General features: G+C 34.5%; 13 protein-coding genes and 1 long non-coding RNA gene across 18 annotated transcripts; 2 read left to right on the forward strand and 12 right to left on the reverse strand.

Annotated features, from left to right (window-relative positions):
• Window positions 1-12873: 12873 nt before the first annotated feature.
• LOC6640050 (Golgi-associated plant pathogenesis-related protein 1) lies at window positions 12874-13968 on the reverse strand. The gene is made up of 6 exons (XM_015178761.3): window positions 13882-13968; window positions 13687-13818; window positions 13419-13633; window positions 13269-13361; window positions 13184-13195; window positions 12874-13044 (listed from the first exon to the last, which is right to left on the reverse strand). Exons 1-6 carry the CDS (start codon window positions 13921-13923, stop codon window positions 12972-12974), a joined length of 567 nt encoding a protein of 188 aa, XP_015034247.2. The 5' UTR covers window positions 13924-13968; the 3' UTR covers window positions 12874-12971.
• Window positions 13969-14977: 1009 nt separating this feature from the next.
• LOC26529426 (Golgi-associated plant pathogenesis-related protein 1) lies at window positions 14978-16162 on the reverse strand. Its single transcript, XM_015178904.3, has 6 exons — window positions 15986-16162; window positions 15791-15922; window positions 15523-15737; window positions 15373-15465; window positions 15288-15299; window positions 14978-15148 (listed from the first exon to the last, which is right to left on the reverse strand). The coding sequence occupies exons 1-6, from the start codon at window positions 16025-16027 to the stop codon at window positions 15076-15078; spliced, it is 567 nt and encodes a 188-aa protein (XP_015034390.2). The 5' UTR covers window positions 16028-16162; the 3' UTR covers window positions 14978-15075.
• Window positions 16163-16896: 734 nt separating this feature from the next.
• LOC26529878 lies at window positions 16897-17324 on the reverse strand. Its single transcript, XR_001450577.3, has 3 exons — window positions 17238-17324; window positions 17153-17164; window positions 16897-17013 (listed from the first exon to the last, which is right to left on the reverse strand). It is a non-coding gene; the product is annotated as an uncharacterized LOC26529878 (long non-coding RNA).
• Window positions 17325-20564: 3240 nt separating this feature from the next.
• LOC6640049 lies at window positions 20565-22676 on the reverse strand. The gene is made up of 5 exons (XM_002063162.4): window positions 22590-22676; window positions 22192-22371; window positions 21883-22122; window positions 21577-21816; window positions 20565-21501 (listed from the first exon to the last, which is right to left on the reverse strand). Exons 1-5 carry the CDS (start codon window positions 22608-22610, stop codon window positions 21181-21183), a joined length of 1002 nt encoding a protein of 333 aa, XP_002063198.1. The 5' UTR covers window positions 22611-22676; the 3' UTR covers window positions 20565-21180.
• Window positions 22677-37986: 15310 nt separating this feature from the next.
• Window positions 37987-57510, reverse strand: LOC6640078 (mucin-5AC). 5 transcript variants are annotated; one of them, XM_023182199.2, is made up of 8 exons: window positions 57224-57510; window positions 40609-42537; window positions 40144-40542; window positions 39912-40075; window positions 39063-39854; window positions 38848-39008; window positions 38641-38782; window positions 37988-38578 (listed from the first exon to the last, which is right to left on the reverse strand). In XM_023182199.2, exons 1-8 carry the CDS (start codon window positions 57402-57404, stop codon window positions 38375-38377), a joined length of 3972 nt encoding a protein of 1323 aa, XP_023037967.2. In that variant the 5' UTR covers window positions 57405-57510; the 3' UTR covers window positions 37988-38374. The 5 variants fall into 5 exon arrangements, with proteins under 5 accessions (XP_046866146.1, XP_023037967.2, XP_046866149.1 ...); XM_047010190.1 differs by having other exon boundaries at window positions 37987-38578; window positions 40144-42537; XM_047010193.1 differs by having other exon boundaries at window positions 38641-38779; window positions 38848-39002; window positions 40144-42537.
• A 6245-nt stretch (window positions 57511-63755) lies between these two features.
• LOC6640077 (inner centromere protein) lies at window positions 63756-68752 on the reverse strand. The gene is made up of 6 exons (XM_002063160.4): window positions 68536-68752; window positions 68275-68455; window positions 67113-68211; window positions 66939-67035; window positions 65317-65989; window positions 63756-64059 (listed from the first exon to the last, which is right to left on the reverse strand). Exons 1-6 carry the CDS (start codon window positions 68620-68622, stop codon window positions 63866-63868), a joined length of 2331 nt encoding a protein of 776 aa, XP_002063196.3. The 5' UTR covers window positions 68623-68752; the 3' UTR covers window positions 63756-63865.
• Window positions 68753-69541: 789 nt separating this feature from the next.
• Window positions 69542-74440, forward strand: LOC6640076 (peregrin). The gene is made up of 4 exons (XM_002063159.4): window positions 69542-70957; window positions 71017-72275; window positions 72340-72614; window positions 72681-74440. The coding sequence occupies exons 1-4, from the start codon at window positions 69757-69759 to the stop codon at window positions 74245-74247; spliced, it is 4302 nt and encodes a 1433-aa protein (XP_002063195.1). The 5' UTR covers window positions 69542-69756; the 3' UTR covers window positions 74248-74440.
• A 9340-nt stretch (window positions 74441-83780) lies between these two features.
• Window positions 83781-85756, forward strand: LOC6640075 (golgin subfamily A member 6-like protein 22). The gene has a single exon (XM_002063158.4). It carries the CDS (start codon window positions 83810-83812, stop codon window positions 85655-85657), a length of 1848 nt encoding a protein of 615 aa, XP_002063194.1. The 5' UTR covers window positions 83781-83809; the 3' UTR covers window positions 85658-85756.
• Window positions 85757-92585: 6829 nt separating this feature from the next.
• Window positions 92586-93208, reverse strand: LOC26529688. Its single transcript, XM_015178918.1, has 3 exons — window positions 93191-93208; window positions 92809-93126; window positions 92586-92747 (listed from the first exon to the last, which is right to left on the reverse strand). The coding sequence occupies exons 1-3, from the start codon at window positions 93206-93208 to the stop codon at window positions 92586-92588; spliced, it is 498 nt and encodes a 165-aa protein (XP_015034404.1).
• A 603-nt stretch (window positions 93209-93811) lies between these two features.
• On the reverse strand, window positions 93812-94496 carry LOC26529279. The gene is made up of 3 exons (XM_015178900.1): window positions 94440-94496; window positions 94050-94367; window positions 93812-93973 (listed from the first exon to the last, which is right to left on the reverse strand). The coding sequence occupies exons 1-3, from the start codon at window positions 94494-94496 to the stop codon at window positions 93812-93814; spliced, it is 537 nt and encodes a 178-aa protein (XP_015034386.1).
• Window positions 94497-95215: 719 nt separating this feature from the next.
• LOC26528919 lies at window positions 95216-95747 on the reverse strand. The gene is made up of 2 exons (XM_015178878.1): window positions 95442-95747; window positions 95216-95377 (listed from the first exon to the last, which is right to left on the reverse strand). Exons 1-2 carry the CDS (start codon window positions 95745-95747, stop codon window positions 95216-95218), a joined length of 468 nt encoding a protein of 155 aa, XP_015034364.1.
• Window positions 95748-103208: 7461 nt separating this feature from the next.
• On the reverse strand, window positions 103209-103782 carry LOC124460053. Its single transcript, XM_047010282.1, has 2 exons — window positions 103474-103782; window positions 103209-103412 (listed from the first exon to the last, which is right to left on the reverse strand). Exons 1-2 carry the CDS (start codon window positions 103780-103782, stop codon window positions 103251-103253), a joined length of 471 nt encoding a protein of 156 aa, XP_046866238.1. The 3' UTR covers window positions 103209-103250.
• Window positions 103783-111216: 7434 nt separating this feature from the next.
• On the reverse strand, window positions 111217-112165 carry LOC26530305. Its single transcript, XM_015178954.1, has 3 exons — window positions 112159-112165; window positions 111448-111701; window positions 111217-111378 (listed from the first exon to the last, which is right to left on the reverse strand). The coding sequence occupies exons 1-3, from the start codon at window positions 112163-112165 to the stop codon at window positions 111217-111219; spliced, it is 423 nt and encodes a 140-aa protein (XP_015034440.1).
• Window positions 112166-112239: 74 nt separating this feature from the next.
• On the reverse strand, window positions 112240-112780 carry LOC26529080. The gene is made up of 2 exons (XM_015178886.1): window positions 112463-112780; window positions 112240-112401 (listed from the first exon to the last, which is right to left on the reverse strand). The coding sequence occupies exons 1-2, from the start codon at window positions 112778-112780 to the stop codon at window positions 112240-112242; spliced, it is 480 nt and encodes a 159-aa protein (XP_015034372.1).
• Window positions 112781-122533: the final 9753 nt, after the last annotated feature.

Raw genomic sequence — 122533 nt, forward strand, 5'->3', positions numbered from 1 at the left:
AATGCGGGAAGAAGAAGAACAAATTGTGAAATAGAGAGTAAAATTGTTTTGTTTGTATATTGATGAATTGAGTTGCAGAAACAAATTTTGAACATGTAAAATTATTATTACCAAGGACTGCAAGGGTATATAAACTTCGGCGAAGCCGATGTTAGCTTCTTTGATATTTTTTTCCTCAAACAAAGATAATTTATAATTTTATTTCCCTTAAGGTTTAATATAACTTATGATATTTATAGTTCAGTTTTAAACTAGCTTTTTCTAAAAATTTTTGAAGGAATTTGCACTCTAAAGTATAGAATAAGCACTTCGAGAACTAGCTTTTTAAAACATTGAAAGATATGTTGTATTGAACGATGGATAAAATGTATAGAAACACTCGAAGTCAACAAATACTTTTCCAACCCATTACATAGCTTAAGAGGCAGACTTCCCATATTTTATATAGCTCTACATTCGCCTATAATACTATTTAATTAAAGATTTCGTTAATAAATAACAAAAAACCTTTCTTTGGTGATATTCTATTCAATCCTATTAAATTTTAGAAAGATTTTGATTTAAAATGAAAATTATTTTGATCATTTTGTTTCCTATTACGAACCGCTTGCTATTTGAGTTAAAGGTAATTAAAGCTTTCGCATTGGTAGATCTAGGACTTTGAAATAGGGAAACTTTGGAATTCAAAGTATGCAATAGTCCGGAAAAGTATTTATTATTTGCAACAGATTTATAACTTTTCGTATGTCCGATAACTTAAAAATCGACTAAAGGCATGGAAGATCACTTTTCAAAATTATAAAATTTTGTTACAATTTCTGGTCTAAATTGACGCATTTATGTAGAACAACATTCTATCTATTCAATATTCACCTCATTGCTAGCTCAGATTTAAGAGTTTTAAGAGTGGCGCTATTAAATTTGTTACTTTATTTTTTATAATGTATAATGAATTTACCTTAAGACAAAAATAAAAAAAAACTTTTTACATTAACATCGAAAAATTGACTTTATGCCACAAAAAACATCGTATGGACCACAGGGCAATGTTTGCTTTAAGGATTATATTCTAAACACAGATTATATTGTTTATTGCATAGTTTTGAGAGGAAATTTTCCTTATTTCCCCTGCATAGATTCACTTATACTCTTTACACATGGGAGAGTTATACAGAAAAGTTAAAACTTTTTAACTTAAAAGATAGATTTCTAACTCAAAGTAACAGGTTTTACATACCTAGATCACAAAACAAGATCCCCCACTCATTTAAGTTAATAAACAAAAGGTGAATAATAATAACAATAATAGTAAAGTCCTCCATTTATAATATTAAAGAATTTCTGGTATCTAATCAACTTTACTAGTTGCGTTTATTAAATGGAAAACTCGTTCAATGTCATAACTATCGTAGTAATTTGCTGCAACGGCTGCTTGACCTCTTTGTGTTGCAAGCAAAATTGCCGACAAAAAAAAAACCAACAAATACCAAAACAAAAGACTTGAGACACGAACTTGCCATACAAATACATACATTGAAAGGCCCCAAAACTGCATGAATTATGTCTTTATTATGGGGCCCAGGCAGCCATGTCGACTGCAAAAGTCGATGTCAGGTTGATTTGCATATAACATGACTTGTAAGTAAGTGAGTGATGTCAGTTTAATTTCCAATTTTAATTTGAGCGTTAATCGTTTTTGGTTAGCTAGATAGACACAAAGGCGCCAAAGGAAATGCACAAGGAAGATTCGATATTACGGGACGTTTATTGAAGTGACCCCAATCACACATTAAACATGATGGTTTTCGAGTTGGCTAGACATTTGCATATAGATTTTTGTATCACATGGGTGAATTCAATGAACATCGTGGCTAAAGTTGGTTCAGTCGGTCACTTAGCTTGCCAATTTCCAATTGACTCAAACATGCAAAATGAAATGCAACGCTTATTGCATAATTATACAAAAGCACACATGCACACACACACACGCACCCCCATTTTGTGCCACTCACTTGAGGTAACTTCAACTTCCTCATGCTCCCCCCTCCTTACTAGAAAACCATTTAAAGTGAATGCAGTTTCATTTCATTGAAAGAGTGGAAGGTTCATAAAAGTGGCGATTGCATTAGCTAAGCTCTGTCCAATTGTCTCTTAACTTTAGTTTATTAGCCAACTTAAATACCTTTTATTTAGCATAAGGTTTTTCATTTTCCATATCGAATCACTAATAAGCTTTAAGCTCTTTTTAAATTGGATGGCTTTCTCTCTCTCTATCTCTCTCCTTATCTTTCTCTATCTTTCTCCAGCAAATGGAGCTGCTTTTTTGAAGCAATGATTTTTGATTAAAATTATTTGACATACTTTTAGGCGAAGTTGATTTATTCAATAGTAAAGTATTGAAAAAACTCTAAAAAATACTTTGGCCTTGAATATATCTAATTTCAATTTGAATTAATTTTTAAGTGTTAAAAATTAGTGGCACCTGAACATTTAATTCTTTTAAAAAGCACCCATTAAGTTTTGTATAAATGATCCCCAAATGGAACCACACGTCAATCAATAACAATCTGTAGTATTGGAAAGGTGAGCGACCAAACAGTTTTCAAAAACAAGAAAGTCCAATTCCACGACATTTTATATATTAAATATTTAACGAAATACACGAAAATTTAAACAGACTGATTAACTTTCTGATAGAAAGTCGTAACAAGAACTGAAATTTATTAATGAAATTGTTTCAACTACCCAAATGTGTTTCATAAATGATGAAACATTAGTTTGCTATTTATTAAATTGAAATCGGCAGGAATTAATCACAATATGTTTCTTTGCAATTGTAGTTGACCATTTCAGTAATATGTAGCTTTTGTATTTCCATGGTCCTGTACCTATCTTGAATTTGGTATAGCCCAACTAAAGTCCTTTTATATTTAAGAATGGAAAACCCAATTTTTCACCCCCTTTTATGCCTTTATGGCTTTTGCTTACCTTTATTGTTATGATTAGCATTTATTAATTGAAATATTACTATTGTCTTTATTTATTTATTATTTTTTATTTATTAACTTCTCGAACTGGTGCTGAATTTTAGTTGAAACTTTTGTCATTGTCATTGTCAAATTTATTGAAACGATGGGTTGAAAAGTGACAACATATTGTCTCTAGTATCCCACATCAGACACAAACATATATAGATATCAAACGGCCAATGCTATTTAATTGAATTTGAGTCTATATCGATTAACTGATTATTGTAATGGGTATATATTAAGTTGCTAGACGGTACTAATCCAGTAAAATATATTTTCAGCTTAGATAATCTACATCGATTGAGCTTATTGAGGTCATTAAAGGTAATAATAATAATCCGTTTTGGATTAAAGGAAATATTCTATTCAGTTGGAGTTTATTTTTTGGATAATACACTTAAAATGTGTCGACCGATTTGCCAATTTTTCTCTTATGGTTTATTTTTAGTGTGTTATATTTTACTTTGGTATTTTGAAGTTGTGGTAATCTGGCAGTTTTTTTTCTTGGATTCCTCAAATGAACATTGTCGAAAGGACGTGCTGGGTAATATCGTTATAATATTTCAAATAATAATAATCTGGCAAACATTTAATGTACATTTCAGAGTATAATATACAGGAAATTATTACATTTATATGTTTGAGCAGTTGCACTGCCATTTTTATGCACTTGGTGCAATTTAAGGTACCTTTTTGCAATTTTCTTATGGGAAAGTGGGACTATTAGAAAGGACACTTACCTCTTTTCGAGTCGTACTTTTACATTTCATTATAACTCAATGGCACACCGAATAGACCTACTTTCTCCTATATAACATTAACGTTTATTTCTCAATCTTATAGATAAAAATTCTTCTCTGGCTGTGGTTAATTCTTATCTTCTTGGCAATCTTACTTTTTTTTTGGTATTTGTATTTAGTTCGGCACCAAGTTGAGGTACAACTATTAGATGTATTTTTATTTTCAGGTAAGATTCGTCAAAATTAATATTGTAAATGAATATCCGAGTTTCTTTTGTTTTCAGTTTTTACGATGTTTATGTGTGTCTTGGTTTACGTAAATCTTCAAAATTCGTAATATTTTCAATATCTTTAATAAAAAAAAAATATTTCTTGTAATTATATATAATGTAAGTTATATTAATTTAGGTCAGAAGTGACGCATATCCGACCATATAAAGTATATATATTCTTGATCAGCACGACGAGACGAGTTCAAATAGCCATGTTCGTCCGTCTGTCCGTCCGTCCGTCTGGATCAGCGCAAACTCCTTTTAGACAGTAAGAGCTACAGGGCTGAAATTTTGCATGTAGGCTTCTATATACTGCACAGTTTGTATATCTCGGATACAGCCGGATCTGATCACTATATCATATAGCTCCCATACAAACGGAAAAGTCACGAACAGTGACTTTTCTCAATAACTTCGTTATTTTTTTTAGCAATTGTCGTGAAATTTAATATTGGTTAGTTTATTGCACCTATAAACGACTGTGCCAAATTTGATAAAGATCGGGTAATTATATCATATATCTCCCATAGGAACGATCGGTGGAAAACAGTGACTTTGATCAATATCATAGTTTTTTCCTATGCTAAGATTGTAGACCGTTCTTTCTCAAACATTAGCCTTTTTAGCTAAAACGTTTTTTCACTTGGATGGCTATAGGTGAGGAAAGTGTTACCAAAAAAGTTGCAAGGGTATACAAACTTTGACGCGTTCGCGCCCCGACCTTTCCTTCTTTCCTTCATAAAAAAAAAACATGCAGATATAAATTTGTTTTATTATTTATTTAAGGTATAATATGAAAATTTGATTAAATACCTTTACCATTTCTTTCCATTTTCTTTAACAAAACATACCTCGACCAAATATGGTGATGAAGACACAAAACTGCTTTTAACAAAGAAGGTTTGTAAAACGAACAATAACCCAGGAAAATTAAGTAAACTGACTTCTATTAACATCGCTGATTTTTTGATAAGTAAATACCTTAAAGTTTAGACTTTAAATAAAATGGCAAAAAACAAAGTTGAAGTTGTCAGATAATATTGATTGATCTATTCCAACCTTTTTATTAATTTTGTTTAAGAGGAATTCCTCTCGATACAAGCTTAATAAATATTTAAACAACGATTAGATCCATTTATGGTCAATATATGTACATATATATATCTATGATTTAAATGAGGGACTAAATACCATTTATGGTTTTTAATAAAGTTTGATTTGAAATGGTTTGGACATGGTGGAAGAACTTAATGTCAAATCAAATCGAATCATTCACTTTCAAATATTGTGACGCCTTCTCTTGTTTCGCCAATTTTTCATACTCGAACTCATCATCATTTTGCATAGTTGGCCAATGTAATTTGTCTTATACCGTCTCGACTCTCTTCTATCATTTGAGTATTTTGCATAACACTTCAAGACAAAACTAAATGAATATTTTGCAATTGCAAAATCATAAATGCAAAATTAAATATGAAAAATAAAAAATAAACAGCAACAACAACAACAACCACAATTACGTGGACCACGGTCCACATTGAAGCAGATGATTGTTAATTTTATTATTATTAAAAGCAAAGCTGATGCTGGCTTATGATTTTTTACACTTACTTACAATCACAATTGGGTGGAAGTGGTTTGGTAAGAAGAAAAAGAGAGAGAAAAAACAATAAAGACAGAAAAAAAAATAGTGGCAAACAATTGTTTTAAGCCCCGGCAACAGCACCAACAACAACAACAACAACAACAATTGTGCATTGTCTCTCTGTGCGGCTCCTGCATAACAGAAATTGCAACATGCAAAAAAAGTAATAATAAAAACTACTGCAGAGGGGTTATGGGGGCGGGGCAAAGAGAAATACTTAGTTAGTCAAACGTTTAAGCGATAAACGTACTAAGCGGGCGCCATGACAAAATACACATACTAAAAATAATAATACTACAAACTGCAAACTGACAGAGAGCTGACATATATAAGTACATATATATAGATTGGTCACTTAGCGTATCAGTCAGACAGAATTGCAACTCAAATTGAACTAAAGGAAGTCATAAACTGCAATTGCAGTTTGTCGAGGCCATAAATACCTCACACACAAAACACACACGAACAAGACACACACACACACACACACAGAGAGAGAGAAAGAGACAGTGAAAGAGTGCGAGTGAGATGGCAAAATATGTTTGACAATCAATTCATTTGCATATAATGAATGAGATTTTAAAGTTGAGAGAGCATGGCCTACCTACCACATACATATACGGGGCGTGGCAGCAGGTGGAACAAATAGGCCAAAACAGAAATTGTGGTGCATAATTTATTTACTTAATTTTTTTTCTCTGCTTTCAAGCCAAGCTTTATATCTGACAGGTTGTTGAATCAAATTAGTCATGTTGGTTAAAAGTGTAAACCAAAAAAAATGTATTTGTATGTATATATGGCTGTGCAAATGAAAAATTTGAAATTTATGCCCCGCTTAAACAATTTAGATTATGGCTATTAACGGTTAATATATTGATTAATGATCCAATTAGTTGTTTTAGTTCAGGGTCGTAAAGTGGGGGATGGCTATGCATACATTTCATTAACATCTCATTTTTCTTAGTTACTATAAAACAATTTTTTGGTTTTAGATATTTTTTTAATTATGTTTCTTACTTGTTAACTTAAATTAGTCTTTGGCCAAGGATAAATATATTACAAGGCAAACATTTTAAGAAACTTTTTTGTTATATTCCAAACGAATTTATATAAGAAAATCAATCAATGTTACCTAAGAAGTCGTTTTAAATTAAAATATTCTATATACAGATATAGAAAAAACAGGAATACATTAATTTTATTTTACTTTAATAATCTTCATTTAGAATTAGATTCCACCAAAGCAGAGGTCAGAAAAATGGTCTGAACGTATAGCTCGTAAGTTGGTTAAGTCTGATTGCAGCCAAGAAAGTTGTTTGCTGAGCTCTGTATTACATCTAATAGATTGCTATTGCCCAAGCATAACTCAGTAGCTATTAAATAAAGTTAATAAATCATTATTGATATTAATATGATGTTATTACTGTTAGTAAATCATGACTATCAACTTTTATTATTAAAACTAAACACCGAAAAAGATTTCATTAAAACAAAATTTAACTGAAAAGAGCATAATTTTAATTTAATATTAAGCTTAAACTTTATGTTTTGTTAAAAATTAAATAGGTTCAGTATAATTATTAAATTATACCTTGCTTTAGCTGGTAAAATTGTATAAAAACCAAAACAATTCAACTGTGTTCCTACTTTTTTACCATATGTTCTATTGGTTTATTGGTTTACACAACTTTAAATGAATTTGAGGCAGTCAAATTTCTCTGACATACGACATCTTTAATCAAAAGACAAAAAGATGGTCTAAAAACCATAAAAAATATTTCCCCTCTTAAGATATACGTTTGAAAATAAACTTAAATTGAAAGAAACTATGATATAGTGAGTGCTAAGAGTACTATACCTCAGGCCCTTGGGTCATTTGTGCTCAGCAAAATTATTTTGAAACAATCCTTTTATTTCATATGTTAATAATAAAGTTAATGTATAAAGCTGAAATTTGGAACATCTCATCTAAAACTCATTTAAGAGAATTCCATATTGTTAAAGAAATATATTAAAAATGATTCCCAAATCCCCAAGATGCTACAGAAGCTCTCATCTCAACTCATATAGATGATCTCACCTCTTGGGGAACCACAAAATTCAAGGAAACCAAAAATTCATACAGCTCAAAATACGAGTTTATTAATACTTTTCGTTTTCCTAAAGTGCCTTCAGCTGAATTTAGCTAACTTTAAGCTAATCAAATGAAATAAATATGGAAGTTTTGTCCTGTGATCTTCCCTGAACTTCTGAATTAAAGATTTGGTCCTCATATAAGCCAATGTTTAACCAAAAACAATAGCCAATAGGTGAAAGAATATAAATATTTTCAAACTTTTATGTTACAAAACTTTATTAAAAATCTTTTAAATGGTTTACAAAACATATTTAAAAGTATAAGAGAATTCCCCAAAATACATTGACTTAAGTTATCACTCAATAGAGATTCTGTTTTCAAAACTTTTTCTTAGGCCATCTCACATTCCCAATTCGTTACAGTTATACGTCATTAGAATGCATATTTTGTTGGTTCATTAATTGATTTCTTTCCAATTTTATTGATATATTAGTTTTCAACACTCTTTTGCATGCAGATTATGTAAAATTGTGTGCTATTGTTGTGTGTTCCATTTCATCGCCTCTGTTCAGTGTGTTAAACAAGTTCGTTGCCTGAGTCTTTTGTTTTTGGCTTTCTGATCGAACCATGTAGTAGTGGTCGGTTGTCTTCAGATGTATATCCAGTTATTAATAGGCCAGATACAAGCGCGTTGACAAACGCAATCATGGTTATTGCCATTGCCGTTGCCGTTGCCATTGCCTTTGCCGTTGCTGTTGCCGCCTTTTTGATCATGTTTTCAGTCTTCTCTGGTTAAAGTACTTGAAAAACAATTTGTCAACAACATCTTTGCTAACAATATTTCTCATTGCTTTTTAGCAAAGTCATGGCTTTTATTTGTTACTTAATTTCCCATTTTTTCCCCTACTGACTGCTGCTGCTGCTGTTGCTGGTGTCTTTAATCAACATGCGTTTGACAGCGACCTTGCAACGATGGTGCGACGCAATGCGAGATGCTTGCCTAATTGGGCAAATGCAAAGCAAACGGGCAAAACGACACAAGACACAAGACGACTTTGCTCTGCTCCAGTTCTCTTAATTTACTTTCATTTGACCCACATATGGCATTATAAGCGACATGAGGAGACAACACTTGGCATCACCTGGGGCGTGCAATAACCTCTCCTCGCCATCATCATAGTCATCGTCATCACCATCAGTAAACAGACCAGAGTTAGGAGTAGTTGCAGTTTCACGCTTGGCAGACATCATCACCCCAACTCAAAACCAAAACCCAAACCCAAAACCAAAGCCAAAGCCAACATCAACATAAACTTGCGGTTTTTTATATCCTATATAACCGTACGCCAGAAATGGTATATTAGAGCAAACCAAATAAATATTTGATACAAAATTATTTATTCTATATAACTCTACCAATTTAGATTATCGATGTCTTAAAAACTCATAGCTATTTAATACTCAGACTATTTGGTTCATAGTCAAAATATTCTGTCTTCATAAAGTTGTAAATTAATCGAAATAAATTAATAAAAATTTCAAAACTTCTTGTTTTTAAATACATTTTGGGTTTGCTTAATAGTGTTCTAAGTTTATTTGCCAAAGAAACTACTAAATAATAATTTTACATTCTCATATTAAGCGATATTTAAATTTTATAAGTTATTTGCCATAAGCGAGTTTCACAATTAAAAAAGTTAAATTTACTTTTAAACATGCTTGAATTTTAAAGAAAAGAACTTAAAGATAAAAAATTATAGAGAAAATACTTGTATTAGCTGATGATCTAGTCTAGTATAGAGAGAAAGCTTAAATTTCTATATTTAAATATTAAATATTACGAGGTATTTCATTAGTCTTCACAATTTAATAATGTCTAAAAATATTTCGTCTTGAACCTGAAGCTGAAGCGCAGAAAAACAAACATAAATAAATAAATAAATATTTCGTTGCATTGTTGTTATTATTATTATATTTACTGGCTAGATAAACAAAAGATTTATTACAATAAAAAAACATTTCTTTCTCGCTTTTTTTTCTTCACTTCTTGTTTTTGTTCAACAAAATTTATTTTTATTACATTTTTCAATTCAATTTGTTGTGTGGCTTGCTTCGTTTTGTCTTTAATGTGATGGTGCGAGGGGTGGGGTGGTAGGGGGAGACTTGTGCAATGTAGCTGCTGCAATAATTAAAACAACAACAGCAACAACAACAACAACAACAATTATGTGCTTCAACCAAATGCGTATGCGTTAAGTTGCTTGGCGTCGGCATCTCTTCTCTGATTAATTTTAAGTTTTGCCTGACACTTGCCAGTTATGTAAAAAAAAAGGAAAATATAAAAAAACCAAATCTTGTTAAATCAATTGTTCATACACTTGCGATGTCATTTAACGATTAGCCATCGAGTGGACAAAATTTCAATTATTTTCTTCAATTCATGCACAAAACAAAAACGTTATACAAATGAAGTAAGTAAGTCGTCTCGACGACTTAGGTATACCATACACCAGTAAAGCAAATATTTCAACTTTGTTAAACAAATGCATTTTCACATGCTTTTTACAAGCATATCTTAGTATCTCGCTCACTCAATCATACGAGCACTCTAGCGCCCCCACCAGCCAACGGCCAACTCCGGCCTTATGGAAAAACGTTTATATGCATAACTCGACTGTTTTTTGTCCGATTTTGATCAAATTTGGTATTTTGCTAGATATTAGTATTAAATTTAAGTGTGCCAAATTTGATTGCATAAGGTAAAAAATTACGGGAGATAATCAAGTTTTTCAAATTACGAGGGCGGAAAAGGGCGTGGCAAAATTTTTACACATACAAAATGTGTGCATTTACTAAGCGAATATACACACAAAATATGGTGTCGCTAGCTGGAATAGTTTTTGAGATAAACGCTTTTTTTAAATTGCGGGGGCGGAAAGGGGCGTGGCAAAAATTTGAATTAAACTTGATCACTCTACATACTACACGAGTCTACATACCAAATTTGGTGGCTCTAGCTCTTACAGTCTCCGAGATCTAGGTGTTCATACGGACAGACGGACAGACGGACGGACGGACGGACAGACGGACATGGCTAGATCGACTCGGTTGTTGATCCTGATCAAGAATATATATACTTTGTGGGGTCGGAGATGCTTCCTTCTGCCTGTTACATACATTTTGGCGACTTTAATATACCATTTCACCCTATGGGTGTATGGTATAAAAAGCATCAATAAGGGAATAACCAGATTAGTTTAACACGCTTTCGTTTTAAACGAAGTTTTTATGCTCTTTTTTTTTAATGACAGTTGTTTAAGTTTAAGTTTGAGATGGGCCTCTGAGCTCTTTTCTATTTATTTGTTTATTGTTTACTATTCGTTTAGTAGATTTAGCTTCGATTTTGATCTTGTAGTTGTTCAGTTGCTCTCTTCCCTATATTATTCACCAAAGTTGAGAAAAAGGCTGGACAAATTTCGAAAACCTTTTCTAAACATTACTTCACGTTTTATGCATTATTTTTGTACAACAAATTTTTCAATTGCTACATTTTTAACATATTTTTTAAATTCTTTTCTTATTTGCAAAATTACAGTTCCTAAAGTTTAGCAAAGTATTTTTATTTCTTGTTTGTCTGCTTTGCGAACGGAATTTTGAATTCGACTTATTCTGATTAGACTCAATATTGGTTCAACAAGTAAAAAGTATATTTCTTCTATTATTATAAGTACTTCATATATAGGTTTTTCTGATAAGGAGGCTTCAAAACAATTTATTGGGAATTAAACTAAAAAAACTCATTTGATATGAATTATTAACTAATGACTTGTGTTTAAGCTCTAATAACGTGAGTTATTTAGTTATAAGGTAGTCTGAATATTTTACATGCTCTTTTATATATTATTTACTTCATTCATCTGAGGTAACACATAAGCAATTTATGCGTTAAAGTAAATGCACTCTCGTACAAAACAAAAAAGTCAAACCATATAAAAAAATATGTCCAAATAAAAAGAATTGCCTTACAATGTATATATTTTTAAACCTTTTTTCCTGTCTTTTTGATTGAGCTATGGAAATTGATTTCAAAATGCTCATATTATTGGTATCTAAAGTAGTTTTGACTGGCTGCCTTGAATGAAATTTGTTTTGTGGTCATGTCATTGACTTGATTAGGTTGTTATACCCTTGCAAAAAGGGTATATTAATTTTGGTCAGAAGTCTGCAACGCATAGAACGAAGCATCTCCGACCATATAAAGTATATATTCTTGATCAGCACGAGGAGACGAGTTTAAATAGCCATGTCCGTCCGTCCGTCCGACTGGATCAACGCAAACTCCTCCTAGACCGTAAGAGCTACAGAGCTGAATTTTGCATGTAGGCTTGTATATAGGCGTTGTATATCTCGGATTCAGCCGGATCGGATTACTATATCATATAGCTCCCATACAAATGACAAAGTCACGAACAGTGACTTTTCTCAATAACTTCGTTATTTTTTGAGCTATTATCGTGAAATTTAATATTGGTGAGTTAATTACACATATAAACGACTAATTTGATCAAGATCGGGTGACTATATCATGTAGCTCCCATAGGAACGATCTTTCGAAAACAGTGACTTTTGTCAATAACTTCGTTACTTTTGACGCGATTGCTTTCAAATTAAACATTTGTTAGTTTAATATATCTGTTAATGACTGTGCCGAATTTGATAAAGATCGGGTTACTATATCATATAGCTCCCATAAGAACGATCGGTGGAAAACAGTGACTTTGATCAATATCTTCGTTATTTCTTATGTAGGCCGTTCTTTCGCAAACATTAGCCTTTTTAGATATAACGTTTTTCCACTTTGATGGCTATAGGTGAGGAAAGAGTTACCAAAAAAGTTGCAAGGGTATACAAACTTTGACTCGGTCGAAGTTAGCCCCGTCCCTCTGGTTTTATATGTATGTGAGATGCTGCCTGGTGGCAACTCCCTTATGCAGATTGAGAACGCAGCAGCAGTCGTGAGGTATCATGTGAAGTCAAGAGTCGATGTTCAGCAATCAGCAGCAGTAAGCAACCGATAAATTAGCAGTTCAAAATAGATAAAAACCAACAATTGAAACTTCAAAATTTATTCAATACTTAATATATCTGGAAATCCGAAAATAATTTAAATACGTCTGCCCAAGTATTCCAGCACTTTACTCAATGGAATTAGGCCAAAATTTTGTTTAGGAGCCATGAGCATAATAGGACGATTCCAATGTTGATTTGAAACAGATTTACGCTGAAACAATATAATTATTAGTAGGAGTTACATATGTCAAAATAGCTGGTCCTTGCTTTCGCAGACGGTCGGCTGAGGGTAGATCGGACTTGTTGCCATTTTGGATATTAAGTGGCTTGTGCCAGTTTGAAATGCTTACCTTAAAGGCGACCTAGAATACAAGAAAACGAAAAACTATTCTTGAGAAACTCTCTTCATTCATGATTATTTTGGTAGCAGCTTACCCATTACGTCTTGGAACATTTTCCTCAAATTGTCCATCTATATTACCCAATGGTTCGTATGACGCAACAACGTAATTGTACTTATTCGTTGCACTGGGATAACAAATGAATGGAAGTCAAAATAGGTCATTTGGCTAATTGCAAACTTACTTATAGGCCGTCCCCACACTTAACGTGGTTGAAGCCTTCCAAATGAGCGCTGTAAAGCATTTAGTTTTGTTCGAAAATCCTGGTTTGTTGAAATCGTAATCTTTGATTTCATCGTACCACTGCTGAACACACTTAACTGGCTTTTCAAGTGTCTTGCAAAAAATGTCACCACTAGATCTCTCATAGGTTAGAACCTGCCCAGAATATGCTATCGCCTGAATATGGTAGTTATATTATTTGATTACTTTTAGTACTGTTTTAATCATACTTTAACGATAATGCTCATGACATTCAATGCCTTGACATCGGCTAATTGTAAATCCGGTGAACCGTGCAGCTTTCGCAAACGATTGTGTTCGTTAAGTATATCTTCTTCAACGCTGGCAAATACTCCAGGAATCTGTGAACGGAGGAATTTAGCTAATACTTAAACGGTTAACTGGGATTAAAGTCGAGAGTATACCATCGAAAATGCAAACACACTTATTAATACCGGCAAATACATAATTTCAAATTTAAGTTATATAAATAAAACTTAAAATATTAAAATTTTTCGTTGTTTCACACAGTAATTTTGATTTTTTTTTCTAGCGAAAAATGTGAAAAATAAGTACAACCAAAGGGTCTAGACGATGCCAAAGCTTGCTTCGTTTGGTTACATTATTGACACAGCTTGCTTGATTGTCGTTTAATTTAATAATTGTTAATGTAAATTTAACAAATTTACTTAGGATGAATGGGTATATCAATGTCGCCAAAATGTTACAGTACGTATGTATATGTTCCTAAATATGTATTATTTATCAACAAAATCAGACGATGCAGCCATTTCCGTCTGTCCGTATATAGATTTATATATATATATATATACATGAGCAGAATCTATACAGAACTTTAACTACACATTTGAATACATTTATTGTAAATGTAAATTGTTTTACTTGATGCATGGTGTGCCGAAGTCGGCGAGAAGTCTTACTTAATTCATTATAGCCTTGTAGAGGTATTATAAAAATGTTTGTAACGCACAGAAGGAGACATTTCCAACCCCATAAAATGTATATATTCTTGATCAGCATGAGCTTAGTCGTAGTAGCCATTCCATATAAACTTCATTGACTGATTCGGATTGGACCACCAAATCATTTTAAGAGTTTGCAACATGTAAAAATGTTGTGGCCAAAGTCTGCAAGGGTATATAAAAATTTCATGGCCGAAGTAAGCATATTTGAAATTTAGAACAATATTCTGGACAGATGCATCCGGAGAAACAGCATATTGAATTTAAACAAAATCAAGTAAAACAAACAGAACCCTTATAAAAAATATTCACGGCGTTTATTCATTCATCAGTATCTTTCATTTTTCAGTCAAAAACAGCAGAACTGAATCCTTTTTATTTTATATGTACGTGAGTTGCCTGGTGGCAACTCCCTTATGCAGATTGAGAACGCAGCAGCAGTCGTGAGGTATCATGTGAAGTCAATAGTCGATGTTCAGCAATTAGCAGCAGTAAGCAACCGATAAATTAGCAGTTCAAAATAGATAAAAACCAACAATTGAAACTTCAAAATTTATTCAATACTTAATATATCTCGAAATCCGAAAATAATTTAAATACGTCTGCCCAAGTATTCCAGCACTTTACTCAATGGAATTAGGCCAAAATTTTGTTTAGGAGCCATGAGCATAATAGGACGATTCCAATGTTGATTTGAAACAGATTTACGCTGAAACAATAGAATTATTAGTAGGAGTTACATATGTCAAAATTGCTGGTCCTTGCTTTCGCAGACGGTCGGCTGAGGGTAGATCGGACTTGTTGCCATTTTGGATATTAAGTGGCTTGTGCCAGTTTGAAATGCTTACCTTAAAGGCGACCTAGAATACAAGAAAACGAAAAACTATTCTTGAGAAACTCTCTTCATTCATGATTATTTTGGTAGCAGCTTACCCATTACGTCTTGGAACATTTTCCTCAAATTGTCCATCTATATTACCCAATGGTTCGTATGCCGCATAAACATAATTGTACTTATTCGTTGCACTGGGATAACAAATGAATGGAAGTCATAAAAGGATATTTGGCTAATTGCAAACTTACTTATAGGCCGTCCCCACTCTTAACGAGGTTGAAGCCTTCCAAATGAGCGCTGTAAAGCATTTAGTTTTGTCCGAAAATCCTGGTTTGTTGAAATCGTAATCTTTGATTTCATCGTACCACTGCTGAACACACTTAACTGGCTTTTCAAGTGTCTTGCAAAAAATCTCACCAGTAGATCTCTCATAGGGTACATTCTCCCCAGATTTTGCTATCGCCTGAATATGGTGGTTATATTATTTGATTACTTTTAGTACTGTTTCAATCATACTTTAGCGGTCTCGCTCATGAGATTCAATTCCTTGACATCGACTAATTGTAAATCCGGTGAACCGTGCAGCTTTCGCAAACGATTGTGTTCGTTAAGTATATCTTCTTCAACGCTGGCAAATACTCCAGGAATCTGTGAACGGAGGAATTTAGCTAATACTTAAACGGTTAACTGGGATTAAAGTCGAGAGTATACCATCGAAAATGCAAACACACTTATTAATACCGGCAAATACATAATTTCAAATTTAAGTTATATAAAAAAAACTTAAAATATTAAAATTTTTCGTTGTTTCACACAGTAATTTTGATTTTTTTTCTAGCTTCTGCTCAACCAAATACTGGATTGTGAATGTGAAAAATAAGTACAACCAAAGGGTCTAGACGATGCCAAAGCTTGCTTAGTTTGGTTACATTATTGACACAGCTTGCTTGATTGTCGTTTAATTTAATAATTTTAACAAATTTACTTAGGATGAATGGGTATATCAATGTCGCCAAAATGTTACAGTACGTATGTATATGTTCCTAAATATGTATTATTTATCAACAAAATCAGACGATGCAGCCATTTCCGTCTGTCCGTATATAGATTTATATATATATATATATACATAAGTAAGTATATATATGGCATATGTATATACTTACTGAGCAGAATCTATACAGAACTTTAACTACACATTTGAATACATTTATTGTAAATGTAAATTGTTTTACTTGATGCATGGTGTGCCGAAGTCGGCGAGAAGTCTTACTTAATTCATTATAGCCTTGTAGAGGTATTATAAAAATGTTTGTAACGCACAGAAGGAGACATTTCCAACCCCATAAAATGTATATATTCTTGATCAGCATGAGCTTAGTCGTAGTAGCCATTCCATATAAACTTTATTGACTGATTCGGATTGGACCACCAAATCATTTTAAGAGTTTGCAACATGTAAAAATGTTGTGGCCAAAGTCTGCAAGGGTATAGAAAAATTTCATGGCCGAAGTAAGCATATTTGAAATTTAGAACAATATTCTGGACAGATGCATCCGGATAAACAGCATATTGAATTTAAACAAAATCAAGTAAAACAAACAGAACAACAGAATATTAATTTAAATACGTCTGCCCAAGTATTCCAGCACTTTACTCAATGGAATTAGGCCAAAATTTTGTTTAGGAGCCATGAGCATAATAGGACGATTCCAATGTTGATTTGAAACAGATTTACGCTGAAACAATAGAATTATTAGTAGGAGTTACATATGTCAAAATTGCTGGTCCTTGCTTTCGCAGACGGTCGGCTGAGGGTAGATCGGACTTGTTGCCATTTTGGATATTAAGTGGCTTGTGCCAGTTTGAAATGCTTACCTTAAAGGCGACCTAGAATACAAGAAAACGAAAAACTATTCTTGAGAAACTCTCTTCATTCATGATTATTTTGGTAGCAGCTTACCCATTACGTCTTGGAACATTTTACTCAAATTGTCCATCTATATTACCCAATGGTTCGTATGACGCAACAACGTTATTGTACTTATTCATTGCACTGGGATAACAAATGAATGGAAGTCAAAATAGGTCATTTGGCTAATTGCAAACTTACTTATAGGCCGTCCCCACACTTAACGTGGTTGAAGCCTTCCAAATGAGCGCTGTAAAGCGTTTAGTTTTGTCCGAAAATCCTGGAATGTCGAAATCGTAATCTTTGATTTCATCGTACCACTGCTGAGCACAATTAACTGGCTTTTCAAGTATCTTGCAAGTAATCGCACCAATAGATCTATCATAGGATGACTCCTCCCCAGATAGTGCTAATATCTGAATATGGTGGTTATATTATTTTATTACTTTTAGTACTATTTTAATCATACTTTAGCGGCCGCGCCTATTTTATCGAATTGCTTGACTTCGACTAATTGTAAATCCGGTGAACCGTGCAGCTTTCGCAAACGATTGTGTTCGCTTAGCATATCTTCTGCGAACCCAGCAAATACTCCAGGAATCTGTGAGCGGAGGAATTTAGCTAATACTTAAACGGTTAACTGGGATTTATGGGTTAAATGCTGCTGCATTACCATTGGATCAAACAACGACTCAATCAAGTTATCATTAGAAAATAAGCCTCAACACTAATAAATCAATTAGTTAATTAACTAACAATTATATGGAAAATTGATTTAGAAAATGAAAAACAAAACAAGATAAAGGATTTGTTGACATGAATGATTCAAAAGTGAATACATGTATATACGATTCTTAAATTATGCAAATGTGTTAAGCTACAGAAGCCTTAACTTGTAAATAACAATAACAAAATTATTAAATAAATAAAATTGAGAAAAATTATGAAAAAATTAGTTTTATAATAAAAAACCAAAAAAGCAGGCTCAATTTGTGAATTATCAAAGCAAAATCAAAACAACAAAAAAATTATGATTTATTATTAATTCTTCTTTAATCAAAATAATGGTAGTTTTTTATACCCTTGCAAAAAGGGTATATTAATTTTGGTCAGAAGTGTGCAACGCATAGAAGGAAGCATTTCTGACCATATAAAGTATATATATTCTTGATCAGCACGACGAGACGAGTTCAAATAGCCATGTCCGTCCGTCCGTCCGTCCGTCCGTCCGTCCGTCCGTCTGTCCGTCCGTCTGGATCAACGCAAACTCCTCCTAGACCGTAAGAGCTACAGAGCTGAAATTTTGCATGTAGGCTTGTATATACTGCAGGCGTTGTATATCTCGGATTCAGCCGGATCGGATCACTATATCATATAGCTCCCATACAAATGGCAAAGTCACGAACAGTGACTTTTCTTAATAACTCCGTTATTTTCTGAGCTATTGTCATAAAATTTAATATTGGTGAGTTAATTACACATATATACGACTGTGCCAAATTTGATCGAGATCGGGTGACTATATCATATAGCTCCCATAGGAACGATCTTTCGAAAACAGTGACTTTTGTCAATAACTTCGTTACTTTTGACGCGATTGTTTTCAAATTAAACATTTGTTAGTTTAATATATCTGTTAATGACTGTGCTGAATTTGATAAAGATCGGGTTACTATATCATATAGCTCCCATAGGAACGATCGGTGGAAAACAGTGACTTTGATCAATATCTTAGTTTTTTCCTATGCTAAGATTGTAGGCCGTTCTTTCGCAAACATTAACCTTTTTAGCTTGAGCGTTTTTCCATTTTGATGGCTATAGGTAAGGAAAGAGTTACCATAAAAGTTGCAAGGGTATACAAACTTTGACGCGGTCGAAGTTAGCCCCGGCCCTCTGGTTTTTCATTATATTATGATTTAAATGTTTAGAAATTCATCAAAGTTATTTTAAATATAAAGCATATTATTTTTATTCTCTTTTCTATTACGAACGAGAAGTATTCGTCTATTTTAGGACTAAAATTTTCTTAGAAAATATATTTGTACAGAAATCGGTCTCATAACTTGTTTGCTATTTCGAGTCTTAGTACTGGAATTTTCGATAGATTTTATATATAGGTTCCAGCATTGATCTGCCACTGATAGAAATGTTTCTTGTGTGGATATTTCCGGATTTTAAATAAAAGAAATAAAGGAAAAATAATTGAAGACCCTCTCTTTCCCTCTCTCCTTTCCACTTTCTCTGATCTCTATCCTTCTCTACTTATCTAGCCATCCATCATACCGAAAAATCCCTTTCATGCTTTCAACTTATTTCCGCTAAGAGGGTCATATCCATTAAAAATCGTTCGCTGATTATGCTTATAAATCAAGCATTTCTTTCCTTTTGGTCATCAAGCAAAGGTTATTTCCCTTTCGTAGACAACCACGCCCCAAATCACCCATTTATTAGCTACATCAATCGACTACCTAAACATTGCCAAACTAGGAAAACGAGAAGGAAAACAAGCAGCGAGTAACATCATTAACATCAAATATTTCCTAGTCGAATATGTTTGCTTGAACTCGAACTTTTCGATTTTCTTTGCTTTTTTTTTGTTTTTGGTGTTGCTGTTTTTTGGCGGTAAGTTACCTAATCAGCTGCCAGCAGCGGCAATTGCAACTGCAACAGTTGCCTTCCTCTGCTAACCTTATGCGGGTTTTCAGTTTTTGGCACACAAACACAGTCCGTCGGCAATGCGAGTTTGGCGTTGTCTGGTTGAAGTCAATTAAAGCAACATGTTGCTGCAACTTTGGGGCAAGCAAGCAAGTAAGCGACCGACTGACTTGCATAGATATAGATACCAGTCCCCTCCTCCGCCACCACTCTCCTTTCTTGCTAGACATCCCTTGAGGGGGGTTTGACCTGACAGCATTTGGCGGCTGCATTCAACTTCAACTTGGCAACAGGAAGTGGAATTGTTATTGTTTGTTGCTTATCTGGCTGGAAGATGGCATGGCTTCCTTGAGATTTATTTGGCATATAGAAACGTCATCATCTTCATCATCGGATGCACTGGAGTTGTTGTTGTTGTTGTTTTTCCTTAGCCATTTTGACTTTGGCTCTTGGCCTCATCTTAGCCATGCCAATTGTTGGCTTCTTTTTTTCTGAAGTTTGTTTTTTTATTAAGGTAGGCCCCAAATTATCTAACTTCCGCATATCATGATGAAGATGATGATGATGCTGCTGCTGGGGATCTTTATGAGTTGCATCTTCTTCTTCTTCTTGTGTGTTTATCTCTCTGTGTGTGTGTGTGTGTGTGTGTGTTTGTATTTGTTGCACAATCGCAAAGTAAAAGGATTTTTAACTGTTGATAGCCATAATTAAAAGTTGTTAAAATTTACGTTTATGATTTTTTTATATGATTTTTATTTTTTTTTTTTTTCTTGTTTTTTTTTACATGAAAGATTTTTGTTTTTGTTTTTTTTTTTTTATAATTAACCAAAAAATTGTTTAAGTACACATATATTTACAAAAAGATTTATATCAAATTTCAATGTCATATGTAACTCATTTTTTGTTGTTGTTGTTGTTTTGTTTTTTCCATAACTTAAAGACGAAAAACGCGCGCATGACTAATTTGTACACTTGAAACGATGAGAAGGAGGGCAAATCAGAGAAGAGGAGAGGAATTGGGTATAGCGATGAAAGGAAGAAAGGTGGGAAAGAGAATCTGGTATGGTATTCGTATGCCTTATATATGTATGTAAACTATTAACAATTTGTCAAACAATCAATTGAGGGAAATTCTTTTCTTTTCTTTTTCTTTTCTTTTGGGGGGGTTCAGTTATCAGTTATCAGTGCTGCCGCTTAGATTGCGGCTATGGAGAAAAAAAATATATAATCCTTTAGACAGAAATGGGGGATGCCCCCATTTTGTTTTTGTTTTTTTGTAAAAAAAAGTAAACCATACATACAGCCCCCCGTTGGTAAAAAAACAAACCCCTGACATTACTTAATCCCAGCCATGGCCATGGCCATGATCATGGCTAATTGGTACCCAAACCTTTTCCCATACTGGCTTCCACACCTTTTTCCATTCTTGTACTTTAACTTCTTTCCACACGGGCACATTCACCGATTGCCATTCATCCTTCCAGGCTTGGCGTTTCTCGGTGGCCCACACTTGTCGCTTCTCAGTGCGCCAAATTTGTACCTTCTCCTCGATCCATGTCTCGCGTTTCTCCTTAATCCAAATTTGTTTCTTTACTGGCTTCCATACCTGAATCCATTCATCTTTCCATTCCAATTTCTTGTCTTGTTTCCATTCTTGTACCTAAATTTTGGAGGAAATATTTGGATTTATATAATTGAAAAAGGGAGAGGATGTTTTTTGATTCGTTTCCTTTACCTTTTCGGTACGCCATTCCTGTTTCTTTTCGGTGCGCCATTCTTGCTTCTTCTCGGTGCGCCATTCTTGTTTCTTTTCAGTGCGCCAGATCTTCTTCCAGACGGGCTTCCACACCAGCTTTTTGCGCCACAGATCGTGACTGGTATACTCCCAGCCTTCATGATCTTTGCCCAAGAATTTCTCACCGGGAATACCCATTTTTACCCATTGTGGTTCAAACATTTGCTTCCAATCGGCCACCTGTCATTTTGTTTGCGGTTTCAATTTGTGTGTTTCAATTGGCCAAATTTTTTAGTTTCGTTTTACCTGAACTTCTTTCCATACAGGAACTTGTATTTCCTTCCAGAAGGGCACTTGGACTTCCTTCCATACTGGCACTTGAATTTCCTTCCAAACGGCCACCTTTGTGGGCACCCAAATTGGTTTTGTGATCTTCTTCCATTCGGCTACTTTGACTTCCTTCCAGGCGGGAACTTCACGTTCTTCAATTTTCGGTTTCTTAACGATCTTCCAATCGGGAACCTTTTCCTCTTTCCACACAGGAACCTACACAGATAATGAGCCATTATTTATCTGTTCACTTTGGTTTGTTTTTGGGTTTTTCTTTTGGTTTACCTTAACCTCCTTCCAAATAGGCACTTGAACCTTTTTCCATTTAGTTTCCCATGCCTCTTTCTTGATTGTTTTCCATACCTGTACCCAGTCTTCCTTCCAGGTGAGTTTCTTCTTCCACACACCTTCTGGAGGATGGGCAAGGGTTAGGCTTATAAAAAGCGCGCAGCTGGCGCTAAGTAGCTGAATTAGTTGCCATAATTAGAATAGAATAGAAAAGATATGTAGATTTTAATTTTTTGCTTTCATTTAACTTTTGTTATTATTTTCACTTTTCAACACTTGAATTTTTTCTGCAGGATGCTGTTAATTATTTTTTGCACACTTTTTTTGATTTATTTTTTTTGGTTTTTCTTCAGTTTTTGTTTAGATATTTATTTGCCATTCGGCCACACACTAACCAACAATTTAAGGGATCTCATGCTTGGAATCCCTGATACCACCAACTGGCGCGTCACAAAGTAAAGAGAGCTGGATCTGTGCCTCCGCTGAGGTCTTCTATCAACACTATTCGCATTTCCCTACATGCACATCTATTTATATTTTGGAATCAGAGTCTCCCCATCATCATACCAAAGCAAACTCCGGCGTTGGCTGAGCAGTAGCAGCAGCAATTTGGCTAAAAAACAAAAACTATAACCAAAACACATCGCACTCTCTCTCTCTCCGCTTTGTCGCTTACTCTCTGCTCCAAGCTTGGAGTGGGCTCTTCGTCTCCATATTCCATGTGCAAAATGCACGCAACTCAACTGAGACGCCAACATCGACATCGACTTCGACGTCGACGTTGACGTCGGCATCAGCGTAACCGCTGAAAGCGAAAACCGCACAGAGAGTGAGAGTAAAAAGCAAAAGTGGCCAAAGCTAAGACGACAACGCGTCGTTGCCTCTGCCTCGGCCTCAGCTCCAACTTTGGTTTTCGTCTGACGACCGGACCGACCCCAACAATCTGACTGATGAATTGGATGCGGATTTTTTCATTCGGCTTTGGACGGATGATGATGACTGCGCGGATTTTCCCAAGGTAACCCAAAATAAAAAAAAAAACAACAACAACAACCTAAAGTATTTAGTCTGCTCTTGGTCTCAAGTGCACCGTTGGACGTTGGCCGTTGACTTTGGTCTAAACCATTACCACATAACATCTTCAGTTTATCTTTGCTGGCCCAGAGCTAGAATGTGTCTCTATATAATTATGTTGTTTAATAATGAGGACAAGTGTTTCCCCAAACACTCGCTACACTGACAGAAATCAATTGAGAAACCAAAGCGATCATGTGCTTAAACCAAGTTGTCAGGTTAAGTTAAGTTCAAATCTGTTAAATTATAGTAAGATCAGTGAGAAAAGGGAAAGATGGATGCATTGAGGAGTCTTTTATCTCAAACCGTGACCTTGACCCACTTCTTGATAGAACCATTTTAAAAAAAGTAACACTTATCACATTTCTTGGTCATCTGATCAATTGACTAAGGCTAATTGAAGATTTTTAGGCGAATGACTTTTGGTTACTTAATGAACGATAACTATTCCAAATATTTTACGCCCATGCAATGTGTCATACAAATATTTCAAGGTCTTAATAGAGCTCACACAAAAATGTAAACAATAAATAAAAGTGAATCAGCATTTAAATTTAATTTAAAAATAGGCAAAAAGTGTATAAATTATATTATTAATATTTTTGTGATATTATGAAATCATTTAGCTAAACTCAGAATAGAAAACTTTATTTTAAAGTGTACAACTAAAAGTTATAAGTAGCGCATCATCCATTGAAGATGATCTGTGAAGAAAAGAAAAAGTGGGAAATTAGCTTCAAAAAGTCAATGCATTTGCATATATGCAAGTTCTTCATTTATTGTTATGAAGTATAGTTAAATTTTTGTGATTCTAAAGCTCTTAGAAGTCAAATGAATGTATATTTTTTATACATTAAAGTAAATATTTTTTGGCTCAGCTTGAATTGATCATCTAAGTTATAGAAGTTTCTATTAATGAGTCTCATTTGAGGAGTTAAAGAAGCTACAAGTTTTAAAATATTTAACTCAGAGTTTCATTTTCAAATGAATTCAGAGAACACAGATCGTTTCTATATATCATTCATACATACTTTTACTTTCTATTGATCAATGATCCATTGAAGAACTTTATATATATCAATAAGCTATCATTATCACTTCAAAGATGAAGTAATTTTTTGATTTTGATAGATGGTTATGATATAGCTTATATTCCAAATCTAATAATAATATGATTTTTCTGCCTATAGAAGCAGTAAAATGTCTTTCAAACTCTCTGTCTCTCAGTGTTTACTGTTCGTGATTGCTCTACTTATCTTAGCCCTTCATCTATAATATCAATTGTTATTCGCTCAGTGTATTAAACGTTCCCCATCAGTTCAATTCATAAGGTCAATTGCTGTGGGCGTCTATTGCTGCTCCTCAAGTAGTGCGCACACACTTAATACCTACTAAGTAGTCTTAAGCTATAGCAAATTGTTTATACGTGCCCGCATTTTATATGGGCACGATTAACCATGTCGACCGACTGAACTTGAGTGACAAACAATTAGCACAGTTCATTTGGCAAAAAGAAAAAAAAAATCACGAAAATAGTTGGCACAAACCAAAAAAAAATTACCAAAGCTGGACAAAAGCGAGAGTCAAAACAAAATTGTCGACAAAATGGCACGAAGGCAAAGGTAAAGGGAAAGGGAATTTGGCAAAGTTAAAGGCAAAGGCAAAACAGGCAACAATTGCCATTTATGAACAGGATGACCTCCGCAACGGGACGCAGCATGAAGGTGTCTTAAAGCTCAGCAGCAGCTGATCCGCTTCAGTGGTTCCCGGGGGGCCAAACAGCTCGATAAGTAATATATATTTCTTTTAGCATGGTAATAAGGCGAGCGAACTTTTATGAACACACAAAAATGTTACTCATTAGAGTTTAGTTTTTGTTGTTTTCTGCCTTTTGCCTTTTGATGGTAGTTTTCTTGATAAACTGCGGCAATACTAAGACCAGCAAAGAAACCCAAACTAAAACTCTTTAGCAACTATTTAAGCAATTAACACTCTTTTTGGTGGCTCTCTACATACCGCATACCAGGCACACAACTGACCCTTTACGGACCTCAGGTACACCTATCTACCTACCTACTGTGTGTGTGTGTTTGTGTGTGAGCAAGTAATATGCAAAGTAACTACCAACAAAATTGAAAATGACAGTGTCCACACAGCGTCTGAAACCACACGGTTTTGTTATTACATCACAAGGCAAAAGACTCGAGACAAAGAGGAGTAGCAAAAATTTGCAGTTGCATTGGCAAAACGGCCTTCAATGCAAAGGAGAAAAAGAAATACAAATAAACGCATGTAAACGTTATAATCTAAAAGACTTTTAGATACTCTACACTAAGTGGGCTAAACATAAAAGAGGTGAAGTGTTAGAAGGGTTAATATATCAGTAAACTTTACTGTTCTATCAGCTTGATAAAGAGATCATTTGAACGTCTTGAAGTGATATAAAGGTAAAGGTCACTTTTTTCTCTCAATGTTTTAGTGTTTCTAGAGTTACCATAAGAGACATATAAGAAGATGCTTTTAAGATCCTCATACTCCTATGTGTGGATTATATTAACATTACATAGAAAAAGCATGCTTTGAATTAAGGATCTGGCTTCTGTTAAGGTGAGTTCGGTGGCTTTACCTATAATAGATTTGGTTTCAATAGGTCACGCATATTCGATATTGCTTCCAGAGATCTGACTTTTAGAAATATTGCTCAAATATAACTGGATTTTAAAGTATGTGTTCTATTGTTTTAGCTAGAATAGATAGATTTAGCTTCGATGTATCTGACTTTGGAAGGTTCGATTTTATAGATGTTGCTTTTGATATCTCTAGCTTCTTTAGATCCAAATCTTGCGTTCAATGGTCTTTAATATATCTTACTCAATATCGTATGGAGTTGTTGATACTGCATTTAATAGATGTGACTATAATATTTAGATCTAGTTTAAATAGATTTAGCTTTGATGAATGCGCTTTAAAGAGATCTCTATCTGTAATCGACTGATTTTGTGTGATAGATCTACCTTCTATAGGTCTTTTAGATGTGAATTCTATAGTTATAGTTGAACAGGTCTTACTTCATTAGACCTAGCATTGTTAAATTCTGCTTCGATAGATATCCATACTATTAAATTGGCTTACAATGGTTCCAGTTTTTATACATCTCGCGACTAACCTTCTGGATTTAATTTTGAATTCGATTAATGTTTTTTTTTAAAAAGGGATGATAAAATTATTTTGAATTATCTTCCCTTAAATTTTACTTTGATTGATCTGTATTCTATAAATGTCGATCCCACGATCTAAATATCTGTACTTAATCCATATCCATTTATACATAAAATATGACTTTACTCCACTTTTAACTTTCTGCCAGTTTGTTACCAATTAAAGTATTCAACATAGCCGTTTAACTGCGTAATAGAAGAGTATATAAAGAAAAGAAGAGCCAGAGCAGACACAACGACTTGTTAAACCAATTTATAAAAGACGATGAAAAAAAGTCTTTTTGCTGAAATTAGGTAAAAAAAAGACAACGCAAAATATATGAAGAATGTGCAACAGGCAGCAACAATGAAAGCCAAGCGTAACTTCAACTTGCTTTAACTTCAACTGCGACTTTGCAGCCGATTCAGGCCCAGACAGGCGTGAGCTTGGTTTTTGTTGTCTTCAAAATGAAATTGAAATTCCTGAAACGTGCCCAAAAGATTGACAACGATGCCAATGTAAAGACTGTATGTATATATACGTATGAGTGTGTGTGCGGACAGTCGCCCCTACGGGACTCGGTTTCGGTCTGTTACTGGTTTTGATTTTGCTTTGGTTTTGGTTTCATTTCATAGATGTCGAGACTCGAAGATGTCGTCTTGTTGCTCCAGGCCAAGCCAGACCTGTAAACACCTTTCGCTGTCGTTCGTCCCTGTTCGCTCGATTTGCCCAGTTGCATAATTTACGGCATCGTTTTATTGATCTGGACGTTTATTTAGGTTATGCATTACTTTATATACAATATAAACCGACTCTTACTTGTATATGTATGAGGGACAGGTTTCAACTCTCTTTGCTAGCGTGTGAAATTGTTGTTCAATGAAATATTGGTTCAAAAGGATAGCATATACTATATACTATATCGTACGAAATAAATCAAAGAGAGAAGCAAAAAAAAACTAACTTAATTTAAGCCAACTTGAAGAAAATTAGATAGCGGAAATGTTGAAGAGAAAATGCAATGGAATTTTATTGAAAGTTGCATATTAAGATATCAATTTGTTACCCAATTAACTACATTAAAATGCATACAAATATGTGAAGCAAAAAAGGAAAAAGGAATGAACCATATCAACTATCACAATCTCAACACAACTTTGTCAAATCTAAAGCAATTAGCAATGAAAATTTCATATTAGATAATCTCACATGGTAAGAAACGTATGAGGTTGAAAAAGTTTTATATTTTTAAGTCTTCAAGTGGTTTGACTTCTCATAGGAGCTTAAGGGATTAGAGGAGTGAAGTCTTGGATATGAAGGCATGAGTAATAACTTTTAACTTTTACTTTAAATTGTTTTTATGGATCATTCAGGAATTTCACAATCAATGTTCTTATTGTCTAGAATTTGTCATAACTTTCGTTTCATTAGCGGTAATTTCCAAATATTTCTTTTTATTAATTTTTTTGTTTTTCTTTTGGCAATTTGAATAATGTAATTTCTCACTTCTAACAATCGCCAAATGATTGGCATCTTTTCTATCTCTTCAATCGCAATGAGTGTGTATCTGTTCATACATTTCCCATAGAAGGCATAGCGTATACTTAATTTTATTGCGCATACGCCTCATTGCGCTCGCTGTTGTTGCCTATTGCAATGTTGCAATGCCAGCAAGCAGCACTTAGGCTTAGACAATAACCCATAATACAGACATCCATTCACACATTGTTAACCTTCAAGCAAGGTTTTTAATCAGGCCTAATCCGAAGAGTAATAGACGCCCCATCATGCCAAATCACGGTCCAGGGTCCAGCAGCAGCACAAGCACGAGCATCGCCTTCATTATGATGTTGTTCGACATCTCTCACCTGTAATTGCGGCGTTTAAACACTTGGCCTGATACCACCACCACCACAACCACCGACGCTGCCCCAATTCGTTACGTTATGTGGTTTATTGCGCTCTACAGGTGCCTGGATCAAGCATGAGCTTGATGCTCAAGTGTTGACGTTAATGTCATTGTTGCCGCCGCTGTCTCATGCAGTTGACCCACATACATGGTAAATGAAATTACAAAGCTAATTGCACTTTTTCAGGCAATACGAAAATTGATTTTATTCATCAGGTATTGCACCACCAAAGCAACCAACACCATCATCATCATCATCATCCGCTGAGATTGCGGACAATTGGGGGCAGGCGCGCGACACTAAATGCCTCGAATGAATTGCCCAAGTAGACAGAATTGAAAGTGCGTAAATGTTTTTGATGCAGATTAACCAGCAGGTGGTTCAATGAAATTAAAACAAAAAAGAAACAGATAAAACAGTGATGAACCAAAACAGAGAAGCACTACAATTTTTTTTTTGTTTTTTTTCCTCACCAAGGTCGTTTAGATTCGACCGAAAACTGACGAGTTTAACAACATGTTGAACACAAGCAACAGGTATTAACTGTTATTTACGGCAACAGGCTGTTTTGTGGTTACCATTTTTTTCTTTTTCTGTTGCTGTCTGCTGTTGCAATGGTCATTAAGCCAAGCAGAAGATGCTGAGGCTGACATACATACATACATATGTACCACATATTTTTTTACTTATGTATATATGTATATCTTGTACGATCACAAAAGCCGAATGATTATAGCAATTTTGGCCATTCGTCCTTTGGTCTATAGACAACGGTCTGAGTGTGTGTGTGTTTGTCTTGTTGCACTACAGTTACAGATGCAGCAGCTCTAAAATATAAAAAAAAAAACCGGCTCAGTTTCGGGTTCGGCTTATATTATGCAATCTGATGCCAAAATGAAGCTAAGCCAAGCATTTATTCGCACAGTCAGAGGTCTCAAACATTCCAATTTGCGTAGACTCGTCGTCCATGGCGTCCAATGGCTGCCCACTCCTGTCTTGAGTACCCAATATACGTAGCTGTGCAGCTGCAGTTGTTGATTTCCTCATTTGTGCACTGAAAGAAATTAAAAGAAAAAATGTCCTACTTGTTTTTTATTTCGATTTTTTTAATCTAATGGCTTCATTTTCTTTTCTATTAGTGATATTAGCATCAATATTTATTTCTGCAGTAAACTATTTTATCTATGTACAACTATTTGTGTGTTAAAGCAATTAAAAATTATAATTCTTTTTCCCCTTTCGAGCATGACATTACATTATCGTATTATCAAGGATTTAATTGTAGAAAATTTCATAAAAACTTCTTTTTAAAACCACTTCTTAACATTAAATTATAAATGTATTATTACTTCTAAATTGTTGAAGATCTCATATAAAGAAAGTACAAAGTAAAATCATTTTAGAGAACTTTAAAGCCCTTTATTTGTAACTTTATCACACTTGCTCAAATTTATAATTGCATTACAAATTTTTTATATTTTCACACCTTTTAAAAACTCATTGGACTTTTCAAATATTTGTTTTTACTGAGACCATAAAGCTTTATTTTATTTTTATATTTTTTGCAAAGTTTCCTTTCTTTAAAATTTGTTCTGGTCATTTTCGATTCAATTAACTTGAATTACGCAATTCAAAGTTTGAATTTCAAACTATTAAAGAAAAAATAATAACTAGCGCCTTACATCAAAAGATTGCTGGATTTAAATTTGATATTTAGCTTGGTGATGAATCTGAATTTTTTAAAGTTTAGATTAAAAACCCAAAAGAATGAAAAGATAAGTATTTATGTATGACATGTGAAAAATACAACTAATTCAATATATCTCTAGAAGATCTTTAATGAAGATTAAGAGTATTTCATTCATACATAAAAAATATTTGTAAACGTGTTTAATTCGTTCATTGTTTGGGAATACCCATATACCCAGACTCTACAGAGACTACTAAAAGATGTTTTAAATTTTTACAAAATTAAGTAACAAAGTATTGAACTAAATAATTGGATCCGTTTGTGAAAAGTATGCGAATAACTATTTATAAATTATTTTTTTTACTTAATGCCTAATTTCTTGATTAATGCTTCGCTTATTGAGGTTTTATTTTATTTTATATTTTAGTGACTTATTTGGCACTTAAAATATTTATTTTGACGTTTGGGTTTATTTTATCATTAATTTGACTTCAAGAAGATAAAAATGTGTATTTTAGCCGGTCAATAAATCTTATGAATTTATATAATTATTGATTTACAATTATAAATCAAAAGGTAACACAAGGAAAGCAGGTTGTCTGTTGTCTAAAAGTTAAGAAATGTAAAAACAAAAATGTTCTACAATTTTCACAATCTACGTAAAGTATTTAAAAACATAAAACAATTAATAATATTTTAAAATTATAAGTATCTTGTTAAAAGAAATTCGAAAGGCTCTACACCTGACAGAGGTTTTCTTTTTTGAACCTATGCTAAAACTGTCCTGGGAACTATTAAAAAATTGACTTTATTTCTCTCAGTGTAATCCATTTGTGGCCGTTAGTAAAAATGAAGACACTCGCAATGACTATGTAATATTTTATAACGCATTTTGACAAATATTGCTAATTAAAATCTGCCTGCCATTTGCTAAAACGGCCTATCGATTGGTCAATTTCAAAGAGAAGTCTTTAAGGTGCCACAGGCATGTGGTGATAATGTAGTTAAAGGTGATGGCAAACGCCCCCCAACGAAAGACACAACATAAATACATTTGCAACAGGCTTAAAGAAAAGCGGAAATATGTTTCCCGGTCCCGGTGCCATCTGCATTTTCCTGTCGCAGTTGTAGTAGTAGTACAATTAGATATTGCGCAATGAATGTCGTGGCCCGTGACTAAACCATCGATATGAGGCGAAATGGTTAGGTAGGAGAAGATGCAACCGTTGTCATTACGTCAGCAGGTATCCAGCAACAACAACTATCCAGCTACTCGCCTTTCACAAGGTGTTTGTTGTCATTTCTCCCAAGCAGCTTCCAACTCTGATTGAATATCTATACCCCTCGCCAAACACACACATACACACACACACACAATGTAGGTATCTCTTTTTATGCATCTTGGTATTTGCTCTCTGCAAACTGCTTGAATAATTGCCTTTGCATCAGCCTCACCCGGTCCCCAGTGGGCGTAAAGGAAGCAGATGTAGTAGCAGGTGATGGCTATGGCTCATCAACAACTCCATCATCATCATCGTCATAATCATTATCATCATCAACGTCATAGTCATTGTAATAAAATTTAAATCATTGGCATGCGTGTGACTACTTTTTTGCTCATTATAATACGCAAATTCATGTTGTTTGCTTTTTTTATTTCTTTTATTGGTTAAACACATATATGTATAAGTGTGTGAGTGTTTTTTGTGGTGTGTGTGTGTATACCTTAGTGTGGTAGCTGCAACTGCATTTTGTCGCGAGCTAAATTTTCATTTTCACCTGAGATTTGCTCTGTTTCCGCCACAGTTGAATCACCTTTCCCTTCGCTCTACCCTCTTTTTTTGGTCTCTGGCTTTGTTTTTGGCAGTTCGAGTGGGAGTGGGTCTGTAAGCTCAACCATTTTTTGTTATGTTTCTTGCTTTGTTTAGTTTTCCACGGCAATTAGCTCACTTTCCCATTAAAACGACTTCTCTCTTTATATAATAATAATAGAAATAGTGTGAAATTACTGCGTTGTGTTTTTTCTAGTGGTTTGAACTTCTGTGAGGTGAAGATATGTGGCATGTGATATGAACGTAAAAAATGTATTTCAATGCAATTTCGAATCTTCAAATGAATCTAATGTGCAAATTGTTGTTAATAAATTTTAAACAAATACTTAAATATTTGCATAAATTTGTCACTTACCTGACTCTTGATTCAATAAAAGTTAATGTTTACATTTCAGAGAAAGAACTTGTTCTATATCTAGGTCAAGTTCATTAATAATATGATATACCTATACATTAATGACTAAGGAGTACAACTCTTAACTTAAACTTAATAAAGACAAAAACTGGTTTCTTGAGCACAGATTTAAGCTTCTGATATTGAAAATGATCCTCAGGACAATATGGACATATGATACTTAACTTTTTAGTACAGTATTTACTTATGTATATTAACAGTAATAAATTTTTGTGATGTAAAAAAATAGTAGGTTTTAAACTTTAATTGGACAACCCTGACAACCCATTCACTTGATATATTTGGCAGGCAATATATATATGTATACTAATCCTATAATCCTGTTAGATTGGTATATCGCTTATTCAAATCGACGCTTATCACTTTGGGCACTTCCCTTATTAGTAGTTTAGACTTATTACACCGTTTTATCATTGTCTAAGCATAAACCAAAAATAATCGAATGAATCTTTTCAAATGAATATTGTGATAACTATACAGTGAAAGAAATGTATTAACTTGTCAAATTTCGGAAAATACGTAACTTGGTTAATGGAGGTTAATGAACGAACTAAAGGTCAAATTGAAATATTCTGATTCAATTTGAATAAATAGAATTGTTTGAATAAGTAATGCCGATGTGAAACAGGAAATTACGGTCTATTAAAATTATTCATTATACCATTGCAATAATAAGTTGCCACTAATGCAGAAATCATAGTTTAGTCTTTGACTTTAAACTCCAATACCAATTCTAACATACAGTAATCACATTTTAATTCATTCATTCATTTATTTACTAATATTGATATATACATTTAATATGTGAGAGTAATATTCTAAGGGTTATGAGTTCATGCTGCATTGGCATTTTCTACTTAAATATATAACAATTTGATAGACATTGATGCTTAACGATAATACAAATATTATGAGATAAATTGGTGAGAAAATTTGATAAAACACCTATTGAATATACATTAAGATAAAACCTAAGGCCTGAAACTAGAAATTATGTTAGGATATTTATTGGAGGATACGTTGAATACAAACATCTTTTGTCGAAATTATTGTGGAGACGTTCGAGTAATCACATTTATTTCAAAAACAAACTGTATAAATAAATACTAAAATAAGAATCAAGATTCGAATGCATTCATAATTTTACACTCAAACTCTATTTGTTTTTGTTTCGTTTGAATATTGTGCGACCAACAGCTTACTCATTCACTCGAAGACGAATTTCAATTTTATTAAATCCATTCATTTCATATTGAACAAACTTATATTTCTGTCATTCAAGCAGTCAGCATGAATGAAGTTAAAACATTGTTTAAGACATTCAATTCAATTCATTCAGTTCTGTATATGAACTAAGTAAATTCCTCTAAATAAAACACAACTGCGAGGAGATCAAATAGTTATTCACTAACTTTGTGAGTTTCATTTAAAGTTCGCAGAATTTTCATTAATATGACTACTTATATGATTTCATATTTCATCATAATGTATTCTAATATCTGTGCTTACTTTAAAGTTTCCACAGTGTAATAGTTTATCAAAATTGAATAAATATATAAATGATTTAAATTTATTATAAGGTACTGACCTTTGAAGAGTTATCACAACTTGAAGCTTAAGCTTATTATTGCTTTATTTTGTCTTCATTTGTTGTCAGGGACGGATCAAAGGGGATCATAGGGTCCCCCATAATTTCAGACCCTAGTCTCTTGACAGGAAGAGATTGCGAATCAATCTTGTACTATGTTTAATGCAAACACTTTTATAGTCATAAATGGCCAGTTTTTACTTTGTTTTATTAATCATTTTTTGATTGGATTGTTTTCGAAGTTTTTTTCTAGATCCGTTCATGTTTGCTTCACACAAAACTTTTGGGAATATCCAAAAGATTTTTGTGGTACCAAACTAAGTCGCTATTATAGTTAGCTTCTTTTCGCATGAATGCAGTTTATTCATATTTTAACCTTTTCATTGTTGGCCTAGTTGCAAACCAGTTGCATAGTAACTCTGTGCAATAAATTCGATTATAAAGTAATCAAAAAAACCAAAAAAAAATGTTTGCTTCATAACGTTTGCAGATGCGGTTATTAATCGCTTGTCAGTTAGTTTAATTGAAATTTTCCACTAAATTGAAATCTGGTTTGACTAACTGAAACTCGAAATTATTTTCCGTATTACCAATCGACATAATATAAAAAGTTAGCTACTTAATATTTTTTGTCATAATTTCTAACCTTTTCAAACAAATTTCAATACTGGGAAGAAAATAATTTTCCAACTGTTTTTACCATGCATTTTATTAATTGTCTTATTAAAAAGAATTTGACTTGTCATTCCACAAATGTCAAAAGAGATTTATGACAGCATGACAAACGATTTTGATTGATTGGAGATACCTGTCATTTATCTGATAGATTAGCCACTAGTTGAATAGATTTATCTTACTCTATTTACTATATTTTTGTAGTTATTCAATTACTTCCTCTGCGTTTTTTGTTTTCTGTCATTTGATTGCCAAAATTATTTGAGGCCAGCAATTAATTCAAGTAACATTAGATGGTCATGGACTGTTTCATGTTAGTTGTTGGTACAAAATATTTCTTGTTGCAAGGTATTTGGTTTTTAAAAAGTAATGTACTGCCTTACTCATTTGCCTTGCATTGACAAGTCGACAAGGCAAACACTGACGATGACAAGTGACAACAATGCCAACAAGGAAGTTGGAAGCGCATCTCCACGCGCGCGCCCAATTACGACAAAAGCAGCAGCAGCAACGGCTATAGAGGAACTCACCTGAACACATTGAGTTATGGCTTGCAACACCTGCGGGCAGAAAGAGATTTGACTATTTCGACTTCGACATTGTCATTGCCGGCGGTGGAGACGCAACACACACCGAACACACAATGTAACTGGAACAGCTTAGCGAAAAAATGTGTTTATGGCTTTGGTTTTTTTACGACGCTTGCAATTCTCTCAGTCGCGTCACAAAAAGTATTTACCCAAAAAAGAAAAAGAAAAATATCATGTATACGCCCCCTATGCCAAGATGAATAAGGTGTGAAGAGACAGAGAGAGTGTGTGTTACTCCTGCATTTGAAGGCCAACAATCTGGTTACAATCAATCAATATATTTATTCGCCAGGCGTATGACATAAGATACACCCAATAATGAGCGTAAATTGGCAACAATGGCAAATCAAAAACCAAACGAAAGGTATGCCACAATTTCCCCCCCCCCCACATTTTTATCGTGAGGTGTAACTATTATACATTAATTTTATGGTCAAAGTTTTTCGATACGTGAGTTGGATGAGCTGGTCGACGTCCACAATTGCAATTGTTTTGCGAATTATTTGCAGCGTCATTGCCAAATCGAAATCCCAAATGGGTCAAACAAAGATAGAGGTAAATGAAAACCAAAGCAAAAAAAAAAAAAAACAACAAAACTTTTCCATCATCTCTTAATGTAATAAAATAATAATCATTTCAGCTGCTGCTGCTACTAGTCACCGTTTTCTTAAAAAAGGTTTGTTGCTTTATTTATTTTTGGCATTTTTGCTTTTATTTTTATTTTGTGTTTCTCTGTTGTGATAATTATTAAATAACACCACAATTATATGCGTATATGCCAAGAGGTGCCAAGAGAAGGGAGATCGATTACCATGTACGACCTTTCCATCTGGCCAATTGCTTAGCGATATGCGATCAATTAATCTAAATGCCGCCGCTTTTGAAGCTGACAGATACATGACATTGAACTTCATACATCATAGGTTTTCAACAGCTAGATAGATTAGCTAGCTAATGGTCAGATATTGATGATGTTTTGACTCCTGAGCATCGACTGACTTAGACCTCATACTCTTAGACGTTGGTGTTGTGTGAAGATGATCTTGGGGGCGTCACTGACCATCATTAAAACTGAAACACACACACATACGGAGAGGCCACTCTTGGTTTTCTAATTTTTATGTGCATTCCGGTCTTGTGGCACGACCAACAACAACAACAACACAAAAGGTAAACTTGCCTCTGTTGCATAAGCAATCACTCGACTCGGACTTTAACATTTCATCTTCATTTCCAACGTGAAGCGGTTGGTCAGGTCAGTGCGTTACTGCCACACGCAAATGGTACCAACCTATGTAGATACACGGTAGACACGATCTCGAATTTTCATATAATTTTAATTTATTTATGCGTGTGAACCACAACACTGAGATACTGACACCAGCCACCAAAGTTGTCATAAATTAAAAGCGAAACGTATGCTTTTCACCCGCCAAGTGAAATGTCATAAGAAATTTATGAATTACCAACAGATGGTCCATGAAAAAGTTTGTCTTACTTATGACAATGACATTACATGGGCAAAAGGTGAAGAAAAGGTAAAGGTAATCAAATAATTTGGTCAGGAATTGAAAAATATATAAAATTATAAAAATACGGATCTAGATTGGTGGTCCAGGGCTATGCATGATACGAACTTTTCAAGTAAATTATATCCCTTAATCGATTTTCCATTAATCCATGTATCGATTTTCTCCACTACACAAAAATGTATAAAATGATCTATTTTTATTTATTTTATTAAGCATTTTCTGAATGGAATCACCAGTAAAAATTTTTTAGATAACACCTTCGTTGAACAAGTTTAAATTCTAGAAATTTAGGTAAATCCTTTCCTTCTTAAACATTCGTTAGCCTTTCGTTTCGTTTTAATTATTATGTTTTAAAATACATTTTAGAAGAATTTAATATTTTTAGTTAATTTCTTAAGTAAAATTAGAAAATTGTTTAAATAAACCGCAAAATGTAATAATGATGAACAGGCTATAGGTCGCCACAGTGAATGAAAGAGATAATTTATTATTTTATTTTGAAAACTTAAAATTTTCACAATCTTTAACATTTGAATTTTGCGCTCAACAATCAATCAACAACAAGCGCCCTCTAGCATTGGTGAAAACACCAACTTACTCACCGGAAGTGCTAAGGGTGAGAGTAATTTACTCAGTTCAGCTTTCACATTTTCATACAAATTTATGTAGCATAGTTTCAGGATCAATGTTTAATGTTAGCTCAATGTCATGAAGTTTATTGGCAAATTCGAAAGGAAATTCTCCATTGAAAACAGTATATCAAATCAGGGACGGTTTTAAAAATTTTAAACTTTTGACTCCCTTTAGGATACGGTCTTTTAATCTATATACAATACCTGACAATTGTTTTGTAGATCCGTCTCTCTTTCATCTTTACTAATATGATCTAATTAAGACTTGGGAATATAATGAACAAATCTGAACCAGAAAATCAGGAAACATAAAATGATAAATAAATCTTAATAAAGTCAATTAGTTTTCATATTTTGATCGTTCAGTTTCTTTTCCTGTATGACAAATCTTGGCCAAAATGCCATTTCATTTATTACCGAATTTTTTTTTTAATGTTAAAATAATAATTTTTCTATCCTTCAACATGTAGTTAATTAGTCTTTATTGTTTTCTTGTGTTTTTTTTTTTTTAATAAAATTCTCTTGGATCATCTTATGTGATTTAATTAATATTAAATTTCATTTTCGTTTTTCCAAATTTATTTGATTTATTTCACAATTGGATTTGTATTGATTTTTATTTTGTTTTTACAATACTTTAAGCTAAGGGAACTAAATTAATTTCTTTAGATTTAAGTGGGATGTGACTTGAAGTGTTTTATCATTTTTTCAGAGTTTGGAGATAGAATAAATTATGTATATAGTAATGTTTAAAATTAATGATTAGTTGTCGTTGATATTGCAATATAGAACTAAATTTTAATTCAAAACAGTTAACTAAGCTAAAACTAAGTCTTCAAATTCTTAGTTGCTATTTATTTCAAAAGAGGGAGGGACAGGGAGGGAGGACAGGACAAAAACGCGTCTCATCTGCAGTCGCCGCGGGGACTGTCAGTGGAAAAGTATTTTAGTATTTTCATTAACTTAAACTCTAAAAACTAAGTGCCAATATTTACAGGGAAATTGGAATTGCAATTGGTGTTGGTATTCGAGTTGGAATTGCTGTTACTTCATGTAGTAACTGCTTGGAGCTCGTCCAGAAGTGTAAGTGCTCATGGGTATGCCTTGTGGACCGGGTATATGATTATGTCCACTTGATGAATGTGTTACAGATTGATTCTGTGACCCGTACAAATGATCGACACTGGTATTACCAATGCCATTGCCGGATGGTTCATAGTCGACATCATAGTAGATGCCACTTTGATTCTAAGAAAAGAAAAATGAAATTAATTTAAAGAGATTTTAAAAGTTATTGACAAGCTACTTACTGCTATGCTGCCATTACTACGACTTTTGGGGCGTGGCACTTGAAAATTTCTACCCAACAGATCGGCACGATCTTCCTCTTCACTGGAACTAGAGTTCTCCAGTGTGCGCATACCATTGGCACGTGGACCCAGGCCAAGTCTTCTAAGACCAAACGAAGAGAAATTTAGATTTTGATCAGATAATTTTTGAAGAGAAATGGAACCTACCTGGGCAATGGCACTGGCGGAGCTAAGGTGGCACTTGGATGCATTTGCATGGTGCTTTGCAGGGACATACCACCGATGGTACCCATGCCAATTGCCCCCAAATTGGGATAGGCAAACATGGCCGATGAAGGTCGTGTTGGTCCAATTGGTTCCGCCTGGGACTTGAGAAAATTAGCGCAATGATTTAAAAGAAATGTTTCAACGATTTAGCTTACCCCATAGTGATTTGTCTGAGCCATCACATCCGCAATTTGTGCCCAACGCATGCGATCTTCTAGGGTCACTTGATAGCCCGCTTGGGGTAGTCCAGCCGATTTTAATGGAGCCGTATTCATATAACCAAAGACAGGTGAACCCATGGCATTCTTTTGCTCGCGTTGCCAGCGCCGTGACCACATAATGAGACACACCAACGTCAAGACAATTATGATGACAGCCGCCACAGAGGCACCAATAGCCACACCCAAAACCTCGCCATCAATCTCACACTGTGCGCCATAGTGACTTGAATCGCAGGCACAGATTTGAGTGCCCTCGTCATTGTAGCTGCATACGCCACGATTATTGCAATACGAATCTGGACAGGATTGACATTCGCGTCCTGCACGCTGAGGCTGATCAGCCCAGGGATCTCGCCAACCGGCGGCACAAGCGCAACGGAAACTACCCCAGGTATTTGTACAACTGGCACTGGGATGACAATCATTCAATTCCATAGACTGACATTCATCCACATCATGGAGAGCAGAGACAGCTCCTTCGGGCGAGCTGACATAGAGAACCGAGTTGCCTATGTTATTGTTTCGACGATGGAGTACACCAAGCAAATGTTTCTGAACATCGCTACGTAGATTGGGCCTCAAGGTTTCCACACTTTCGTCCAATTTGAGGGTAAGATTAACATAGACACCGCTGCCACCCAATTGAGGATCTCCTCGATAGATATTGTTGACCTTGGCCTCCATAAACTCATCCGAATATGGTGTCATCGACATGGCAGAATCCAACTAAGAAATGAATTTAAACTTAATTAAAGGAAACTTATTTGGAGTTCAATAAGTTACCGCTCTGATGGATTCGTAGCTCAATTGGCCAAACGGTTCACTATTGTGATCCATTAGCTTATTATCCCACACAATGCGATGTTCATAGATGCGATCCACACGCATGCCCAGATGGAAGGAGATCACACGACGACAGGGTTCACGATGTTTGCGACGTGAGTAACCTAACCATAAGAAACATTCGTTTAAAAACTTCCTTTTTAGGCTAAAAGATTAAGCAATCTCCTCTCACCTGGTCGACAGTGACAACTGGAGACACCACTGTCGGTCTTACAACGTTCATGCTGGGCCTGATCACAAGTGGAATCATCACCCACAATGCAGGTATCAATTCTTACCGGTGGTGGCGTTGGACGCTGACGATAATGGGGACGAGTTGGTCCAGCATTCGTTGTGGCAGATGATGGCGCTGGAGATTTACTCTGCTGTCCTCCACCTCCTCCTTGTTTTGGTTGAAGTTCTACAACTTCTGTTTCTGGGACTACATAGCCTCCACTGCTTTGGGTGACTGCACCACCACTACCACCATTTCCAGTTGCTGTTCCTGCTGATGGTCCCGCTGCACCACTTCCACTTCCTGGCAGCTGTGGCAATCGTGTAGCTGGAGTTGTGGCTCCAGCCTGTGGGGGATCTGTGGGATCACCAAAGAGATTGATGTAAGTGCGTTTGCCATCGATCGAGACAAAGCCATCGTCACCTGATGCCGACACAATAATATCCGCTTGAGGGCCATTCGATCCAGAACCATAGGAACCATAAGGTTTAATATTGATGGTCTGCTGAGAGCCACTGCCCTTAGGTCCAGGCCCCTGAATGGCCGACAGAGTAACATCAAAGATTTCACCATAGCCGGGAGGCAAATGCTGTCGAGTTGGTTGAATGGCCGTTTGTTGAGGCACTGAGGGACGTGGCTGGGCTTGAGGACGTGGTCGGCCACCGGGCTTAAATTCCGGATCATCGAGTACTATGCCAGGACGAGGATGGTATTGGGCAGAAGGTGGAGGAGTGGCACTGGAATTAGGCGACTTTTCGGTTGTTGTGGTTGAGGTGGTTGTGGAAGTAGTGGTTGTGGAAGCAGTGGTGGAAGTGGTGCTAGTAGTGGTTGAGGTAGTTGTTGTTATGGGCTCATTAAAGGACGAGGACGAGGGTTTAATCTCTTGCGATTGCGTGGCCAGCATATCGCTTTGAGGAGTAGTCAAAATCTCACTAGATCCACTGATTAGAGTGGTGGTGGAGCTGCTCTCCAAGCCTGGTGTGCGATTGGCTGTCATAAAGATGACTTCCTCAGTTGAGGGATCCAAATCTAAACTCTCTGCGCTATCCATGGACATGGGCACATAAGTCGAGGACATGCCCATGACGGTGTGCACCACGGAACTCGTCTCGATGATTGTGGTATAACCATCTTTATCTCCCGATGGTTTAGGTTTCGTTTTCTTCTTCGTACTAGGAGTGCTGGCTGGAGCAGGAGGTGGCTGTAATTCATCTTCCACCTCCCCACCGCCATCTGTATCCTGATCGGATACTTCTATATACTGAGCATTGACATCTTCCTGCGAGAACTCCGAATCGTAAGTAGTATCCGCTGTAGGTTGCACAGCCTCCAAATCGCTTTCAATCACTTCTGGTTCTTGTGGGGGCTGTGGCGACGGGGAGGGTGCCACATGCGGTGCTGGCAATGGTTTGTATTGTGGCAAAGGTCGACGGCTGCCACCCACACTAGTCGTTATGGGAGGTCTTGGTTTATTTCTATACCACGGTGGACGATTGCTCACAAACCCTGGACGTACTGGAACGATTTGTTCAGGTATTGGGACTCCAGTGATGAAAGGTCTGTCGGGACGATCAAATGGATAGGGCGGAGGACGCATTGAGGTGCCAGGCTTCTGAGCCTCATAATCAATGGGCAAAGGTTGAACATCCGAGATTCTTGGTGGACCTCGATTGTTAATCCTACTGGCCGAGGGACGTCTTACCGCTTGAGTATTCGCATGCACATTGACATTGCCATTCAGGAGCTTCACAATTCCAGTTATAATATCTTGAATATCGGGATTTCCATTCTGACGGGCACTATGTGGAGCCTGGGTTGCACTGGTCATCGCTGAGGTGGCAGTACTGCTGCGACTCGGCCTGATTGGGGACCCCGACGTAGGTTGTCGCAGGTCCCCTTGCACTAAAAAAGACGCCTCCGAACTAGATGATGAACTGGCTGCTATGGTGGACTCAGTTGAACTGCTACCTCCCAGTGTCTTTCCAGCTCGTATGCGTTGTGTTGTCTCTGGCTTTTGTTCTTGATCGTGACTCTCGTAGGTTCCAGTTGGTTTGATGTTGTAATGAAAATAACGTCCCGCTGAAACATCTTTGTCTAGATCTTCAGGATAATTAACATCATTCGGTCCATAGTGCTGATTCTGATGATGCTCTTGAGGATGGTGATCATGTAATATGGGGGAAGCTGAGCGCTGAACACGGGCTAAAGTTTCATTTTCATCTCGTATGGGAGCATCGTTCTCGGCCAGTCGATTAATCGTATCTGCTATGGTACTCTCAATACTAGGATGCGCCTGGCTTAGGTGGATGCTCGATTTGGGGGAAATCTGTGAGATACTCTCATGTTGGCCAGCTAAAAGAAAGAGAAAGAGAAATACAAATTAACAGGTGAAATTCTTGAACTACTCAGGCATCAATTTCACTAATTGCACTGTGTAAAGAATCTGAACCTGCCTGTGCGGAAACAAAAGCCTCACAAGGTTTCACTTTTCCAGGGCCCAACCCCAAAAGCGACATGGGTCTGTTTGTCAGTGTCACACACAAACACACACATTGCATGCATTCATTTGCATTTTCTTAGGAAACCATCTCCATTTCCATTTCCATCTCGGTTTCAGTCAGTCCCCCATCATTTGTTTTCGATGTCAAGTTTGTCTTTTGTATTCTTTTCACTCTCTTGCATCTAATTGTATTTGCATTTTAAAAAATGTTGTTGTCTTACACTGACAATCGCAAAATCACATATATAGATATATGTCACAATTTTGAAGGCTTATTACATATCTCTCAACCATATAATATACACACACACACACACTCACACACGAACATATTTAGTTACATACCAACTTTAGATACCCACAATTGACTTGGCCTCGACAAACTGTAAGTAAGAATTTCATAAAATTGCTACGTCAAGCGTTGAAAAGATGCCAAAGCAAAGTAACTACTGCAGATTTTCATCATTTTTATGGGCATTTGCAGAATGCGAAATTATACCAGCCATGAGAAAGTTAAGCAAACGGATCAACACATAAATTAACTATAAGAATTCACTATATTCACTTGTTTGAAATTCCACGAACTTTCAGCATAAAGAATAGCTGCTTATATCGTTAATTCATACAAAACTCTTAAATTCAGCAGACGGTTTTTCAACTTTTTCTTCATTATTAATCTTTATCTTCTTGGCATGGCTTTGTTAACATGCTAGATTTTTGGCAAATCTTAAGTAAGTAAGTTAATATGAACAGCTTCAACAGATCTGAAGCTAAACAAACGTATAGAGTGCAAAGAGAATATGAATGTAAGGGCGTTTAAAGCTATTAGACTGAAACATATACATACATTTTAATAAATAAATGAATTAAAAATTTGTAATATATTTCAAAAGACTTTTTTTCTAACTTAATGAAACCAGACAATTTTTAACAACAAATCGAATTTTCGGTTGCTTTTATCTTATTAGACATAACTAATTCTAAGTATAATGCAGAATATAGAACAGCAAATGAATTTCTAAGAACTTAATATAGACTATCCGACAATTAAATTACCTTCCTTTCCATGTCCCATATTTTATATGCTTAAATAAGAGTCAATTTTTATGGCTAAAAATTGCACTGTTAACATAGAGTTTAATTTTGCAATGAAAAAGCTTAGAATAAGTAGACGAATTAAGGTTGAATAGATATTGGTTATAATTTGTCTGGTTAGATTAGGATCTATTTGAAATTTAAGTGAAACATTGCAATTTAGTCGGCGCGAGGACAATCTTCCAAATATGTCAATTGAAATATTAAGTAAATTTAACAAGTATAAATAAATAATTCCTAATAGTTAAGTACAAAAATAGATGGCTTTTTATTGTAGTTAAGTAATCCGTCAATATGGAGTATAATTCTTGTTTAGTTTGAATCCAAACAAAATTCGCAGAAAAATAACTAAGAATTAATTAAAATAATTAGGACTTTTATTCTTGTAGACAACTGCCTTTATCAGTGGAATTTAAGACTGAACTAATTCTGTAGTAAGAACTTATAAGAACACTTAGGCATCTCTTAATTGACTGCTTAGGCTTAGCAGTAGTTAATCATAATCATTTCCTCTTAGACTTGCTTTAGAAGGCGGGCAAAGAATCTTACTTACTATTATTTAATAATCATATATAATACTTGACTACAACAAATCAATCTGAAGCTTTAAGGGACATCTAGTTAAAGATTTAGCCCTAAAACCTTATCCTTAAATGTCAATAGTTTAAATTATGCTTTATCAATTCAGACTTTCTCTTAAAGCGAAGTGCGAAGATTTCAAATAGAGAGACAAAATTAAGTGGTAGAAGTTTTCAATCTATCAAAAATCTCAATATCTACTTGCAGAGTTATTAAATCTGTCTTCAGTTGCAAAAAATGTTTTCGAATTGTGATCTTTGCCCTCCTTTCATTCACATTGCCACCTTACCAGACTTTTGGCGGCTGTCAACATATATGAATCCGAAATAGACACCGATTGAACTCTGTGACCCAAACCCATATCATTCTTAACCTGCAATGCCAGTCAACAGATGCCAAGTATTTCTATGGAGTCACAAGCACACACACTTTACTGGCACACCTCAATCCGTCGTCTGCGTGTGTGTGTGTAGACTTTCTTCTATATACATTTCGGGGTGTGATTTATGGGCTCCCCCGCTGACTTGTAGATGGCTGGGCTGTCAGACTGGTTGAATGCAGCTTCAAACTTCGAGGTTATTTTTTATGTTGAAGGTGTCAAGTGCAATTGCCGAGAAAGAAATGTTTGTCTCACATATTAGCGCGACTAGGAAGAACCAGTTTTAGTTTTTTAATCTTTATTTTTTTGGGTAGAAGAAGTCATTTTTCGTTTAACTGTTATGGGCTCATAATTCACAGCAAGTTTAGTTATTGAGTTTAACCCAAATTGTTTTTGCTTGGGCTCTTATTTCCTTACTTCATGGTTTGCCTTAGATTTTTGTATATTATTTTTTTTTTAGTTACTTTCACCTGTTTGGTTAGAGCGTTTAAATTGAAATTTCAAATATTTAATTCACTTTCTATAAATAAGACATTGGTTTGCTTTTTTATACATGTATATAAAAATATAATTAGCAATTCCTTTTTTGGTTAAAACACTTTTCACTTTCCATGCAGTTTTTCATATGTTGTTGTTGTGGTTGTTGATATTGATTTGAAAATGAATTTATAACTGGTTGAAGTAAAAGTGTTTTGATTTTAGCCAAATGCCGATGGCTGTAAAATTGCCAGACAAAGACAAGACTTGGTTGGCCAAAGCTGGTTAAATTGTAACACAAATTTCAGAAACTGAAAAACAAAAACAAAAAGCGCAAAATTGAATTTGTGGCATGCAACAACACTTTCACGGACCTCGAACGAAAGTAAAAACTTTTGTGATTACCAGTAACGAATTAGAAGAAGCAGACAGACAGAAACAAAAAGATACTACTATACTATATATACATATACGATAAATACTTACATACATATGTAGGTATAATAGCGCCTGCTGGTTCAATGCACGACTGGGCTGCCTGCAAGTCACTGGAAATGACAACCAGATGAGAGGGTCATTAGTTCCAGCGCTTGCCTACACTAATTTAAACGCTACTTTAGCCCACGACGAGGACGCACGACATCGTCACGACAGCAACAACAACACCAACAACATACCGGCAATAAATGGTTAAAGCCCCAAATTGCCAATTTTCAGCGCCTCCACCAAGAAATCACTTTCTATTTCACGACACAACCCAAAATAAAGAAAAACAAAACAAAATGTAAGCCAAAAAGCTAGCGATAATAATTACAATTGCCTTGCGCTTATGAAATAACGACAATTTTAGATTTTCAAGCGATTTCAATATGTCATACACGTACCGAAAACTAAAAGACAAATTCAGTGAGGGCAAGCATTACGCATACGCCTCGTGGGCATGCCTAAAACGATCGCAGACTTTGTTAGAGTGTACCTGGGCAAAGGGGCATTAGTGAAAGGGGTTATACTTATGCAATAATACAATTTAATATGGCTAGGCGACAAGTTGTTATATTTTCACCATAAATAAATTGTGTAATTACATATTTATATGGAGGTAATTGCCCAAACTTACAAATAGAGAGTTATATGGTTAGAGAAAGGCTTTTGTTTAGTTAAAGTGTTCTCCAAGTGAAACAAGTTGAAACTCTATTTATTTGATTTTAAAAGATTTTTATTTGAGAGAGAGAGGGAATTAGAAGGAGAATTCGGCAGATAATAGTGTCAAAAGAGATAAGACAAAGAAAATGAAGAAGAAATTTGTTAGCATTCCTAAAATAACCAAATTATTTTAACCTTCGAACATTTAAACATGCACAAAATTAACTATACACAAAATTAACAAAATAAGACATAAAGCAGAACTTTCTTTCATTATTATTGTTAACATTTTTCATATTAATCTAAAAATTTATAAGACTGACGGAAATTGTAATTCTTTCATTTTTTATTCTAATATTTCTTTACGATATAAAATGAATTATTAGGTATTGTCTTACGATTTCAAATCGTATTAATTGATAATAACCAAAAATGGCATTAACCATATGAAATCGAAAATAAAAAACTGCCAGACGATAGTAAAGAAATAGCCAAAAAGGAAAACTAAATGATAATCTCTTACTATTGTTATGGATCAAAGCAAAATGTTTAAATTTTTAAAATTTCTAGGGGTTAATGTTTGGTGCCATAAAATTGATTCATGATTATGGAGAAAATAATCAGAAAGTTTCGCACCATGTATGAAAATGAAATGATGGAAATATAATAAGTGATTCTTTAATAAAATTTTTCTTTTCTTAAGATCTGATATTGATTTTGGGATTGTAAGGCAACATTTTGATTGTTAAAGAAAATTTCGTTAAATGGTAAGCTAATCTTCATACTTTGTATAATTTCTTAGATATAAATCTATGCACAGCGGAAATTAATAACACATTAAACACGATTTTGCAATACTTATACAGTTCGATGGATTAATAAATATAGGTATAATAGGTATAACAGAATTTATTGGCAAGAAAATAAAGGAGTTTGAGAAACTAAAAGAAATGTGTGGGCCCATTTCGAGATAAATTTTATGTCATAAATTATATCTGGATATCTGTCCATACTCTGGAGTATGAGGTTGAAAAAATTAAAGCCCAAACAGTCACCAAAAGAATATGTTAATCATATATACATTCCTGTTTGTATAAAGCCAGAATAAAGCAAATTTGGAAGTATGGAATTTAACTTTGAAGTTCTGTAACTTAGTCCAACACGCATTCTGCGCATCATCGCTAAGCCACTATTTTATATATTTGAAACTCTGGCGGTCTCCAAAGTATTTAGAAGAAATGCAGGAAGACACTGCGCGCGGTTGGAAGTCCAGTGCAACCAACAGGCGATAAATCTATTAGATAATAGCACACGGACAAGCCGCCTGAAGCGGCGGTTTCCACTGAATCTAAGTTTTCGCATCCCTCATTAAATGAATTGTGTTAATTTTCTTTTCTTTCCTTTATACTATGTCCCATAAATTACACCACCATATACAATTGATTGTTGTTTCCATAGATGATGTTTTATAGCCCCGTCAAAGTGATCACACAAATTATTTATTGTCCTTGTAAAGACAGATCTTCCATACATAAATCAAACCAAATACATATTCCTGTTAAATAACGTTTTTTTTATAGAGCATAAAGCTGTAATAATACTGCTTATAGGCAAACGCTTTAATCGTTTTTAAGAAGCAAGAAATTATCTTTGAATTTATCTATAAATTTTTAAAGCCAAATAGCTTGGGATTGACTTTTTTTGTGACTTTTAAGACTTTTATGTCTTTTAGCAATTTTTCTTAATATTTGCCATAGAAACGCGTTTGTATAGAAATATCTTTTCTATATAGTATTAAACAAAAAGCATTTCTTTTTTATGTTTTAAGCTCTCTTTTATGGCTATAGACCTTTATTTTTGTTTGTTGAACAATCGCAGAGTTTTAATCTAAACAGCAAAAAGAAATATCATAAATACAATTTATGGTCTGAGTCAAACCTCTTACATTCTTTCTTTCTTCCTCTCTCTCTCTAAGCATAACTTAGTTGTTAAGCTAAGATTTCTATTAAAGATGCTGGCCACATCTTGACTGGTCATCTACAATAAAAACCCACGTTCAGGGCACGCCCCTTGACTGAATTGGTAAGGTACAATTTCTCTTTGTGGCATAATAAAAAAGGAGAGAATTTTTTTTTTGTTTTTGATTTAATGCTAATTGATTTCCATTTGGTGATCTTGTTGTATTGGTGGGCGTTAGTTATGAAAAGCATAGAGAGAGAGAGAGAGAATGCCCCAAAAGTCGATAAACAATGAAAGTATCTGCAGCCTGCAGGTATTTTCATTAGCTAAGCAAATAAAGTATCTGACACTTGAGCAATCAAACCGTCAACTGTTTGTTTTTGTTTTGTTTGTCTGTCTGCAGAACGAAGCAACAAACGAACAAGCAAGCAAACCAACTTCACTTGGTACCTGGCAAATAAGAAAACTTGATTTGTATCTCCCTAAAGCAATGGACACTGAACTTGAGTTGAAGTAAAGCTCTTGTCTAGTGAAATTACAATGCAATAGCTATGCTAGGTAAAAGTAAATTTTCCAATTTTCCATACTATGGCATTAGATTTGCAATTATTTATGTTAATTTTCCGCAAGAAAATTCAATAGACAAATCTGTGTGTATGTATGTATATACACAGATACTACATAGATGCATGTACATTTCTTAAAGTGTATATAAATTTAGCTCATCTTAAAACCAGACTTAAGACCAAAGCGAATGACCTTAATCAAGGTCTGCTTTGGTCGAGTCTGGCATGGTCTCTGGTCTCTGATCTAACCGCTTTATGGCCAAAGTCAAAGCCAAAGTCGAAGTCAAAGCCGGTTGCAGTTTGACTGCATTTTCTGTTGCTTCTACTGCCTGTTGGTTACGCTCAGTTGCATGCCAAAAACAACAACAACAACCACAGAAATAGCAGCAGCAAAAATTCAAGAAAAAAAACACACAGAAAAATTTATTAGCAACCGCTTTGGTTGTTGTTTTCTTCTCCTAGATGAGCTCTGCGCTCTGTTGGCTTTCAATGTTGGCAAAGATCCTCAATCTCCAATGGCCAAGCCAAGGAAAGTTTTTGCTACTTAATTGTTGTTGTTGTTGTTTCATACCTAATTGCCTACTCCAGCTCATATATTTAATTAAGCCAAAGGCAAAAATCCACATTCTTTGCAGAACAAAGTCTTGTAAATTTTCAAGCGATAAGCCATCTGCAGCAAAAAACAGAAGAAATAGTTGAAATATTTTCTGTTCTGGGCTCTTAACACGCCAAGGGAATATTTCTTCAAAGTGTGGAGTGTTATCTTAGGTCAGTAAACCCAATATATAAGTGAAGGAAGCCGCAGAGAAACAACAAACAATAACAAGAGGAAGATGAAAGAACGACTAATTGAACAATTAAATATAATTAAATCTTAAATAGAACAAACTTATCACTGCGAGAAGAATGAGAGCAAGAAATGCCCCTTTGGCACTAGGAGAATCCGTCAAAGAGGTAAAGAAAAGACAAGTCAAGTTGTTTAGCGACAATTTATTGATTAAATAGGAGACATCTTTCTTCGTCTCTCTCTCTCCCTCACTCTTTCTGGAGGCTATCTATCTTTGTCTACGAAACGAAACTGTGTCAATGTACCCCAGCAGAGACAACAGCAAGTTGCCTGTCGACCAATATGGTCTTAATGGTCTGTGACAAGTTCAAAAGCAAAGCTGGTATAAATGTTGAGAACCGGCTTTGGTTTTATATATTAGCCAGATATAGCTTGGCAGCTAGTCAGCCAGCCGGCCAGTCCGTTGGCCAGTCATTCATTCAGTCACTCAGTCAGTCGTGGTAACTTTTTATTAGGCTATATCTAACTGCGTGCCAAATAGAAATGGGTGAAGTGTCTCTCTTTCTATACACACAAGCCCACTTTTACACACACACACACAAAAGCATACTTGGTGTGCGTGGGCCAGTCCATGCCTATACGTACGTGAGTGTGTGTGTGTGTGTGTGCGTGCCAGCTAACTGCGTCTCTTTAACGGCACTTGACTTCCAGTTTTTCTTTTCTTCTATCTTTTTGTTAAAGTTTTTTTTATGGTAGTTTTGGCTAGTTTATGATTGAAAAAATATCAATTACTTTCAATTCAAGTTTGTTGCCTAAGTCTTTTGTTTTTAGTTGGCCCAAATGGCCAATGGAAAATCAAACAAAGAATGCTTAACCGTTAGCAAACTTATGAAACTCGACTTAAAATCTTTAATTATTACTTTTTCTGAACTTTATTTGAAATGTAGAAAAAGAAAAAAAAATAATAGCGAGAAAATAGTAAATAATAAAACAAGAAGAACCGTTTTTAAGTAACGTTGGAATTAAAACTGTGAAGGCAATAATATATAAATTAAAAATGATTATTTTAAATAAAAAAACGTTACTAAACATATTGTTCTATAGAGCGACAATGGGTATTAGTTGTAAATATCTATAATTGAATTGATATCCATGAGAGAAAAATGATTTGAAATCATTTTTCCAAGCACAAAGTTCAAGAATAACATTGGCCCTAACATTTTTACGCATTTTTTGAATTTTTCTGTCAACTCGCTGGCTTTGTTTATGATTTTGTTAATAACTTAACATATTTAACTTAAGTTTTTTGTGAAAACAAACTTTTAAAATACAGCAATCGTAAGCTTAAGGCCTTAATTACCATAGCTTAACCTTTCAAAATTAAGCGACATTTGTAATTTTGCTCTAATAACTTATCAATAATAATAAAAACAACAATCACACTTCAATCCTTGTTTCATAAATCTTTAAAAACAGCCATTATAACTTTATATAAATATGCTATAATTTGTTTTTTTGGGTTGAGATAGGGATACTAGAAAGGTTTATTATTGTTTAGTGTATGATTTACTTTTAAACTATCAATTAAGCACTAGAAACCATGGCCATCGGCTAAGACAATACATTAACCTGGAATTCTCATCCCGAATCCTAGTTCTTCACTTAAGCTTATGACTTTGCCATTTATATAACTCATCTACCAAGGACTACAGGTATAAACTATTTTTATAGAGTATTTTGTATAGTAATTTCGCTTTTTATACAATTTTTTCTAAAGAGATCGCACTTAAGGAAGGTAAGGTTTTTTCTTGAATAAAGATTAACCATTTTTTCGAAGATTATTGATTGTTCCTATATCTTATTTTGAAATCTATATTAATTGATTAAAATGATTTACATACAAACAAATAAATATTTCTGTGTATGTAAAATTTTAAAGAGAAAAGTTATATCAGGTTATTGCCTTTACTTCTTAGCAATTCCAATAAAATCCCTTATGAAATAATTAACAGTATTTCTTTACAAAAACATTGTTGATTTTACAAATGAAAACAAAATGAATGACTATTTCGTTTAAGGTTGGGCTTTTTTATATTGTTTATTTAAATTTTGTATTGTGCTATAGGATCATCAAAAGTTAAATCATCATATCGATTTATGTCTTTGAATAAACAGTGTAAAATTTCGTTTGCAACAAAAAAAACCTAAAAGATATGGCAACTTTTAACCGGTTTGCAGCAAATATCTCCAAATTTCATTGATGGACCGCCATTGATGTCCGAGAGTTCCTCTCTACCTAAGTTGCAGCTTCATTTGGCCCGAGGACAAACACATATTTTTTGCTTGCGTTGAGAACGTAACGAACTTGGCCAAAAAAATGGAGAAAAAAAAATAAATTGTGGGTTCGGATAACTCTGTTTGGCAATGGGATGGATGCTGTTGTGCCTGTCTGATTGCCTCGCTGTGTGTGTGTGTGTGTCTGTCTGACTGTCTGTCTGCCTGTTGTGTGTGTCGTTATTGGGTGTGTGTCTGTTCATGCTGCCTGGGCTTACAACTTTCGTTGTGCTGAATTTCATTGTACAATTTTTGTTGTAGGAACTTGACTTCGGTTTGGACTGATGGGAAAGGGAAAGTACGACAAGATGCCCAGTGTATGCAGTTATTGATATGGCCAACAAAATCGAGATCAAGCTGTGTAAGCGCACACACACTCACACATACGCACACATATGAGTCTAATTGATTGAGCGGCAAAGAAAAGAAAGAGAAAGATCTTAAGCCTCAGCTTGAAAGTAAAGGGTGGAGAAACGTTTAAGTTAATTGAATACAAGCAACGATGATTACGCTCATGAAATGTCAATTTCATTCAAAATATAACAAATCTATAAAGAAAAGAATATTTTCTTCATTAGTTAAGTAAAGGAGGGGAATAATCTCTCTAGGCTAATGCCTATTCATATATGCATTTTAATTAAAAATAGAAGAACAGCTCATCAACTGTAACCGTTTAATTGCTAGTCGACTCGTCGACTCTTCTCTTCCGCACCCACAAGCTGACTGAGTGGAATCAATTAAAGCTAACTGCACTATTTACTAGGCCAAATACAGCAACAACTGAAAAACCTTTCATGCAGTTAATAAGCCTCATTAACATAAAAGCCATGTTAAAGTTCCATAAGAATGCAAAGCAACTACAATGTGAGTGTGGCTGTTTCATGAAATTAGGTAAAGTGAAAATTATTTTCTTTAATTAAACTAAATGAAAGAAGTCATAAGCAAAATAGACAAACAACCAGCCAATTGAGAAAAATCCAAAACCAATGCCAAGTAAAAACCGTTTCATTTAACGGCTTTTTGGGACTTTCCAAATATTAACGGCCAAACAAAAAATAAATAAGAATTGTAATTCGTTTCGGGAAAAACTGTCGCTGAGTTTATAGAAATCATGATGAGTTATCTTTTTTCCCCCTCCTTTCGAAGAAATTGGGGGGAAAAATCAATAATCTTAAGTGGCACAAACATTCATCATTCTCTCTCACAGCTGAAAGCAAAAGGTTTCTATCTCTAAGGTCTAAGCCAACATTTGACATTTTACAACAAAACAAAAACAAAAACCAATAATAAATATTTTTAACCCCAACCTGTTGCATTTTCATTTTGCTTTTTCTTTGATACGTTTCGTTACGGCCTAAGCTGATTAAATTTTCAGATTACACTTGGCATTTTGGCACATTTCTGTTACATGGCCCACTTGCAGTCTCAAACCCAGGCCCAGACACACAGAGAGCGACCGAGACAGCAGTTAGACAGAAAGAGAGAGAAGAAGAATAACCGAAAAAACCTGAAGAAAAAAGGTGCCGCTTTTGCTGTTGCTGTCTGCCACTTTGCTTGCAGCCTCCAAAAGAATTTATCGCTCAGCTTTTTATTGGGTCAACCAGCAGGTTCGTTCGCTTGGTTAGGTTTCAGTTTTGAGTTTTGAGATATCTTTTTTCTTCTTTTTTTGGGAATTCTTGGTGGGCCCAATCCACCAGTTGACGCAATTAATTAAAATTCTTCATCTTTATAAGGAGAAACAGGTGTGTGATTTTGGTTTCATGATAAACAAAATAAATGAAGTTTTTTTGAAAAAATATGAAAAAATAAATATGAATCAACCAAATTTGTGATGGATTAGGTAAAAGGAAAATTTCAGAAATTAAGTGGGGTTTTTTTTAAGAAGAATAGTTTATATAATTCTTATTTTTTGTGTCAACAATTATTTAAAAATTTGTGAACAACTTTTGTAAGAGGAACTATAAGAGTGTCTCTTAGACAAAATAGAATTAATTTAAAAACTTTGTGTTAAAAACTCTTGGGCTTTACGATAAAATTACAAGTTTAACGTGATCAGACTAGAGAATAAATGGATCGGGTCCAACACACATTCAAGACAATCTGAATAGCAGAAAAACAGAGTATGTAGAGGAAAAGATAACAAAGATACCAAGATACCAATGTGATGTTGAATTAATGTTGTCCAGCATACTTTTTTTTTTGAATAAGTTCTTTAAGTAGTGAAAATTTACTCTTTCCCACCAATATGTGAAAGATTTGGCAGAAAGATCTTGCTGTACATCCACCAAAATTCCAACTACAGCAAGAAGTGAGCCTTCGGACCTTTCGGATGCGTCGGATTAGAGGACGTCTACCAATTTTACGCACCTCAATATAGCCGAAGAGCGTTATAAGTTTTGGTGAGCAGCCTCTTCGGAATAGGAAGCGAAGTTTGAAAGTAAATTTTTACTATTCGTAAGTACGTTGTACATACATAGATGTGCTCATTAAGATTGGCCAAAGTATACTGCTAATCATGATACAATACATCAAGCAAGAAAAACAGTAAGGTACCAAAACAAAGTATGCTTTTGTTTATACTTTTTGTACTTGTACTTATTACTTCATTAATTTAACAAAAATTTAACAATTAAAAACCAGCCTGCTTGATAATAAAAAGGAATCACAATCACAGTTCCATCAGTAGTTCAATAGGATTGTTGAGAAAGTTGAAATATAACTGGTCCATAAAGTCCTTGAACCCTTAAACCGTATAAGCATAGGTGAGTCAATCAAACTGACTTAAAGTCTTCTAAATTACAGTTTGGAAACGATTGAAAACAATTGACTTTAATGTAATTATTTCCAATTTGCAATTATTTGCGAAGCTGTTTAAAATACGGGCTGGAAAATAGGCTATCTTGGTTTTTTTTTCCCCTATTTGATTAATTTTATTTCATGAATATTATAAGAATATGATATGAATATTATATGAATATTAACTTTGAATATTATTATGTGAATATTATAAATTATAAATTAACATCACGAAAGAGCGAAAACACGACCGGCTTCGGTTAGTGACAGTAAATGAAATGTTAAAAATCATTTTATGTTATAAATTAAGAAAAATGATTTGATTTTCTAACGAACTACTACATAAACACAATAGTTTGCACATCTTGTAAATGTTGTTCTAAATTTTTTTGTTGGAAAAGTCACGAAAAAGTTCTAAGTTTTAAATAATTTGATCGAAAGCGAAGAAATGCAGGTTACCATTAACTTAAGGAATCTTGAAGTACAAGTTAATTCTACAATAATCCTGAATATTTTATGTTAATTCAATTCAAACCCATTCTGTTAATTTGAGCACGTTTAATTGTCCTCTTTAATCAAATAACAATTTGCATTTTCTTTACAATTAATTTCTTATATAATAGCTACAAAGTTAATTGTAGTTTTGTCAATGCAAAAGTTATATGGGTACACATATAAATTAACTTCAATTTACGCATGTCACGCACTTTATAGGTAAGTCTGCCACAATAAAAGAAAGACAACAACAACAACAAAATAAAAATAAAAAACCCAAAGCCAAAGACCCCGCTTTGGCCCAATGTATCCGGGCTGTGGCTATGAATAATCACACACATTACACAATTGAGCGACGAACGACGCAAACCAAAAATGAACTCGAGGCCAATGAATGATTCATTTAAAGAAACGACGAGATGAACTACATTTCATCATCATTAGCTTTCAAATCATGCAGCATTCACTCATACGGAGATATGACCAAAAAAAATGCTGATATTAACTAGGTCAATCCCCTATTTGTATAGGCAAATTCTGGCTAGACAATTGGCCACAATTGTGCTGGCTGCCTTATCATTTACCCTGTCACGGGAAACTTCGCACTTCATTAAGTTGGCAAGCGGTATAATGGCATACTTTTCTTTTACGATTTCGACTCGGAGTCGGAGTCGGACTCGGAGTTCGAGTACCCTATGCATTCTTAGTAACGCCTAATAAATTATGCAGCAAACGCAAGCTTTCTAAAAAAAACAAAAAATAACGAACCAACATAAAAAACAGCAGCATACGTGAAAAACTTTTGGAGCATCTTCTCATGTACAAAGTAAAGAAAGTGTCTATACAAAAATCTCTTGTATATATATGCATGAAAAACATCATCAAATGTGGTTCCTTTACAATTAAAAAGTCTTTCTCCTCTGCCTCCTACAACCACTCCTCTTCCTCCAATTATAACCACATCTGGCCTCTAACTTTAGAGACTGTGAAAGTTTTTTTTTTTTTTTTTACTTTTTTATGTTTTGTCCTCGGCTTAAAATCCTCACAATTTGTTGGGTTTAATACCCTATTCAAAGGAGTACGTTAATTTGCTTAAAGATGAAGCTAAAAGTCTTAAGACAATCTACGTATAAACATATGTATTTGCTTTAGCAAAAACATAATAAACTTTGTTAATTAAAGCTAAAATTAAGTTCTTTGGCTTAAGAACTTTAATTGTTTGGACATCTTAAAGCTGTAAATATTGTTGTCTAGAAATTGATTTTATTCTCCGTGTTTCCTTTGCAGTATTGTAGAAAAAATATTCCAAATGGTTAAGGAAAATTGTTCTACTATTTTAGAATAATTTTCTTTAAATATTAAACAAAAGCAAATCTCACACAATCTGAGCTTATGTGGAAAGAACACATGAAAAATCTAAAGAAAATGTCTTTTTAAATAAAATCAACACTTAGAAAAATAAAAAAAATAGTTGTTAAAAAATTGTAGCTTACATTTCTTTCAGGGAGGGGAAGAGTTATAAAAAGTCTAATTAATGGAATTTCTTTTAAAACTTGGTACTCCTCTCAGCTTTATTTATCTTCTCAGCTTTATTGGCCAAGTTCTAATAGATACTTTAGTCTGAATCTGAGGATTTACTTGCAGAAGTTATATTAGGAACTTCTCTAATCGATTCGTCCAAGTTAAGCCCTACTAATGAGAAGCTTAATATATTATTTAAATAGAGATAAGCAGTTGAATTTGTCAGTTGTCTAGAGTATAAAGCTTTAAAAAGTTGGATTAATATAATATACTTTTCTCATGATTTCTCTCATGTATTCTAGAGTATAAGAACTTCGATTTTGTTACTGCAGAAAGGGTATTTAGCCCATCCCCCGTTTCTTTTTTTAGGTGTCTTTGTCATTTTTCTTATTTTTTTGTTTACTTACCCGTGGTTTGAACCAACGCAAAAATGGCCAACAACAAAAATGCTGTCAAATGCTGACTTCTTGGCATTCTATTGTTGCCACCTTTACTCGATTTCGACGGCTGCTGGTATTGTTGTTGTTGTCGTGGTTGCTGTTGGTTATCTTTCTTGTTAAATGTAAAATTTTGTGGCTTTCGTCGCATTTTTGCATAAATTGTTTTGCTTGGATTTAAATTTGTATTGGATTTTGTTTAAGTTGTTTTTACAGCTTTGAACTTTGGCGTGGCATGTTTTTATTTTCTGTGCTGATTTTGTTTTCTGCAAAAAAAAAGAGAAATAGAAGAGAAAAAAAAATTAAAAATATTGAATTTGTTTCTGGCTTTTGTCTATGACTAGCAACTTTACTTAGGTAACTTCGTAGGCAAGCAAATTCGTGGGAATAAGCAGTCATAACTCTAAGTAGATGTCGTTGAAATAGTTGTCTCTTTTTTCTTTTATGGGGATCACAAGTCATTAAAAAGCCAAACACCTTCAAATGAAAGGGGCATTGCATCATCAAAAGACTAACAAGAATGGATTTGGTATAAACAACAACAAAAATAACATATAAAAAAGAATGTTTAAACTTAAAATCTCTATTTTTGGTAGGCATTTAGTTACATAAAATGGGAAATCATAACTGAATCTGATAATTGAAATGCTAATTTTGATGAATGTTTGTTCAATTTGTTAAAAGGGGGGAAAGTTTTAAGCACTTTTTTTTTTGTATCTTCCACGAGGTGTTAAGAAAGGAGAGAAGAAGAAAAATAAGAGAAAGAAAAGTGAAACTTGAACAATAAACAACTGATAGCAAAAGATATTAAGATATATATCAAAATACCTTTTAACCTTCAATCGGTTATCCAATAAACGAATTGTTCAATCATTAAAGAAACTAAAATGCTTAACCACAATTGTTTCAATTGGAAAGTGAAAGCCCCCGCCCCCTAAAAACAAAACAGAGATGAAAACCTTAAGGTTCACTCTATGACTAAAGACTCGACGACTCTGACTGTATGAGTGATTCAGTTATCATAGAGGGCAACAGATTTGGAACCTTGAAAATTTGCCTAAGAAAAACCTCAGGCCAGGTGAAATAGAAAGTTGTATATTTTGTTTATTGTGCTTGGTTTTGGCTTGGTTTTTTTTCATTTTCTTTTTTTTTTTTTTAATAACAAGCAGAGCAATTTTCCTTTGCTGTTTGTTTAAGCCATGTCATTATGTGTGTGTGTGTGTGTGTATGTTGATGTTCCAATGGTTGAATCGACCCCCACGCAGGAGACGAAAACGTAGACGACTGGTTGCCTTTTTTCACCATTTCTTTTACATTTTATTTTCATCAAGTTTTTTCTTTTTTTTTGCTTTCTTTTGGGCCCTTTTTCAACACTCATTTTTCAACGGAAGTGTTGCAGTTGGTAATTATTTCTTGTTGTTGTTTTTCTTCTTCTTTTCTTTATTTTGGGGTCTCTTGTTAAATGACTCATGGGATTTGGTTGCGTAACCATTAAAAGCCGGGTGAATGTGGCCAAAGTAATAAAGAGCAGATGAAAGAGCAAAAGATTATGAATACTGCAGCTGAACTGCTGATATATAAGTATATATATATATATATATATATATATGAATACAAGCATTTAGATGGATTTTTTTTTTGGCAGATTGTGTAATCTTCTGACGGGGAAAAGGCTTTCATGTTTTCACCAAATCTTGTCTGATGGAAGCGATTATACTGATTAATTACTATACTATTAGCAAATGTTTATTATATTAGTCTTATGAAATGATTCGTGCTAATCAATGCTTTGGGAAAGAATTCAGTTATGGGTTTTAGCTTATTTATCTCAAAAGTGAAAGATTTAACTACTATAAAATAGTTTATTCATAGTTAATCTATTGTTCTTTATTATGTAAATGTCTTAAATATATTTAAAGGTTCATTGACGATGATTTTTGTTAAATTCTTTCAAATTTCTTGGAAAAATTTTATAATATTAACTTCTAAAATCTATCAATAATAATTCTTGTCAGATAATTTGATGTTTACTATGCAAATGAGATCTTAGTTTAATTTTATTTCTTTAAAATTTATTACTAATCGAAAACATGTTCTCATTTTGATAAAACAAAAAAAATTTTGTAAATTTCTGCGTTGATTATTATGAAATATTTTCAGGCTTAAGGTTTAGTGAATCGATATAAAAACTAGAAAAAAGGGAAACAAAAATTATTTATTTTAAAATTTCCTTTGACAGAAAGCCAAAAGTTTTGGAGAAATACGTTTTTTTTTTAAGATTTTAGAAGTAAATTTCAAAAGTTTACAGAAATTTTTTAATGATATAACGATTAAAAATATTTGTAATAAATCTTTTTAAATTCTAAAAAATCAATGTTTTAGCTTAATTTTTGTTTAGTCGCAAAAATCAAACAAATAATTTTTGTTTAATTTATATTTAAATGTTATTTATTTGGCACTTTTAAGGACTTTTTCTAAATCTAAATAAAATTCGAATAAATAATTCTATTAAATATTTAAATTTTTGACAGTTAGATAAGATAAATAAACGATTTTTATGTAATTTTCTATAAAGTTCCAAATTTTCAAAAACTACACCTAAAAAACAAAAGACTTAAGACACAAACTTGTTTGAAACTCACCTTAATAAAAACGGCAATCTGTATTATGTTGATTGATTGAGGTTTTTTGCGTTATTTTCGTTATTTTCTATTACATTTTATACACACACTCAAAAAATTTCACCAAAAAACTGCAAAGTCCCAAAAAAATAAAAAATAAAACTAAAAAATTAGGAGAAAGAAACGAAAAATGTTTGTAGACGGAAGCTGCCAAACTTGACAGCCGTGGAAAAAATGCGGTTTTGAAGGAACTTAAAGATTTAAATTTAACACAAAAAAAATGCCAAGTCAAACTTGACAGTGAGAGGCTGGCTAGTCGGTCAGACTAAGAGCGAGAGAGCGAGAGCGAGAGGGGAGGTAAAACAAATGATGGCTTGTGTGTAGTGCAGCTGCCATCTAACAAGTAAGAAGCAAACAGAAAATTGGCACAAAACGCTATCAAAATGGCACAAGTAACAGTAGAAAATGCTGGAGCTACAGTTGAAGTTGAAGCTGAAGCTGGAGGAGTTGGTGGAACATTTTAGAGTCGGTGACCACACTAAAAGTGATCCATTCTGATTTGCGTAGGCTCCTTGTTGTAACCCAAGAGTCAGCAGCAGCAGCAGGTGGCAGCATTGATCATGATCCGGTTTCCCTTTTCAAATTTTTCTTTCTTTGTTTTTTTCTTCTTTTTTTTGCAATTTTAATTAACTTTTATAGTTTGTTTGCATATTTTTTAATTAACAGTGAAAATTGTGAAGACAAAATACACAAATTATGTTACAAAAAAACGGGCAAAAAACAAAAACAAAACACAAACGAATTTGCAAACAAATTTCACACACACATTCACAACAATAATGGTAAAGTCTGCGTTGTTGTTGTGTGTGTGTGTGACGGTTGAAGGGGATGGTGGCAAAAGGTAGCGCGCGCAAAAAAAAAAGAAAGTTTTTTTCGTTGATTTTGTTGTTGTTATTTTTGTTGTTTCTTTCTTTTCTACACATACACAGAGATATCCACCGCATAGATATGTATATCATTCATACGTTTACATATTTGCCTTTTGCGGCATTTCTATAGACGAACACACACACATGTGGAAAATTGAGCTTCAGCTTATGAGCTCGTTTTAGTTATTCACTTTTCATAGATTAAGGCGCACACACAGACACACTTTAAGATACTCAGATACAAATAGAGATGCAGATACAGAAATACGCACACAGAGGTAAAACGCATAAACGCGAGAGCGGCTTCTTCTTTATTGGCTTCGTTCACTTCGTTCGTTGGCCACGTCTTGATACAGAACCCGTCAACAGGTGTTTCCCGTTCGAATGTTCACAAGCAACTGAGCTCAGCGAGGTGAAGACCCAAACCAAGCAGATTGTTGGATCTTGGCTAACTGAAGAAAGTGGTAAAAGGAACGGGTAAGACGATTTTTTCAAAAAGGTTGTAAAATCCCTTTGAAAAAATAAATATTTAAACTCATTATTAAGGAAAGAAATGTTTAGTTGAGTATTTCAACATGAATAAGTGATCTAAATACAGATAATCAAGGAAATATATTTTATTTTTATACTTTATGTTCTAAGGATCAGCATAAAAAATATTTAAAATTACTTATTCACACTAAATTGAATAAGTTAACGGTTTAAAATTTAAACTTGAAGTAATTATAATTTACTAATGTTAGTAATTCATATTATAAAACTTTTTAAAACTTAACTTTTCATAAGAGATTACTTGTATAAATGGATTATGATTTGTTTACTTAAATTTAATACCATCAAATACTCTAAAATTATAATAAAATTAATAGGCAAAATTCCATTTTCAATGAGGATTACTTAAATTTAATACCATCAAAAACCCTAAAATTACAATACAATTTCTTATTTATCTTATATTTATGAAGAAAATTGGAAATTTTGTCAAAATATCATCAATTTCTCAGATAAGATTTCTGTTTCATAAGAATTTGTTAGCATTTAAATGTCTTAATTATTAAAAGGAAACGTTTTAAAAAGAAACTTTTTGAAGAGTTAATAAACTACTAAATTTGTATTTTTGATTACCATAGAAAAATGAAAAAATAATTTTGTTTGTTTTATGAATTTTTATTTTTGATCAATATAAAATAATTATATTTGTGTTGTAACATATATTAATAATATGTATAAGTTACAAATAAAAAATACTTTTGATTACTCTTTCATTCATCAAATAAAACGATTTTTTTGATTTATATTAAAAAATCAGAAAATCTAACAATTACGGTCCTTGTTAAACAATTCATTTTAATTAAGTTGAATTACTGACTAAAACTCTTTAAGCAAATTTTTTTATTTGTTGTTGAATTACTGACTAAAATTCTTCAATCAATCATTTTTCTGAACTAAGCCGCAGAAAAAACTGAATATTTCTTAATAACCAAATTAAAATACAAATCCTATACAAAATTCAAAACGAATTATTTTATTTTGTAGTTACCAGTTTTATCTTTATCTGAATTAGCTCAAAAACAACGATTATTAAGGATTAAATTTCAATAATAAACATAAAGAAAAACATATATTATATTTAAAATATAAAAGAAATATATATAGAAATATTTATATTTATATATATAGAAAATTAATTTTAAGATAACTTTTTGTAAGACAATTATAATCGACACTTTTATGGAGAAAAAGTTATTACATAACAAGCACAAAATATTAAGGTTCAAACTTCTATGTTTACTTTGAAACAGATTTTCAATGAGTTATAAACTATACAAATTTACTAAACCAATAACTTTTAACTACTATTATGGAGAAAAAAAAATCTATTTCTATACTATAGATCCTTGATTGTAGTTTAAAACATTATTAACATTACAAAAATACTTTACGTCGCTTCATTCTCTCATAAAATAAAGTTTCGTGGAATTCCATTTGTTGTGGTTAGAGTATCTAAAAGTCAATGTTATTGTTTCTTGAATTTGCTTATTTCTTAACTTGTTTTGTCTCAGCTTATTCCCGGTTTTCGTGGTGGTGAGTTTCGCATGGTAAATATATTTCCATTACTCGATTCCCCACGGCGCCCATTAAGTATCCAACAAGTTCGACAGTTGCCATTTGAAAGGAAGCAATAACAATTGAAAGTGGCAATAAAAGGAGAAGAAAAAAACTGAAAACCAAGATCAAGATGAAGATTCTTTAGCGGCCCATGGTTTGCCAAATGAGGCTTGGTATGGGTGGACACGGTAGATGACGGTTGTTTCGGCTTTGTCTAACGATCTTGAGGCTGGACTCCAATCAGCAATGTTTAGCAATTACCATGTAAATTGCAAACGCACGAAGAGAAGCCGCAAAAGCAATTGAAAATGAAATTGTTTAAGGCAGGATGGATTCCGATTTTTTTCCACGAATCTACAATTTCAACGAGCACCCCCAAAAACAACGGCAGCAGCATCATCTATCCGCTTATCTGTACCCATCCATCATTATGATCATCTGCAACTTTAATCACGCATTCGGCATTCGTTTTTGATGTCACCTCATTTGGCAGCCAAGCGCCGCCGCCAAGTGTTGAAAGAGAATCGAACAGCAAGAAGAGCTCCAACTCCAACTTCAGTTATCTCCGGCTCATGCCACAAAACCATGCCCCATGACCAGTGAAATTGTGTTTACTTCTTCATTTTTTTTCTCTCCCTCTTCTTCTTCTTCGCTTGCTCTTTTTTTCACACTTTTGCTTGGAATCAATCCTCAATTGTTTGGCAACTCCATCATGACCATTAATTGAGCACGGCCCGTCGGCTTTAATAGTTCCTAAGCACTTGGGGTATTAATGTCAGTGGAAATCAAGAAGCAGCGGTAAATTCATCCATATGATGCTTCCATTCTGTTATTTTTTTTTTCTTTTTCTTGTTTTGTTAAACTTTTATTTTACTTTTTATTGAATTAAATATGAACATAGATAATAATTTATAGCAAAAAATTCAAAGAGGCAAAACGTATATTAAAAATATCTAATATTTTGGCAACTCGGAATATCGCGGCGGTGTGGACCACAGCACACTGGAATTACGTTTCAGGTGACTGGGATCAATGTTGGGGAAAATTAACTTCAAATCAGGTGTAGTGGGTGCCACCGAAAAGAAGCTATCGATGACATCGGTAGGCGCATGGCTTTGCATTTTGATTGCTTCTCCCCGTATATGACCTGCAAAGAAATAAACAAAACGTTTTTATTTTAGAAACAATATCTTCTAGAAGTTGGTATAATAGGATCATAGAGTAGGACTACGATTAGTCGAGACGGTCTGGACCAAACCCCTACAAATTTTATAACTTCATATCTTTAAATCAATCAACAATCAAATATTTACAACAAATTAACAAATAAATTCAATCAATAGTTAGAAGTAATTATCCAATGTTGTTAAAACAAAATTTTCTTTTGTGGATTCGATAAATTGAAACTTTATCATGATTTATTAACTCATTAGGCTTAAAGTTTTCAAGAAAAATTAATAATGTTTTATATTATTTATGAAAAGATATTTTTGAAGCTGCTTTGCTATTTTAGAAAGAAAATTTTGTTTGCCATCTTGGATAATAAAAGATCACAGTTAACAGAGACAAGGGACCAAACAGGGACAGGGGATTTTATGGGCCCCGCGCAGAAATGAGATTTTTGATCACTGAAAGGTGAATTCAATGTTGTATGATTACATTAAAATACAGTTCTAGGCAAAATATAACAAAAATTTAATTTCAAAAATTCCTCTAAACTCTTAACTTTGCAAATCTGTAAATTTGCTAAATGTTAACTAAAGTGATATCAATTTTGAAATTTTTATTTAAAATGGGTTGGAATAATGTTTGGGTGGAACGGACAATCAGAAATAAGAGTTCGTCTCAATGAAATATTTAATACATAAAAAAGCTTAACAGACTCGTTTTGTTATAACCCATTTAAGCTACACATCATCAAATGATGAATCTTTAGGTAATATTGAGACAACATTTTAAAATAGTTTAACGATGATTTAAACAAAATCAATTAAGCCAAGAACTGAGCTATTTTCTACTAGGAAAATTTACATGTATTGTCTTTATGGTAAACTCTTATGAATTTAGTCAGAAATGCGGTCTGTTCACCAAACAGACCGCACTAATGCTTGGGTTTAAACATAAATAATTGGTATTGAAGAAATCGAGCTTAAGAAAATAAATTGTTAAGAAATATAAAATAGAAGGATTTTTTATACATAGATAGCTAACTAGGAATTGCTAACTTCTAACTGAGAAAGAACTAGTCCTGAGTCTAAAATATCACAAAAATAACATAATTTTCATGGGAAATCCACAAAAAACTACTTTAAGAAGATTCTCACATGAAAAATTCGAATCAAAACCAATTAGAATTATTTAAAAGTTGAAATTAGTTACCAATGGCAAAGAATTGTCAACTTACTTCGACTCCATAAGGGTGCTGGTGGTCGCTTGTATGTGACCTTTTCCTCATCATCTGTGGAGTCATCCTCGTGCAGCATTTCCCATGTGAACTTATTTTTCGGTGGTGGCGGTAACATTTGCTTGGCTTTTGCATTCAATTGCTGCAGTTTTTGCTGTTCCAACTCCCTTAACTTGGCCTTCTTGGCGGATTCGGCTTCCTCTAGCAAACGCATTTTACGCTGTTGCTCCTCCATTTCTTGTCGCCGCTTCTCGTCCAATTTTTCCTTCTCCTGCTGTTTCTTAATTCGCTTCTCCTCACGTTCTTTCGCCAGTTTGGCCATGCGTTCGGCTCGCTCTCGCTCCTTGGCCTCGCGTTGCTGGGCCGCCTGAAGATGCTTTTGTTCGCGTTGCTTTTTGCGCTCTTCGGCCAATTGATGCAGACCCTTGCGGAAATCATCGCCGCTGTTCTCTCGGCTTAAAGTCTTTGTGGATGTGGAATTAGTGGTCTTAAGATTGGTACCAGTCGCTGTCTTTGTTAATGTGCCGGCCTTGGAAGCACTCATTGGAGCCTTTTTGGGTTGAGCCGAATTAATGGGCAACACCGAGGAACTCTGAGTTGGCGTAAAGAATCGTCCAACAGTGGGTGCTGGCAATTTTCCTACTTTTGGTGTATTACTCGATCCTGGAGTGTTCTATAAAAAAGAAGAGAAATCGGAATTATATAGAAAATATAGAAAACGAAACTCTCTGAATAATCATAAAATTGATTACAATATTTTCCCAAAGCCGCTTCTTTGAATTGAACTTTTTACACTAGTTAAGTAATTTTACTATAGGTCAAATAATAATAAAAGCTCTGAAAGTAAGTTATCGTAAATTTGGGTTTCTTGGCCACCAAAAAACGATATTTTGAACTGAAACAAGATATTTTTAGCATGTTAATAGGTTAATAGAGCAAAATATTACGACCTAATCTAGCATTTAATAGTATTTCCGATCAGAAATGAACTTTTTCCAACCCCTGTTCTGATTAAGTGAGCTCGTCCTCAAATCATAAATGACTCCTTTTTAGGGAGAAAATGATACCCTAGCCACGACTCGTTTTGATGAGTTGCTTATAACCTCTTCATTTGATAACATTTGACTCCCTTTTCAGTAATTTTTCTAATAACAAACGATAACTTTCATTTATAAAGCGTGGGCGACTCATTTTCGAATCATATTTTTTATCTACTCATTCTAAAATTATATCCGTTTTAGAGTCATATTTAGATTAAGAGCGCTTCTTGTTCTTAATAAAGTAAGAAAATAAAACCATTTTAGTCAACAAAGGGGCTCAAAGTAGACTAATCAATGTGATATCTGCCAAATCAAACACTGGGTTGGACTTAAGTTCTTAATAATACGACCGAGTCCATTATGTTGACTGCAGAAGGTAACTGAAAAGAAACGAATGCTCCGAGAAAATAGAGAAAACCCGCCTTAGTTTTCCAGACTTAAACAACTGGGAAACAACTATTAAGTCCATCAAAAATTCAGATAAAAGAGATCCAGAACGTTACTTGAATGATTTAGCGTCTCACAGTATTCTACTGCTGCGTTTCACAACAAATTTTGGGATACTTTCAGATGATGACTTACAATTTCCTTGATCCGCTTGGGACGCAAATTATTTTGAGCAATTGCCACCTGTTCGAAAGCCTCCACTCGCATCTTCACTGGACTCTGCATTAGGGGACTGTATTGAAGAAAATAATTTCAATTAATATTACCGAAGGCTAGCGAAGATAAAAAACCAATATTCATTCTGCTTACTTGAACAACTCATGTGGCCGTGTGGGCATTTTGAGTGCTTTCAATGTGCTGGCACTGCTGATCAATTTGGTGACGACTGTTGCCACTGGCAATGGTTCCTCAACAGAATTATCCTCGGTCATCAGACTATCGTGTCTTGGTGCTTCTGGTAGACTAACATCTCGAGCTGTTTCCATTGACTCCTCTTGTTCGCCAGAGTTCACTTGGAATGTGGCATCGTTGGCTTCTGGCTGACCACTCAATACGACAGTAGCGTCTGCCGGTGGAACGGTACTGGTTGGAGCTGGTCCCAGGACCACAGTTTCATTGGATGGCGCCTCGAGAGCATCTTTATAGATGGAACGATTCTGATTGTCGACACGTGGACGTGTTTCGGTACTATTTTTTCGTGTACGCGATGATATTGGTGATCCTTGATCCAGTATACTGAAACGCTCCACTTTGATGGGACGATGGTTGGCGGCTTTTTTCTTTGTTTTCTTTGTAGGCTCATCAGTGGTCTTGGAGAGGACTGTGTCATCCGTTTGTCTGGTAGTTTCTGCCTCCAGGGCAACAGTGGAATTGCCTGTGGATTTTTGCATATCGACGCTAAGCTTTTCACGTTTAATTTCCACTCGAAGATTCCTTGTCCTGTTACCGAATTCCGACTCCACTGAAGACTTGTTTACTGTAGACGTGTCCACCGAAGACTTCTCAGCCGTTGTAGTGTCAACTGAAGAGTCGGGAACCGGAGCTGGATCAGAATTAGGCGCTTCCTTTTCAATTGTAGTGGTCTTATTTCTACTGCTTGTTGAGCTATTGAACTGAGAGGCACGCTGTTCGCTTTCCACTTTAACCTTTACCAGCTCCTCTTGACTGGGTCGACGCAGTTTTTGCTTAATGCTCGGCTCTTTAAGATTCTTTTCAGATTTCAGTTTGGCTGCCCGCTGAGGTCGTCCCGTCGTGTTCATGGTGGAATCTGCCAAAGTTGGTGCTGGTGGTGGAGGCATTAGCGAAGCTGTACTATTAAGATTTTCCTCTGCCTCAGCCACGGCCAAGAGCTGGGAATTGCTCATGCGCGCACTCTGGCGCACACTGTATTCCGATGGAGCATCAGTCTCTGCATAAATCATAATTTATTATCACTTTTTAGTGGAATTTGTTAGAAAATTGCTTTACTCACCACTTTCATGCTCGTTTTCCGATAGTGAAGTCAGACGCTTGGGACGCTTCTTGGCTTGTTGCGGCGTCACAGAACTGTTTCCGCTTATTGCAGGAGCAGCTGCTTGGGATGTGGCTTTGCCATTCTCGCCAGAACTTGGAGTTCCACCATTTAAAAGGTCTGATAGTTCGCTCATTTGTTTCTGCAATAATAAAACCAAGCGTTTATAATCCTTTCTTGTCTCTGCCTACCCCGCCCCCCAACCAACCGCTTTACACTCACTTTGTATAGTGTATCCAAATTCAACTGATACTCCATCACCGAGTTCAATATTTCCATTAAATCCTCCATTTTCTCACACACCCACATGCACAATCCAACCAAACACAAAAAAAAATGCACAAAATTTATCAAATTCCAATATTTGTCACGGAATTTTCATCCGTTTATTTCAAATGGCGGCAATGCAGACGCGCGTATGTATTGAAGCCAAACAACCGATAACCGATAGCCGATAAATTTGACGACTCACTTTGAGACTTACTCAAAATTATAGGGATAGCAAGAAACTCTGCTCAATCGTAATGAGAAAATTTACTAAAATATTTCATTATTTTTCTTATTGCAAGAAGACAGTATTAAATGTTTAATAATATATTTAATCAATTTACTTTGATGACGAACTCAATGAGTGCTAAACATAGAGTTCAAACTGAACTACACAAATTAATTGTATGGTACAATTTGAAACGTGACATATTTAATATAATATATATAAATTTCTGTTATTTGTGCTTTTATCATGCATATTTATTATTAATGTTGTAAAAAAATAATCGTAGACAGACTTTTAGAAAGTGAAGAACAACTATCAGAGCTAATTTTAAATTATTTTCATATTCGTTTGAAAAAATATACACATTTTAAAATTAACTTGAGCAACTGCAGTTATTAATATTTATTTCATCAGTTTGGCAGTTGTTGTTCCAATGTGCACAGGTTTTGTATCTGACCTGGGCGGCAAAAGTGAAATGCCGATGGTCCATCCCTGATTTTACAGACAGCAGCTGCTCTGGTGGCAATTATTTTATGTTGTATTTCATTAATCAGATGGCATAGAAATCATCATAATTTAAATTTATATTGTAACTAAATTAATAAAAAAGGTTAATTTGCATTGTAAAATTAAGATTTCTTGGGTTTTTCCCACCTTGATTATATGCCGCCATTTAGGGTGGCCTTAACTCCATTATTGATCGATAGTTATCGATAGTTAGGCGAATTAACACACTGGCAGCGCATCTCTAACACATTTGTTAATATCGCGTTTTTTTGCAAGCCAACGAAAATTTTGAGCCAGGAACAAACAAAAACCGCGCGCATTGCGACAACCATAATAAGATGTCTATATAGGGGTCGCCCAGTCGGAGGAGCAGACCAATCTGTCACCAATTGCAAGCAGAATAAACGACACTCGCGCTCTTCGCCTCAGCAGCAGCAGCAATGGGCCTCGATTTTGATGCCGTGGAATACTGCAAAGGCGTTAAGGACCAGCAGTCGCAGCCACCGTATGCCTGTCCAGTGCGAGGCTGTGATCGTAGCTATAAAACAATTGTGGGGCTACAGTATCATCTGGTCAAATACGATCATGACAATCCGCAACCATTAACTCCGGTGCTGACACCGCATCGGAAAAAGGCCCGCTCTCGTTCCACGCATCATCATTCGACGCCCAAGGATAGCGGGAGCAAGACATCAACTCTAGGAATAAGGGGGAAAGATGGAAGCACCACCAGTGCCAGTGGAGGAGGAAGCGGTGGTGCTGGTGGTGGTGCTGGCAGTGGTGGTGTGGCAGGTGTCCGAAGTGGTCAAGAAAATGGCTGTATATCAAATCGCTCGGCTAATGTAAATCCCGAATCATTGGTCTCTTTTAATGAGGACGAAGGTCTGGTTACATTCAATATTGATGGCAAAAGCGTGCGCCTGGGCATAGATGATCCTTTGCCCCTGGTGGATGATGAAGAGTTTGCCACATTGGTGGAACGCGGATGCATACTGAATGCCGAAGCTCGGCCGCTGGAGGAGCATGCTGCTTGGGCCAAAGTCCAGGTGCCGGTGGCTAAAGTAATAGAAATTAAAGATTACCATGTGCCTGATGCTCCACCTCGGCCATTGGCCTATTATCGCTTCATAGAGAAATCTCTGGAGGAGCTGGACGGGGAAATTGAATACGATGTGGATGAGGAGGACTCCGCCTGGCTGGAGCATATGAATGATGAGCGTCAAAAGCTGGGACTGAATTCAGTTACCATTGATACGATGGAATTGCTAATGGATCGACTGGAGAAGGAGTCACATTTCCAGGCGGCAGCCAATGGCACGCCCACTGGCGTCGAGGTTGACGATGATGCAGTCTGTTGCATTTGTCTAGATGGAGAGTGCCAGAACACAAATGTGATTCTCTTCTGTGACATGTGCAATCTGGCCGTACATCAGGATTGCTACGGAGTACCCTATATACCAGAGGGTCAATGGCTATGCCGGCGATGTTTACAATCGCCAAGTAAACCGGTCAACTGTGTGCTCTGTCCCAATGCAGGTGGAGCCTTCAAGCAGACGGATCATGGACAATGGGCGCATGTGGTGTGTGCCTTATGGATACCAGAAGTTCGTTTTGCCAATACAGTGTTCCTGGAGCCTATAGGTAAGAATAAATGTCATTTTCTTCTTTGGCTTTCCATCTCTAAACTTAATCCTTTGCAGATTCCATTGAGACCATTCCACCTGCACGCTGGCGTCTCACCTGCTATGTGTGCAAAGAGAAGGGTCTGGGGGCATGCATCCAATGCCATCGGAATAGTTGCTATGCCGCCTTCCATGTGACCTGTGCCCAACAGGCTGGTCTCTATATGACCATGGACACCATTAAGGATGGCCACAATGATTCGTCCATGCATGTCCAGAAATTTGCCTATTGCCATGCCCATACGCCGGCAGATGCTAAGCTAAAGATGAATGTACCCGACTTCGAGGATACGAGGCACAAAATGCGTGAGGCACGCAAAGCGCTGGCCAAGAAGAGGTCAACCGCTCCCGTTGTCCTTATACCAACAATTCCTCCGGAGCGTGTCCAAGAGATTTCTAGTATAATTCATATGCAAAAGAAGAAGGAATTCCTGGACAGGATCATAGCATATTGGACGCTAAAGCGTCACTATCGTAATGGTGTCCCTCTGCTGAGGCGCCTCCAGAGTCAGGGCCATAATCATGGTGTGATCCAGAGGAATGGCATAGAGGGCTCACCAGATACGAATGAATTGTATCGCCAGTTGAAATATTGGCAGTGTCTGCGTCAGGATCTGGAGCGGGCGCGTCTTCTTTGTGAGCTGGTACGCAAACGGGAGAAGCTGAAGGTGGCCTTTGTTAAGATATCGGAGGAGGTGGTTATGCTCCAGCTTAATCCATTGGAATCTGCCCTAACCAAATTGTTGGATAGCCTTGAATCTCGCGATACCATGGAGATATTTCGAGAGCCTGTGGACACGAGTGAGGTGCCCGATTATATGGATATTGTAAAACAGCCTATGGATCTGGGCACGATGCGGGATAAGCTGAAGAATTGCAAATATTCCTCACTGGAGCAACTGGAGGTCGATTTCGATCTGATGATACAGAATTGTTTGGCCTACAATAATAAGGATACGGTGTTTTATCGTGCCGGCATCAGGATGAGAGATCAGGCTGCTCCTCTCTTTGTCCAGCTGCGCAAGGAGCTTCAACGGGATGGACTACTAGAGCGTAGTCAGCGTTCCCATGTGGATCATGTGGAGGCGGAAGTCGAACACGAGCTGAAGCAGCTGCTGGCTGTGCCGGCTAACGAGGATGTCGTCCAAAAGTTACTCATACTCGCGGACAAATCCCAAGTCCTTAAGAATCCCAGCTACAGGACGAAGAAGATAAAACAGATTAGGCTAGAGATTACCAGAATGCGTAAAGCTTTACAAAAGAAACGTTTTGCAGCGGTAAGTAATGATATTTTGTCATCAGCTTTATCAGTTTCTATAACTTTTTTTCCAACCTTTGCAGCGACACTCCACTCAGGCGCAGAATCATAGCGACGATGAGGAGGAGGAGGAGCTGGAATCGAGAGCCCAAAAGCGCACACGCAAGCATCTTAATAGCACCACTATTAATACCACCATGGATATGGATGAGGACGATGATGAGGACTCCGAGGATGATTCCATGGCTGAGGATGAGGATGAGGGAGTGAAAGACATCAATAATTCAACACAAACTCCGCCCTGCAGTCCCATCAAGAGTCTCAATAACAGCAGTTCACCCGTGGGCATCAATCGAAGGTGGGTTTTGGAACCGTAAATACAGTCAATTTGGATTTCATTAATCTATCTATTAATCCCTTCTAGAACGGCCATTTTGATTACACGCAAGGCACAGACTCTTAAACGTCCATCAGAGCCGCCAGCCACTCCCGTCAAAGAGGAGGAACATATGAATTCGCAATCCTCTAGCACACAATCCACTAGCCTTATCTCTTCCAATTCCTCCTCGACAACAACAGCGGCCACGGCCGCCTCAAGTAATCTGAATTCAGTTCTGGCCACTGCTACGCCCACTGCCTCCTCTGGTTTCACGCTGACGCAGAGTCGAGATCTGAGTAGCAACAATAGTGCGAACAGCGGAATAGGAGCAGCTGCAGCAGCTAGTTTAACCACAACCGCCTTGTCCATAAGCAATAAAATTGGTTTCGGCAGCAAATCACCCAAAAGATCAGCGCCTGGACGCTATCGTCGATTAACTGAAATGAGTAACAGTGTCTCCTCCATGTCACCAAAGAAGTCACCCAATCCAGCGACAATAGTTCCCGTCTTAGCGCCCGATCCAGTGCCCTTTGAGCGTATACCGGACAGTTTTCGTGTCTATCGTGGCAACAATCAACGCGATGCCAGTGAAAGTGATGATGCTCCCTCCCAGTCGAGTAGTCCCTGCAGCAGTTGCTCCGATTTCAGTGTGTCCGGCAGTTGTTCGGACTTTGAGAGCGATGAGGCAAGCGATGCGAACGGCGGTGGAGGTGGCGAAGGCGGTGATGGCAATGATTCCTCTCAGGATGGTCTGGATTTACCGAGCTTGAATAACACTGGAGGTCAGGGTAATGGTAATATGGCAATTAGTAGCAGCAGTAGCAGTAGTAGCAGTGGCAGTTCCAGCGATGAAAATGAAGACGAGCATGTGGCGAGGAATAAGCAAAGGATAACTAGAAGTACGCCCACCCCAACGCCCATGCACACGCCATCAGGTTTAGCAAGAGGCGGCGGAGGATTACGAGGCAGAGGCAAAAGACGTAACAATCTCAGCGAGTCTACCAGTTCCACAGCTACGCCTCCCCCCATTGTGCGGAGAGGTGGTAAGCTGAGATCCGCCACCCCAAATGCCTTGCCCCCCTCACCGTTGATTAACAATATTAAAGCCCGAAGGAATACCACCCACACCAGCACATTCATAACGAACAATAACAAGCGAAAGAGTCATGACGATTTGGATGATTCGGTGGTCAGTAGAAGCCTCAATTCGCATGGAAAACCATCTCTGGAGCCACTTCAATTGGTGTGGGCCAAATGTCGGGGTTATCCCTGGTATCCGGCCCTCATTCTCGATCCGAAAACCCCCAAGGGATTCGTCTACAATGGTGTACCCCTGCCCGCCCCGCCCACTGATGTATTGGCCTTGCGTAAGAATTGTCTCGACGACATTGTCTTCCTGGTGCTATTCTTCGATGTGAAACGCACTTGGCAATGGTTGCCGGCAAATAAACTGGACATCCTTGGCATTGACAAGCATTTGGATCAACAGAAATTAGTGGAATCCCGCAAGCCAGCAGAACGCAAAGCGGTCAAGAAAGCCTATCAAGATGCTTTACACTATCAGAGTCAAGTATCGGATCTGGAGGGGCAAGGACCCGATCCGATTATGTGAAAGCTAATCAATCAATGGCATTTGTAAAGAACCCAAATCGAAACTCTCGAAATAGTTTAGCCATAAATATGTATGACAAATTTTCTGTTTACCCTTCCCTAACCCCATACCCCGAGCCCATCCGTTAAAATACACAATTTTTGTTAACTATTGATGAGATGAGATGTAGTAAAGGCCCTCCATTAGATGCGTATTTTTTGTCATTCGGTTAATTGGCCTGGCCCACTGCAAGTGGCTATCAGCCAATTTATATGTTATGTACATTTTTCTCTTTTTTTATATATATCTATATATTTTATGGCTAACACAATTTATTTTTGTAAATTATTTCAAAAAAAAAAAACAACCACAAAAAAAAAAAACACATTAAAATAAGGTTGTTGTTGTCCTTGTATCAATTCCGTTTAAATACACGTTCTTCAACAAAAGGATGAGGGACTACCAAGCGGAATTAGCAAATGCTTCAAACCTATTCTGTAAAATCTTTAAAAACAAAAAAAAAAAAAAAAAAACAACCACATGGAATTTATCACCTCAAGACGTTTCAAGCAAAATCAAATCAATGTTTAAGTTAAATAGTTTTAAGTCTCTTTGTAAGAAACAACAAAACAAAAAAAAAAAAACAAAAAAAAAACAACACTAAAAAAAAGAACTTTAACATTTAATAGGAAAAGCGCCTCAAAAGTTGAAAAAGAAAAACAAAAATTGTATCAAATATTTCCTCCACTCCAAGAAAAAAGTCCCTTCTGATAACAACAAGAAAACATTTAAATATATGTACAGATATAATACAGTCATAAGCACATATATAGATATGTGTATATGTATACTTTGTGCTCGTCTTGATTTACACCGCTCCCCCCTGACAACCCTCACGATATGAACAAATAATATATTATTATTATTATTAGTTATCATAATTACTGTGTGTAATTAATGCAAATTTTCGTAAGATATAAGTAAAACAAACAAAACCAACAAACAAAACAGAAATGCCTAGACAATTAAGTATTAAAGTATGTATGTAGATGCCACGCCCACTTTCCCTGGAACGTCCTGAACCCGCCATCCAAGATTCAACTCTATGCCCCCCAAACGACCACACCCCCACCCCAAATGAAAAGATCCATTCAAAAATAACAAGATTGAATATTGTTTCCAAAAAAAAAAAATAATAAACAAAAACAAAAGTTTATCAGTAAATAAAAATACAGAAAAATAAATGTTTTAAACAAAAAAATACAGAAAAATAATTTAGAAATTAATGGTAATACGATCCAAGATTTTTTGGGAAATTTTTTTTTTCAGGCATTTTTTATGATTTACCTAACTAGATCAGTTCGATATAAGGGGAAATTCGTTGACCTAGACGGTTTTTTATATTATGACTTAAATTTTTAACATTTCCTTTCAGAAATTTATGCTTTTATGTTTCTTTTCTTTAATGCTAATAATAATAAATAACTGCCATGCAACTGAATTGGAACAAAAGAAACAACGTTTAATATATATTTGTTGAACTTACTGAATCGTACTGATTCTTTATAATATTCAAGGATATTTCGCTCCAGTCTGTGATTATGGCATTAGTTAATGTTTATTAATCGACTAATTTAGTTTTAGGAAGGTCATTGAGATTTTTCGATTTTCTCTGCTAAGCATAAGGCTTAGTGGGTTCTAAAGTGGCTTAGATCATATTTGTTACTATATAATCGAAAATGAGATATACTAGAGAATTGAATAAATAGATTCACGGTTTTGTGAATGAACTGCATGAACTCTTATGCTGTCCACATTTGATGCTTGGCAGAAAATTCTGTAAACGAATGAAAAGAAGGCTTCAAAAAATAGTTCCTGGTCTTTGTTAGGCAAACGAAAACGAATAGAATTGAGTTTAACTCATAGGTAAACGAACTTTTATTCGTATTTGGATATATGAGTCTTCTTTCTAAGTAATTGAAGTTCTTAGTAAGTTGATACGAAGATTAAATTTGAAGTCTACATAATACATACTTGAAATATATAAATATATATATTTCATATATATATATATAAATAAAATTTTTGTAAACAATATGTTTTTACTTTGTTGTAGAGAACCGAATACTATTGAGTGTTCACTCAGAATTTTGATATTCATCATGCAGAACTAGGTTTTAAGCGTTCTTTCTTCCTTTGTTAATTTGTACTTGTTGACATACAACTCGCAAATTCGAAAAGTAGTTACTCTGTTTGTTCTTCGAATATTATATACTTTGTTCTATAAGCTCGTTTAAAATAATTAATGAAGTTGTAAAAGCTGAATGAAACGTTTGGTCTTTTGGTTATATTCATGCAATGTTTTGCTATAAACCTACTCCAATTTGTTATATGCAAAGTATTCTATCCGTTTAAACCATATTCATATATAAAATAGTCTATTCAGAAGTTCTGGTCTGTAGCTTATCACGACGTTCAAAATGTTATGCATACATATATTCGATTATAAACAAAAATGTTTTCCACAAAATTCAAAAGAGCCATTTCCAATCGACTTTAACATTTTCCTAGATATTAGATAGATCAAAACGTGAAGAAATTTGGTAACTTAGTTAGCCATTAAAATAAGACCTAGAGACCTATTGTTTCTAGGCGACATTACAAAAAAAGGTATTTATAGGTTAGGATTTATAATTTATTCTTTACTTGTTTATGTAAAAGTCCGAAATTTTGGGAAATATTTTAGCATTGTATAAACTTCATTTAATCATTAATTTTAAACTATGTATGTATATGTTATCTTGAAGATTTCAATGATAAACTACAAAAATTAGAAGCTTAAGAATAAAATTTGTAAGTCCTTGAACATGATTTAAAACACTAACTTGTAGGGAAATGAACTCATGATAATTTATACATAGAACATTTATATATTCTGTATTCCTGTTTGTATTCCAAAACCTTCTTCTCAGCATATCTGGTTGAAGCATTTAATTCGGCCATTTGATTTTGAAATTCCAGACTTGACAAACAAAACACTTGGCCCAATCAGATACATTCTGGGCTTTGAAATGCTTCCGTCTGGTCGTAAGAAAATAATATAACAAAGTTATAACCTCTTGCATGGCATGGCTATATGATTTACAGTTTGAGAGTCACTTGTATGGTTCTTAAGTCACGACTCTATAACATGATTAAAGCCAATTAAATGGCACTAAAAAACGAAACGTGGCCAAAACAAAATCCCCAGAAAAATGATTGTCTGGCCGATTGAGTTGAAATATGTGTTAAATATGTTGCGTTTTAAGTTTAAAGTCGGCGTGAAATAAATGATAATGCCAGGTGAATGTAAATGTAGTTGGCCAAAAATTAACAAATTAACAAAAAAAATGCAAAAACATTTCATTTTTCATGTTGGCTTAAACGGTAGCCATTTAATGTGTCATTCGAACAACTCAATTCCCATTTAACATCAGCTTATAGAACGCCCATACCAAACTTGGCCTTAATTTTAAATGCAAATTAATTTGTTGCTGTCGACGATTTGTGAAGTTGATTATTGATTGGGAGAGTAAGTACACTATATACTATATATGTGTACTCGAATAGTTGAGAGTAAGTGTAGGTCATTGCGTTGGCGCTCTACAAAAATGTGTTGAATCAAAAGCGGAACGCGGCCTGACGGGAACTTCCCAAAGCTTTTTTTCTTAATATTTTTTATTTCTTTTCGATATCAAAACAAGTTATTTGTTGTGACGTCAAACCCGTCTTAGCCATGGCAGGCCGGAGCCAATTTAGAGAAAAACCACAAACAGAAATCCGTTTATAAAAAGAATGTTTTGGCTTACCAAAATAAACGGCCTTGGGTTAAGGGGGGCCCAAAATAAAACAACAAACAAATTTAATTCAATTATACATTTAATAATAAGAATAATTGAATTAGTTTATATAAACAAAAGCGGCTTCACTTTGTCTTAGTTTCGACAACTTTGTTTAAATGTTCCTCTAAAAAGAATATATATTAAGTTTTGTTTCTTATTTGTATATTTAGCCAAGTTTAGATAGCCTTATTCTTATTTAATGGGCTAATACAAATGACATAAAAAAGTTGTTACATTAAGAGAGGAAATTAAATTGCTTACTTCTTGATTTAGTTTATAAAATAGAGTTCTATAGAAGTGGGTGGATAAACACTATCAACCTAATAGTATTTTACAAGCACTGGGAACTAAAGCCTTCGGCTAAGAGCAAAACTGATTGGCCCATCTAATTGGAGATCTAACTGAGATTGGCGATAGAACAGATACATATGTAACAGTGGATAGAGTAGATAACAGTAAAAGAAAAAGATTATTGACAAAAAAAAAACAAAAAAATGTAACAAATTATGTTACATCTTTGAATAACAAACGCTCTTTTTATCTCGATCACCTAAAAACTTTAAGTCAATCTTTGCAATTTAGCGGCCTCGATGTCAATCTTCCTAAAGAAGATTATTTCAAAGGCAACAAAGAAAAGTGAGAAGGTTGTCTTTATAGCTATTTCAAGAACCTCCAAGTTCTATCATCAGCAGACTTTGCTAAAGAACTCCAGAATTGCAGTAGCCATCCCATGTCTTCAACGCTAAAACTAGTTGGGAATTGCAACTAACTGAAGCGAAAAAAGTTGGTGGTCTTTTGAAAGATTGACCTCGAGCCGGCTAAATTGCAAGGTTTGACTTGAATTTCAAATAGGTCGTAATCTAACCAAATTAAAATCTTTAATGTAAGATAGAAACAACACAGAGGCATGGAAATTTGTGAATTAGGTAAAGGAAAAATTCAAGATAGTAGTAGAAGATTTATAGGTTTTTCTTGTTCATATATGATATAGAAAATACCAAAAAAATGATTTTACACACTTGAAGGTTTGCAGCATAGAAAAATAAAAAATAAGAGGAATTATCCACTTATCTGTAATCATTTAGTCCATGAAAAATGCGTCAACTCCTACTTTTCTTAACATTTTGTCTTCGTTAATTATAATTAAAATATTTGGTTAAATACTGAACTTCAGATGGTTATGCTTTTCCAAGAGGTTTAAATTTTTTTGGTTTTTTTCTTAAGCGATTCCTTGTGCAAAAAACCACTTAAAAAATTCATGGAATAGCCATTTAAATGCTCTGACTAATTCTGTTTTTAATACAAAAATTTCCCTAGTCGATCTTAGGTGTCATCTTGGTGACGTTTCTGGTTGATGCAGCTTTTAAAAATCTTGTTTTTGCTTTATATTTAAATGTTGTTTGTCGTTGTTTTTTTTTCTTTTTCGTTTTCAACCATTCACATTCATTCATTGAAGTTGATTAATTTATTCAAAAATTTTGCACACAGCTGCAGTGACGTAGTGAGGGAATTTTTTTTGGTTTTTGCTTTTGCTTTTGCCTTTATTGGCCATCTAGTCAAGACGGACGTAGCGTACCAGACACGGTCAAAATTCAGTGCCTACCCGTGTCGGATCGCACGTGATAATTTCAACGTTTGCTCATGAATAAAACCAAAAATTTAATTTTGGAATTTCCGAAATTGATTTCAGTTCCACAGAAAAACTTCAGTTCAAGTGGGTTCATATGCCTTGAAAATGGTTGAAGAGGGGCAAAAGTCAGCAAAGTCAGTGAGTGAAGTGGTTAAGGAAAATTTTCCGTATGTGACATGTAGACATCTTAATGAACAGATGGGACACGCTAATTGATTAAATGAATTAACACATGCAAATATTCTCTAGCTCGTTCTCTCTCTTTCTCTCTGTCTGCCTCTCTCTTGCCCTCCATCTGGGTACATGCCAAATGTTGCGTATACGCCGTGGGTGGTGACAGCTGAATGAGAGCAAAAATAAAGCAACGAAATATTTTGCATTTTTCCAACAAAAACTGCAAACAGATAAGATAAGCAAAAAAATACGTGGCCTATGATAGTTAGCACGCAGTATCCAATGCCACTTGCCATTTGATCTAATTAAAGCGGACGTGCCTCCATTTCCAGCCATTGATATCAATAGACGAGAGCAGCGTGTGGACAACAAAAGAATTAAAATAAATTATTATTGTATATAAACAAATATACATCCCTGACGCACATTGCCAAAAAAAAAAAACAATTCACACTGATTCTCCCATCGCCTGGTGATCATCACATCACATCCCATCACATCATCGCGACGTCACATGCTCTTTGAAATGTGTTGGTTCTCTTCTGGCACCAGCAGCGTGACTATGGTCAGTTCAAATCATAATTATGATCATCTACAGAAATGGGAACACTTGGCAACAAGGCTGAAGAAAATTTTCTTTGTATTTGGATTACCTAAAGATGAAATTTTGTTATGAAATTGTTAAACAAGAAAGTGAGTTACTTGTTTGTGGGTTAAGCATTTGGTCAGATGGCTTACAAAGAGTGTGAAAAATTGTGAATAAAGCTTGGTCAAGGTGAACAATGAAAGTTGTCATAATATTAACGAGACATATATATATAAATCTCTTAGTAAGTAGGTTGCCTTGTGATCCAAGAAAACTGGGATAAATAAATGCCTAGTCATTCGATTAAACTCTTGAAACTCATGAAGATTCCTCTGATATAACCTAGTTCAATCAGCTTTGGGTATACTTGACTTATTGGCTTATTAATTTTACCAACATTCACTTTATTGTATTAATATGACAGCCTTTTTCAATCAATGTGTAAAGTTAGTTGTCAAGTTCAAGAGCAAATTAATTACTACAAAATAAACATTTACACTTTGTGCTATATCCAAGTCATGGGGGACAATTATAACAACTTGTTTTGTTTAATTATTTCCACTGTGTAATTTTCCTCTGAAGTTTTTATAGAAGCAGGCACACTTAATAATTTATATCTCTTATCACATTTTTATTGTAGTATTTTCTCTTTGCAGACGTAGGCAGCCAAGTAGACAGTAGATATATTTTTTTTTATAAATAGTACAAACGATTTTAAAGGTTTATTCCATGTAGAGTTAATTTTAGACACTAGACAGTAAACATGAAAAACTTACGTATATTATATAGTTCGATCAACATCAAAAATGTTGTAAAGCAAATATTTTGAATTTCTGATGTCTAAACAAAAATTTAATTACGAGTTCAAACGATCAGACTTCTGTTAGAAACGACTATTACAAAGAATTTTGTATCTTCAGAAAATGTTAGATATTTTTTATGTTAAACCATATTGTTTCAAAACAAATAGATATATAGTATTGTCAACCTATTGCGATTAAATTTTACAAAATATAATAGAATAAATTATCATTTTTCTTTTAAAAAAAATCATTTTTAGAGGTGTCCATAAAATTTGCGTTGATTCTGCAGTTTCAAACAAATTTTATAGTACTGTGAAATTAATAAATTCTTAAGCAAAAGTTATGAAGTTTTAAAAAGTTTGTGGTAGTAGAGATTTTACAATATTTTCAACATATACATACATATTTTCACGTACAACATATATGTACGTATGTTCATAGTTCTGAACGTACGTAGAGGATTACACAAGTATATTACCTTTTTCCTTTAAGATACATATATGTTTCAAACCACTAAAGTTAGAAAAAGTTAGTAAAAGGACAAGCATTAAACTAAAATATTTTGGCTGTGCCTTCTCTTTATATATAGATTATAAATGGAAGATAATGTCATCAATGTGAACCTTAATATTTCATCCCAAACATACAAACTTACAGAGGGTTTTCATGGTTGGAAATAAATAGTTAGCTTAAATTAAAATATTCTTTGGATTATTGAGAATATTGTCCTGAAAGCGTTTTAATTTTTGACGATCCCCTACCGTGTTATGCCTTTTTTTGGTTAAGTTTGGAGACATAAGGCTTCTTCAACCTTTGAATAATGTTTTTTTGTAACTTAATTCCAACTCTTCCCGTTTTCAAATGATAATTTTATTAAGAAACCAATAAAGCCCCTTAAGGTTTATAATAAAACTGTGTATGTCTAAGTTTTCTATATGAAACGTATAGAAATAATTGTAAGTTATTCCCAATTCACAGTAAAAATCGAATATTAATGATTCTGTGAGTATGTACAGTTCTCACAGCTAATTTGACCCACCTCACGTTTCAAACTTTAGAGCAACATAACTTTTTTTACAATGGGGATATTAATACAAATTAAATGAAGTTATGATTGTTAATGTTTAAACTTAAGAATATAATCTTCATTTATTATATAGTATTTCAATTTTAAGATATGGTTAACAAAAACTAAAAAATAAGAACAATTCTAAGTCACAGCTTATTGTATCCAGAAGCGAAAGTTTTCTTTCTTCTTCAAAAAATTTAATAATTATTTTTAACTGATTTAAAAAATACAAAATTTACAACTTTTTGTAATAATGTGTTAAAATTTCTTTTCATATATTTAAAATTCCTTTAGTTAATTATTATCTTTTGGTTTATTGTATCATTTTTGCCTGGTTTCAACCCCTTTTTTTTGGGCTGGAATTCCTGCACACAAACCGCAAGAATTTTTCTGAAACAGAAATTGATTTTGCATATTGACATTGTTCCTTTGGCAGTCAGGCGACAGCTGTATATATCTAAATGTATATATACATATATATAATACATATACTATATGTATTGTATGTTTGTTTATGGAATGATTGCCCATATAACGGCGCCGACTGAAATTAACTTGAATTTATTAAAGCCTCAGAAGGCGGCAGAGAAAAGAGTTTTATGTGCAAAATTTTTTGTTTTTTTCGGTTGCTTTGCGGAAACCGGTTAAAGAATTTTTCGTGTCCCCCTAGCGTCAGGCAGGCGCGTCCACATGGCGACTGTACAGAAAAAGCAACAAGTTTTTTTCTTTGGGATTAATTTTAAGTCTGGTCAACAATTGGAGGGATGTGGAAGGGGGAAATGGAGAAGTTGCAGTTGCAGATGAAGATCATTTTTGACAAATTCCCTCAATATGATTTAATAAATTATCTTTGTCTGAGGGCTTTTAGCAAATGATAAATCGATAGTCTATACATAAGCCAGGGACGATCGCTAACTGGCCCTTCACTCGTTTGGACATAAATTTTCCAGGCTAAAAATAAACTTCACCTTGAAAGTGGCAAAAAAAAAGAAGGCTGCAAATAACGGCAGAAGAGTGCATGGGAGGTGGAGGAGAAGAAGAACGGAAGAAGGGCTGGTCCCAGACAAGTCCCAATCCAAGTCAAAGTAACGGCCCCTGAAATGGCCAGGCCAATTAAGTGAAATCAAGAACTCACGATAGCCGGTTGTCAAGACTCAGTTGGCGACCTGGGGCAACCAGATATTTATTGACATGAACACACTCACACATCCTGTAGCCTCAAGGACATCCACATATGCCAGATATCTTGCGGTTCTTTTTTTTCATCGGAGGGCTTCCTATATAAACCCTTGGCTGGCAATCAGAATAGCATCAGTCTTCCTTGGAACAGCATCAGCAGTAGCAGCAGCAGCAGCAGCAGCAGAAGTTGTAGTGAAGTTTTTGGTTAGAGTCAAAAAGTCCTACAAGTCTCGTCTAGCAGCATCTAGAATAAGATTCAACATGCGTTTATTGGTCATCAGCCTGCTGGCCTTGGGCACAGTAAAGGCTATGCCCAAATATGAGTACTTGGCCTATGCTCCAGCTCGTGGACAGTTTCCGGTGGAGAACGGTCTTGCCCAGGGTTATGTACGCTATTTGGACAGCACTGGAGCGGAACGTCTGTTGGCCTACAATTATCCGGAACCCTTGTATGGCATTCGTCGTCTGAGCTATGGCACTGAAGATCTGGTAAATCCTTTCCTGCGCACCGCTATTATCCAGTCATCCGTTCCGAGTCAGGAGAAACAGGATGTTGCTCTGTTCCGTGCATGGTGTGAGCAGCGTTATAATGCTATGCGTCTGGAACTGGATCGTTTACGCTCCGAGGGTAAGAAGCCATCGGCAAATATGTTGGCCCAGTTTGAACCACTGGAACAGATCGTGAAAATGGGCGCCTTTGAGGCAGTTCCTGGATTGAGTCCTGAAATTCAGCGTGCTCGTGATGAACATTTGCGCATTTGGAATGAGGCTAGACTGAAGGTTCTGCAAGCCGAACAGGCTCAATTGCGTCTGGTGGACAAGCCCGAGTACAAGAAACTGCAACAACAAGAGCCACTAAAACCGACGATTCTCTATGGCCAGCAGGAGAAATATCAAGTGAAGACAAGCCTACCATTCCAGCAAGTTTTTGAGCCCACTCCATCAAAGATAAAGGTTCTAAGCACGATAAGTACAGAACTCAAACCTGTTGAGGAGACAGCTGAGGTGAAAAGGGCACGAGAGGAGCATCTGAAGCGATACAATGAGGCCTTGCTACGTCAACCAGCTCAGCCAGTGCAGCCAGAGATTCCCATTTTGAAGACCATTCCAGGCATTCAGCAACCACTGGTTCAACCTCAGCCTCAGTTGCAGGTCAAGACCATTATTCCATACACGCAGCCCCTATCACAGCCACAGCCACTGGCACAGCCACAGCCTGTTGAGGAAACACCTGAGGTGAAACGGGCACGGGAAGAGCATCTAAAGCAATACAATGAGGCCATTCTACGTAAGCCAATCGAGCAGCAGCAGCAGCCATTCATTCCCATTGCCGCACCGTTCGCTCCATTGCCCACCACAAAGAGCATCATTAGTCCCCAACCCGTTCAGGATACTCCCGAAGTTATCCGTGCCCGAGAAGAGCATCTGCTCCTGCTCAATCAGGCCAAACTTAAGGCTGAGGACAAGGCTGCCGATATCTCTGACATGATTCGCTACGAAGAACGTGATCGTGAGAATGAACGTCTGCGTGAACTCGAGTTGCGTCGTCATGAGGAGAAGGAAGCCGAACTCGAGCGTCAACGTGAAGCGGAACGATTGAGGGAGGAAACCCGATTGCTGGAGCAGGAAGGCATTCGCTTGGAACTCGAGGAGAAACAACGTCTCGAAAGCGAGCGATTGGCTGAGAGCAAACGTCTGATCAAAGAGCAAGAAGAGCAGCTCAAGCTGAAGTCCCTGTACGAGGATGGCAGCAGCTTAAAGATTATCAACTCCCAATTGCCTCTGACAGCTCCGCAAACCACTCAAACTCAGGCCTTCACTCAGCAGCAACAGGTACAAAATGGTTTCTTCCTGCGCATCCAATCGAATGCTGAGCCACAACCTCAGCCTCAGGCGATTATCAAAGAGCAGAATCCCTTCCTGGTGGGTTATGTGCAGCAGCCATTGAAAACCGAAGTCACCTCTGCCTATACAGCGGCGCCGCTTGCCAGTTCATCCAGCGAACTGGAAAAGGCCACTCGTGAGCATTTCCGTGCCCATGAGATTGCCCTGGAACAGCTACGTTTGGCCAATCTAAAGAATCCTTACAATCCCGAGTGTCAGCATTAAGTTCATATAACCATACACACACCCACACCCACCCACACACATACACACACTCACAAAAGCATACATATAAGGACACATTCACATACGTCAATGGGCAAATAATTGGGGTACAGCTATAAAAAGAAACGAAACAATTAATTCATTTTCCTTTGCACAATTCATCAAAAAACAAAAAACAAAAAAATGAAATGAAAACCCAAAAAGATTTTATTTTTCACCTACTCATACTCGTACACCTGTAGATATTTAAGCGAATTCACGAATTTCAAATGCATTCAGTTGACAAACAACGCAAAAACACGAATAACAAAACCAGAAAGAACTCTTTACTCTTTACTGTTATATGTAGAACTAAAATTGTGCAAATCACATCCGATCAGATCAGATCAGAAAATGCGCATAAATCGTTCCCTTAAACATCTTTGATTGGGGCACTTGACTTCAGATAAAGCTACAGACAAAAAGCTAATGATATGCAGAGAATACAAAAAAAAAAAACAAATCAAACTGATTGCTTAGCATAGTCGGCGACATCGATAAACTGACCTAGCCCACTAGACAAAAAAAAAAAATGTATTCAATATATATATAGGTAATGGCATACATACATACCGTTAATCGCCAACTCGACGCCACTTTGATGAAATTACCGTTTAGGTAATGCTGCCATGGCTGATTGCTGCTTGCTGCTTGCTGTCGTGGTGATAGCAGAACGTCTACCGATTACGTGGCGTATGAGTAATCGAAGTGACTAAGAGCCAAGCGGAAGACCAAGATCTACTTGCCCTATTTGTTTAGTGATAGGAAGACAAGTGTATCACTGGCAGATGCAGCATCGATTTGATAAGCAAATGTCATATTTTATCAGCTTTAACTAGACATCAACATCCTCTCAGCCGACGGAAAAGCAAAGTTCAGCAAACATGATTCACTCCCCTTCCATATATGTACATATCTATTTTGTTGGGTCTGAATGGCCTGATCAGGGAAAGTCCATAGGGCAATAGACATCAGAGCTACTGCTAACAAGCTTTGCTAATGAAATTTCCAAAAAAGAAATACTCAATTATTTATGGTTTCGGTACAAAGTCCCTCGACTGAATATGACTGAAAATTTGCATTGCAACATGACAAAGCAAAAAAATATCTAAAGATACTTTATTCTCTTTGAAATTCAATGTTTATGGAAATCATTTTCTAACTAAGCGTGGAAAAATGTTGAAAAGTTCATATAATTAATTTCTGAATACCCCAAACTTTAAAGACCCATAAACTTACCCCTTAGATTCGATACTGGCAAATACCACAAAATTAATAAGTTGTACTTAATATGTATATAGTTGCAGAAAAGATCTCTTCAAGATTAATAATAACACTTGTTTTAATGGTTTAAGTGACTAACTACTAAAGTCTGAAATAATTTTTTATCTCAAACAAATTAAGTACAAATTATTATTATTTTGTGGTTATTTATTTCTAAGAATTTTTTGTGATTTCGAATTATCGGTAAAACGGAAAGGGAAAAACCACTTAAATATAAATTTAGAAATATTTCTTTCTTAATCTTTAATATGTTGAGGGCAATTCTTAGATAAATTTTAAGCAGTCATTATGTTTAAAAATGTAAACAAGCAAAATGTAAACAGCAATAAATAAATTTAATTAAACATATTTGGGACCAGTAGCCATTTGATTATTATTAGTTTTGACTCTAGTTTGTAATTACTACTAAATTTTAATATGAAAAGAAAACATAAGTAGAATATTTATGTTTAGAAAATCTAGTGTTTAGTTTAGTTTATATTAACGAACCAAAAAGCAACCTTCAATTCTAGCTTTAAAGAGTTAATAATTTATAAATATTTCCACTTGCATAGGGGAAAGTGGGGCTAAGTAAGGCGCAGTTGAATTATCTTGAAATATAATAGCACGATCCAAAAAGTGATAAGTGTATTAAGATCGCATTTTGGTAGGCTATATTTGGATAAAAAAATTAAACGTATCCGTTTCGTAGTAGCTGAAATTTTTGGGATTATGTAATTTTTAACCTCAAAAATCAATTTTGTTTTCGCCAAGAAATGGTTTCAAAAACATTGATTAAATTTTTAATTTTGATACATGTTAACTAAAACAGGTTCCGACATAGATTAACTTGTGGTGTGCAATTCGTTATTTTTTTTCAAAATTTAAAATTTAGTTTTAAAATATTTAGTTTAAAATGATAAAACCGAGGGTGGGGTAAAGTTGCGCACTACTAGAAATTTAAATATGAAATTTTAAAATCATAACTATATATTTGAATAAAAGTTTTATGTATAAACTAGTTATTGATAAAAACAGTATATGTGCCAGAATCAGACGGATCAGAATACTATATCATATAGCTGCCACACAAACGATAAAATTAACAATCATAAATGAAAGTGTAAACAAATCAACATTGCTGATGGTGCAACAAGTTTTTTTTTATAAATATTTTATGATATTACACGATCTTTTCTTTAAGTCAACATAAGAGACAGGGTTCTATTGAAATATTTTGAAAATCGGAAAAAGACTTCTTTCAATTTTTATCAAGCTATTACAAAGAAATTATGTTAATAATTTGAATTTAAATAACCAATGTTTAATAATCTCAAATATTTTAAGAAGTTCTATTACCACATATATAACCTACAATCGTATGTGATAGGAAATTTTAACATACTAGTGTAATTCTGATGAAAGAGATATGTCAAATACAATGTCAAATCGAATTATACCCATTCTCTAGAGCATTAACCTGCGCCGCTTGTCTTTTATGGGGAAATTTTCCATTATCTAATAGTAATCTGTTTCATATTGATTTGTTTGATATGCCATCATAGCCCTTGATGTCTGATGGCTGATGCAAGTTTTGGCTTTTACCTGGCGAGACAGAGACACGGAAAACAAAAATTGAGGTTACATATGTTTGGCTGATTGCTTGATAACAATCCAAAATGTTTCGGTTTGATTTTGACTTTGATTTTGATGGCCTTGCTCCGCATGGCCCCGCGAAAATCATCTGCGCAGTTAAATGTTATTTTTGGGGTGCGAATTTATTCAATGCGGAGAAACCGAAACAATCGCCATGTATGTACATATATACATAATACACAAATTTACATTTATGTATTGATATATTCCCCCCACACGCTCTTTGTTTACCGTATTTATTAGCTTGTGCACCATACAAAAGGTTAAATAGATCAAAAATTATCTTATCAAAAATTATCAACTTTATACTGGTTTGAAATAGATTCAAATTTGGATTTAAAAAAATTCTAAAATTTCGTTTCGATAAAAAGCTAGTATACCTATTACATTGTAAGTTTTTAAAGTAAATATTTTAATGTCATGTTATAGTTTTTTGAATTTTTGTTGTTAAGTATATTTAAAATCTATTTAGACTTGGACAATGATTAAATTCGATGAAAAGCATATAAAACAAGGCATTAGCAAAAGTACACTCAAAAAGCAAAGCCGCAGAAGGGTTCATCGTGTTGTCATCTGCTGAGACCGATGAGACTAGCCTTACCAGTCAGGATCAGGCCTGAAAGGCAAATCCAGAGGGTGCAATCTTTTTAGTCTGCGAGGATAGTTTTCATTTGGCAGGTCTGCTGCCAGCCGGTTGGGGTGATTAATGAGTCTGCCGAGATGGCGTACTCCGAATCTCAGGACCTTCTTATGGACTAAGGGGATTTGTAAATCCTTGTGTAGAACAGAGTTTCGGACATAGAAGGGGGCACCGACCAATTTATGTAGCAGCTTGTATTGGAACTTTTGCAGTATTTCCAAGTTGGAGTGACAAGCTGTACCCCACAGCTGGATGCCGTATGTCCATATGGGCTTTAGGATGGACTTTTAAGCCGAATCTTGTTTGATGTGCTGAGCTGCGATTTGTCGCCGATGAGCCAGTCCATCTTTTTTGTTTTTAGGTTCAGTTCCATCGACTTAGCCTTGCTGTGAGCCTTTCAATTAAGTTTTCGGTCAAGAGTTAAGCCGATATACTTCACCTTGTTATACTTAGATGAGATTGATTTATTTACTACATATTTTTCATTTAATCTACCATAGTTGATAATATAATATTGATGGTGGTTACTTCACAAATGAATATTTGATTACAATATTCCATTTTGAGTCACGGTTGAAAAGTTGTACAAATGGTTTTTTTTTTTCATTTTCGAAGGCTATTAACCTTTAAAATTTGCTTCAAAATACATTGTTGTCTGATTTCGTAATGATTTTACTGATTTATCAGATCTTCTTCAAAAGTGAAATATGCATTTGTAATGAATATGGCTTTACCCGAAAAGATCCAAGTTAGAAATAGGGCATATTCACCTGTTGGCAACGGCAATTGTACATTTTCCCCCACTACATGGAAATCTTTAACCCATTGTGGGCCCTGAAAAACTCCAAAGATATGTTTTTTCCGATTTAATTTGAATATAAATATTGTCTTACCACATACGGACATTTGTGAGTTATGGATGAGTAATTTTTCACATACTCATATATCATTTTAATAAATGGATGGTTATGTTTTCTCATAAAAGCGCAGGCGTCTATAGACGAATCAATTAGAAAAGGCTTATATCCATTGGCTTTCTTTAGCACTTTAAATGACAACTGTATTTTTTCAGCTGGATATTTGAAAGTTGCGTTTACATTGAGAATCGTTTTATGACGGTTAATAGCTCGCAGTCGGCATTGTTCGAAAGTAACCCAGGATTTGTTAAAGGATTCACACACAACGTTTGTCAATTTGCAATTGGAGGCCAACTAAAAATGATTGTATTTGAGTTAAATGGGATACAAAATATTTAAAAGCTTAATTACATTCCCATTGAGAAACAATGATAAAATAAACACAAGAACTATGCAAATATTTCTCATGATATCTTTGTTAAAATATTTTTGTTATACTGAGATTTATTAGATCTAACTCATGGTTTATATACCTCTAATTAGCGATGGTTGAAGGGGAATTACATTACATTTTAATGTGCGCTGAACAAATTGAAATATAATTTTTGGTTTTTTTCCACCAAAAAAAAAATGCATAACCTTGAAACGACCCAGAACTCTAGTCAATGAGTAGCGATTAACACTATGTAACAAGATTTTTGTCCATGGGTTGTAATTGTTATTTCCTAGTCAGTTAGGTCACAAAACTATAGAAAACAGATATTGTCCCAAGATAAGTTTGCTTTTGTGACCATGGCAGAGCTTTTTTGAAGAATACGTTATCGCCTATACTTATTAAAACCAGAGGGCCAGTTACTTATTTTGGTAACTCTTTCCTTACCTATAGCCAACGAAGTTAATGACAAAAGTCAATAGTCAAAAGTTTTCGACCGATCCTTCCTATGGGAGCCATGTGATATAGTCACCCGATCTTGATCAAACTTGGCAGAGTCGTTTATAAGTGTAATAAACTCACTAATATTAAATTTCAATACAATAGCTCAGAAAATAACGAAGTTATTGAGAAAAGTCACTGTTCGAGATTTTGCCGTTTGAATTCGGCTGAATCCGAATCCCCGAAGCCTACAAGCCGAAGCCTACAAAATTTCACCTCTATAGCTCTCTAGGAGGAGTTTGCGTTGATCCAGACGGACGCATTGACGGACGGATATGGCTACATGAACTCGTCTCGTCGTTATGTCTTAACAGTTTGAAAATCACCTAATATTCCTCGTAAATTTTGCTTTTGTCACCAGGACCATGAGATTACCCATTACATCCCAAGGACTAAGAATTTTTTGTATTTTTGTTACATAGTGTAATCAGTGTAATCAATGTTATAACATATACAACTAAATTGTGCGATGAATTGATTGACTTCTTGAAAATTCCACTTGATTCGCTGCAAAATTTCACGTCTCCTCTGATGTTTTGCTTTTTATTGTTTCAATAAATCCTCTTCGAAGGTAAAATATACATTTGTCATAAACTGTGGTTTATCCGAAAATAGCCAAGTTAGAAAGAGGGCGTAGTCACCGGTGGGCAGGGGCACAGGCATTTGCTCTGGCCTTACATAAAAATCCTTAACTTCTTGCAGACCCTGAACATAAAAGAGTTATATTCATTACAAAATTTTAGTATATAATTTTTGCAAACCGTATAGGGACAAGTGTGGTTGATTGTTGAACTATTTTGAAGCCAATTGTGTAGGAATTTCGCCACTGGATGATTCGGTTTTTGCATAAAAGCGCAGGCATCTATGATCGCATAGATTAGCCAAGGCTTATATCCATTGGCCTTCTTTAGTACTTGAAGTTTTAGGTTGATCCTGGTCGCCGGATGGTGGACGATGGCTTTAATGTTGAGGACTGTCTTTGATCGGCTAATGGCTCGCAATCGACAATGGTCGATGGTAACCCAGGATTGATTAAAGGATTCGCACACCACGTTTGTCATTTTGAACATGGAGGCTGACTAAAAAGTTTTATATATTTCAAGTGGAGTAAAGAAATCAATAGAATTTTTTGTATTACTTTTTCCTTAGGAAGACCGACAAGGATTATCACCAGAACTAATGCTATTGCTTTCATAGCTGTTACAATTATTGTAATAAACTGACAAATGCAGCTTAAAATACTTGCTTATATACCTCTACTTAGTCATGGTTGAAATGGAATATTACTATGCGTTATCTATAAAATATAATTAAAATTGAATTTGTGTCAAATTTTTTTTAATTTCGTCAGAAATGCCTTCAAAGCATTTGTATTTAATATACAAAACTAAAAGTTTTAAACGTTTAAATAAAAATTACGTACGTATTATCATTTTAGCTGTATATTGAAACCATTTCTAAAAATCATTTGAAAAAAATCCTTGATTCATTTTTTATTGGCAACCATACAATAATTTACACTAATGGTGTTGAGTAATTTCATTGCTTTAACAAATCCTCCACAAAAGTAAAATAAACATTTGTTGTAAATTGGGGTAAATTCGAAAATATCCAAGTTAGAAACAGAGCGTATTCACCAGTTGGCAAAGGCAAAGGCATTTGCTGTGGTGTTAAATAAAAATCCTTTACCTGTTGTGGACCCTAAAAATGTATTTGTTATTGAATTTATAATCCCAAGAATTTTTAAAAAACTCTTACTAACCATATAGGGACAAGTGTGATTAACTGTAGAGACATTCTTGATCCAATTGTAAATCATCTTTACCACTGGATGATTGGGTTTTTGCATAAAAGCACAGGCATCTACAGTGGCATCGATCAGCCAAGGCTTATAACCATTAGCCTTCTTTAGAACTTGAAGTCTTATTTTGATATTTGTGGCCGGATAGTGGAAGGTGGCATTAATATTGAGTACTGTCTTATGGCGGCTTATAGCATGTAGACGACAGTGCTCGATGGTAACCCAGGTCTTATTATAAGTTTCACACTGGGTGTTGGTAAACTTAAATCTTGCTGCGAACTAAGAGGGAGATGGTAAGTTAAACGTTTATATTAAAACGTGGCAAAGAAAATATTTCTCTTACAGCTTTAGTGAGAAACATCACAGATATGAGGAAAATTATTGAAAAAACGCGACTCATAACTATCAATTGACTTAAAATGTATGCACTGTCAATTTTATTTAAAATTTCTCAATTTATATGGTGTATTTTTTGTCATGCTTGAATAGGGGAAATCATTTGGTCTGCAAGTAGTAAATAATTATGCCAATCCTCTAGTTTAGTACTCGTGTGGCAAATTATTTGGTTAATTATTTTGTGAATAAAAAGTTTAGATAAATGCTCGTGGAATTTGTTAATCTGTCCAGCATGTAAATTTAAAAAGCATCCTAGGCCTCAGGAAGCTTAATCATTAAGTCAAAAATAACGTATACGCACTGTGTCTCAGATATATTATATATTGTTTTCAACTGTTGTAAATAAAGAAGAATATTGAAAACTTCAAACCAAATCGATGCCGACTCAATATTTGTAGTTGTTAAAGCTCATCCATCTTGACTTGCTTTCTAACTTTTCTGGACTTTTCCAACAGGAAAACGATTGAATTTATTTTACAATTTTAAAATGAATATATAGGACATCATGTAAATTACAAAGAATTTTGAATTAGTACACAGGATTAATGTGTATTTATAAAATGGTATTTCATTGCTTTAGCAGATCCTCTGTAAATGTGAAATATACGTTTGTAGCAAATTGAGGTTTATCCGAGAATAACCAAGTAAGAAATAGAGCGTAGTCGCCAGACGGTAAAGGCAAAGGTATTTGCTCCGGGGTTACATAAAAGTTTTTTACATATTGGAGACCCTGAAATTATATAATTAATATATTTTCATACTTGTGGCCTTGCAAAAAACTACAAGTCCATATGAGTTTTATTTACCACATAGGGACAAGTGTGAGTGACTGTTGAGCAATTCTTGATCATATTGTAAATAATTTTTCCCACTGGGTGATTAGGTTTTTTCATAAAAGCACAGGCATCGATGGTAGCATCGAGCAACCAAGGTTTATATCCATTAGCCCTTTTTAGAACTTGATATCTTACTTTGATTTTTGTCGCCGGATGGTGGAAGGTGGCATTAATATTACATACTGTCTTATAGCGGTTAATGGCTCTTAGTCGGCAGTGATCAATGGTAACCCAGGACTGATTAAAAGATTCGCACTTGACATTGGTAAGCTTTATTTTAGATGCCAACTAGTTAAAATTCAAAATTGATTGAATGTTAAGGTAAAAATTGAAAGTGGCACAATAAATGAAGTTTCTTACAGTCTCATTGAGAAAGAGCACAGAGATGAGAAAAAATACAGGTAACACCAATCGCATGATTTTCACTTTTATTATACTTTATTCAATAGTTCGTGTTCACTGGCAATTCTAAAATAGAGACTTATAGATTTATATGCTTTTGTTCTGGTCATGGTTGAACAGGGAAAATTATTTGATCTGTAAGCGGTCAACAATTAAATAGATAATTCATGGTTTTTTTTTTTAATAACGTTTAGATATATGATTGACCAATTTGTTGATATTTGAAGGTACGTAGAATGTATTCCTGTCTGATTTCTGGACATCCAATTTAAATAATGGGATTCGGAAAGAAGGCAACATTGCCATCTATTTTTCAGAAAATTTGAATTTGTTTCTCTTAGACTTTTAAAATGAAAAAAAGGATACATGTGGGGTCGGGTTGGTAACGCCGATTGGCCAGACCACCTCAGAACGACGTGGCAAGCGATCCGTAAGAGACGATGTGGCAAGCGACCCACATAAACGACGATGTGGCAATGCTGCTACGAGACGACGAGGAATAACTTTTTTTAAGACGATCCAACGACGAGAAGAAGTGGATAAAAAGAAGTAAATAAGTATTAAAGAGGAAAGACGTGTAAAGACGAATGAGAAACGACGCTCTCAATAAAAATCTAGAGACGAACAATTACCATTCAACCCAATAATTTGTATAGTTACTAAAACCTAATTATAATCTAAAATAAAACTAGAATCACTACACCAAATAAATTATTTGCTGTTTAGTGTGTTTCTCATTGCTTTAGCAGATCCTCTGTAAATGTGAAATATACGTTTGTGGCAAATTGAGGTTTATCCGAGAATATCCAAGTAAGAAATAGAGCGTAGTCGCCAGAGGGAAAAGGCAAAGGTATTTGCTCCGGTGTTACATCGAAATCCTTTACAGATTGGCGACCCTGAAATTATACAAATTTTTATACTTATAGTCTCGTAAAATATGCAAGTATAAGTTTTCCTTACAATGTAGGGACACGTGTGATTAACTGTAGAGCAATTCTTAATTAAATTGTGAATAATCTTTACCACTGGGTGATTAGGTTTTTGCAAAAATGCACAGGCATCGATGGTACCATCGATCACCCAAGGCTTATACCCATTGGCTTTTTTTAGTACTTGAAATCTCAGTTTGATTTTTGTCGCCGGATAGTGGAAGTTGGCATTAATATTTAGTACCGTCTTATGGCGGTTAATGGCTCGTAGTCGACAGTGTTCGATGGTTACCCAGGAATGATTAAAAGATTCGCACTTGGCATTGGTAAACTTCATTTTGGATGTCAACTAGTTAAAAGATTGAAGGTTAAGTTTAATTAAAAGTGACAGAATAAAATACCTTTCTTACAGTCTCATTGAGAAAGAGCACAGAGATGAGAAAAAATACAAGTAACACAAATCGCATGATTTACACTTTTATTGTCTGTCAATTCTAAAAAAGAGACTTATTGATTTATATACTTTTGTTTTGGTCATGGTTGAACAGGGAAAATTATATTTTCTGTAAACGGTTAACAATTAAATAAAATATGATAATTTGTCATTGTTTTGTTTTTTAATAACCCTTTGATGTATACTTGACCAATTTGTCCATAGTTGTAAAGTACGTAGAATGCATTCATGTAATTAAATAACGCGTTTCAGAAAGAAGGCGAAAGAAGGCAACTTTTTCTTTTCTTTTCTTTCAGAAAATTTTAATTTATTTCAGACTTTTGAAATCGAAAAAAATGCTATATGTTAATGAAATCCTTAGTAGTGCGAAGATTTTATGTGATGCTAGAATCACTAGATCACCAGCAGATCCTCCACAAAAGTGAAATATACGTTTGTGAAAAATTGAGGTACATCCGAGAATATCCAAGTTAGAAACATAGCATAGTCGCCGGTTGGCAAAGGTAAAGGTATTTGCTCCGGTGTCAAATAAAAATCCTTTAGATATTGGGGGCCCTGAAAATAATTTTCGTTAAAATCTCCATAAAGTTTTAAAAGGACTTTGAACCATATAGGGGCAGGTGTGCTTGATGGAAGAGACATTCTTGATCCAATTGTGAACCATCTTTGCCACTGGATTATTAGGTTTTTGCATAAAAGCGCAAGCATCTACAGTCGAGTCGATCAGCCAAGGCTTATATCCGTTTGCCTTCTTTAGAACTTGAATCCTCGTTTTAATTTTTGGCGCCGGATAGTGGACGGTGGCATTAACATTAAATACTGTTTTATAGCGGCTAATTGCTCTCAGTCGGCAGTGCTCGATGGTAACCCAACTTTTATTATAGCTTTCGCACTTAGCATTGGTAAACTTAAATCTTGATGCCAACTAGATTGGTTAATATTGAAAGTTAAGTTCAATTGGTAAATATTAGAGAGCTGCATGAATGGAAGCAAAGTCAAAGTCAAATGAATCCATTCGAATTGAATTCAAATAAATGAGTGACAACTACACAATGAAATGAATGAGTGTGAGTTTGTACTTGTCATATCTCGCAAAATACGTAACTCTGTTTAATGAAAGGCAATGAATTGAGTGTCAAAACATCGAATTGTACTAAGGCACTCGAATCATTAGAATTATTCGAATTGACTCATTTAAAAGCATGTTTAAAAGCAACAAAAACTAATTATTTTATCAAAAATGTATGGAAAAAATTGGCGAAATGGGGGATATTAAAATTAAAATATGCTATACACCAAAAACTTAAGGACACAGTTTTGAATTTGACAATTTGGGACAAATTTTGTAAAATCTATTTTTTCTTAATTAGATTCCTAGTTGCCACGAACCGTGAAAACATAAATAGGGCTTTCTAATATAGGCTTTCTAATTAAAAAAAAAAAATTATATTCTTTAATCCATCATATACACAATGGATCTACTTTTTAATATACTTCACTATTTGGAAAAAAAATTCTTCTCTATCTCTGTAGGGTTTGAACCCGATAACATCAGTATTGGTGTCTGAGTAGGTCCCCACTGAGCCACTAACCACTCTAGTTTTGTAGTACAGTAATCACATATAGTTAAAAAATATACAATACAAATAAATACTAAATACAAAAATCAGAATTGGAATTCGAATGCATTCGAATCATAGCAACTCATTGACTCACTTTCTAACTCATTCAATTCGTTTTGTTTCGTTGAATGTTGTGCGACTGATTTTTACGTCGCACACTCATTTAGTTGAAGTCGATTTTCAAAGTCATTCAATTCATTTATTTGGTTTTGAATGTTGTTAACTCGAATTGATTTTTCTATCATTCATGCAGCTCTCTAGTAAATATACAAAAAAAATTTTTCTTACAGTCTCATTGAGAAAGAGAGCAGAGATGAGAAAAAATACAAGTAACACAAATCGCATGATTTACACTTTTATTGTCTGTCAATTCTAAAAAAGAGACTTAATGATTTATATTCTTTTGTTTTGGTCATGGTTGAACAGGGAAAATTATATTTTCTGTAAACGGTTAACAATTAAATAATATATGATAATTTGTCATTGTTTTCTTTTTAAATAACCCTTAGATCACTAGATCACTATCAGATCCTCCAAAAAAGTGAAATATACGTTATAATTTGGGTCAGAAGTGTGCAACGCATACCTTTTAATGCCTATAAAAATGTTTATAAAAATCGGATTACTATATCATATACCTACCATAGGAACGATCGGTCGAAAACAGTGACTTGAGTGCGTTTTATCAATAATTGAATTATTTTCGAAGCTATAATATACTTCTTAATGACTGTGCCAAATCGGTTAGTGTATTATGGTGCCCGTGTCAAAAATTTCGGGGTCTATACGGGCAAGCCCAGTAGAGAAAACTAAAAACTATTTAATGCAGTTTGTAAAAATCGTCTAACGAAAAATCGAAAAACTAAAAACTAGTTAATGCAGTTTGTAAAAATCGTCTTACTTTAAAAATTAAGATATGCATTTTTTACTCTAAGCATTGTCTATATTAAAACTTCATAAATAAAGGCTTTATTGGATTACTTTAATATTTTTGGTTCATAAAAAATAAAGAAAGAAAAAAGTAAAAAGAGATTTTATATTTGCAAAGTTAAGAGTTTTTGAGAATTTTAAATAATTTTTTTAAAATAGCTATTGCCGCACTGATGTTAATCATCCAAAGAATTTATGTAATTTTATATCCGGGATATTTTAGTTTTTTTTTATTGCTTTAGCAGATCCTCAACAAATGAAAAATATACATTTACGCTTACTGCAGGTACATCCGAAAATAGCCAGGTTAGAAACGCTGCATAGTCACCAGTCGGCCAAGGCAATGGCATTTCCTGTGGTGTTAAATAAAAATCCTTCAACTGTTGCAGACCCTGCAGAAGTATTCATTAGTTTATTTATAAACTTCACAATATTTAAATAACTTTTCTAACCGAATAAGGACAGGTGTGATTGATTGTAGAGGCATTCTTGAACCAATTGTGAATCATCTTTATCACTGGGTGATTAGGTTTTCGCATAAAAGCGCAGGCATCTACTGTGACATCCATTAGCCAAGGCTTATACCCGTGAGCTTTTTTAAGAAATTGAACTCTCAGTTTGATTTTCGTTGCCGGATGGTGTAAGGTGGCATTAACATTCAGCACTGTCTTATAACGACTTATTGCTCGCAGTCGACAGAGCCCAAAGGTAACCAAGGACTCATTATAAGATTCGCATTTGGCGTTAGTAATCTTTAAACTTGCTGCGTGCTATTTCAAAAATTAAAAATTATGTTTTCTTGAAAGAACTACTGTAAAACACCTTTTTTTTCTTTTACCGTTTTACTAAGAAACAGAGTAGAGATAAGGAAAAATATAGCAAACACACAACGCATGACTATACCTATATTCACTGCCAAACTTAGAATACACTTTTTGATTTATATCCACCTAATTTGGTCATGCTTAAATAGAGGAAATGATTTGGTCTAAACGGTTAACAATTTTAAGAGTTTAATCTCTCTGGTCTGGCACTCTTGCAACATTATTCGACTAAAAGTTTGAACTTTTTTTTTTAACGCTAACAAATGTGTAGTATTCCTATACATGAATATTTTTACAACCTAAAAAAATAACAAATGTCTAAAGAATCAATGTGAAATTGAATTCGGTGTTATGACAGTATATAATTAATTTTCTGTTTTATTGCTTTATCAAGTCCTCGACAAACGTGAAATATACATTTGTGATAAATTGAGGTACATCCAATAATATCCAAGTTAGATATAAAACGTAGTCACCAGTGGGTAAAGGAACAGGTATTTGCTCCGCTGTTAAATGAAAATCCTTCAGATATTGAGGACCCTAAAAATATATTAATTTTGTTTACCTAAAATTTACATGATTTTTATATTCATTTTCTTAACCATATAGGGGCAGGGGTGATGATATGAAGAATTATTCTTAATCCAATTGTAAATAATCTTTGCCACTGGGTGATTACGTTTCTTAAGAAAAGCGCAGGCATCTAGGGTGGAGTCGATCAGCCAGGGCTTATATCCATTGGCCTTCTTTAGAACTTGAATTCTCACTTTGATTTTTGTCGCCGGATAGTGAAAAGTGGTATTAATGTTGAAAACTGTCTTATAGCGATTTATTGCTCGTAGTCGACATTGCTCGAAGGTAGCCCAGGTTTTATTATAGGACTCGCACTTAGCGTTGGTAAACTTTATTCTTGCTGCCAACTAGATAGAAAACGGGAAGTTTAGTTGTATTAAGAGATAGCAATAAAACATTTTCCTTACAGTCTCATAAAGAAGCAAAGCAGAGATCAAGAAACATATAGATAAAATACTACCCATGATTGTCACTTCATTCGGGAGTAAGTGTTCACTGCCAATTTTCAAATTGACTTCTTGATATATATGGTCTAGTATTGGTCATGGTCGAATAAAGAAAATAATTTGGTATAAACGGTTAACAATTATAGAAAACATTTTGTCACGAGACATAGGTAAACGGCAGATAGATTGCTCGTATTTTTATACCATGCACCCATAGGATGAAATGGCATATTAAAGTCGCCAAAGTGTATAAATTAGATATATTCTCGATCAGCAGTCGATTTTACGTTAACAGGAAAACTTGTGTGATAAATAAACGTACCTACATATACTACATATATATTATTTATTAAATAATATGTATTCACAAATAACTATGAATATTGGTACCTTTATATCCTATTCGTATAAACAAATATAATTTTTGACACAGGGAAGTCAAAGAAAGCTTTCAATTTATTATACACTTTTGAGCTAAACAAACTGCCTTAACATTAATAAAGTCAAGAACATTGGAAGAAAAAAATCTATCTGATGGTAGAGCTTCCACAAATTGAATTATATGCTTTCTTCGTAGTCTTTCATTGCTTTATTAAATCCTCCACAAAATTAAAATAAACATTTGAGGCCCATTGAGGTACATTTGAAAATATCCAAGTTACAAATACAGCATAATCACCCGTGGGCAAGGGCAAAGGTATTTGCTCTGGTGTTATATAAAAATCCTTTATATACTGTTGGCCCTAAAAATATATTCATAGCTTATAATCTCCATTAAATGCTTAAATTCTTACTCACCGTATAAGGACAGGGGTGCGTGATAGAAGAGAAATTTTTGACCCAATTGTGAATTATCTTTACTACTGGGTTATTAGCTTTTTGCAAAAAAGCGCAACCATCTATAGTCGAGTCAATCAGCCAAGGCTTGTATCCGTTTGCCTTCTTAAGAACTTGAACCCTCACTTTGATTTTTGTCGCCGGATAATGGGCGGTGGCATTCATATTAAGTACTGTCTTATAGCGGCTAATTGCTCTCAGTCGGCAGTGATCGATGGTTACCCAGGTCTTGTTATAGGTCTCGCACTTAAGGTTGGTGAACTTAAATTTTGCTGCCAACTAAATAAAAGAATTAAAGTTAAGTTCTATTGAAAGACCACTTTTCTTACAGTCACATTGAGAAAATATGCACAGATGAGGCAAAATATGGGCAAAACTTGACGCATGGTTATCACTTAATTCAACTTGGTCACTGTCACTTTTAAAATAGACCCATTGACTTTTATGGTATAGTTTTGGTCATGGTTGAACAGGGAAAATGATTTGGTTGATAAACGGTTAGCAATTATAGAAAACATTTTGTGGTTCTCGAGACTTATACATCTCGCAGCTATATAGATTGCTCGTGTTTTTATACCATTCATCCATAGTGTGAAATAGTATATTAAAGTCGCCAAAATGTTTGTGACTGGCAGACGGAAACTTCATCGACCCCATTAATTGAATATATTCTTCAACAGGAAAACTTGTGAATATTGTTGATATGTGCTTACAAACTTACGTTTAGATCCTATTCGAGTAAGCAAATAAACAACATTTTTGACACAGGGAAGTCCTTTGGATATTCCCATCTAACTTTTAGACAGCTTTAAAATTATTATATATTGAGGTAAACAAACAGGATTAACATTAATGAAGTTAATAACATTGCAAAAACCAATGTACATACATAAATGATGGTTTACAGCTTCCACAAACTGAATGATAAGCTTTCTTCGTAGTCTTTCATTGCTTTATTAAATCCTCCAAAAAAGTGAAATAAACGTTTGTGGCACATTGAGGTACATTCGAAAATATCCACGTAAGAAATAGAGCATAGTCACCCGACGGCAAAGGCAGAGGTATTTGTTCCGGTGTTATATAAAAATCCTTTAGATACTGGTGGCCCTAGAATTATATTCATAGCTTATAATTACCCTAAAATGTTACAAATTCTTACTAACCGAATACGGACAGGTGTGCGTAACGGAAGATATATTTTTAATCCAATTGTGAATCATCTTTGCCACCGGGTTATTAGGTTTTTCCATAAAAGCACAAGCATCTACAGTCGTGTCGATCACCCAAGGCTTATATCCGTTTGCCTTCTTTAGAACTTGAATCCTAGTTTTAATTTTTGGCGCCGGATAGTGGACGGTGGCATTGATATTAAGTACTGTCTTATAGCGGCTAATTGCTCTCAGTCGGCAGTGATCGATGGTAACCCAGGTCTTGTTATAGGTTTCGCATTTAACATTGGTTAACTTAAATTTTGCTGCCGACTAGAAAAAAATTGAAAGTTAAGTTCTTTTTAAAGAGACGCAATGGGCCACTTTTCTTACAGTCACATTGAGAAAAAGAGCACAGATGAGGCAAAATATGGCCAAAACCCGAGGCATGATTATCACTTAATTCAACTTGGTCACTGTCAGTTTTAAAATAGACTCATTGATATATATGATCTACTTATAGTTATGGCTGAATAGGGGAAATAATTTGATCTGTAAACGGTTAACAATTATGGAAAAATACATAATAGAATTACGAATTTCTCTATTGTGGTTGACATAATGATTCGGCTGATAACAATTCTATTTGTACATAACCCGCTCCGATGAATACTTGATTAACTTAGTGTTATGGCGAGGAATGTCGTCATATAAAAATCTTTATCCCGTTTAAAACTGAGTTTATGTTGAAGAGTCAAATATGTGTACGTCCCTGCTGGCATTGCCTTTATATAACATTTTCATAAGGATGAATGGTCAAAAGTTCAAAAAATTTGCCAAGCTAATAGAACCAAGAGTTTTCTAGAACGCTTTAAAATTGAAACGATTGAATAACCACATCGAACAAAAATTAAATTTATTATACACCTTTGAAATGAACAATAGTTTTGTTAGATTGGGAAAGTTTACACTATTTGAATGTATTATTTGCTGATTAGGACTTTTCTCATTGCTTTAGCAGATCCTCCAAAAATGTGAAATAGACATTTGTGACAAATTGAGGTACCCCCGAGAATATCCAAGTTAGAAATATAGCATATTCACCGGTGGGCAAAGGAATAAGCATCTGCTCAGGTTTCACATAGAAATTCTTAACCTGTTGCAGACCCTGAAAAGGCGGAGAACTAAAGTTATTCACGATTCAATTATACAGTTTAATATTCAATCACCATATATGGACATGTATGATTGACTGTAGAGGCATTTCGGAAAAAATTGTGTAGCATTTTAGCCACTGGATTGTTAGGTTTTCGCATAAAAGCACAGGCATCTATGGTAGCAGCAAATAGCCAAGGCTTATACCCACTAGCCTTCTTGAGCCAGTCAAATTTCACTTGGATATGATGAGCTGGATAATGGACGGTGAGATCAATATTCAGGACTGTCTTATTACGGCGAATGGCTCGCAAACGGCACTGCTCGATGGATACCCAGGTTTGATTATAAGTCTCACACACAGCATTAGTAAACTTCATCATTGCTGCCAACTTAAATTTAACAAACATATAAATTCCAAATTAATTGAATCAAAAATCCAAAGTTATGAGCTTACATTCTCATTGAGAGGCAGGATTATAATGAGGATAAAAATAAAAGAAGCTATATTCATATTTCTAGACTTTACACACACTGAATGACTGTCATGATGAAAATAAAATTGTCGATTTTTATACCCCAATGGTCATGGTTCAAAAGGGAGATTGATTTTGTTCAATTATTTTGCTAGCCAGTATTTAAACGTCCAGAAATATAATTGACCATTTTGCTTGCAAAAAAAAATATAGCTAGTTTAACATTTTTGAAAGCCTGAAAAGTAATTAATTGAATATATGTACATATGTTCCCGATCTGTGTAGGTATAAATTATTTAAAAAATATCAAAGAAGCAAACTTCGGCTGTGGCGAAGTTTATATACCCTTGCAGTCCTTGGCCATAATATTTTTACATGTTCCAAAATCTTTTTCTGTATCATCAATTCATTAATGCACAGACAAATCCTTTCAAATACATACATATACATATGTAATTTCCATTTCTTTTTCTTCTTCTTCCCCCCTCGTTGCGTCTGTGTGTGTATGACATTTCTGAAAAAGTCATTGATGACATTTCCGAAAAAGTCATCGATGACATTTCTGGAAAAGTCATCGATGACATTTCTGAAAAAGTCATCGATGACTTTTCTGAAAAAGTCATCGATGACAATTCTAAAAAAGTCATCGATGACATTTCTAAAACAGTCATCGATGACATTTCTGAAAAAGTCATCGATGACATTTCTGAAAAAGTCATCGATGACATTTCTGAAAAAGTCATTGATGACATTTCTGAAAAAGTCATTGATGACATTTCTGAAAAAGTCATCGATGACATTTCTGAAAAAGTCATCGATGACATTTCTGAAAAAGTCATCGATGACATTTCTAAAAAAGTCATCGATGACATTTCTGAAAAAGTCATCGATGACATTTCTGAAAAAGTCATCGATGACATTTCTGAAAAAGTCATCGATGACATTTCTGAAAAAGTCATTTCTGACATTTCTGAAAAAGTCATCGATGACATTTCTGAAAAAGTCATCGATGACATTTCTGAAAAAGTCATTGATGACATTTCTGAAAAAGTCATTGATGACATTTCTGAAAAAGTCATCGATGACATTTCTGAAAAAGTCATCGATAACATTTCTGAAAAAGTCATCGATGACATTTCTGAAAAAGTCATCGATGACATTTCTAAAAAAGTCATCGATGACATTTCTGAAAAAGTCATCGATGACATTTCTGAAAAAGTCATCGATGACATTTCTGAAAAAGTCATCGATGACATTTCTGAAAAAGTCATCGATGACATTTCTGAAAAAGTCATCGATGACATTTCTGAAAAAGTCATTTCTGACATTTCTGAAAAAGTCATCGATGACATTTCTGAAAAAGTCATCGATGACATTTCTGAAAAAGTCATCGATGACATTTCTGAAAAAAGTCATCGATGACATTTCTGAAAAAGTCATCGATGACATTTCTGAAAAAGTCATCGATGACATTTCTAAAAAAGTCATCGATGACATTTCTAAAAAAGTCATCGATGACATTTCTAAAAAAGTCATTTCTGACATTTCTGAAAAAGTCATCGATGACATTTCTGAAAAAGTCATCGATGACATTTCTGAAAAAGTCATCGATGACATTTCTGAAAAAGTCATTGATGACATTTCTGAAAAAGTCATTGATGACATTTCTGAAAAAGTCATTGATGACATTTCTGAAAAAGTCATTGATGACATTTCTGAATAAGTCATCGATGACATTTTTTATTCTAAAAAAGTCATCATCATGACATTTTTTATTCTAAAAAAGTCATCGATGACATTTCTGAAAAAGTCATCGATGACATTTCTGATAAAGTCATCGATGACATATCTGAACAAGTCAATCAATTTTATAATACCCTCTGCAAGGGTATAAAAATAAGGCAATGAACTCTTGCGCTATTTTTTAGATATTAACACTTACTAGAACATAAAAAGTTTGATCATTTAAAATATAGTATGAGTTTTATCTTTTAATATCTACTTGCAATTAGTAAACATTTCTTTAAGTAAAATCTTTTGTGCGAAATAATTTAATATGTTGTCATTTAGATTCCTTAAAAATTTGATTACATTTTCAACCCATAGAAATATGAAATCAATTTTGTGCCATACTCGTAAAATCATTTATATTAACTTTGAATTTCGAATAGAATAATTTGCTCAAACTGTAATTAGTCATGAGTGGAAAGCAGTTTTAATTGGTTTAGTCTGCTGGTAATTAAGAAATCAAATTTAACAAAATTTTGTTTTATCAGTAACAGTTGTAGAATTCGTTGACAGTCTTAACAAAATGCGACCTTTTTTGTTATTGTTACCAAAGGGTATGGAAAAGTTCGTAGTTCTTTTTCTGGACTATATAAATATAAAGATAATATTGTTTTTTGGTAATTTGGTAATGGCCATATCATATCTTCAACGCTAAAAGTAGTTGGGAATTCAAACTACATGAAGCGAAAAAAGAACGGCGAAGCTTGCAACTGCAAATTCCACATTTTTTATGTGCATACCCTTCTTAGTCGCCATCAGATTTAGTAAAAGTCATCGATGACATTTCTGAAAAAGTCATCGATGACATTTCTGAAAAAGTCATTGATGACATTTCTGAAAAAGTCATCGATGACATTTCTAAAAAAGTCATCGATGACATTTCTGAAAAAGTCATTGATGACATTTCTGAAAAAGTCATTGATGACATTTCTAAAAAAGTCATCGATGACATTTTTAAACAAGTCATCGATGACATTTCTGAAAAAGTCATCGATGACATTTCTAAAAAAGTCATCGATGACATTTCTGAAAAAGTCATCGATGACATTTCTGAAAAAGTCATCGATGACATTTCTGAAAAAGTCATCGATGACATTTCTGAAAAAGTCATCGATGACATTTCTGAAAAAAGTCAACGATGACATTTCTGAAAAAGTCATCGATGACATTTCTGAAAAAGTCATCGATGACATTTCTAAAAAAGTCATCGATGACATTTCTAAAAAAGTCATCGATGACATTTCTAAAAAAGTCATTGATGACATTTCTGAAAAAGTCATCGATGACATTTCTGAAAAAGTCATCGATGACATTTCTGAAAAAGTCATCGATGACATTTCTGAAAAAAGTCATCGATGACATTTCTGAAAAAGTCATCGATGACATTTCTGAAAAAGTCATCGATGACATTTCTAAAAAAGTCATCGATGACATTTCTGAAAAAGTCATCGATGACATTTCTGAAAAAGTCATCGATGACATTTCTGAAAAAAGTCATCGATGACATTTCTGAAAAAGTCATTGATGACATTTCTAAAAAAGTCATCGATGACATTTCTAAACAAGTCATCGATGACATTTCTGAAAAAGTCATCGATGACATTTCTGAAAAAGTCATCGATGACATTTCTGAAAAAGTCATCGATGACATTTCTGAAAAAGTCATCGATGACATTTCTGAAAAAAGTCATCGATGACATTTCTGAAAAAGTCATTGATGACATTTCTAAAAAAGTCATCGATGACATTTCTAAACAAGTCATCGATGACATTTCTGAAAAAGTCATCGATGACATTTCTGAAAAAGTCATCGATGACATTTCTGAAAAAGTCATCGATGACATTTCTGAAAAAGTCATTGATGACATTTCTGAAAAAGTCATTGATGACATTTCTAAAAAAGTCATCGATGACATTTCTAAACAAGTCATCGATGACATTTCTAAACAAGTCATTGATGACATTTCTGAAAAAGTCATTGATGACATTTCTAAACAAGTCATCGATGACATTTCTAAAAAAGTCATCGATGACATTTCTGAAAAAGTCATCGATGACATTTCTGAAAAAGTCATCGATGACATTTCTGAAAAAGTCATCGATGACATTTCTGAAAAAGTCATCGATGACATTTCTGAAAAAGTCATCGATGACATTTCTGAAAAAGTCATCGATGACATTTCTGAAAAAGTCATTGATGACATTTCTGAAAAAGTCATTGATGACATTTCTAAAAAAGTCATCGATGACATTTCTAAACAAGTCATCGATGACATTTCTAAACAAGTCATTGATGACATTTCTGAAAAAGTCATTGATGACATTTCTAAACAAGTCATCGATGACATTTCTAAAAAAGTCATCGATGACATTTCTGAAAAAGTCATCGATGACATTTCTGAAAAAGTCATCGATGACATTTCTGAAAAAGTCATCGATGACATTTCTGAAAAAGTCATCGATGACATTTCTGAAACATTTCTGAAAAAGTCATCGATGACATTTCTGAAAAAGTCATTTCTGACATTTCTGAAAAAGTCATTGATGACATTTCTGAAAAAGTCATCGATGACATTTCTGATGTCATTTCTGAAAAAAGTCATCGATGACATTTCTGAAAAAGTCATTGATGACATTTCTAAAAAAGTCATCGATGACATTTCTAAACAAGTCATCGATGACATTTCTGAAAAAGTCATCGATGACATTTCTGAAAAAGTCATCGATGACATTTCTGAAAAAGTCATCGATGACATTTCTGAAAAAGTCATCGATGACATTTCTGAAAAAAGTCATCGATGACATTTCTGAAAAAGTCATTGATGACATTTCTAAAAAAGTCATCGATGACATTTCTAAACAAGTCATCGATGACATTTCTGAAAAAGTCATCGATGACATTTCTGAAAAAGTCATCGATGACATTTCTGAAAAAGTCATCGATGACATTTCTGAAAAAGTCATTGATGACATTTCTGAAAAAGTCATTGATGACATTTCTAAAAAAGTCATCGATGACATTTCTAAACAAGTCATCGATGACATTTCTAAACAAGTCATTGATGACATTTCTGAAAAAGTCATTGATGACATTTCTAAACAAGTCATCGATGACATTTCTAAAAAAGTCATCGATGACATTTCTGAAAAAGTCATCGATGACATTTCTGAAAAAGTCATCGATGACATTTCTGAAAAAGTCATCGATGACATTTCTGAAAAAGTCATCGATGACATTTCTGAAAAAGTCATCGATGACATTTCTGAAAAAGTCATCGATGACATTTCTGAAAAAGTCATCGATGACATTTCTGAAAAAGTCATTGATGACATTTCTGAAAAAGTCATTGATGACATTTCTGAAAAAGTCATCGATGACATTTCTGAAAAAGTCATCGATGACATTTCTGAAAAAGTCATCGATGACATTTCTGAAAAAGTCATCGATGACATTTCTGAAAAAGTCATCGATGACATTTCTGAAAAAGTCATCGATGACATTTCTGAAAAAGTCATCGATGACATTTCTGAAAAAGTCATTGATGACATTTCTGAAAAAGTCATCGATGACATTTTTTATTCTAAAAAAGTCATCATCATGACATTGTTTATTCTAAAAAAGTCATCGATGACATTTCTGAAAAAGTCATCGATGACATTTCTGATAAAGTCATTGATGACATTTCTGAAAAAGTCATTGATGACATTTCTAAAAAAGTCATCGATGACATTTCTAAACAAGTCATCGATGACATTTCTAAACAAGTCATTGATGACATTTCTGAAAAAGTCATTGATGACATTTCTAAAAAAGTCATCGATGACATTTCTAAACAAGTCATCGATGACATTTCTAAACAAGTCATTGATGACATTTCTGAAAAAGTCATTGATGACATTTCTAAACAAGTCATCGATGACATTTCTAAAAAAGTCATCGATGACATTTCTGAAAAAGTCATCGATGACATTTCTGAAAAAGTCATCGATGACATTTCTGAAAAAGTCATCGATGACATTTCTGAAAAAGTCATCGATGACATTTCTGAAAAAGTCATCGATGACATTTCTGAAAAAGTCATCGATGACATTTCTGAAAAAGTCATCGATGACATTTCTGAAAAAGTCATTTCTGACATTTCTGAAAAAGTCATTGATGACATTTCTGAAAAAGTCATCGATGACATTTCTGAAAAAGTCATCGATGACATTTCTGAAAAAGTCATCGATGACATTTCTAAAAAAGTCATCGATGACATTTCTGAAAAAGTCATCGATGACATTTCTGAAAAAGTCATTGATGACATTTCTAAAAAAGTCATCGATGACATTTCTAAAAAAGTCATCGATGACATTTCTGAAAAAGTCATCGATGACATTTCTGAAAAAGTCATCGATGACATTTCTGAAAAAGTCATCGATGACATTTCTGAAAAAGTCATCGATGACATTTCTGAAAAAGTCATCGATGACATTTCTGAAAAAGTCATCGATGACATTTCTGAAAAAGTCATCGATGACATTTCTGAAAAAGTCATTGATGACATTTCTGAAAAAGTCATCGATGACATTTTTTATTCTAAAAAAGTCATCATCATGACATTGTTTATTCTAAAAAAGTCATCGATGACATTTCTGAAAAAGTCATCGATGACATTTCTGATAAAGTCATCGATGACATATCTGAACAAGTCAATCAATTTTATAATACCCTCTGCAAGGGTATAAAAATAAGGCAATGAACTCTTGCGCTATTTTTTAGATATTAACACTTACTAGAACATAAAAAGTTTGATCATTTAAAATATAGTATGAGTTTTATCTTTTAATATCTACTTGCAATTAGTAAACATTTCTTTAAGTAAAATCTTTTGTGCGAAATAATTTAATATATTGTCATTTAGATTCCTTAAAAATGGCAGCAGAAATCAATTTTGAATGTTAAGAGCAAAAAGCATTTAATTATTTGATTACATCTTCAACCCATAGAAATATGAAATCAATTTTGTGCCATACTCGTAAAATGATTTATATTAACTTTGAATTTCGAATAGAATAATTTGCTCAAACTGTAATTAGTCATGAGTGGAAAGCAGTTTTAATTGGTTTAGTCTGCTGGTAATTAAGAAATCAAATTTAACAAAATTTTGTTTTATCAGTAACAGTTGTTGAATTCGTTGACAGTCTTAACAAAATGCGACCTTTTTTGTTATTGTTACCAAAGGGTATGGAAAAGTTCGTAGTTCTTTTTCTGGACTATATAAATATAAAGATAATATTGTTTTTTGGTAATTTGGTAATGGCCATATCATATCTTCAACGCTAAAAGTAGTTGGGAATTCAAACTACATGAAGCGAAAAAAGAACGGCGAAGCTTGCAACTGCAAATTCCACATTTTTTATGTGCTTACCCTTCTTAGTCGCCATCAGATTTAGTATAAAGGTCTTCGCCTTAAGCAACTAACCGTCGCGCCCAAATATTTTTGTTATAGTATATTTGGTAATAATTTCCATTTGTTTATCTTGAGTTTAAAACATTTATTTTCTCTTATTTTATTGCTTAATCAGATCCTCGGTATACGTGAAATATATATTTGTTATAACTTGAGGCTTGCCCGAAAATATCCAAGTCAAAAATAATGCATATTCACCTGTAGGAAAAGGCAAAGGCATCAGTTCAGGCTTCAAATAGAAGTCCTTAACTTGTTGTAAGCCCTGTAGTTGATAAGGATAACTGATTAGCTCTAAATTTCCATTTCAATTAAATTCAAATTTTTCTCATACCACAAAGGGACACGTGTGATTGATTGTAGATTTGTCTTTGATCAAACCAAATATAATTTTGGCCACTGGTTCATTTGGTTTTCGCATAAAAGCGCATGCATCTATGGTCGAATCAATTATCCAAGGCTTGTATCCATTGGCCTTTTTGAGCACTTGCAGTCTCACAAAAATATGATTGGCTGGATAATGGACAGTGATATTAATATTAGCCACTGTTTTCTCACGGCTAATAGCTCGCAAACGGCAATGTTCTACTATAACCCAATTGAAAGTATAAAATCTTATTATTCGCTTACATTCTCATTAAAAAACATGGCCAAAAATAATACAAGATATGTAAAGATTTTGCTCATATCTATTGTAATGGATAAAGTGGACTGTCAATTCCACATTGAATTAGTGCCTTTATACCCCTAATTAGTCAAGCTTGAGGAAAAAGGTTAATTTGATAAGCTAATTAGAATATATTTTTCAGACAAAAATGTAAATTTGCATTAAAAGTAATTTGTTTCTAGATCAAAACAGTTTTAACTGGAGTTTGGTAAATTACATAAACATTTAGTAAAAGATTTTATAGCAAATTGGGGACTATTGCTATATTATACTAGTAATTACTGATATTGATAAACTGTTAGTTTCTATGGGATTTCATTTGTTGGCCACTAAAAATATAATTTTTCAATAAAATCCTATATTAACTTCAAATAATACAAAACATTGCTCATTCATAACAAAGAAAAACTCTTTATTAATTTCAAACAATCATTGAAGTCTGTGGTAATTATATTTCTTCTATTGCTTAATGAGATCCTCCGCAAATGTGAAATAGAGATTTGTTGCAAATTGCGGCTTACCCGAAAATATCCACGTCATAAATAGTGCATAATCACCAGTTGGGAATGGCAAAGGCACCATATCGGGTCTCAAATAGAAGTCCCTAATTTGTTGTAAACCCTGGCAAAATTCGTACATTAAAAAATATCATAGTAATTAAATATAAATGTTCCTCTCTTACCGTATACGGACAAGTGTGATTGACCGTAGATTTCTCTTTGATCAAATTGTAAACGATTTTTGCAACAGGTTGATTGTTTTTTCGCATAAAACCGCAGGCATCTACAGTCGAATCAATTATCCAAGGCTTATATCCATTGGCCTTTTTGAGTACTTGGAGTCTCACATAAATATCTTCTGCCGGATAGTGAACATTTACATCAATATTGGCCACTGTTTTCTCACGGCTAATAGCTCGCAAACGGCAATGTTCAATGGTAACCCAAGATTCATTAAACGTTTTACACACAGCACTGGTTAATTTAAAGACGGCAGCCATCTAGAAGAATAAAACAAAAGTTTTTATTACTATTGAATAAAAAAATAAATATTAATTTATGCTTACATTCTTATTAAAAGATAGTGCCAGAACTAATACAACAAATGCACTAATTCTTCTCATAATTCAAATTGACTGATGTTCCCATGTCGCATCCTTTTGTTTATATACCGCTAATTAGTTATGCCTGAAAGATGATTTTAATTGCAACTATTTGATAACTAAAAAACAAATTCCAAAATTCACATAGTTTTGCACAAATATGTAAAACCATTATTTAAAAGATTTTATCGTATGGGTAAAGTTTTTGTTACAAATGAGTTTGGTATATGATGAGCACATTAGCGCCGCCACCAGCCAACGGCCAACTACGGCCTTATGGAAAAACGTTTATATGGATAACTCGACTGTTTGTTGTCCGATTTTAATCAAATTTGGTATTTTGCTGGATATTAGTATCAAATTGAAGTGTGCCAAATTTGCATAAGGTAGAAAATTACGGGATATAATCGAGTTTTTTCAAATTACGGGGGCAAAAAGGGGCGTGCCAAAAATTTGAAACAAACTCGATAACTGTACATACTACACGAGTCTATATACCAAATTTTATGGTTTTCGCTTTTATAGTCTCCGAGATCTAGGTGTTCATACGGGCAAACCTAAGTCGACTCGTCTGTAAATGCTGATCAAGAATATAGACACTTTATAGAGGGTCGGAAAAACTTCCTTCTGCCTGTTACGTACATTTTGGCCACTTTAATATACCTTTTCATCCTATGGGTGATGGTATGGATATGGTATAAAAACGAGACGACTCACTTACTTCATTTTTCGATTTCATTTAATGGATATTGATTGAATATGCTATATAATGGTCAGGAGATAAGCTCTTGGGTCATAGTACTTTTTTATTTTAATTTCTGATCCATTGTAATTGATATGTAGTTTTGATTCTTTTTGAAGCATTATATATCATTATATTTAAACGAAATAGTTCAAAGTTGTTTCACTTTCTAAACCAAGTATTTTAGTCATATATGCCAAGTTTCAACTTGCCCACGAAGTGTGTTGGTAAAAAGAAACACAAAATCTATTGTGTAGTGGTATCTTGAATTTTATCTTTTTGACTTTATATACAAAAATATGAAGCCCAAAAATAGTGTATAGTATCAATGTTTAACAAATAAATGTACACACATTTGCAAAGGGAAAATATTTTTATGTTTTATTAATAACGTTTTCCAAATAGTTAAAATGTTGCACAAAAAAGAGAATAGTAATAAGAAAAAAAAAGGAAAGGCAACTTGAAATGAACATTGCATTTTGTTAATCATACAATGAATGTACGAATTGGTATTTTTAATAATTGACGGTCGATTTCATTTATTTATTGATAATAAATTGTTTGCAAGAGATAAATTTGCCAACTGTCTATTTAAATTAAATGGCTAGTAGAAATTTTTTCATTTTGCCAGCTTGGTACTTCAGGATTGTGCCATAAGTAAAGATATAAGTACAATCCTTGATAACTAATGTGAAAAAGCAAATGAGGATTTGTAGTTGATTTGAGATTAACTGAGATTACTACTTCATTACATATTACACACTCTATTAGATAGAAATACTACTTCTAAGTGGATTACTAGCAAATTGCTTTTATTTGCGAAATTTTTCAAAATTTTGATAAGTCGTCATAGACTTGTGATTACCTTGACCATAAAAGGCCATGGCATGCCGTTAAGTATATATCCGTCTGCTCGTATATTTCTTAGTCAGGTAATTGGGTAGTTCCCCTTGAACAAATAAAATAGGAAAGCAAACAACGGCACTTTCAGCCTCAACTCTTGGCACTTGGCGTTTTGTTTTTCTTTGGAAACTGATAACACATAATTAAGGTATATAAATAGCTGATAGAGCAAATTTTCCGACAACTTCAACCCACTATGTACTTCCTCCATCTCATCCCTCCGCTTGTCCTACTTATGTAGCTTTGTTATTTATGCAGAATTTTGTGTTGTGATATTTTTAGCCAAAGTGGCAAAGCTAATTTTAGCAATCAAGCTGTCAGTGTCTTATTTTTTTGTTTTTGTTATTATTTTTTTACTTGGCCAAGTTAATGCGACGCAGACTTAAATGACAAACGACAAGTACTTGATTTCCATCATTCAAAACCTTATTTCGTGTTGCCAACGCTGTCTGCCACCTTAAAAACAAACCATTAAAGCCTAAACAAATATTTTTTTTCCGCTTACCCCTGATAAGATTTGGCCAATATAGTCGTGGTTGGTCTATAACCATATACATGCATTTAGTGTGGTCCTCTTGAGGTTTGTTATTTTCGCAACTTGTCTGAACTTGTCGAGGTGAATGGGAAAGTGAATCAGTGTGGTAAATCTGATAAGATATAGACATATATATAGTAGGTAGTAATTGTAATTGCTATTGAATCGACTTTATGACATTTCCGAATAACAGTCTGTTCTTGGGCAAACAGCATGATGAATTTGTTCAAGTGTTTTTTGCAATTATTTATAGAGCCCGATGAGAGCTAAAAATAAATGATACTATATGGCCTGATATAAGGTCAGCAGACGGCAGACAATATCAAGGTATAATTTTCCATATGCTAAATAAATATACATGTATGCTTTAATATCTAAACCAATTTGCATTTCATTACTGTTCATTATGGTTGCTAGGCCATAAAATAATCCAAAAAACGTGATATGAGAGTCACACGTTTTGGTTTATCACGTTTTGCCAATGATAAGACTAGTTGTATAACTCTTTTTTTTCTTTGCCACATTGTTGGTCTCAAATTTCAACAATATGTTTTAGAATAGAGACGACGGCAAACACCTACAACAATTTCTTGCTTTTTATTTTCTTTTATCAACATGTGTGTATGAAAAAATTGTTTGGTTTTTTAAACAAAAAATAAGTTTACAAATAATAATCCATTAATTTACGTCATTGAAAATTGACATTGCCTTCGTCATGAATCTAGTCATGAGTTGATCATGAAAAAAATCCATACAGAACACATGTTTCTGGACTGAATAAATTCAAATTGCAAAACAACATTATATACGCCCACAAATGCCATTAGGGTAAGTAAATCCCCGGGAAATAAATTTGAGAAACTATTCGAAATGTTTACCTTTGGCGAGTTTCCCTGTGGAAAAATTAAAACAAAGATGTGGGTGTGCAGGTGGGAAAAAGAAAATATTTACTTCCTATCTTAATGAAGCTAAAAAGAAATATGTTTAGTCTATTCATATATCAGATTAAGTGACCTAGTACAAGAAGTTCAGCAGTAATTATTAGGGGTAACAAAAATTAATGTATGTTAGTTAAAAGTATACAGTAAAACCTCTGTTAAGCGATTACTCTTCGGTCATAGGAGGTTATTTTATATTAAACGTTGGGCCTATAAATTTTGTAGGTGTTTGCTTACTGTAGCCGTTCGCAAGAAGAGGTTTTACTGTATACAGTTTAGGACTAGTCTGTACACATATACCATTTATCATTCTTGCAGTTTTTGTTCAAAATCTGGTTGAGGTTTGGTTTAGCCAAAGTCTTATGACTAAAATCTTATCTTATGGGTAAATTCTCTTTTTTAAAACATTCTAATAGCTTATTACATACATAGATCACCTGGAATTTCTCTTTCTTAACCAAAAAAGGACATAAAGGTTCTTTTCGAAAATTTGTCTTGAATTTGTCTATTTCATTTAGCTAAATGGTATTAATTAATAATCGAAAAGAGCATTCGATGTAAGCAGATAAGACTACAACCTACAGATGACTTCCTCTTAGATTTATAGTAAATTTTTCAGTTCAAATTAAAAAGAAAAATGTAAAGGACCTTCAGTTAACCAATAGTATTTATATACTCATTCAATATGTATGTATAGGTTAACCCTCAAATAGATGGAGAGAGATACAATATAGCTCTAATCCTCTGGTTAACCTTCAGTTAGCTTACCCAACAACGTTCTTTCCAAGTTTAGGGTTCAAAATCCCAGTTTTTGCGCTGCTCATTAAAAATATGTGTAATTATTATTGGCAACTGTACAGTGAATATCGGACTACGTCCATCCGTTGAGACAATAACTTCATTAAGTGACATATAAAAATTAACAATCATTTTTTAACGCCTTTGCATACATATATAAGACTGAGACTCGTATTGGATAATCCGAGATTCTCAAGACAAGATTTTGACTTACGTGAGAAAGTTTTACGACATTGACGCACTTGTTTGGGCAGCTGGTAAGGTGGGTGGGTGGTTGTTTTGGGTGATTGGGTAGTTGCTTTGGCTTCACTTACTTACATAACGGTTAACATGCATTCATGTGTGTGTGTGTGTGTGTGTGTGTACATATGGCAACCAGCTGAGTTTTGCGTAAGCAGACCAAGATTGAAAAGAATAAAGAGAAGAGGAAGGGAGCGAGGTAGGGATTCGAGGGCGACAGGTACACGAAAAATGTGCAAAATCGTGATAATCGTATAATAAAACAATAAGTAATTTAACTGTGCTTTTTATTAATACTTATTGTATCTTCAGAACGTGCTCGGACATGTCAAAAACCCCCAGCAAGAGAATAAAAAAGAGAACATTTCAAAGAGAACTTAACATTTTGTTTGGTTTGTTATCAGTTCTCTTATCACATTTGACTTTCGTCTTGGCACGCGCTTTTGACTACTACTCTCTCTATCTATCTTTCAATCGGCGAGATAATCATGCTATCACATTTTCCAGTTTACTGCGGCGCCTTCGGCTATCTGAAAACTGCCTCACCTTCCCTAACCCATGTTCTTGTGAAATTCAACGAAACTATGATAATTATCGTCTCTCGAAGACAGAGCAAAGAGAGACAGAGAGAGAGAGAGAGACTCAGAGTCAAGAGAAATTTCGATTTTATTTAATTTTTTTTTTCTGCCCCACCATTAATCGATAAACATTAATTAAATATTTAATGCAAATAACCCAACCTGGCCCGATCGCAGTCTATATTTATTTCACAATTATAAATGTAGCGTTAATTTTGCATGGCTTTGTTTGTGTAAATATTTGGCCTAGTGTGGCAGACGTTACGGCTGAAAGGGAAGGGCAGTACGTACCTACAAAATGATATGTAGGTGCAATTGCGTTTTACGCTTTTCGCAATTTCATAAAGGTGTATCGAGAAAGAGAGAAAGATATCTAGAGTATATTGCACTGTTTGATTATCTAATTTGCATTCTTCTTTTTTATTTTATTAGTTTTCCCACACATGTGCGATTTAAACCGTAGACTTTTAATCTGAATGGAAAGGGGTAGTCAATCATGTGAGAATCCAGCGAAAGCCGGTTTAAATGTGTGAAGATTATATGAACTGAAGCCTGTCTGGAACGAAACTGTGACCCGTGAACTGATATTGCATCTTGTCATATTTGATAACTGTATAAATCTTTTAACTGAAATTGATTAGCTTGAAAAGTTCTTCAATTGTTTTCTAGTCAGGCTTTAAAAAGGTTTTAACTAGTCTTTAATACTGTTTAGTTGAAAGGCTTATGAAAATTGGTAAATAATCTACATTCTAGAGACCTAAAAAATATCTAGATTTATTTACAAATAACAATGTTTGTTTAACATTTTCTCAACCACAGTTGAAAGACTTTTCTATTAAGAATAAATAGATATAAAAATTGTTTTTGAGTAAATAAATTGTGCCTTGAGACCAGTAAAAATGTATGTGGTTGTAGGTCATTTCATATATAAGCAAAATATTTCTTGCTTTATAGGTATTTGGAAGAATGGAGTCTTTTCTCACCTCTGTATAATTGGCCCACTCTTATCTCAAATAAAAAAAAAATTAATAATAAATAAATACGATTGTTTATATAAAAACATTGCATTGTTCAGTTTTCTTCCGAGAACTGATCATAAAATCTTTGTGTTTATATAGCACGTGCCGAAAGAAAATATTTCAAAATTTCCAATGTAATTTCAAATTCCTTTACCCAAGAAATATTTATAAAGTACGGCATCTTTGTTATCTCCGGGAGGGAATTAATTTTTGATTTATGCCAATTCATGGTTATTATTATTAAATCGGTTACTTTGGCTTTATCAGAGTATATATGGATTAAGTTTTCTGCTTTAAAAGTTAAACAAATTGTAAATCACTAATTACTCACTAGTTGTGGTTCCTTTTTTTTGCAATTGATTAGTTTTATTACAGTACAAATCAGTTATAAAGTGACTCTGTTTTTTACAATCAATATTTTTATGGATACATCATGTAAAATGGCATTTAAAGCAATGATAGCGTATACGCCAGGTGTGACAGCGCATTTAAGATAAAGCTTAAGTGATAATGCTTTAATATTTAAGATAGAGAACACTTAAAAATAAAAAAAAAGAATGGGAAAAAGTTAAGTAAATGTAGTTTCTGTCTTAAATTTGAGACAATGAATCTTTACAGGCTCGAAAAATCTTTGAATAGCAAATAGTACGAACCCTTATAATCATCAAAGATACTAGTTCATCAAAGATCATTGTTCATCATTGCTTTAAAAGGTCCTCCTCATAATGATAATACACATTAGTATGGAATTGAGGAGTACCAGAAAATATCCAAGTCATAAGGAGACCATAATCGCCTGTAGGCAAGGGTACGGGTATCTGATCCGCTGTTATATAAAAGTCCTTTACCACTTGTTTGCCCTGAGATAAAGAAAGGTATAGATATTTTACGTTTACATGCATACAATTTGACTTACCACATAGGGACAGGTATGATTAATTGTGGAAAAATCTTTATAAAAACCATGCACCATTTTCATCACTGGATTGTTCGACCTTTTCATAAAAGCACAAGCATCGATGACCTGACTGAATAGCCAAGGCTTGTATCCATTCGCTTTCTTGAGAACTTCTAATTTCAGGTGGATTTTCTTAGCTGGATGGTGAATCGTGGCAATTATATTGATGATTGTCTTATTACGATTAACAGCTTTTAGACGACATTGTTCAAAGGTCACCCATGATTTGTTATAGGACTCACACACAGCATTTGTCATTCTCACTTTGGCAGAAAACTGCAAAAAAAGTAAAAGAAAAAGACGTTTTAAAGAGAACTCTGGGATTACATTCTTATTGATAGACAAAGCCATCACTAAAACCAGAACTATTGAAATTCTATTCATATTTATTGTGTCTATAGATATCGACTGGTGAGTTTGGAAGGATTTATTGCCTTATATATCAAGAAATTTTCATGGTTGAAAAACAGTATTAATACCAGAATCAATAGTAAATACCCAAATTATAAACATGCTTTTGCAAAAGTATCTCATTATGTGAACAATTGAAACCTATCTAATTTGTGATTTTATCACCTGATACAAAGTTTGCAATTTTTTGGTAAAACTATAGAAATTAGATCAAATTGTTATTGATGCATGAATATTCCGATGCTTATGCATTAGGCTATGGCCTTATAAAATTTATAAAATGTGGCCTTTAAAAATCACTAAACAAAACTAAAAGAGTTAAGTAAACAGCATTGCACTTTAGCTACAAATAAGTACAAAAAATATATTTAATTCAATTTTTCAGCAATGTATAAAATTATTAAAATCAATTGGGAAGTTAAATAAATTTATTTTTTAAAAGAATACGAATATAACTTATAAATATTACTGCTTTAATAGATCCTCCTCAAAAGTGAAATATACATTAACTGTGACTTGAGGACTACCAGAAAAGAACCAAGTCATGAGTAATCCATAATCCCCTGTGGGCAAGGGCAATGGTATCTGATCCGGTGTTACATAAAAATCCTTTAGCACTTGTTTACCCTGAAAAAAAGAATTAGTAGGTATAATTTAAACATTTTCTTTTATACATCTTATATTAGATTTACCACATAGGGACAGGTGTGATTAATTGTAGAATAAGTTTTGTAAAAGGTATGCACAATTTTAAGTACGGGATTATTCGATTTTTGCATAAAGGCACAAGCATCGATAACCTGATTGATTAGCCATGGCTTATACCCATTGGCCTTTTTGAGAAATTGTAATTTCAGGTCGATTTTCTTAGCTGGATGAAGAACGGTTGCATTTACATTAAAGACTGTCTTATCACGGTTAATCGCTTTTAGACGGCAATACTCAATAGTAACCCATGACTTGTTATGGGACTCACACACAGCATTTGTCATTCTCACTTTGGCAGACAACTAGCAAAAAGAATAAGAGATAAATTGAAGTAAAAGACGTTTTTTAAACAAAACTGTCGGATTACATTCTCATTGATAGACAAAGCCATCACGAAAGCAAGTACTATTGAAAATTTGTTCATAATAATTGTTTTTTTTTTTGGGTATATTGACTGATGAATCTAGAAAGAATTATAAGCTTATATACCTGCATTTGTTCATGGTTGACAGTGTAAATACTAAATGCAGTTGCCGTCTGTGATTTTATCATTTGATAAGAATGTAAGTTTGGCCCTTGTTAATGAAATATTAAATATTTTGCTTTGACAGTTAAATGAAGTAATAAACCGGAACACCTAAAATTACAAAAGCGATTATACAAATGTTTATTGATGCATAAATTTGCTTATTCTTTAATAAGTCATAAAATAGAGCTCAAAGAGTACAGTACGGTTTGATCCCCGATCACCAGTTTGGCTTCAGGGAGTGTCATGGCACGCCAGAACAATGCCCTCGGATTAGCAACAAAATTCTGGAAGCGTTTGAGGAGAGGAAATATTGTACAGCAGCCTTCCTTGATGTAAAACAGGCCTGTTATACAAGCTCAAATCTTTGGACTTCTCAAGTCATATCTTCTTGGGCTTTTACGTGAGATGTAGCGTGTTGGGCACAGTTCTGTACACGATCAATACGGCCGACATGTCAGTCAGCTCGGATCATAGAATGCTAGCTTCCACTCTTGCGGATGATACGGCATTTCTTGCGACGAATGAATCGCCAACGGTCGCCAGCAGTCTACTGCAAGGACAGCTTGACGAAACTGATCACTGGCTTGCCAGATGGATCATAATGGTGAATCCCGAAAAGTCGACGCACATTACATTCACGCTGAGACGAGGGATCTATCCTGCAGTACGTATGGACAGCGCCATCATACCAGAAGCTAATGGCTACCTTGGCCTAATTTTTAATAAGAGGCTAACCTGACGACCTCATATCATGGAAAAGAGGAAAATGCTGGACCAAAGATTGAGCAAATACCTCTGGCCGTCCTAAAGGCTTTCCAGCATGGACCTACTTGATCCCACTTGGGGCACTGCCTGCATGTTCAGCCGTAAAATCATACAAAGGTTTCAAAACAAAGGCCCTAAGAGTCATGTCCGATGCTAACGTCCTGTCGTCCAATGCTGGGATCCACAGTTCATTGGGTATCCCATGGGTAACGGACGAGATAACAAGGCTGATGAGGGCCCACCTGGACCGCCTCGACAGGCACTAAAACCCTCTGGACATCAACCATCTTGACCTGCCCCACGGAGTGGACTAACCGACAACAACTTGCACTCACCGCCCTATTCCAATTGATACTCTAATATTCAAATTCTTATCGTTTTGAAATTATGAAATGGTATGTTATGTTCACTTTGTTTCTATATGTATAACCTTCTAAATGTCTCGTTTGCCATTGAATTCTGCTGATTGTCCACCTTTCGGATAGATTGTAAAAAGAGGGCTCCCCCCGCAAAAAAAAAAAGAGTAC

This window comes from Drosophila willistoni, assembly GCF_018902025.1.
Source record: "Drosophila willistoni isolate 14030-0811.24 chromosome 2L unlocalized genomic scaffold, UCI_dwil_1.1 Seg196, whole genome shotgun sequence".
NCBI lineage: Eukaryota > Metazoa > Arthropoda > Insecta > Diptera > Drosophilidae > Drosophila > Drosophila willistoni.

Bases quoted from the DNA above. Each gene is read 5' to 3' on its own strand.
- LOC6640050 (XM_015178761.3), bottom strand. From the start codon at position 13,923: ATGTATTTGCCGGTATTAATAAGTGTGTTTGCATTTTCGATG. The intron at 13,634-13,686 runs GTATGATTAAAA...TACCATATTCAG, and splicing joins TCATGAGCATTATCGTTAAA to GCGATAGCATATTCTGGGCA. The intron at 13,362-13,418 runs GTAAGTTTGCAA...TTGTTATCCCAG, and splicing joins AGTGTGGGGACGGCCTATAA to TGCAACGAATAAGTACAATT.
- LOC26529688 (XM_015178918.1), bottom strand. The intron at 92,748-92,808 runs GTTAGTAAGAGT...ATACATTTTTAG, and splicing joins ATCACACTTGTCCCTATATG to GGTCCACAACAGGTAAAGGA.
- LOC6640078 (XM_047010190.1), bottom strand. From the start codon at position 57,404: ATGCGACGAAAGCCACAAAATTTTACATTTAACAAGAAAGATAACCAA. The intron at 42,538-57,223 runs GTAAGTAAACAA...TCTTTCTTTTAG, and splicing joins TGCGTTGGTTCAAACCACGG to CTGGCCAACATGAGAGTATC. The intron at 39,855-39,911 runs GTAACTTATTGA...TTCATTTCTTAG, and splicing joins GCTACGAATCCATCAGAGCG to TTGGATTCTGCCATGTCGAT.
- LOC6640076 (XM_002063159.4), top strand. From the start codon at position 69,757: ATGGGCCTCGATTTTGATGCCGTGGAATACTGCAAAGGCGTTAAGGAC. The intron at 72,276-72,339 runs GTAAGTAATGAT...CAACCTTTGCAG, and splicing joins AAAAGAAACGTTTTGCAGCG to CGACACTCCACTCAGGCGCA. The intron at 72,615-72,680 runs GTGGGTTTTGGA...AATCCCTTCTAG, and splicing joins CCCGTGGGCATCAATCGAAG to AACGGCCATTTTGATTACAC.
- LOC6640049 (XM_002063162.4), bottom strand. From the start codon at position 22,610: ATGAGATCCCTTAAATTGTTG. The intron at 22,123-22,191 runs GTAAACCAAAAG...TTATCTGTGTAG, and splicing joins CTATTTGGAAGGAGGTTAAG to GTTCCTGTGTGGAAAGAGGA. The intron at 21,502-21,576 runs GTAAAGGAAACG...TCCAAAATTTAG, and splicing joins AGGAATGGCGTACCGAAAAG to GTACAAGAATGGAAACAAGA.
- LOC26529080 (XM_015178886.1), bottom strand. From the start codon at position 112,780: ATGGCTGCCGTCTTTAAATTAACCAGTGCTGTGTGTAAAACGTTTAAT. The intron at 112,402-112,462 runs GTAAGAGAGGAA...GAATTTTGCCAG, and splicing joins ATCACACTTGTCCGTATACG to GGTTTACAACAAATTAGGGA.
- LOC26528919 (XM_015178878.1), bottom strand. From the start codon at position 95,747: ATGAAGTTTACCAATGCCAAGTGCGAATCTTTTAATCATTCCTGGGTA. The intron at 95,378-95,441 runs GTAAGGAAAACT...GTATAATTTCAG, and splicing joins ATCACACGTGTCCCTACATT to GGTCGCCAATCTGTAAAGGA.
- LOC26530305 (XM_015178954.1), bottom strand. The intron at 111,379-111,447 runs GTATGAGAAAAA...TATCAACTACAG, and splicing joins ATCACACGTGTCCCTTTGTG to GGCTTACAACAAGTTAAGGA.
- LOC6640075 (XM_002063158.4), top strand. From the start codon at position 83,810: ATGCGTTTATTGGTCATCAGCCTGCTGGCCTTGGGCACAGTAAAGGCT.
- LOC124460053 (XM_047010282.1), bottom strand. From the start codon at position 103,782: ATGATGAAGTTTACTAATGCTGTGTGTGAGACTTATAATCAAACCTGG. The intron at 103,413-103,473 runs GTGATTGAATAT...CCGCCTTTTCAG, and splicing joins ATCATACATGTCCATATATG to GGTCTGCAACAGGTTAAGAA.
- LOC26529279 (XM_015178900.1), bottom strand. From the start codon at position 94,496: ATGCGATTGGTGTTACCTGTATTTTTTCTCATCTCTGTGCTCTTTCTC. The intron at 94,368-94,439 runs GTAAGAAACTTC...AATTTTAACTAG, and splicing joins TGCTCTTTCTCAATGAGACT to TTGGCATCTAAAATAAAGCT. The intron at 93,974-94,049 runs GTAAATAAAACT...ATATAATTTCAG, and splicing joins CTCACACTTGTCCCTATGTG to GGTCTCCAATATGTAAAAAA.
- LOC6640077 (XM_002063160.4), bottom strand. From the start codon at position 68,622: ATGTGGGTGTGTGAGAAAATGGAGGATTTAATGGAAATATTGAACTCG. The intron at 68,456-68,535 runs GTGAGTGTAAAG...TTATTATTGCAG, and splicing joins ATTTGGATACACTATACAAA to AAACAAATGAGCGAACTATC. The intron at 68,212-68,274 runs GTGAGTAAAGCA...TGATTTATGCAG, and splicing joins GGAAAACGAGCATGAAAGTG to AGACTGATGCTCCATCGGAA.
- LOC26529426 (XM_015178904.3), bottom strand. From the start codon at position 16,027: ATGTATTTGCCGGTATTAATAAGTGTGTTTGCATTTTCGATG. The intron at 15,923-15,985 runs GTATACTCTCGA...CTCCGTTCACAG, and splicing joins GTGTGTTTGCATTTTCGATG to ATTCCTGGAGTATTTGCCAG. The intron at 15,466-15,522 runs GTAAGTTTGCAA...TTGTTATCCCAG, and splicing joins AGAGTGGGGACGGCCTATAA to TGCAACGAATAAGTACAATT.